Genomic DNA, 144,179 nt, shown 5'->3' with positions numbered 1-144,179 from the left:
CACTCACCTCCAACGATCCAGCGGCATCAGGTCAGTCCCTCGACGTCGCCGCCGCCGCCGCTGCTCCTGGGGCCCCGATCCCAACTTTAACGCCGGGGATCGGGGTCCCCAGCACCCGGGGTGCACGTTCCGCACCCGCTCACGTCCTCCGGAAGAGGGGCAGAGCGGGTTGCGGGAGTGACACCCGCAGCAGGCGCCCTGATTGGTCGGCTGGTAATCCGGCCAACGAATCAGGGCGATCGTGAGGTGGCACCAGTGGTGCCACCTCACCCCTGCTGGCTCTGGCTGTTCGGGGCCCCGATCAGCCAATAATTCCGGGTCACCGGGTCACTGGAGATCCGATTGACCCGGAATCTGCCGCAGATCGCTGGACTGAATTGTCCAGCTATCTGTGGCCATCGCCGACATGGGGGGTCATCATGACCCCCCTGGGCGATATGCCCCGATGCCTGTTGAACGATTTCAGCAGGCATCGGGCACCGGCTCCGCTCCAGATGGTTGCGGGGGGCCGGTAAAACACATGACGTTCTCATACATCATGTGTACTTAAGGACTCGGAAATGGAGACGTATGAGAACGTCATGTGTCCTTAAGGGGTTAAATCAGTGACCTGCAGCAGTGACAAGGGGGATCAATTTAAATGCATACGGAAGGGGATCAGGATGGGGGATCAATTAAAATGGCACAGGGATCAGGAGTGGGGGGGCAATTAAAATGGCATAGGGAGTGCAGGAGTGGGATAATCAATTTACATGGCACAGGTGGGATTGGAGGAAATTGAAATGGCACAGGGGGATTGGGGGGGATGAAATGGCATTTCCTATAATGTCACGCATATATAGATAATTATGCAAATTAGCATGCCCGGTATTTTTATTCAAGAAGGTGGCAACCCTACCTCCAACTGTTGCTAAACTACAACCCCCATCATTCCCAGACAGTCAAAGCAGTGAGAACACACTGCTTTATTGTCGCTCTCCCCGGCTGAGAGCGCCCTAAATATACTAACCCATTTTTTTAAGCTTCAGCCTTTTTGGATGCACACAATGGGGGAGATTTATCGTAACCTGTGCAAGGTAAAGTTGCCCAGTTGCCCATAGCAACCAATCAGATTGCTTCTTTCATTTTTGAAAAGGGCCTCTGAAAACTGAAAGAAGAAATCTGATTGGTTGCTATGAGCAACTGGTCAACTTTTCCTTTGCACAAGTTTAGATAAATCTCCTCCATGTACTTGAGTGCTTATGCTTGCATTCTGTCACGATGGGAGTTATAGTTTAGCAACAGATGGAGGCTCTCTGTTTGGGAACACACTGTCCTATAAGCGCACTCCCCAGCTGAGAGCACCCTAAATATACTAACCCATTTTTAGGTGCTTCCGCTTGCATCCTGGCACAGTCTACCTCAAATTCTGCTGAATTACATGATATCCAGCCAAGCAGCCATCTATATGCACATAAATACTCTATTTGCATGTAAAATCAGGTCACGGTGTACGAAGTGAAAAATGGAAATGCTAATGCCTAGATTAATATACATATGGCAAATTGCCAAACAGAATCAATGTGCACAGCTTTGTGTGTTAGCATCTACGGCAGAAAAAGGACATTATTCACATAGTGGATCCTAGAGAAAAATCACTAATTTAACCCCTTAACGACAATGGACGTATAGTTACGTCCATTGACGGCTCCCGTTATGTGAAGCGCGCTCAGAAGCTGAGCTATCAGCAACCGGGACCCATGGCTAATGCCAGACATCGGGCTGATTTCTGGTATTAACCCTTTAGATGCCACAATTAAAGTTGATTGCAGCATCTAAAACTTGAGAAAACACATGCCGTTAGCTCAGCACGCTGTTCGGGACCGCCACAGTGAAGTTTCTGCATCCCAAACAGCTATGAGGACAGCGGGAGGGTGCTTACCTGCCTCCTTACTGTCCGATCTGTCTCTCGATGCAATTGAGCACAGATAACACTGATCAATGCTATGCTATGGCACAGCATTGATCAGTGTATGCAACTTAAGGATTGCATGTAATAGTCCCCTATGGGGACAAAAAAAGTATGAAAAAAGTAAAAATAAAAGTTAATAAATGTGATTTAACCATAAGAAGAAAGAAAAAGCCGTCCACTCACCAAAGTCCATCTTTTTGCTTTTATTGCAGCATAAAATACTCACAAATGTATAAAGGAGAGAGAGGCACAAAAGCAACAAGCTCTGTTTCGCACTCAGCAAGTGCTTCCTCCGGCCATATAATATCTACTACTATACACTGTTGGTAGCCAGAGCACCACCACTATCTAACTGCAAGAACCACCTAAGCCCGTAGAACAGTTTTCCTGAATTACCATAGTGCCGTACGAGCCTCTCTGTTGTGTAAATGTGATTTAACCCCTTCAGTAATACAAGTTTTAATTAAAAAATTTCAGATCACGGTGCAAAAAAATTGCCATACATGTCTGTATATCGAAAAATAAAAAAAAGTTATAGGGGTCAGAAGATGACATTTTAAAGATAGAATATGCATAGAATTGGAAGCTATTAAAAGTTACAAAATGACATGTTTTAAAAAAAAAAAAATTGCCCCACAAATATTTTTTTTTGGTTTCGCCATAGATTTTGTGGTGAAATCACTGATGTTGTTTGATTGGTTGATTGAAGTTGTTACAAAGTAAAACTGGTGGCAAAAAATACAAGCCCTCATATGGGTTTGTAGGTGCAAAATTGAAAGCGTTCTGATTTTTAGAAGGTGAGGTGGAAAATCCGAAAGTGCAAAAATGAAAAAACCTGTGGTCCTTAAGGGGTTAAAGGGAGGACCAAATAGTATAGTGCAGTAAGTATATCTGCTTAAATTCACATGCACAATTGTAAATAACCACATATATATATATATATATATATATATATATATATATATATATATAGCGCATCCAGTCAGCATGAAGCACAATGCAAGGGGATGAGCAGTATATATATTTACTTTCAGTGTGGAAGCATTTCAGTCATGAGAACTCTTACTGAAGTGACCTTGTCATAACCTGGAACTAGTCAAGTCAATTGAAGCATATCATGAACACTAAACAAACATGACAGTCCTGAGGCACAATGGCCACTTACCCAACATTTTAGCTGCAAGTGAATTGAGTTACAACTGTGCCCTACAGAGAGGATACGTTCAGAGATGAATGGTATAGTGTGACCTCTGTTTTCCTGATACAGGTGTCTGACTATGTTATGAGCTATTGTATGATGCACCTGGTAGAAGAAATGAAAAGGGAACGTTATATATAATATATATATATATATATATATATATATATATATATATACATATATTCCTAGTTATTGGTCTCTTTCTCTAGAAAAATGTTATGGCTCCAAAGAGGAAAATTCTAAAGAGAATGTAACCTATTATTTAAAGGGAAGGGGTATTATTCTGGCTTTATACATCTTATCCAAAGGATAGGGAATAAGATGTATGATCACTGGGGATCCCTGCAATCTTGGTGCAGCCCCCGGCATTCTGTGCAAGGCTCTGCCTCCGAGACGGGGACGTGACTTCATGGCCATGCCCCCTAGTGACATTGTGCCACGCCCACTAGTGACATCATGTCATGCCCTCTCCAATTTCATCTATGGGGGGGCGTGACGGCCCTCACACCCCCTCCCATAGACATGAATGGAGGGGGCGTGGCATGACATCACTAGGGGGTGTGGCCGTGACGTCACATCCCCTGTCTCGGAGGCAGCGACTGGCACAGAATGCTGCACCGAGATCACAGGGGTCCCCAGAGGTGGGACCCCTTCCACCATACATCTTATCCCCCTATCCTTTGGAAAGGTGATAAGATGTATGAAGCCGGAATACCCCTTTAATTTACTTTTAGGGATTTTTATTTTTTGTATTATTTTTCTATATCACTATTTTACCATTGTTTAGGGTGCACATCCCTACATCACCATTGTGTAAAGGGAATATGTGTCAAAGATCCCAATGTAAATATTATGCATTTTGGACACACAGGATGCCGATTAGCCCTATGACAACAATCTAGGGTGCTGTCACATATGTCTGGTGTTCAGACTCAGTACTGAGCCGGATCACTGGCCACAACTAATGCCAAACGGGAGAACTCTGCAAGATGCATCCCGCCTTTCTAGGGATCAGGCATCCTAATTGAAATAGAAGACTAATCTGAACTGTCCCATTTAAATGATTGGGATCAGTTCAATAATGTGTTTCCCATCGGCACTTTTAAATATCCGGATCACAGGAGATATGTAATGAAAAATTCAGTCCAAAGTATCAAAACATCAACCCCGCGGAATTTCTTTTGTTTATTGCATGATGCAGTGTGAATGTATCTTAATGCTTAAAGGGGTACTCCAGAGGAAAACAATTTTTTACAAATCAACTGGTGCCGGAAAATTTAAGAGATTTGTAAATTACTTCTATTTAAAAATCTTCCAGTACTTATCCGCTGCTGTATGCTCCAGAAGAAGTTGAGTTGTTCTTTTCCATCTGACCACAGTGCTCTCTGCTGCCACCTCTGTCTGTATCAGGAACTGTCCAGAGTAGGAGCAAATCCCCATAGCAAACCTATCCTGCTCTGGACAGTTCCTGATATGGACAGAGGTGTCAGCAGAGAGCACTGTGGTCAGACTGAAAAGAACAACTCAACTTCTTCTGATAAGTACTGGATTAAGATTTTTAAAAGAAGTAATTTACAAATCTGTTTACCTTTCTGGCCCCAGTTAATAGTGCATATCATACTGGTGAGCAGAGCAGAGCACTGCAAACGTGAAGTTATTACATTTGATGCTGTGTGTGAGCATTGGGGCTCAGCACTGTCCAAAATTAAATGGCTGCAACTGTTTAGGTTTAGACAGGTGCTTCTTTTCGCCCATGTTTACACAGCAGAATTTAGGAGCAGAATTTTGCCCAGAAAATTCTGCTTCCTAATTCCACAAAAAATACTGTCAGTTGTGTTGAATGGGAATTCCACTGTACCACACACATGGCGGAATTTCTGCTTCTGGAAAATTTGGAATTCAACAGCAAAATCCCATCGAAGTCAAAAGGAAATCCGTCCAGAATCTGTTTGTTGAACGGACAGAAATTCTGCAAAAATTCCGCACATAATCCACATCAACTTTGCAGAACAGGATATGAGTGCAATCACAGAAATTCTGCCTTGTGAAATTGCTTAAGTCTATTCACAGAGTAGAATTCGCTGAATTTCCGCTTGTGGAATTCAATCTTAAATTAAAGCCCATAGACTTCTATGGTATTCCGCACTCCCATTCACACTTCTGAATTTCTGCTTGCGGAATTGCGCAAGCAGAAATTCAGAAGTGTGAATGGGAGTGCGGAATCGCATAGAAGTCTATGGGCTTTAATTTGTGGCGGAATTCCTCAAGCGGAATTCCACAAGCGGCATTTCTGCCATATGAATAGACCCTAAGTTCACATGAGTGGATCCCCAGCGCATATTATACTGCGGATCTGCCGCTGAAGGAGCGCTGTATGCTGCCTTTACAGGTGCCTGCTCGGAGAGGCAATATGCTGCTACAATGTGCGAGTCGCTGCGGTGCGCGGTTTACTCGCACACATCGTGGCCGCTCCCCCTGCTCTATGAGCTAGGCCGAGAGCTGCCGCGATGTGTGAGTATACTGCGCATGCGCATGGCAACATAACATAACAGTGTGTCTGCTTGAAGTGGCATATTGCTGCTCCGAGCAGGCACCTGTGGTCCTTCAGCAATGGATCCACAGCGTAACACGTGCTGTGGATCTGCTCGTGTGAATGTACCCTTAGGCTTAGAATAATTCTTGCACTGCCAAAGTAAACGCAGGGGCGGGGGTCACGTGTAGCATACATACCTCCATTTTATTCTTGCACAGAGCAATCTAGAAAATGCCTGCGATGTATTGATTTGGTGGGATACAGCTACATACAAGGAATATAAATCCCAATAAATAAAATATCTGACCTCCCATTCTTGACTGACAGAGTAGCTGAGTCTTGCTTCCTTGTAAAGAAAAAGGTCAGCAAAGAGTGATCAGGTCATTTTTGTGGTAAATCAACTCTCAGTGGACACTATAAAAATTAAGAAGACTTCTTTAAGAGACCCGCTTGACCCTTTTTCAACCAGAATAGGACTTCTGACCTTCTATAGAAATTTATCACAATGTTTCAATTAAAACCTGGCAGCCGCACAGGATTGTGCTTCAGCTGACCTCTCCGCAGGAAGCATCAGCCTGTTCTTCTCGAGCAGACCAATCTATACAAATACAATATAAATACAATTGGCTTGTTCTTTATCATTTTATTTGGGATGTACGACATAAAACAAGGACCAAACAACCTGTATTGTCTGTTTTTGGAACTTTGTAATATTATGATTTGATGTAGGTGCAACTAGGATGACTGTGAGTGTGGTTTTATGGTCCAGAATTACAAAAATATCAAAAACAGCTCCACACCTGTGGTAAATGGGTGGAAGGATCTAGATTTTGTAGAGCAATTCAGTTGGACTTATTCTTTTAAACCTTTGACAAACTCAAATAACAAATGGTCGCCTTCATGTCAGCTGGAATTTTGGTTAAAAAAAATGCATAAAAAATCATATTTGTGATACCCTAAATTAGTTTTGGTCTAGATTTGGCTTTTTTCCTACAATTTTTAAAATAGTCTTTCCACTAGGAAAATGACGGACCATATGCATTATCAAAATGTTACAAAATAAAAAGTACCCTCGAAACCACCTGTAGAAAATACTACTGTAGCACACACTACATTTTTATCTCTGTTTTTCAGCATTCTTAATAATGGTTTATGTGCACCCAGATGTTACTTTAACCCCTTAAGCAAACCACCCATTTTGGCCTTAACCCCTTAACAACCACGGATGTAAATGTACGCCCTGGTGCGGCGGCACTTCAAGCACCAGGACGTACATTTACATCCTGTATATGACCGCGAGCATCGGAGCAGTGCTCGCGTCATGCATTGCAGGTCCTGGCTACTATCAGCAGCCGGGAACCTGCCGATGATGGCGGACATTAACCCCTCAGATGCAACACCACAAAACTTCATCTTGGAAGTACAAGATAAGAGAGCAGATGTTTGTGAAATTATTTTTCGGCTAGAATTCCACTGAGGTTTTTGCTCTGCGATTTTTTTGGCTTAAAAACGTGTTTTTTCTTGCATTTTTACCTTTGTGTGGAATTTGCCTTTTTTGGCCCCTTTGGCGTTTTTTGTATAAAATTTGTTGGGTACCAAAAATAAATAAATAAAAAAAGGATGCAGTTGGGATGTATTTAACTTAATGATTTTTTTTATAACAAAATTTCAATAAATGTTTTTATAGTGTGTGTGTGTGTGTGTGTTTAACTTTTTTCTCTTTTTTTTTTTTTACATTTTTTAAGCAGTACTACTCCCAGCATGGAACACACTGTTCCATGATGGGAGTAGTAGTACCTGTACTAATAGACATATCGCCCCGGGTATCAGTCCGATACCAGATGTGATCGTCCATAATATAGCAGAGTTGCGGCTCTATACTGCACTCACATCTCTGCTCTGTACTCTAAGTGATGTTCTATTCACATCACTGGCCATTCATATTTTCCGCCCAGAGTGGTGATTGGCCGGATGGTTGCAGCCAATCACCGCTCTGAGGGAAATATGAATGAGTGAGTGGCTGGAGTATAGCACATAGAGATGCGAGCACAGGAGAAAGCCGCTCTGCATCTCTGCTATAGACAGGACGATCAAAGCGGGTGTCAGTAGTGACATCCGCTGTGATGTGTCCTTAACTGCAAGTACTACTACTCCCAACATGGAGCACACTCTGCTCCATGCTGGGAGCTGTAGTACCTGCATTAATAGACAGATCGCAGCAAGTATAAATTCTGACACCAGCTGTGATCTGTCTATTAATGCAGATACTACAGCTCCCAGCATGGAGCAGTATCACTACTGACACCCGCTGTGATCCTCCTGTACAACATATAGATCCGGCCGGCGCTCTTCTATGGTCCCCTGCACTGACGTATATATACACATATTCATATATCCCACCGAGAGTTGTGATTGACTGGAACCATCTGGCCAATCACAGCTCTCTGCGGGAAATATGAATAGGTGTACATATACGGCAGTGCAGGGGACCATAGAAGAGCGGCTGGCCACATCTCTAAATTATAAAGAAGGATCACAACAGGCGATCTGTCTATTAGTACAGGTACTACTACTTCCATAATGGAACAGTGTATCTAAATAATGTTGAAAAAATAAGTGAAAAACACGCACACACTACATTTTTAATATTGTCGGCTACATTTTTAGTGCTTTACCCGCCACATAAATTGATCCCTGTTTAAAAATGAATAAAAATTTTGTTATAAAAAAGATACATTTCGTTAACTACAATTATTTCCATCACTACTGTATCTTTTTTATTATTTTTTTTAATGCTACCCTACGAAATTTTTATAAAAAAAGGTATCTCCATCACTTTTTTGGATCGCTAAAGTCCAAAAAAGAATAAAAACTGCGTTTTGTCGGGCGTTTTGAAAAACCAGCCTCTGAGCCCAAAATTGCTGAAAAACTCCAAAAGGATAAAAAAAAAACGCCAAACTGAAAAACGGCAAGTGGATCTGGCATTTTACTATTGACTTGCAGCCAACATATGGACGCGGCGTTTTTTTGCTGAAATTGGCGTTTTTGACTGCGTTTGCAAAAAAACTCAGTGCAATTTCAGCCTTCAGGTCAGAAAGACACCTGAGGCTAGAAAAACACACAGTGTTTGTTGTTGTTTTTACAACAGCTTTTTATGCAGTTGTGTTAAAAACTGATGCATGTGTCCAGTCTAACAAATGGCTAAAACAGTTTGAATTTGATTTGTTGTGTAAAATATTTTCATTTTTTTCCTATTTTTATCATGTATTACAATATTGTTTTGCTTTTTTACATGGTATCAAATCCTTAGTGTTGGGACCCATATACTATGTTCACTCGGCAGAATTTCAGTTTGGAATTATGCGGAAGAATTCCACCAGAAATTCCACTGAAATTCACTGGCCATTGACTTCAATGGGATTCCACAGCCCTATTCAGACAGTGGAATTCCACAAAATATAAGACTGGAAAGCGGAAATTCCACTGCGGAATCCCACTGAAGTCAATGGGTCTTAAATTTCAACAGAATTCTGTGTACTGAGAACACAGAAATCCTGCCGCAATTCTTCCACAATTCCGCCAGAATTCTGGCGGAATTCTATTCAGCAAGCTTTGGTAAACAGAATTTGTGTTGAACTGCAGAAATTCCGCCATGTGAACATAGCCTTACAACATTTCTTTATTCTGAAGACATTTGGGGAGATTTCTCAAACCTGTGCTGGGGAAAAACTGACTAGGTGCCCATAGCAACCAATCAGATGTCTTTTTTCATTTTTGAAAAGGCTCTGAGAAGTAAAACAAGCACACTGATTGGTTGCTATGGGCAACTAGTCAGTTTTTTCTCTACACAGGTTTTGATAAATCTCCCCAAATTGTTTTGAAGAAGAAGGTCCATGTGTCTAAGCATTCATTCAAATCACTTGTATAGCTTTAGTTTTATATATAACCACAGACAAATTAGAAATGAGATTTGTACTATATTTTACGACATATGTGTAACTTGATTGTTTTCTTTTCTCATGTAGATATTTTGTACCGTTCACTGGGTCTTATTCCCTTTGATGATTTACAATTAGGTTGAAATTCAGTTGAACAAAACAATCAGATTTAAGTTGTACTTGACTTTCATTAGCATCTAAATACAGGTCAATGGGGAACAGAGACTACAATAAAAAAAATCTGGTGTCTCAGAGGTATCTAAATGAATTACCATCTGTAAGAGACATTCTGTGATTCTGTATTTCTTTCAGTTTTGCTTATTTAATTTCCTTTTTGATAGTAAAATGTCGGTAAAGTATTCACCATGAACTCTTCTGTTATTTTTACATGCATTTGAGCAGTGAAAGGAAGGACTTGTATATAGTAGAGCAAATAATAGCAGCAATTATTCCAAATATGAAGATCACAAATAAAAAGACTTTGAACGTCATTTATGTATGACATGTTTTGGTAGACCAAGACTGAATTATGGGGGAAATGTACTAAGACTGACATTTCATATGCTAATCTAAAAGCGTACCTGTAGTTTCAAAATGTTTGAAAAAAAAATACATTGTTTTGTTACATAAACCCTTCAGAGTGGTGACAATGTCATTTTAATGCTTTTAATGCTGTTAGCGAGCGCATGAGAGCCCCCATCATAGTGAACTGTTATTTCTCATTCTCTTGGGGTAGGACCAGAGCTGGACTGTTTGCCAGTAATACACATGCACAAAGTCCAGAGGCCTAGCTATAGAGCAGTGTTTCCCAACCAGGGTGCCTCCAGGTGTCGCAAAACTGCAACTCACAGAATGCCTGGCAAAAGGCTGTCCAGGCATGCTGGGAGTTGTAGTTTTACAACATCAGGAGGCACCATGGTTGGGAAACACTGCTATAGAGGGTGCAGAGGTAGCAGTCACACCGGGCCCCAAGTGCCTAAGGAGGCCCCAAAGCACATCTGCCCCATAAGAAACCAGTATTATAATTGGAACATCGGGCCCTGTAGATTTTGCATTGGGGTCCAGAAGCTACATGTTACCCCTCTAAAAAAGTCCCTCTCTTAGTTGTCTGGCCGATAAAAACAAAGCATTTACTCCTTCCTGCTATGCTATGACATTTGCTGGAAATGTGCACTAGACTGAATAGGCTGGGTGATGATGTACAGGACACTACTATAGGTGACATGTGGAAGCAAAAGTTACTGATGCACTGGCTTTGCAGGGTGCCATGTAAGCAGTTAAACCCTGCCTCAACTTCCTGTCTTATGTCTTGCTATCTCTGTTACTAAAGACTGATTTCCCCTAGCAACAGGCAGTGGACACAGATTGCAGGTGAGCGAGTTACCTAGTAGCCAAAAATGTAAAGCCATTTTCATTTAGTAAATAAAGTAATCTATAAATATGTTACAGATCCCATAGGCTATCACATGGAACAACAGTGACCATTTAAAACGGAAGTGCTGAAATAAAAGATACACATTTCTTAGAACAATTGGCTTATATTGGTGCATCTTCGTATGTCCTGCAAAGAGTATACAATCGAGAAATGGACTTAAGGTAGACTATATTCATCCATCTAAAATTAATGGACCTGCTGGGAACACTTAGGCATCCCTTTTGGATAGGTTGCTGGCATATACCTCAAAGTGGGGCCAAAGATATTGTGTGAATGCAGGGTAATTAAAAACAGATATATTTGAATATTCCAAAATAAATTTCCAGATCAAATGAAAGGCTCTAAACAGCAGGACCAGTCGTAGCCACAGCCATACAGTGTGTCTGAGTAAATTATGGGTTCCATATCCCTTATGGGTTCCATGCTAAACATTTACTGTGCCTAGAGACTCCATGATGTATAGTTCTGTCAAAAAGATAATTCCGTCAACAGGATGGCTATGATTGATAGCCACACTCCCTCTGTACTGAACAGGATCATAGAAGCCTCCAGTGAAACCATATTAAACTTACTATGCTATTCTGTAATTTCTTACCAATTGGCCTGGGCATTTCTCTGGTACAATGCTTGTAAATTAGTACAAGATCCAGCCAATCAGCGTGGGCATTTTTTGGGGGGCAAAATACCTGTAAATCAGTGGATCACACTGATGTAAGAGGCAGTAATGGGGCACTAATATTGTTTTGGGTTAGAAAAGGGGCGCTATTAGCTACAGTGTAAGGGCAATAAAAGTCACTAGTACTGTAAAGAGGTCACTAAAGGCGCACTGTTACTATGTGTGGACACAAAAGGTGGGTGCTGTTAGCCTATTTGCTTTGTTTCTGGGGATAATCTTAGTTAGGGGGACAGCAGCAGGCACTGCTACTCTCCTCGAGTTGTGTTTTGCCAAGATACTGTATGTTCTCTTTAAGATGTCTTTTTATTTGTAGGACTTTTGTGTTTTGGAAAGTCATGACGACCGATGACTATTGAATAAAAAATAAAAAAAACAACAACCAGGAATAGAATAGTTTCTGATACAGCAATCCATCTCACAAAAAAATTACCAGTTTTTTTTTTAATTAAACAGTTGTGTTATTTTTTATTTTATTTTTTTAGCAGATGCTTTTTTATATTACAAAGGGGGAATAGGTGGATAGGTTGATATCATCCTGTGTAATAGGTCCAGCAATCAGATATTTTAGGAATTTTTTTATTTGCCTGTGCTACAGGGTCTGTAAAGTTAGTTTAGTGCTGTATAATATAGAGTCTGTACCTGTGTGTTGATGGCTAGTCTCACAATTCTTATGTGATCTTTGCCCTGATGTTTATTTTTAGCAGCATACAAAATTAGTGTCCTCTCAAGTTTTCCCAGGTTTCAGTGTTGCTCGAGATATTACATCACTAGTCATTTGCTGAAAGCGAGCATGACAGTGCTTCAATGGATTTAGCGACCGTTGAGTGGGAAGAAGATCATTCTCCACAGGACTGCCGGGAATTGTATTTCATGAACAGCATGCATGGAAGGCAGCTCAGCTGTACTGCAATAAGTGGGATGGCTAATGTGTGGGAGGGAGAAAAGGGAACTCACACTTACATATAAGGGATCATGGGACTTGTAGATGGAAGGAGGGAACTCCAACAGGAAATAGCCATTTCACAAAAAGAAGGCAGCATGTTATGGTAGACTGACAACACAGCCATTTGGCACCAAGACAAGTGTTACGCCTAGCGCTCCGGGTCCCCGCTCCTCCCCGGAGCGCTCACGGCGTCTTTCTCCCTGCAGCGCCCCGGTCAGTCCCGCTGACCGGGAGCGCTGCACTGTTTTGGCCGTTGGGGATGCGATTCGCACAGCGGGACGCGCCCGCTCGCGAGTCGCATCCCAGGTCACTTACCCGTCCCGGTCCCCTGCTGTCATGTGCTGGCGCGCGCGGCTCCGCTCTCTAGGGCGCGCGCGCGCCAGCTCTCTGAGACTTAAAGGGCCAGTGCACCAATGATTGGTGCCTGGCCCAATTAGCTTAATTGGTAATCACCTGTGCACTTCCCTATATTACCTCACTTCCCTTGCACTCCCTTGCCGGATCTTGTTGCCTTGTGCCAGTGAAAGCGTTTAGTGTGTCCAAAGCCTGTGTACCTGAACTTCTGCTACCCATCCTGACTACGAACCTTGCCGCCTGCCCCCGACCTTCTGCTACGTCTGACCTTGCTTCTGCCTACTCCCTTGTACCGCGCCTATCTTCAGCAGCCAGAGAGGTGAGCCGTTGCTAGTGGATACGACCTGGTCACTACCGCCGCAGCAAGACCATCCCGCTTTGCGGCGGGCTCTGGTGAAAACCAGTAGTGGCTTAGAACCGGTCCACTAGCACGGTCCACGCCAATCCCTCTCTGGCACAGAGGATCCACTACCTGGAAGCCGAATCGTGACAGTAGATCCGGCCATGGATCCCGCTGAGGTGCCGCTGCCAAGTCTCGCTGATCTTCCCACGGTGGTCGCTCAGCAATCGCAGCAGATTGCCCAACAAGGACAGCAGCTGTCGCAGTTGACCGCCATGTTACAGCAAATTCTGCCTCTGCTACAGCAGCAACCATCTCCTCCGCCAGCTCCTGCACCTCCTCCGCAGCGAGTGGCCGCTCCTAACCTCCGCTTGTCCCTGCCGGACAAATTTGATGGGGACTCCAGACTCTGCCGTGGATTTTTGTCTCAGTGTTCCCTGCATATGGAGATGTTGTCAGACTTGTTTCCTACAGAACGGTCTAAGGTGGCGTTCGTAGTAAGTCTTCTTTCAGGAAAGGCCTTGTCTTGGGCCACACCGCTCTGGGACCGCAATGATCCTGCCACAGCCACAGTCCAGTCCTTCTTTGCTGAAGTCCGAAGTGTCTTTGAGGAACCTGCCCGAGCCTCTTCTGCTGAGACTGCCTTGCTGAACCTGGTCCAGGGTAATTCTTCCGTTGGCGAGTACGCCATACAATTCCGTACTTTTGCTTCTGAACTATCCTGGAATAATGAGGCTCTCTGCGCGACCTTTAAAAAAGGCCTATCCAGTCGCATCAAGGATGTGCTGGCCGCACGAGAGATTCCTGCCAACCTCCAAGAACTCATCCATTTGGCTACCCGCATTGACATGCGTTTTTCTGAGCGACACCAAGAGCTCCGCCAGGAAAAAGACTTAGATCTCTGGGCACCTCTCCCACAGCATCCTTTGCAGTCTTCGCCTGGGCCTCCCGCCGAGGAGGCCATGCAAGTGGATCGGTCTCGCCTGACCCAGGAAGAGAGGAATCGCCGTAGAGAAGAAAATCTCTGTCTGTACTGTGCCAGTACTGAGCATTTCTTTGTGGATTGCCCTATCCGTCCTCCACGCCTGGGAAACGCACGCACGCACCCAGCTCACGTGGGTGTGGCATCTTTTGCTTCTAAGTCTTCTTCTCCACGTCTCACGGTGCCCGTGCGGATTTCCCCTACAGCCAACTCCTCCATCTCAGCCGTGGCCTGCTTGGACTCTGGTGCCTCCGGGAATTTTATGTTGGAGTCCTTTGTTAATAGATTCAGCATCCCGGTGACCCGTCTCGTCAAACCGCTCTACATTTCCGCGGTCAACGGAGCCAGATTGGACTGCACCGTGCGTTACCGCACAGAACCCCTCCTGATGTCTATCGGACCCCACCACGAAAGGATTGAGTTCTTCATTCTCCCCAACTGTACCTCTGAGGTCCTCCTCGGTCTGCCTTGGCTCCGGCTTCATTCCCCCACCATTGATTGAACCTCCGGGGAGATCAGGAACTGGGACTCTGCCTGCCACAGGAAGTGCCTCTCCCCCCCTCCCAGTCCCATCAGGCAAGCCTCTGTGCCTCTCCATGGCCCCCGTCCTGGTGTCACACTGCCCCGTGCCAGGCCTCGCCCTCTGCCCTCCCTCCCCATTCCCACTCCTGCTGTACTGCCTGCCGTTGAGGAAACCCTCCATTCTTTCCCGGTGTCCTCATCCCAGGGGAGGCAGTTACCGGACAAAGAGAAGGGGAGACCTAAGGGGGGGGGTACTGTTACGCCTAGCGCTCCGGGTCCCCGCTCCTCCCCGGAGCGCTCACGGCGTCTTTCTCCCTGCAGCGCCCCGGTCAGTCCCGCTGACCGGGAGCGCTGCACTGTTTTGGCCGTTGGGGATGCGATTCGCACAGCGGGACGCGCCCGCTCGCGAGTCGCATCCCAGGTCACTTACCCGTCCCGGTCCCCTGCTGTCATGTGCTGGCGCGCGCGGCTCCGCTCTCTAGGGCGCGCGCGCGCCAGCTCTCTGAGACTTAAAGGGCCAGTGCACCAATGATTGGTGCCTGGCCCAATTAGCTTAATTGGTAATCACCTGTGCACTTCCCTATATTACCTCACTTCCCTTGCACTCCCTTGCCGGATCTTGTTGCCTTGTGCCAGTGAAAGCGTTTAGTGTGTCCAAAGCCTGTGTACCTGAACTTCTGCTACCCATCCTGACTACGAACCTTGCCGCCTGCCCCCGACCTTCTGCTACGTCTGACCTTGCTTCTGCCTACTCCCTTGTACCGCGCCTATCTTCAGCAGCCAGAGAGGTGAGCCGTTGCTAGTGGATACGACCTGGTCACTACCGCCGCAGCAAGACCATCCCGCTTTGCGGCGGGCTCTGGTGAAAACCAGTAGTGGCTTAGAACCGGTCCACTAGCACGGTCCACGCCAATCCCTCTCTGGCACAGAGGATCCACTACCTGGAAGCCGAATCGTGACAACAAGCACTGATCCTTCCTAAGCATGTCCATTAATGTCTGGCAGGTAAGTACTAAAGTCCCCTTATGGTGGATATGGCCTTCAAATGAGTAGAGTAAACCTTTGTTTATCAGCTGATCGCATAGTTTAGACGTGATATAAAAGAAAAAAAAAACATCCCTTCTTGGCCATGAATCTTCTCATGTAAAAGGGTTGCACACTCACGAATAAGGAAAGTAGAGGGCTATGCGAATACACTGTATTCAGCAATTGTTCAAGCAGCCAATTGTTTGGCCTCTTTACCCCTTTAGGTTATGTTCACACCTTGGAATTTCACTGCAGCAGAGTACTATTGAATTCAACGGGATTATGCTCCGCTGTGCACACAGCGTAATTTCCATGGCAGATGTTTCCAGCACGGAAATTCAGATTTCCGTGTCCGCAAAACCAATTCATCTGCTCATTCTTTCTGCACGGAATGCATAATCGTCAATGAGATGGCGCATTCCCGTGCAGTTCTAGTGCCGGCATTATATTATTATTATAATTAATATGCTGACGCCCGCAGTCTGCGTAATGTCGGCATGGAGATTTTCCGAGCAGACATTCTGTAGTGTAAACCTAGCCTTATAATATAGAGACATCAGGTCACAACATGTCCCCAGGTGTGGCATTCATATCTTTAACATTTGGTTACATAGTTACATAGTTAGTATGGTTGAAAAAAGACATATGTCCATCAAGTTCAACCAAGGAATAGAAGGGAAGGGGCATGGTGTGATGAATGGGAAGGGATGTGATTTTATATTTCTGCATAAGCATTAACCCCTTAAGGACGCAGGACGTAAATGTACGTCCTGGTGAGGTGGTACTTAACGTACCAGGACATACATTTACGTCCTGTGCATAACCGCGGGCATCGGAGCGATGCCCGTGTCATGCGCGGCTGATCCCGGCTGCTGATCGCAGCCAGGGACCCGCCGGCAATGGCCGACGCCCGCGATCTCGCGGGCGTCCGCCATTAACCCCTCAGGTGCCGGGATCAATACAGATCCCGGCATCTGCAGCAGTGCGCGATTTAAATGAACGATCGGATCGCCCGCAGCGCTGCTGCGGGGATCCGATCATTCATAACGCCGCACGGAGGTCCCCTCACCTCCCTCCGTCCGGCTCCCGGCGTCTCCTGCTCTGGTCTGTGATCGAGCAGACCAGAGCAGAAGATGACCGATAATACTGATCTGTTCTATGTCCTATACATAGAACAGATCAGTATTAGCAATCATTGTATTGCTATGAATAGTCCCCTATGGGGACTATTGAAGTGTAAAAAAAAAATTAAAAAAATGTAAAAGTAAAAGTAAAAAAAAAGTGAAAAATCCCCTCCCCCAATAAAAAAGTAAAACGTCCGTTTTTTCCTATTTTACCCCCAAAAAGCGTAAAAATTTTTTTTTATAGACATATTTGGTATCGCCGCGTGCGTAAATGTCCGAACTATTAAAATAAAATGTTAACGATCCCGTACGGTGAACGGCGTGAACGAAAAAAAAAAAAGTCCATAATTCCTACTTTTTTAATACATTTTATAAAAAAAAAAATTATAAAAAATGTATTAAAAGTTTTTTATATGCAAATGTGGTATCAAAAAAAAGTACAGATCATGGCGCAAAAAATGAGCTCCCATACCGCAGCTTATAAAAAAAAATAAAAAAGTTAGAGGTCATCAAAATAAAGGGATTATAAACGTACTAATTTGGTTAAAAAGTTTGTGATTTTTTTTAAGCGCAACAATAATATAAAAGTATATAATAATGGGTATCATTTTAATCGTATTGACCCTCAGAATAAAGAACACATGTCATTTTTACCATAAATTGTACGGGGTGAAAACAAAACCTTCCAAAATTAGCAAAATTGCGTTTTTCGTTTTAATTTCCCCACAAAAATAGTGTTTTTTGGTTGCGCCATACATTTTATGATATAATGAGTGATGTCATTACAAAGGACAACTGGTCGCGCAAAAAACAAGCCCTCATACTAGTCTGTGGATGAAAATATAAAAGAGTTATGATTTTTAGAAGGCGAGGAGGAAAAAATGAAAACGTAAAAATTTTATTGTCTGAGTCCTTAAGGCCAAAATGGGCTGAGTCCTTAAGGGGTTAAAGGGCTACTCTGGTGAAAAACTTTTTTTTTTTTTTAATCAACTGGTGCCAGAAAGTTAAACAGAGTTGTAAATTACTTCTATTAAAAAATCTTAATCCTTCCTGTACTTATTAGCTGCTGAATACTACAGCGGAAATTATTTTCTTTTTGAAACACAAAGCTGTCTGCTAACATCTCGAGCACAGTGCTCTCTGCTGACATCTCTGACCATTTTAGGAACTGTCCAGAACAGCATATGTTTGCTGTGGGGATTTCCTTTTACTCTGGACAGTTCCTAAAATGGACAGAGATGTCAGCAGAGAGCACTGTGCTCATGATGTCAGCAGTAAGTAAGTAATTTACAAATCTGTTTAACTTTCTGGCACCAGTTGATTTAAAAAAAGAAAAGGTTTTCACCGGAGTACCCCTTTAATGTTATTTTGTTCTATGAATCTAACCCTGTTTTGAAGGATTCAATTGTTCCTGCTGTGACCAGTTCCTGAAGGAGACTGTTCCATAAATTCACAGTTCTTATGGTGTGGAGTGTCACCCCTTGAGACTAAATATTTTCTTCTCCAGATGGAGGGAGCGCCCCCTTGTCCTTTGAGGGGTTTAACCCGGAACAGTTTTTTCCCCATATTTTTTGTATTGGTCATTTATATACTTTTATATACATTTATATACTTATGTATGTTGACCTCTTCTCAAGACTAATAAGTTTAATTATTTTAATCTTTCCTCATAGCTAAGATTTTCCATGCCCCTCATTAGTTTAGTCGCTTCTCTCTGCACCCTTTCCAGCTCCACAACATCCCTTTTATGAACTGGGATGTAGTAATGGAAAAATGTTTATTTCACAACATTTATATATTTAATAAAACATTTTTTAAATTAATTGTTAATAAAGTATGTGTGTTTCACTTTTTTTCTCTATTGTTTACATTTTTAAGGTAGTACTACTACTCCCAGCATGGGACCGACTGTTCCATGATGGGAGTAGTAGTACCTGTACTAATATACTGATCGCCCCGGGTGTCAGTCCTGACACCCGATGCAATCATCCATAATATAGCAGATATGCGGCTCTATACAGCACTCGCATCTCTGCACTAGTGTTGCTCGCGAATATTCGCAATTCGAATATTATTCGCGAATATAGCATATTCGCGAATTCGCGAATTTCGCGAATATAGCGCTATATATTCGTAATTACGAATATTCTTTTTTTTTTTTTTTTTCACAGTACACATCACAGTGATCACCCTCTCTGCTTCCAGCTTGTGTGGTGTAAAGAAGGCTCTAATACTACTGTGTGAGACTGGCGTGCAAATTTACGCATATGCGAACATTTGTATATGCTAATTTTCGCATATGCGAATTTACGCTTATGTTAATTTAAGTGTATGCTAATTTTCGTATATGTAAATTTTCGCATACGCGAATTATTCGCATTTGCGAAAATAAAACGAGAATATTACGAATATGCGAATATTCGCGAATATATGACGAATATTCGTCCATATATTCGCGAATATTCGCGAATTCGAATATGGGCTATGCCGCTCAACACTACTCTGCACTATACTACGGCTGGCCAGTGATGTGAATAGAACATCACTCATTCATATTTTCCGCCCAGAGTGGTGATTGGCCGGATGGTTGCATCCAATCACCGCTCTCTGAGGGAAATATGAATGAGTGAGTGGCCGGCCAGAGTACAGAGCAGAGATGCGAGCACTGTATACAGTCACTCTGCATCTCGGCTATAGACAGGATGATCACAGCGGATGTCAGGAGTGATACCCGCTATGATCTGTTCTTACCTGCAGGTACTACTACTCCCAACATGGAGCTGTAGTACCTGCATTAAGAGACAGATTGCAGCGAGTGTAACTTCTGACACCTGCTGTGGTCTGTCTATCAATGCAGGTACTACAGCTCCCAGCATGGAGCAGAGTGTGCTCCATGTTGGGAGTAGTAGTACCTGCAGTTAAGGAAAGATCACAGCGGATGTCACTACTAACACCCGCTGTGATCCTCCTGTATAATGTATAGATGCAGGTGGCCGCTCTTCCATGGTCCCCTGCACTGCCGTATATATATGCACATATTCCTATTTCCCACAGAGAGCTGTGATTGGCTGGAACCATCTGGCCAATTACAGCTCTCTACGGGAAATATGAATAGGTGTATATATACGGCAGTGCAGGGGACCATAGAAGAGCGGCTAGTCGCATCTATACATTATACAGGAGGATCACAATGGGCGATTTGTCAGTTAGTATAGGTACTACTTCTGCCATCATAGAACAGTGTGTTTCATGCTGGGAGTAGTAGTAATACCTAAAAAAAAATTTTAAAAATAAAGAAATAAGTGAAAAACAAACACATCCTACATTTTTATTATTGTCGACTACATTTTTAGTTCCCTATCCACCCACATAAATTGACCCTGTTTAAAAATTAATAAAAATTTTGTTATAAAAAAGATACATTTCGTTAGATAAAATTTTTACTTCATGACTGTATCTTTTTTATATTTTCATTTAATAAAATTTTTTTAAATGTTATTAAAAAAGATATCTCTATTACTTTTTTGGATCGCTATAGTCCAAAAAAGAATAAAAACCGCCGGCAAAAACACCAAAGTTAAAACCCACATATCGTTTTTCTTGGCGTTTTTTCACGCCCATAGACTCCTATGGGAGAAAAATGTCACGATTTTGACAAAAAAATCGCCAGTGGCTCAACTTGCTGAGATTTTGGAAAACCGCCAAGGAGCTGAAAAACCCACAAAAAGAGTGAAAAAATGCCAATAGTATAAAAAAAAGCCAAAGTGAAAAACGCCAAGTGGAATAATATTTTTGCGATTTTTCATTTATTTATAACTAACATCTGGCCGCAGCGTTTTTTGGCCGAAAAAACGTCATGCGGCACAATTGGCATTTTTCTTGGTGTTTTCCCAAAAAATAAACAAGTAGAAACTTAGCCTAATGCTGGACACTCCCCACTTAAAACAGTGGTGTAGGATATCCATTTCTTCACAATCAGTGAACCAGCCAAATTTATCAATAGTTTTGCAGTAACATGCCGAGAACTAACTGGATCTCACCTCTGACTTAGCTTTATTTTTATCTGGACGCCTGTTGTTTTTTAAAGTATTTATTAAAATGTTTGCAATGTTAAGTAAAATACAACATCAATACGGTAGAACAGAGATAAAACAACCTCCTTAGACCCTAAGGACCAATAACAAAACATATACAGGGGTACATGGTAGGATCAAATATTCCCCCACAATAGATAAAAGCCATATCTGAGACCCCGCTGGAGGTAAGCCCATCACAAACAAACAGAAACAAGCACACCACACATTCACATATCCTTGCAACCCCAACCCCCGCCCCCCCTAGAATACAGTGCCATATCATAGGAGACCTATTGAGACAATCAGGCCACAGGGTCAGCTGATACATCGGCCCTCATTTACTAATGTCAACCCGACTCTTTTTGTCGGGTTGTGCGACCAAATTTGTGTTGCATAGCCCATGCTACACAAATTTGGTCGCACAACCTGACAAAATATATCATCACTCCGAGTGTTTTTTAAACCCGTCAAAATGGTTGTGGTTATCACAAAAAGGGGCGTGTTCCCGACAAAAAAGAAAAAACACTCGGAGTATGATGAAAAACTGACAGGAAAACCTGTGAATTTTTCTTCTCCAAAACCCGACAGCTCTGAGCTGTCGGGAAATGACTCAAAACTGACTAAAACCTACCCCCATCATGGAACAGGGTCTGTTCCATGTTGGGGGTAGTAGTACAGGGGCAAAGGGGTTGATCGCATTGGGTCTCACTTCTGAGACCCGATACAATCAAAAGTTATTAAGCAGGGGAGCGGGCGGCATGCTCCCCTCCCCAGCGATGTACGATGTATTTTACTTTCATTTTCAAATTCCCCGCCGGGATCCCTGAATGGCCGGTACTGAAGAGCCATTCAGGGTTCCCTGCGGGGTTCTCAAGTAGAAGAGCTGCATTGGGGAGAGATATATAGAATCGCTGGGGGTTTTGTATTTGTCTGGCTCCCCACAGCTTCTATATATCTTGTCCCAATCATATACCCACCGCAGCGCATGTGTATATATATATATATATATATATATATATATATCTATATCCGTATGCCCCCCCACACCGCGCAATCATATGCCCCCAGCAGCGCATGTTATATATGCCCCCCACACAGTGTTATCATATGCCCCCAGCAGCGCATGTTATATATGCCCCACACACAGTGATATCATATGCCCCCAGCAGCGCATGTTATATATGCCCCCCACACAGTGTTATCATATGCCCCCAGCAGCGCATGTTATATATGCCCCACACACAGCGATATCATATGCCCCCAGCAGCGCATGTTATATATGTCCCCCGCACAGCGCTATTATATGCCCCTGCACCACAGTGCATGTTATATATGCCCCTGCACAGCGCAATCATATGCCCCCAGCAGCACATGTTATATATGTCCCCCGCATAGCGCTATCACATGCCCCCAGCAGCGCATGTTATATATGCCCCCCCGCACAGCGCAATCATAAGCTCCCGGTAGCGCTATCATTGACAAGAATTTTATTAGCAGAGAATCTCTCCAGGAAGCCGCTGCCCGATGCTCTGCTAATGCTCTGCTTGTCAGTGATAGCGCTTCAGAGGCATATGTGTATAGAAGCGAAGTGGGGACCAGATATATAGCTATATATCTGGTCCCCACTTCGCTTCTATATACAGACCTTCTCAGTCCAACCACTAGAGATGTTGCGAATTGTTTGCCGGTGAATTTAGCATGTTCGCGTTCGCATCGCCGGGCAAACATATGTGAAGTTCGATCCACCCCCTATACTTTAACATTGCAGTAAACTTTGACCCTGTGAGTCAGAGTCAGCAGACACATTACAGCCAATCAGCAGCAGTCCCTCCCTTCCAGACCCTCCCACCTCTTGCACGGACGCCATTTTAGCCTCATTCAGCATGCTGCAGGCTTAGGAAGTGGAGGGTCAGAGAAGCTGCTCCTGCTGTATAGGGAAAGTGATAGCTAGGTTGCTGCTAGGTGGTGCATTCAGGGTCCAGTTTACTTCTAAAGCACTAGTGTAACATCTGCTTTAAGGCCTTTTTAGGGCTGAAAGATATCAGTCTGGTTGGGAGGGAACCGCTGGTTAAAAGGGGTACTCCAGTATAAAACTTAAGTTCCTTCAAGCAACTAACTACTACAGTATTCAAAGGGCTGAAATATATCAGTCCGTGTGTTTTGCAACAGCTGGAGGCACCCTGGTTGGGGACCACTGCATAAATGGAGAACTCCGCTGGCAAGCTTTTTTTCTTTAAATCAACTAACTACTACAGTATTCAAAGAGCTGAAATATATCAGTCCGTGTGTTTTGCAACAGCTGGAGGCACCCTGGTTGGGGACCACTGCTTAAAAGGGGAACTCCGCTGGCAAGCTTTTTTTCTTTAAATCAACTAACTACTACAGTATTCAAAGGGCTGAAATATATCAGTCCGTGTGTTTTGCAACAGCTGGAGGCACCCTGGTTGGGGACCACTGCTTAAAAGGGGAACTCCGCTGGCAAGCTTTTTTGCTCATTGTCACACTAGCGCAAATCATATTAGGTGTGAAAGTTGTGCAAATTTAAAAAAAATACATTTTTTGGCTGTTAAATAAAATCAGTTGTCACTGTCAGTTCACGTCACAGTTGTCATTTTTTTTTGCCTGCAGGGCAAATTGTGTCACCCTAGTGCAAATCACATTAGGTGTGATAGTTGTGCAAATAAAAAAAAAATAAATAAACTTTTTTGGCTGTTAAATAAAATCAGTCGTCACTGTCAGTTTACGTCACAGTTGCCAGTTTTTTTGCCTGCAGGGCAAATTGTGTCACCCTAGTGCAAAGCACATTAGGTGTGACAGTTGTGCAAATTTAACCAAAAAAATGACAGACAGAGGAAGGCCACCCCGCAGGGGCCATCGTGGTGCTGGGATTCCCTTTGGCCCTAGAATGGCCAGTGTTCCGAGGTCACGTACCCTGAACCCCCAAAGTTCTGAGGACTTAGTTGACTGGCTATTACAAGTCACCCAATCTACTACAGCTTCCGCTCGGAACCTTGACACACCGTCCTTCTCCTCCTCTAGCTTAGCTTCGGGCACCTCTCATGCTACCACTTGCCCGCCTGCCGCCACCACCAACACTAGCACCGCAGCAGCTTTACTTGATCCGTCAGAGGAGTTATTTACACATCAGTTTGAAGACATGAGTGATGCGCAACCATTATTGCCAGAGGATGTAGTTAACAGGGATATGTCTCAGTCAGGCAGCATTACACACATGGACGTACGGTGTGATGATGATGTTGTACCCGCTGCTGCTTCTTTTCTTGAGGTGTCAGATAGCGGTGAAGGTGTTGATGATGACGATGTGTCCGTGGATGCCACGTGGGTGCCCGCTAGAAGAGAAGAAGAGGGGGAAAGTTCAGATGGGAGACAGAGAGGAGGAGGAGATGAGTTGGAAGCAGGGGGAGGTCGTAGCAAGGAGCTAGTGGCACCGTCAGACAGCATGCTTCGGCACCCGGGGTCAGCCAGACGGGACGCCAATCAACACATGCTGTTGCCACCACCAGAATGCCGTCATCGCAGAGCTCAGCAGTGTGGCATTTTTTTTGTGTGTCTGCCTCTGACAACAGCGAGGCCATTTGCAACATGTTCCAGAAGAAACTGAGTCGTGGGAAGTCCAACACCCACCTAGGCACAACTACTTTGCGAAGGCACATGATGTCACATCACAAACGCCTATGGGATCAACACATCAGTACAAGCAGCACACAAAGTGAAAGCCGCCATCCTCCTCCTGGTCCAGCATCTTCAGCCAGGTCAACCACTGCTGCCCTCCTTGCCCCCTCTCAACCATCCGCCTCTCCGTCTCTCACCTTGAGCAGTTCCTGTTCATCTGCCCACCGTCAGGTGTCTGTCAAGGAGATGTTTGAGCACAAGAAGCCAATGTCTCAAAGTCACCCCCTAGCCCGGCATCTGACAGCTGGCTTGTCGGAACTGCTAGCCCACTAGCTTTTACCATACAAGCTGGTGGAGTCTGAGGCCTTTAAAAAATTTGTAGCCATTGGGACACAACAGTGGAAGGTACCCGGCCAAAATTTTTTTGCACAAAAGGCAATCCCCAACCTTTACTCCATTGTGCAAAAGGAAATTATGGCATGTCTGGCACACAGTGTATGGGCAAGGGTCCATCTGAACACTGATACCTGGTCTGCAAAGCATGGTCAGGGCAGGTATATCACCTACACTGCGCATTGGGTAAACCTGGTGATGGCTGCCAAGCATGGAATGCGTGGCTCTGGAGAGGAGTTGGTGACACCGCCACGACTTGCAGGCAGGCCTGCTGCCACCTCCTCTACTCCTCCTACTCCATCCTCTTCCATAACATCCTCGGCCGAGTGCTCTTCCACTGCTGTGTCTTGCTCCACATCCCGGATACGGCAGTGTCACGCCATCTTGGGGTTGACTTTCCTCAAAGCAGAGAGTCACACCGCACCAGCGCTCCTGTCGGCCCTGAACGCACAGGTGGACCAGTGGCTGACTCTGCACCAACTGGAGATCGGCAAAGTGGTTTGTGACAACGGAACAAATTTGTTGGGGGCATTGAGGTTGGGCAAGTTGACACATGTGCCGTGCATGGCACATGTGTGTAATCTGATTGTACAACGCTTTGTGCTCAAGTACCCTTGTGCTGACGCCCGCTGTGATGTGAGAACACTTGTGTCTTCCATCTACCTGCCCTCCCGCTGATGTCCTGATGTGTCTTGTCATCTGTGAGTCTCAATTCAAGTTGCTTCTGTGTCTGCAAATTGGAGGTGAGTGCTCAGTTTCTTTGTAGAAGATGTGATTTGATTCTACCAACACGTGTAGCACCATCGTATCTGACACAGTTCACACACACCAGACACGTTTTCCCAGGACTATTAGACTGTGCCTTCCTACCGGTAAACAGCGCCGCAGTGTGCATGGGATGTTTGCACTGTTATCTATTCATTTGCTTTGGAATTGTTGTTGACGTTATTCCAAACCATTTAGGAATAATAGGTGATTTATGCCCTTTATGGATTAAAACCAGACTCTGCATCTGGGAGTTTTGCCATAGATCCAACTCCGGCACGCCACAGTCCAGGTGTTAGTCCCCTTGAAACAACTTTTAAATCGAGTTTGTGGCCAGAAAGAGTCCCTGTGGGTCTTATAATTTGCCTGCCCATTGAAGTCAATGGCGGTTCGCCCGGTTCACCGGTTTGCGCACTTTTGTGGAAGTTCGCGTTCGCAAACCGAAAATTTTATGTTCGCGACATCACTACCAACCACCACAGCTGCCCCATCGCCTCCCCCATCCCCAGTGTTATAATTACCTGTTCCCGAGGTCCGCGCTTCTTCTGGCTCCGGCGCTGTCACTGTGCGCACTGATGGTAACGTTGCGTTGGGAACATCACTCGTCATTTCGCATCGCAGCGCACAGCAACAGCGCCGGAGCCAGAAGAAGCTCTGACCTCGGGAACAGGTAATTATAACACCGGGGATGGGGGAGGCAATGGGGCAGCTGTGGTGGTTGGACTGAGGAGGACTGTGTATAGAAGCGAAGTGGGGACCAGATAACGCTATATATCTGGTCCCCACTTCGCTTCTATACACATATGCCTCTGAAGTGCTATCACTGACAAGCATTAGCAGAGCATCGGTCAGCGGCTTCCCGGAGAGATGCTCTGCTAATAGAATGCTTGTCAATGATAGCGCTACCGGGAGCTTATGATTGCACTGTGCGGGGGGCTTATATAACATGCACTGCTGGGGGCATATAATAGCGCTGTGCGGGGGACATATATAACATGTGCTGCTGGGGGCATATAATAGCGATGTGCGGGAGACATATATAACATGTGCTGCTGGGGGCATATAATAGCACTGTGCGGGGGACATATATAACATGCGCTGCTGGGGGCATATGATTGCGCTGTGCGGGGGACATATATAACATGCGCTGCTGGGGGCATATGATAGCGCTGTGCGGGGGGCATATATACAATTTACCGTGCGACACAATTTCCAACCCGTGGAATTTTTTTTCCTATGCGACACATTAGTAAATCAGGGAGAAAAATACACAGAGTAAATCAAGAAACACTCAGAGATAAACCCAACACTCTTATTAAATCAGGGCTATCAAGTAAAAGCCAGGGGGTCCACACCTTGTCAAATTTGTTAGGACACTTGCGACTCACATACAATGCCTGATATAACGGGACATATTTGTTAACTAAACTAATCCATCGGGACAGAGGAGGAGGGGAGGTATCCTTCCAGGCCATCACCACCACCTTTCGAGCAGAGAAAAGAAGGAAGCAGATCAGTAGACATCTATGCGAACCAGAAACAACCCCATTAATAACTCCCAACAGGCACACCACAGGTGTGAGTAGAAAAGAGAATTCCAAGTTGTCAGCTAAAAACCCCATCACTTCCCTCCAGAATGAGGCGATAACAGGACAGTCCCAAACAGCATGCAAAAAGGTACCTATATACGAAGAGCAACGAAAACAAAGATCAGACAGGGAAAGACCTATACACTTCAATTTGGCAGGAGTCCAATATAGCCTCAGTACATATCTAGATTGGATCAAGATATCTCTACTACTAACCACAGTAGAATAGTAAGTACCCTCGACCTCCTTCCACTGACACTCCGGGATATCAATCACCCACTTATGAAATGCTTCTGAGAAAGGACTAGGCGCCAACGACTGGAGAAGAGCAAAGGACTGAGAAAGAGGTTTAGAAAGATCTGTGGTGCCCAGAAGAAGCTCCACTTCAGAAAAAAACAGGAGTAAAAATCAAGGAGCCAAACTGCACCTGAACCGCATGCCTAAGCTGAAGATACCTATAAAAGGCATTTCCAGGGATGCCATAATGTTCCTTTATGTCCGGAGACAATAAGAAATGTGATCCTCCCCAAACAAGTGGATCACAAATTTGACTCTGTGAGTTCCCCAAAAGCGAGCCTCCTGTAACCCATGCAGGTGTGGAAAATGCCCATTCCCCCACAAGGGTGCCAAACCACGTACCAAACTTTAGCTATCATCTGAAGGGGAATAAGAATAGATGAGTGAGTATGGTACCTGTAGAGTGAGTTAGTAAGAGCTTCATAGGAACCCATAAGTTCACCAGCCAAGGCAGTAGCAGAATTTGAAAGATATAGGTCTATCCACCACGCTGCATAAACCAATTGGGAGGCAAGAAAACAGTTATAGACATCAGGGGTGGCCAAGCTGCCATGCCGTTTAGGGGCCTGAGAAGAGCCAGACCAAGTCTGGGAGGCTTGCCCTGCCAATAGAAGGATCCAAGAGCACCACACAGTGTACTAAAATATTTCCTAGGGGGAATAAGGGGAACTAAATGGAAGAGATAAAGAAACTTAGAAAGGTGAAACATTTTAAATATGTTAATCCTGCCATCTAGGAACAAAGAAAGCAAGGACCAGACGTTCAACCGTTCCACAGTGGAGAACAAAAGTGGTTCCAAATTCAGGGAAAGATAATCCGCCAGGGATGCAGTAGCCTCCACCCCCAGATATCTAAAATGCGCGACTACCTGCAGACACGCTGGAAGAGGGAAGAAGTACCCTGGGTGAGAGCGCCATCAGGGAGGACTTAGCACAGTTTACCCTGAGGCCCAAAATCGAACCAAACTGGTCAAGTAGGTCAATTACACTAATGTATCACCTGCATAAAGGGAAACCTTTTCTACGATAGAATCCCTGGGGATACCCCAGATAGTGGGATCCTTATGTATGGCCCCTGCTAAAGACTCCACCGCTAGTGCAAAAAGGAAAGGGGACAGCGGACACCCCTGCCTCGTCCAACGACCCAAGGGAAAGGGTGCAGAGACATCTAAATTAGTGCGAATGCGGGCCCTAGGGTTATCATATAACAGATGGACCCAAGCACAGAAATGAGGACCAAACCCAAATGCACATAGAACCTCCCAGAGATAGGGCCATACTACAGAATCAGGCCTTGTAAACATCCAGACTAATTACCACTCCGGAAGGAAAACCCTCCACCCACTGCCACAATATTGAGTTGCAGGCGCTTAACATTAACATCAATAGCTCTACCCGGCATAAACCCAGTTTGGTCAGGTTGAATGATAGAGGCAATGACACTGTTAATGCGAGTAGCTAATTCTCTAGCCAAAATCTTGATGTCCACATTTAGAAGGGAGATAGGTCTATAAGAATCAGGTAGAAACAGGTCCTTTCCAGGTTTGGGGAGCACAACAATCAATGCCTCCCTCATAGAGTCTGGTAGAGAGTCTGCAACAGCCACCGAGTGAAATAGTCTAAGGAGTATAGGGGCCAGCCTCTCCTCATTCATCCTGTACCAATCACCAATCATCCCATCTAGACCCGGGGTCTTCCCAGAGGGAAGAACATGAATAGCCTGTCCCACCTTCAACTGTAAAAGGAGCATCCAACGCCTCCGCCTGCACCTGACTAATCATAGGAAGGGATAGATTTTGCAAGAAAAAAAGAATCTCCCCCTGACAGGGCCTAACAGGAGCAGAATATAAAGAGAAATAGAAGTCTCTGAAGACTCTGAGTTAATTATCTGGAGGTCCAACACCACAGCACCATCACCACCCCTAATACAAGGTATAGAGGCAGCAGGGCGACTTGTTCTCGCCAAGTAAGCCAGCAACTTCCCATTCTTGTCCCCAAACTCAAAAAGAGCAGCCTCCCTGTCTGCCAACCGCAACTGAATCCTTTCCCTCTGAACAACCAAAAAAGACCATTGAGCCCTAGCCCACGCCCTCTCATTATCTGGTGAGGGATCTCTGACATATGCCGCCTCTAAAGCACTCACCTCCATCTGCAACCCAGTCTCCATAGCTGACCTAATTTTCCTCTGAGCCGCCACACCCGCTATAAATGCACCCCTTATCGTAGCCTTATACGCATCCCACTGAACTAAGGGGTCAGGATGAGAAGCATTGTGCTCCCAGTACTCAACATGGGCAACCCCCAAAGGTTCTGCAAATGCCTCGGCCCACAACCAGCCCGGGTGCATGCGCCAAATATGGGAATGGGGACTGGGACCTAAGTTGAGAACCAGAATTACAGCAGAGTGGTCTGAGATCCCCCAAGTTGTGTAGGAAACATCTCATACCGCTTGGAGGAGATCCTCAGAAACCAGGGCAAGATCGAATGTGAGAGAAGGACCTAAGGGCCGCAGAGTTGAAGGAAAAAGCAGTTGCAGTAGCGTACTTCCAACTCCAGAGGTCGGTAAGGCCCAGCGCCAGTTAGTAAAAGAGGAAGAGCAGTGGTGCAGTTGAGCAGGGGATCAGGAGCCACATTAAAATCCCCTATGAAAAAGACAGGGTCAGAGGGAAAAGACAACAGCTTATCAGTGATCAACTCCAACACAGAGACCTGAAAAGGAGGAGGCACATAGACAGAGACAAGAACAAAAGAAAAGGAACCAAGAGAACACTGCAATATAACAAATCTCCCAAAGTGGTCACAAGCTACCTGGGAAACAACCAAGGGTAAAGATTTAGTAACCAACACTGAGACACCTCTAGCATAGTTAGAGAAGGAGGCATGGTAGCCCCGCACTATTCATGCCCTTTTTAGGGCATGAACCTTCTAGCCCATTATATGAGTTTTTTGCAGACATAGGATATGAGGAGACTGACATTTCACAAAGTCTAAGCATAAGTCCGTCTTAAATTTGGAGTTAAGCCCCTGCACATTCCAGCTAACAACCTTAAGGTCCCCATCAGTATAACCAGGTACGGACAGAAACAGGAAGGACCAAGGGATGACCATGGCGAGGAAGGAGAGAGCACCAGGTCCACACATACCAACCCACATACACCATATACATACAGACAGAATGGGCATAAAGACTACAAACAAAACAAACACAAAAACAAATGCAAAAAACAAACAGAACATTCCCAACAAAGCCCTGTCTAACACTGGGAACATGTGCAGACCTAGACCCTAAACACTAACCAATGGGCAGTAGCAAAAACTCCAACCAGAACAGCCCACCCCACCCCCACCAACCCAACTACACTAACTCAGTGTCCAACTCACTAGAGAGCTGCCCTAAATAGGGAACCTTAACCAGGGGCAATAGTACACAATCTGGGTACTCTAAGGCGGCCCCTAACCAATGACCTTACTCCCTACTCTAACTAAAGCGTCTCGATCTCTGAAGTGAAGTAATTTTGCAAAAAACTGTCTAGGATGAGCTCCAGGAGAAGTGGGTCTGCCCGGCACCCTATGTGCCCTCTCCACAGTGAAGCAAGGTGAGAAGGTATCAGCCGGCAGGATTTCCTTCAACCACGACTCCAGAAATGCCACAGGGTCCGACTCCTTTGCTTTCTCCGGAAGGCCCACAAGGCAGATAATATTGCACCTGAGCCGGCTTTCCATGTCTTCGGCATGGTCCAGGACACTTCTCATCTGCTGCTGTAAAGAAGCCATCCGCTCCGGCAGGGGACGAAGAGTATCCTCAAGTGTAGAGACCTGGAGCTCCACCTCCCCTGTACGCTCACACAATTTTTGTGTCTCATGATGAAGGATCACAAACTCCTGCTGAAGCTCATCCACCTTAGAGATCATCAGAGTCTGGCAAGACGTATAAGCCGCAAGCAGCTCCGTAAACTTCTGATCCACCGATGCAGCAGGACAAGTAGCATGGTGCGGAGAACAGCGCCACTCGGGGCTAGGAGAGCCTACAAATAGCGAGGGAGTTGGGTCAGGGGACTCCTCCCCATCTCCTCTGGAGGCCTAGAGAATTGGCACAAGGGCTTTGGCTGCATGAGAAGAGACCTTGGAAACCGAAGGCGTGCTGAGACAGGAGTCCCTCCTGGAGTGCCCGCTAGCCTGGGAGTGTCCCTAATGAAGAGGTCCCATCCTCAAAGGACTGTCTGGCAGCCTCAGCAGCCGGTTTAGACTTTTTGTTTTTGCCCCGCAAGTCTCAGCAGTTTAATCATTCTGTAGAGGAGAAGCAGGGGGGCAGTACTCAGCAGGTACCAGGAACAGACGTAGGAAGCAGAGCGCCACAAGTCTCAGCAGCTCTCACAGTCCGTATATGGGATATAGAGGAGCAGCATTATATCAGGCCCCAGAAACAGATGTAGTAAGGAGAGCACTACAAGTTCCAGCAGCTCACACAGTCCAGAGATGAGATGTAGAGGATCAGCACCACAGCAGGCAACAGAGACAGACGGATGAAGGAGAGCCCCACAAGTCTCAGTAGATCCACCAGCCACAGACAACAGAGGGATATGTACAGCTGCACTCCACAGATTCAATGCCAGCAGTCGAAGCACCACAAGTCCCAGCAGTATTTAATGGCAGCTATCTGCAGGGATATACTCAACACACTACAGCAGTAGAGCAAGGTGCTCAGCACCACAGGTCCCAGCAGTACTCACAAATGGTGTAGAAGAGGAGGCCCGTAGGGCAAAGTACCACAAGTCCCAGCCCCTCCACTTGGTAGCCAGAGGATAGTAAGCCAAAGGACAGTTTCACACTTGTAGAGCTGGAGGAGCAGCAAGGTGCCAACAGGAGCCTGTATCCCCTGCGCTGAGGACAAATTCAGTCTGCCACTCAGTCAGTAGTGTTGAGCGGCATAGGCCATATTCAAATTCGCGAATATTCGCGAATATATGGCCGAACATTCGTAATATATTCGCGCATATTCGCATATTCGTAATATCCTCGCTTTATTTTCGCATATGCGAATATTCACGTATGCGAAAATTAATACATGCGGAAATTAACGTATACAAAATTAACATAAGGAAAATTCGCATATGCGAAAATGTGCATATGTAAATTTTCGCATATGCGAAAAGTCGCACACCAGTCTCACACAGTAGTATTAGAGCCTTCTTTACACCACACAAGCTGGAAGCAGAGAGGGATGATCACTGTGATGTGTACTGTGAAAAAAAAAAATTATAAAAAAAAAAAAAAAACGAATATTCGTAATTACGAATATATAGTGCTATATTCGCGAATATTCGCGAATTCGCGAATATGCGATATTCGCGAAAAAAATTTGCATTGCGAATAATCGCGAGCAACACTATCAGTCAGGTCCGTGGGAGTCTCTAAGGCAACTGTGAGGCCACATCCACAAAGCAGAAGCACTGTCCGCCCCCGTATAAGGACCTGAACCCGGACCTGGTCTCCTGGACCTCCTAGTGACACGCCGCCATGAACCTCTGCTACCTTCATGGACCTCCGCTACCAACAGCACCACAGCTCCACTGGGACCTGGGACCCAAATAGGTGAGTTGGGGGCCACAGAGAAAAAAGGTTTTTACAGGATAATAAGAGCTTGGCTAACAGGAGCACTGCAAAGTGCGACCGCTCAGCTCTCCATTCAGGCCATGCCCCCTTTACGCCTGTCGTATAGCAAATCTTGATAGCTGCCATTACAGAAGCTCACTTTAGTTAATGTTAAGAAAAGAAACTATACAATAATCTTAATAAAATCTGAAAGAAAAAGAAAGAAAATGCATTTTCAGTAAATATTTTTAATTAGGAAACAAAGAAAGGTGATACATTCCTTTCCATAGTATTTCTGTCAAGTTCACCTCGAGAACCCCCCTGCTCAGAATAGCTGATTGAGTATCTGATTTTCCCTGTGATCTATGTTAAAGCAATATATCAGCTGGGAGAAATACAGTATTTACTTGACAAAACATTATGGACACATTTAATTGGATCACAGCTTGAATTCCTAGAAAAGCCAGCATGCCCTTTGCCTTCGCATACTTAGGAAATTTCATCTACATTCCCGATTGCCATTGATCTCTCTGTATTTCATTTTCAAATCGATAACTATACCAACCTGTAAGCTGGATCCTTGCTCTGCAGCACGGTGCGGATTTAAGAGGAAGAAAAACCCCACATACTGAGCGCAGAATCGAGCCACCTGGCCAGACAATTAGACGGAAATATCTGCTCCATAAAAATAGGACATTTCTATTGATTTTTATTGATTCTTGGGGGTTCTGTGAAAAGGTAATCCATAGAATAAAGAAGTTTAATGTTACGGCTGAAATTTAATAAAGCACAAAGAAGGGGGGAGGAGCATTGATTTCTGACATGGAACGCTAAGGCCTACTGAAATACATTGAACCTCACCTGGTGTCTTGTCATGGACATGATACAACTTGTGATTTGGAAACTTAACTAAAAAAATAAAAGGGGACCACTTAAATGCAAATAGATCAAGATGTTTTTAATTAAGAAAAATACACAGTAAGGGTACGTTCACACGGGCAGATTTATCTGCGGGTTTCCCGCTTCATATTTGAAAGGGGGCGGGCTCTTCTCGGCTGTCCGCAGCAGATTTTCTGCGGCGGAATTCACACTGTGGAAAATCCGCCGCAAGTCCCATTGAAGTAGGTAGGGTCTGCGGCGGATTTTCCACAGCGGAAATTCCACCATGGAAAATCTATTGCGGACAGCCGAGAAGAGCCTGCCACCTTTCAAATACGCAGCAGGAGACCCGCAAATAAATCTGCCCATGTGAACATATCCTAAGGCTCGAATTCCACTTTTCACTGAAAAAAACGCCAGAAAAACCCCCAGAAAAAATGCCAGCGCAATTTCCTGTGTCTGATATTTTTTCTGCCATTTTTGCATTTGAGTTGAAATTATATTTTTGGCTCCTTTGGCGCTTTTTTCAAAATGTGTTGGGTACCAAAAAAGAAAGGATGCAGTAGGGATGGGAAAAAATTTATTTCAGGAACTTTTTTTTATAATGAACTTTTAATAAATTTTTAATAAAGTGTGTATGTGTGTTTCACATTTTTTTTCTCTATTTGTTTTACATTTTTTAGGTAGTACTACTACTCCCAGCATGGAACAGAATGTTCCATAATGGGAGTAGTAGTACCTGTACTAATAGCAGAGATGCAGAGCGGCTCTATACAGCGCTCGCATCTGTGCACTGTACTCCGATGTGAATAGAACATCACTCATTCATATTTTGTGGGGATTGGCCAGATGGTTGCAGCCAATCACCGCTCTCAGCGGGAAATATGAATGAGCAATGTTCTATTCACATCACTGGCCGGAGTACAGAGCAGAGATGCGAGCGCAGGAGAAAGCCTCTCCACATCTCTGCAATAGATAGGACTATCACAGAAGATGTCAGGAGTGACACCCACTGTGATCTGTCCTTAACTGTAGGTACTACAACTCCCATCATGGAGCATGCTCTGCTCCATGTTGGGAGCTGTAGTACCAATAGACAGATCACAGCGAGTGTAACTTCTGACACCTGTTGCGATCTGTCTATTAATGCAGGTACTACAGCTCCCAGCATTGAGCAGTGTGCGCTCCATGTTGGGAGTAGTAGTACCTGCTGTTAAGGAAAGATGGTCCCCTGCACTGACGTATATATATATACATATATATATATATATATATATATATATATATATATATATACACCTATTCATATTTCCCACAGAGAGTTGTGATTGGCTGAAACCATCCGGCCAATCACAGCACTCTGTGGGAAAATGAATAGGTGTATATATATGGCAGTGCAGGGGAACATAGAAGAGCAGCCATCCGCATCTATACATTATACAGAAGGATCGCAATGGAACCCGGGGCAATCTGTCAATTAGCACAGGAACTACTACTCCCATCATGTTCCATGCTGGGAGTAATAGTACCACCTATAAAAAAAAAAGGAAAAAAAGTGAAAAACACATTTTTAGTGCCCTGCCCGCCCACATAAATTGATCCCTGCTTAATCCCTTAAGGACTTATCCCTATTTCACCTTAAGGACTCGGCCGTTTTTTGCAATTCTGACCACTGTCACTTTAAACATTAATAACTCTGGGATGCTTTTAGTCATCATTCTGATTCCGAGATTGTTTTTTCATGACATATTCTACTTTAACATAGTGGTAAAATTTTGTGGTAACTTGCATCCTTTCTTGGTGATAAATCCCAAAATTTGATGAAAAATTTGAAAATTTTGCATTTTTCTAATTTTGAAGCGCTCTGCTTGTAAGGAAATTGGATATTCCAAATATTTTTTTTATTCACATATACAATATGTCCACTTTATGTTTGCATCATAAAATTGATGTGTTTTAACTTTTGGAAGACATCAGAGGGCTTCAAAGTTCAGCAGCAATTTTCCAATTTTTCACAAAATTTCCAAACTCACTATTTTTCAGGGACCAGTTCATGTTTGAAGTGGATTTGAAGGGTCTTCATCTTAGAAATACCCCATAAATGATACCATTATAAAAACTACACCCCCAAAAGTATTCAAAATGACATTCAGTCAGCGTTTTAACCCTTTAGGTGTTTTACAGGTATAGCAGCAAAGTGAAGGAGAAAATTCACAATCTTCATTTTTTACAATCGCATGTTCTTGTAGACCCAATTTTTGAATTTTTACAAGGGGTAAAAGGAGAAAATTTATACTTATATTTGTAGCCCAATTTCTCTCGAGTAAGCCTCATATGTCTATGTAAAGTGTTCGGCGGGCACAGTAGAGGGCTCAGAAGGGAAGGCGCGACAAGGGGATTTTGGAGAGTACGTTTTTCTGAAATGGTTTTTGGGGGGCATGTAGCATTTAGGAAGCCCCTATGGGTCCAGAACAGCAAAAAAAAAAAAAAAAAAAAAAAACACATGGCATTCCATTTTGGAAACTAGACCCCTTGAGGAACGTCACAAGGAATAAAGTGAGCCACAGGTGTTTCACGACTTTTGCATATGTAAAAAAAAAAATAAATAAATTTCTCAAAAATGTGTTTCCCCCCAAATTTCACATTTTTGCAAGGGTTAATAGCAGAAAATACCCCCAAAATTTGTAACCCCATCTCTTCTGAGTATGGAGGTACCCCATAAGTTGGCCTGAAGTGCACTACGGGCGAACTACAATGCTCAGAAGAGAAGGAGCAATATTTGGCTTTTTGAGACCAAATTTTGCTCGGGGGGCATGTCGCATTTAGGAAGCCCCTATGGTGCCAGGACAGCAAAAAAGACACATGGCATACTATTTTGGAAACTAGACCCCTCGGTGAATGTAACGGGAATGTAGGGGTTAAGTGAACCTTTATACCCCACAGGTGTTTCACGACTTTTGCATATGTAAAAAAAAATAATATTTTTTTACCTAAAATACTTGTTTTCCCAAAAATTTTACATTTTTAAAAAGGGTAAAAGCAGAAATTACCCCCCAAAATTTGTAACACAATTTCTCCCGAGTACGGCGATACCCCATATGTGACCCTAAACTGTTGCCTTGAAATACGACAGGGCTCCAAAGTGAGAGCGCCATGCGCATTTGAGGCCTAAATTAGGGATTGCATAGGGGTGGACATAGGGGTATTCTAACCCAGTGATTCCCAAACAGGGTGCCTCCAGCTGTTGTAAAACTCCCAGCATGCTTGGACAGTCAACGGCTGTCCGACAATACTGGGAGTTGTTGGTTTGCAACACCTGGAGGCTCCGTTTTGGAAACAGTGGCGTACCAGACGTTTTTCATTTTTATTGGGGAGGGGAGGTGGGCTGTGGGTACAGTCACATGGGCGGGGGTTCACAGTAGTTTCTCGCTGGCAGTTTGAGCTGCGGCTCAAACTTTCTGCCGGATACTTACTGTAAACCTCCGCCCATGTGAGTGTACCCTCTACATTCACATTGGGGGGGGGGGGGGGACATCCAACTGTTGCAAAACTACAACTCCCAGCATGCGCTGACAGACTGTACATGCTGAGAGTTTTAGTTTTGCAACAGCTGTAGGCACACTGGTTATGTATCACTGAGTTTGTGACCTAACTCAGTGTTTCACAACCAGTGTGCCTCCAGCTGTTTCAAAACTATAACTCCCAGCATATACGGTGCATGCTGGGAGTTGTAGTTTGCAACAGCTGGAGGCACACCGGTCGTGAAACACTGAGTTAGGTAAAAAAAACTCTTAAGTTTCACAACCAGTGTGCCTTCAGCTGTTGCAAAACTACAACTTTCAGCAGTCACCGACAGCCAACGGGCATGCTGGGAGTTGTAGTTATGCAACCAGCAGATGCACCACTACAACTCCCAGCATGCACTTTAGCTGGTTGTGCAAGCTGGGAGTTGTAGTTATACAACAGCTGAAGGTTCACTTTTCCATAGAAAAAATGTGCCTCCAGCTGTTGCAAAACTATAAGTTCCAGCATGCCCATAAGGGAATGCTGGGAGTTGTTGTGGTCTGTCTCCTGCTGTTGCATAACTACAGCTCCCAGCATGCCCTTTTTGCATGCTGGGAGCTGTTGCTAAGCAACAGCAGGAGGCTGTCAGTCACCACCAACGATCCACGCTGCAGGTCAGTCCCTCGCCACCGACGCCGCTCCTGGGGCCCCGATCCCAACAGGGACGCCGGGGATCGGGGTCCCCAGCTGCCGGGGTCCACGGCCCGCACCTGCTCATGTCCTCCGGAAGAGGGGCGGAGCGGGTTGCGGGAGTGACACCCGCAGCAGGTGCCCTGATTGGTCGGCCGGTAAACCGGCCGACGAATCAGGGCGATCGTGAGGTGGCACCAGTGCCACCTCACCCCTGCTGGCTATGGCTGTTCGGGGCCGTCTCTGACGGCCCCAATCAGCCAGTAATTCCGGGTCACCGGGTCACTGGAGACCCGAATGATCCGGAATCGCCACAGATTGCTGGACTGAATTGTCCAGCGATCTGCAGCCATCGCCGACATGGGGGGGCATAATGACCCCCCTGGGCGATATGCCGCGATGCCTGCTGAACAATTTCATACGCCCTGGATACGCCCTGGATACGCCCTGCATCCTTAAGGATTTGGAATGCAGGGCATATCCATACGCCCTGCGTCCTGAAGAGGTTAAAATTTAATAAAAATTTTGTTATAAAAAAATATAAATTTCATTAAACACAATTTTTTTCCATCACTACTGTTTTTTTTTTTTTTTTTTTTAACAGTACCCTATGCAATTTTATATATATATATAAAAAAAGGTATCTCCATCACTTTTCTGGGATCGCTAAAATCCAAAAGAGAATAAAAACTGCCTTAAAAAATGCCAAAGTTAAAACCCACATGGCGTTTTTCTTAGCGTTTTTTCATTCCCATAGACTTCTATGGGAGAAAAACGCCACAATTTCAGAGAAAAAAAAACGCCATAGGCTTAACATGCTGCGATTTTGCAAAACCACCAAGGAGCTGAAAAATGCCAAAAAAGAGTGAAAAAATTGCAAAAGGATAAAAATGAAAACCCCAAGCTGAAAAACGCAAAGTGGAAAAAGAATTTTGCGATTTCTCATTGATTTACAGCTAACATCTGGACACAGCGTTTTGTGGCCGAAAAAACGCCATGCGGCAGAATTGGCGTTTTTCTTGGCATTTCCCCCCCCCCAAAAAAAAACAAGTGGAATTCCAGCCTAATGGTTGAATTGAAAATCCTGGGTGCTGTTGGCAGAGATTGTCTTAGTGAAGGTTTGTCTTTTTCTTCCTATATAACACACCACTGCACCACCTGTCATTTGCAAAAGCAAAGTCAGTTTTGCCAACCAGCCGTGAATGACAAATAAAGCTTTATATGAAACACAAGGGCATATTATGCGGTATTGTAAGTTCCCCTAAGTGCTAATTTATCTGGCTTGTTCTCTTTAGCAAACACATGCACAGACACAAAATAATCCATCTAATTATGGAGCTTTTCAAGGGGGGAAAACAAAGCAAGGTGCTTTTTTTTCTGTCTCCCCCAAATCTTATAGATGATATATAGTTAATTTAATAAAAATAAATGGAAATCTAATTAATTAAAAAGTATATATATATATATATATATATATATATATATATATATATATATACATACACACACACACACTACCTTTGAATAGAATTTAGCTGGACATAGGGAGAACACATCAGTATATAAAGATATATATATATATATATATATATATATATATACATATACACATATATATATGTATATATATATATATATATATACATATGCACATATACATATATATATATATATTTTTTATAATAATATATAAAATAAAATAAAAATAAGAAAGTGTTATTATTACAATAAAAATGTAACTTCCTTATTCTATTAACTGTAATGAGTTATAAAAATAGTAGCTGTGTTTGTTTATTTATTTATTTCTTTAATCTTGGTAGCTGTTTTTGACAGTAAACTGTATGTAATGTCTCTTTCTGTTTGTATGTTGCTTTTTTGTACTAGCAGTCAGCTGCTATTCACAATAATTGCCAGGGAAGCCAATTATAGTTTAAATAGACCTACTTGAGCACAATTGAGCGTATGGTGGTCAAAATTGTCTGGCATACAAGCCATGCACAAAGCCAGTGTAATTTGTAGTATGTGAAACACTGGAAATATTAATAAAGAAGCAATGAAATGGCAGTGACCTAAAAAAGTACATCTTTTGTATTGCTTTGTTATGTTGTAAGAAGGGGAAGCACAATGGCAGTGGGGGAGATTTATCATTGAGTTTACCCCTTTTTCTTGTGTATTTTTTTGCACAAAAATTTTCATTGTGTTTTTTTTTGTGTGTCTTTTTTGAAGCAAGTACTCTATTTTTTTGTGTATTGTGGAATGCATTCTACAGTGGATACTAATTTATCATGTGCGTTTTTTGTTTAGACACATTTTTTTACGCAAATACGTTTTTTTTAACACAAAAATACACAATCAAAAAGGACACGTAGGAAAGTGTTCTACCGAGACAGCTGGGGGATGTAGGGGCACTGCTAAACTACAACTACTCCCATCATGGGACAGAGTTGGCACTTGCACATCCTCCCCGGCTGCGGGACTATTTTGGGACAGTTAGGACTACTAATCCCATCACGGATAGACTCTGCCCATGATGGGAGTTATAGTTCAGGGGCTGAGAGGCAGATATCACCGGGTCATTCTCCAGAGACCCGCTGCGATCCGCATTTATTAACTGTAAAAGCCGGTGGCACATGCAGTTACACTGCGCTCCCCTCCAGCTCCTGTATACAGAGGGTCTCTGGAGAATGACCTGCTGCGATCTGCCCCTCAGCCCCTGGACTATAACTCCCATCATGGACATAGTCTATCCCATGATGGGAGTAGTTGTTGTTTTGCAGAACTGAGGGATGGCACTTGCACATCCACTGGCTGCAGGACTTTTAGGACTATTACTCCCATCATGGACAGACTCCCATGCTGGGAGTTATAGTCCAGGGACTGAGGTGCAGATTGCACCGGGTCATTCTCCAGAGACCCTCTGCGATCCGCATTAATTAAGTTAACAAGCCTGCGGCACATGCGGCTACACTCCTACAATAATATTTGGTGTAATCTACAGACCCCCTAATATCACTGAAGAGATAGAAGGTTGGCTGTATAAACAAATAGAGAGGGCCGCCCGGGCAGGTACAGTGGTAATAATGGGAGATTTTAACTATCCAGATATAGATTGGGGCCGGGGGTTGGCTAAAACTACAAAGGGGAGAAAATTCCTAAATTTATTGCAGGATAATTTTATGGGCCAGTTTGTGGAGGACCCAACAAGAAGTGATGCCTTGTTGGATCTGATCATTTCCAACAACGCAGAGCTGGTTGGTAATGTAACTGTGAGGGAAAACCTTGGTAATAGCGACCACAATATAGTTACTTTTGACTTAAAATGTAGAAAACAAAGACAGACGGGGAAAGCAAAAACATATAACTTTAAAAAGGCAAACTTCCCTGGGCTGAGGGCTGCACTACAGGACATAGACTGGGGGGAGGTGTTCTCAAATACTGATACAGAAGGTAAATGGGACATCTTTAAATCAACTCTAAATAACTATACAGCTAAATATATACCAAAGGGGAACAAATATAAACGATTAAAACTAAATCCTACATGGCTGACAAATGAGGTTAAAAGAGCAATAAACAACAAAAAAATAGCCTTCAAAAAATACAAATCTGATGGGTCAGCTATAACATTTAAACAGTACAAGGAGCTTAATAAAATCTGTAAAAATGTAATATAAACAGCAAAAATTCAAAATGAGAGACAGGTGGCCAAAGAAAGCAAAACTAATCCTAAATATTTTTTTAGATATATAAATACAAAAAAACCACGGACAGAGCATGTAGGACCCCTTAATAATGATAATGGGGAGGTTGTCACGGGCAATCAAGAGAAGGCGGAGCTACTGAATGGGTTCTTTAGTTCTGTATATACTATGGAAGAAGGAGCTGACATTGGACAGGTCAGTGCTGGTAACACATCATATAATGTATTGAACTGGCTTAATGTAGAGATGGTACAAGGTAAGTTAAGTAAAGTAAATGTAAGCAAATCTCCAGGGCCGGATGGACTACACCCAAGAGTTCTTAGAGAGGTAAGTTCAGTAATATCTGTACCCTTGTTCATGATATTTAGAGATTCTCTGGTGTCTGGTATTGTGCCAAGGGACTGGCGCAAGGCTAATGTGGTACCAATCTTCAAGAAGGGCTCTAGGTCTTCGCCAGGCAATTATAGACTGGTAAGTCTAACGTGCATTGTGGGTAAATTGTTTGAAGGACTTATAAGGGATTACATACTGTTACGCCGAGCGCTCCGGGTCCCCGTTCCTCCCCGGAGCGCTCGCCTCATCCTCGTTGCTGCAGCGCCCCGGTCAGATCTCCTGACCGGGTGCGCTGCGGTACCGCCTCCAGCCGGGATGCGATTCGCGATGCGGGTGGCGCCCGCTCGCGATGCGCACCCCGGCTCCCGTACCTGACTCGCTCTCCGTCGGTCCTGTCCCGGCGGGCGCGGCCCCGCTCCCTAGGGCGCGCGCGCGCCGGGTCTCTGCGATTTAAAGGGCCAGTGCACCAATGATGGTGCCTGGTCCAATCTTCCAATTACCTTGATTAGTTTCCACCTGTGCACTCCCTTGCCGGATCTTGATGCCCTTGTGCCTAGTGAAAGCGTTCCCTTGTTTGTTCCTAGCCCGTGTTCCAGACCTCCTGCCGTTGCCCCTGACTACGATCCTTGCTGCCTGCCCCGACCTTCTGCTACGTCCGACCTTGCTTCTGTCTACTCCCTTGTACCGCGCCTATCTTCAGCAGTCAGAGAGGTTGAGCCGTTGCTAGTGGATACGACCTGGTCACTACCGCCGCAGCAAGACCATCCCGCTTTGCGGCGGGCTCTGGTGAAAACCAGTAGTGACTTAGAACCGGTCCACTAGCACGGTCCTCGCCAATCCCTCTCTGGCACAGAGAATCCACCTCCTACCAGCCGGGATCGTGACAGTAGATCCGGCCATGGATTCCGCTGAAGTTCCTCTGCCAGTTGTCGCCGACCTCCCCACACTGGTCGCCCAGCAAGCCCGACTGGTCGCCCAGCAAGCCCGACAGATTGCCCAACGAAATCACCAGCTGGCATACTTGACCACCGTGACACTGCAACTTCAGTCACAGATACAGCAGCTGCTGCCGCAGATACAGCAACTTCAGTCACAGACACAGCAGCTGCAACAACCATCTCCTCCGCCGGCTCCTGCAACTCCTCCGCAGCAACCGGCCGCTCCTAACCCCTGCTTGTCCCTGCCGGACAAATTTGATGAGGACTCTAGACTCTGCCGTGGTCTCCTTTCTGGAAAGGCCTTGTCTGGGGCCACACCACTCTGGGACCGCAATGATCCTGCCACAGCCACAGTCCAGTCCTTCTTCGCTGAGGTCCGTGGTGTCTTCGAGGAGCCTGCCCGAGCTTCTTCTGCCGAGACTGCCCTGCTGAACCTGGCCCAGGGTGTTTCTTCCGTTGGCGAGTACGCCATTCAGTTCCGTGCTCTTGCTTCCGAATTGTCCTGGAATAGTGAGGCTCTCTGCGCGACCTTTAAAAAAGGCCTATCCAGCAACATTAAAGATGTTCTGGCCGCACGAGAAACTCCTGCTAACCTACATGAACTCATTCATCTTGCCACTCGCATTGACATGCGTTTTTCCGGATGGCGTCTGGAGCTCCGCCTGGATATGGACTTTGTTCGCACGAGGCGTTTTTTCTCCCCGGCTCCTCTCTCCTCTGGTCCTCTGCAAACCGTTCCTGTGCCTCCCGCCGTGGAGGCTATGCAAGTTGACCGGTCTCGCTTGACACCTCAAGAGAGGACACGACGCCGCATGGAGAATCTTTGCCTGTACTATGCCGGTACCGAACACTTCCTGAAGGATTGTCCTATCCGTCCTCCCCGCCTGGAAAGACGTACGCTGACTCCGCACAAAGGTGACACAGTTCTTGATGTCAACTCTGCTTCTCCACGCCTTACTGTGCCTGTGCGGATATCTGCCTCTACCTTCTCCTTCTCTACTATGGCCTTCTTGGATTCCGGATCTGCAGGAAAATTTTTTTTGGCCTCTCTTATCAACAGGTTCAACATCCCTGTGACCAGTCTCGCCAGACCCCTCTACATCAATTGTGTTAACAATGAAAGTTTGGACTGTGCCGTGCGTTACCGCACGGAACCCCTCCTAATGTGCATCGGACCTCATCACGAAAGAATTGAGTTTTTGTTCCTCAGGTTCTTTGGACCCAAGAAGAGGGGGAGACCCAAGGGGGGGGGGTACTGTTACGCCGAGCGCTCCGGGTCCCCGTTCCTCCCCGGAGCGCTCGCCTCATCCTCGTTGCTGCAGCGCCCCGGTCAGATCTCCTGACCGGGTGCGCTGCGGTACCGCCTCCAGCCGGGATGCGATTCGCGATGCGGGTGGCGCCCGCTCGCGATGCGCACCCCGGCTCCCGTACCTGACTCGCTCTCCGTCGGTCCTGTCCCGGCGGGCGCGGCCCCGCTCCCTAGGGCGCGCGCGCGCCGGGTCTCTGCGATTTAAAGGGCCAGTGCACCAATGATGGTGCCTGGTCCAATCTTCCAATTACCTTGATTAGTTTCCACCTGTGCACTCCCTTGCCGGATCTTGATGCCCTTGTGCCTAGTGAAAGCGTTCCCTTGTTTGTTCCTAGCCCGTGTTCCAGACCTCCTGCCGTTGCCCCTGACTACGATCCTTGCTGCCTGCCCCGACCTTCTGCTACGTCCGACCTTGCTTCTGTCTACTCCCTTGTACCGCGCCTATCTTCAGCAGTCAGAGAGGTTGAGCCGTTGCTAGTGGATACGACCTGGTCACTACCGCCGCAGCAAGACCATCCCGCTTTGCGGCGGGCTCTGGTGAAAACCAGTAGTGACTTAGAACCGGTCCACTAGCACGGTCCTCGCCAATCCCTCTCTGGCACAGAGAATCCACCTCCTACCAGCCGGGATCGTGACACATACAGGAATACATAGGGGATAATAGTATTATAAGTGATAGCCAGCATGGGTTTACTAAGGATAGAAGTTGTCAAACCAATCTAATTTGCTTTTATGAAGAGGTGAGTAGAAGCCTTGACAGAGGAATGGCTGTGGATATAGTGTTTCTGGATTTTGCCAAAGCGTTTGATACTGTCCCTCACAGACATCTGACAGGTAAGTTAAGGTCCTTGGGCTTGGAAACTTTAGTTTGTAACTGGATTGAACACTGGCTCATGGATCGTACCCAGAGAGTGGTGGTCAATGATTCGTACTCTGATTGGTCCCCGGTTATTAGTGGTGTACCCCAAGGTTCAGTACTGGGCCCGCTGCTGTTTAATTTATTTATCAATGATATAGAGGATGGTATTAACAGCTCTGTTTCTATCTTTGCAGATGACACCAAGCTTTGTAGCACGGTACAGTCTATAGAGGATGTGCATAAGTTACAAGATGACTTGGATAGACTAAGTGTCTGGGCATCCACTTGGCAAATGAGGTTCAATGTGGATAAATGTAAAGTTATGCATCTGGGTACTAATAACCTGCATGCGTCGTATGTCTTAGGGGGGATTAAACTGGCAGAGTCACTGGTAGAGAAGGATCTGGGTGTACTTGTAGATCACAGACTACAAAATAGCATGCAATGTCAGGCTGCTGCTTCCAAAGCCGGCAGGATATTGTCATGTATAAAAAGAGGCATGGACTCGAGGGGCAGGGACATAATACTCCCCCTTTATAAAGCATTGGTACGGCCTCACCTGGAATATGCTGTTCAGTTTTGGTCGCCTGTTCATAAAAGGGACACTGCGGAGTTGGAAAGGGTGCAGAGACGCACGACTAAACTAATATGGGGCATGGAACATCTTAGCTATGAGGAGCGATTAAAGGAGTTACAATTGTTTAGTCTTGAGAAGAGACGTTTAAGGGAGGATATGATAAACGTATATAAGTATATAAATGGCCCATACAAAAAATATGGAGAAAAACTGTTCCAGGTTAAACCCCCCCCAAAGGACGAGGGGGCACTCCCTCCGTCTGGAGAAGAAAAGGTTTAGTCTAAAGGGGCGGCACGCCTTCTTTACCGTGAGGACTGTGAATTTATGGAACGGTCTACCTCAGGAACTGGTCACAGCAGGAACAATTAACAGCTTTAAAACAGGGTTAGATACATTCCTGGAACAAAATAACATTAATGCTTATGCAGAATTATAAAACTACATCCCTTTCCCTTATCCCCTTACATCCTTCCCTTCAATCCCCTGGTTGGACTTGATGGACGTATGTCTTTTTTCAACCATACTAACTATGTAACTAAGTAACTATGTAACTCCGCTCCCCGCTGGCTCCAGGCGGGGAATACTTTATACACTGTCATAATTCATAATCACCGCTGCCGGGAGATGTGAGCTCTGATTGGTGAATAGCTATTCCCCAATCAGAGCTCCAGTCTCCCGGCGGTGGTGATTATGAATTGTGAGAGATGTATTCAGGAGCCTGGAGCCGGCGGGGAGCGCAGTGTAGCCGCATGTGCCACCCGCTTGTTAACTTAATAAATGCAGATCGCAGCAGGTCATTCTGCACCTCAGCCCCTGGACTATAACTCACATCATGGACGGAGTCTGTCCATGATGGGAGTAGTAGTCCTAAAAGTCCTGCAGCCGGGGGATGTGCAAGTGCCATTCCTCAGCGCTGCGTCACTACAACTACTCCCATCATAGGATAGACTCTGTCCCATGATGGGAGTAGTAGTCCAAGGGCAGAGAGCCAGCTCGAGCTACACAGTGCAGGCCTGATTCTATTCTCATTATGTGTTTTGCATAATGGGAACAGAGCCTTTCTGGCAGCTTATTCCCAAACAGGGAGACTCCAGCTGTTGCTTAACTACAGCCCCCCATGATGGAGTTGTAGTTTAGCAACAATTGGAGGCTACTTGTTTATGAACACGCTGCATAATGTGCGCTCTCCCCAGGGGAGAGCACAAAAAATGTACTAACCTGTATTTATTGTTTTCTTTTCTTCTCATTTCAGATACCTGAATGCAGATGACTATGTCAGATTCGGTGGACTGCGCCAATGACCAGTGTTTTTTTAATTTAATAAAATGGTTAATGAGGGCTGTGGGGGAGTGTTTTTTAAATGAAAAATTTTTTCAATGTGTTGTGTTTTTTTTATAATTTAATTATCAGGCTTAGTAGTGGAAGCCGTCTTATAGATGGAATCCATTACTAAGCTGGGGTTTAGTGTTAGCCCGAAAATCAGCTAATGCTAACCTCCAATTATTATCCCGGTACCCACCACCACAGGGGTGCCGGGAAGAGCCGGTAACAACAGGCACAGAGCGTCAAAAAGGTGCTCCTGGGCCTAGTTGGTAACAGGCTGGTATTGTTTAGGCTGGAGAGGGCGAGTAACAATGGTCCTCGCCCACCCTTGTAACTAGTGTTGAGCACGAATATTCGTAATGAGGATTTTTATTGCATGTTTATCGAATTTATATTACAAATATCGGAACTGAAAATAGGGGGAACCCTATGCATTTTTTTTTTATAAATAAATAAAAAACATGTGTGTGGTTCCCCCATGTTTTCATTATCAGCCAGATACCAACCAAGCAGCAACAGCCTGGCATTACCAGGGTGGGCGAGGACCATTGTTACTGGCCCTCCCCAGCCTAAATAATGCCAGCCTGTTACCGCCTTGGCCCAGGAGCGCCTTTTTTGATGCTCCGGGCCTGTTGGTACCCCTGTGGTGGTGAGTACGGGGAGCAATAATTGGGGGTTAGCGCTAACTGATTTGGGGCTAACACTAAGCCCCGACTTAGCAATGGATTCTGTCTGCAAGACGGCTTCCACTACTAAGTCTGAAAATTAATTTATAAAAAAACACAGCATTGAAAAAAATGTTTTATTAAAAAAAACACTCCCCCACAGCCCTCGTTAACCCTTTTATTGACTTTTAAAAAACGCTGTTCATCATCGCAATCCACCAAATCTGACGGAGTCCTCCGCATTCACGTATCTAAAATGAGAAGAAAACAAAAACAATAAAACTACAACCATTTCTGTGATTTCTGTGATCAAAAAGCTGGTGTGAAATTTTTGATGTAAACTGGACTCTCACCCCCTTGAAAAAATCATGTAAAGCAGAAAGTATATGTGAACACACCCACTTTTACAAAACTGACGTGAACAGTGTAAACCGCGGCACAAAGCTCTTTGAAAATGTTGTCGATACTTTTTTTTTGTTGTATGGGCGCAAAATTCTTTGAGAATCTCCCCCTCTGTGTACTTTATAAAGATTTATGATTTTGCTATTGTGCATAGTTTTGTTCGGCACACACTGCTGCTCTGGCACTTCTAGCTATGTGAGCAGTGTACCGTGGGAAAATGCCACAGCTCTGTGAAGTGCAGCTCTGTGAAGTGTGAGGTAGAGAAGGAGTGCACAGTAGAGCGAGGGGGGGGGTTCTATATTTGCAAAAAATTTATCAAAGGAGTGCACAACTTTTGTAAATCTAGAATTAGAGTCTAAATTAGACAAGTAGTGTTAGGCTAGGATTCCACTGAGGTTTTTGCACAGCTTTTTTTTTAGGCTTAAAAACGCCAGAAAAAACACCAGAATAACTGTCACTGTTTTTCCCTGTTTTGGCATTTTTTTTCTGGTGTTTTTACCTTTGTGTGGAATTTGGCTTTTTTTTTCCCTTGGCAGTTTTTCTTTTCTTTCCAAGTCTGATTTTCCAACCAGCTAAAATGGATTAGGATTAATGATAAGTATCTGCCCCCTCCTGATGTCATTTCTTCAGGAGAGTTCTACTTAAACCAGCCCATGCGGACACATTTTTCTCTTTTCTGTGGTTTGTGACACATCCTTTATTCAGAATGTCTGCTCCACTTGGAAGATGATCCCCAAATTATGTCAAAACTTGTCTGTTGTTGCTTTTGGCATGCAGGGCCCAGGTGATGCTTGGAATATGATTTTTTTATTATTATTATTATGTTAGCAAATGTATCCTAATCTTTGTTTCCAGCCTATTTCTTGTAGGAGGCACAGATACTGGGCCCATCCTCTGCATGAATCAGCAGGGCACTTTTTCCAGGTTATATCACACCTTGCAAAGGTATATATATATATATATATATATATATATATATATATATATATTATTTTTTTACATATTCTCCTCCTTTTTTTTTCTTTTTTTTTTGCCCCCGCTGTGTATTATGTGTGAATGTGTTTTTTTCTCTTGTTTCTGTTGTTATTTTTGATCTGATGTTTTCATAAGTTTTTTTTTGTTAAATTTTTTAGGTACCCCGAGCAATTTTTGCCTTCACACATATGTCCATTTCTTCCTTTGATAATTTGCTGAACATGTTAAGGCCCTTCTTGACTCTTCAGGAGACCCCCATGCTGAAGCCTATTTCACCTGTGGTTCGTCTTTTAATTACATTAAGGTATGTATATATATTTTTTTGCTTTTGTTTTGTTTTTGTATTGTGATGTGATAGTATTTTTTTTTCTCTTTCAGATTCCTGGCTACTGGAGAATTGTTTACTTCTCTGCAATTCCAGTTTTTTTGTGGGTAAAAGTACAATAGGCAATATAGTGAAGGAGACATGTACTCTGATTTGGGAGCAATTGGGCCCATCTGTGATGCCTGCACCTACTGTTGATACATGGCTCCAAGTAGCTGCTGGTTTTGAACAGGTGGCGAATTCCGCCAACTGTCTAGGTGCAGTTGATGGTAAACATATCCGCATACAGAAGCCGCCACATTCTGGTTCTTTATATTTTAATTACAAAATATATTTTTCAATTCTTCTTCTGGCTGTTGCCGATACTGATTTTAAATTTGTGTCAGTGGATGTAGGTGCATGTGGGGGTTCATCAAACTCCAGAGTGCTGCAGGCCTCAAAGATTGGGCATCAACTTCTCCTGACCCAGATTTCTTTGCCCCCTCCCTCCTGAAACCTCTGAACCAGCTCCTTTCGTAATCGTGTCAGATGAGGCTTTTCCACTCTCCACAAACCTCTTGAGACATTTCCAAAGCGAAGCTGAGATTCCAGGAAGAGGATATTTAATTACTGTCTGAGTTGAGCCCGAAAGGTTGTAGGATGTGCTTTTGGCATAATGGCAAACAAGTGGAGAGTTCTTCCCACTGTAATCCAGTTAAAAGTGAAGACCGTTGATCAAGTTGTGAAAGCATGCTGTGTTCTTCATAATTATGTCCGAGATTGTGATGGCTTAGACGTTGATTTTGAGGAACACCTTGCATCCTTTCCTACTTCCATTAGCTGGAATACATCTAGGCCCTATTTAAGTGGACTACGTGTGCGAGATTTGCTAATTATTTTATGTCTCCTGAAGGTTTGGTGCCCTGGCAAATCGCGTATATTTCTAGGAGTTCGACTTTTTAATTTTATTTTTACCTTCTCTATGAAAAAGGGCCCCTCATTTTAGGTTAGGGACCCCCTACAGCTAGGTATCTGTGACATGGCTAGCAGGCTTGCACTAAGGTACATTAACAACCTGGAATTCTGTGTGTAAATGTATTATTTGGATATGGCTGCATGATCTTGTTTTAGAAATCATTAAACATCAGATGTCAAATCTTTGCTGTACCACTGCCACAACACATTCTTTGGAATAAGCAGTATAGAGTCAGCAAGTAACACTATCCTGCCCATCCTAAGAAATGTTTTGAAGCACAGGACTTGTGGGGATGCAGAAGTGGCCACTTTGCACATTTTTTATCCGGATCCCACTACCATATCCCCAAAACATTATGTGAATGAGAAATTAATTTTTTATCTCTATGCTGATACTTTAATGATGTTATCCAGAGGCTATACAGACGTACAGTATCGTGTGCAAATTTTTTGTTTATTATTTTATGGTCCTGATTTTAGGATGCTGATTTTCAGATAAACTATTTGACTAAACCCAGCTTAAAATTGTTTGTATGTAATATGCGCAAAATACTGTATGTGTGAATGTACCCTTAATATGTAGATGTGAAAACATGTATTTGTTATGTATACCTTTCATATGTTTCTATAAAGACTTGACAAGTGTTTTTTGCTGAGGGGACATGTAAGGAGTAGGGTTAGGAGGGACATGGTAAGGGCCACCAAAGGAATATGTTCCTTCTGGAACATTAGCTTGTTATTGTTCCTGAGTTAAATAAGTGGACGATTACCATAGAGTGCTTGAATCAATTTGTGAGCGTTCTGCAATTCTGGTTGTGGGGGGGCTGCAGTGCTCCATCATATAGGACAACAGTGTGGGAAGTGGAGGAGCTACATAAGGCTCATCAAAATAATCAACGCAGCCCAATATGAACGACATGCATCTCGTTCGTTGTTGAACTGGCATGTACACAGCCTCTCAGCAATAGACCGTCCAAAGGTGTCACTGCTGTCTTCCGATTTTTGCTGGTGGATTATAGCAATTATTTCTTCATTGAGGTCATGTTCTGGCCTCAGCCTCCTCCGCAGTGATGCCTTTGCTGTTGCCCTCCTGGTCGTAAGGGTGATTCTTCTAGGGTCAGGGGGTGTCAACCTTGATGGCTGTACCCCACTTGTCCCAGGAAATTACTATCTTCAACAATTTCTTGAGACTGTGACGTTTCAATTGGCTGTTCAGAGGCTGGCTGGCTTATGGGAACCTCCACCTCCTCTTCATCACCACTGGCTTGTGGATCATCTGTGGTGGTGATGTTCTGTTCCTCGGGGGTTGTATTGGCTCCTTCCACAACCTCCTCCTCAGACTTAAAGTCTATATTACTTAAAGTCTTAAAATGGGTGATAAAACCGTAAAATGAGGATTGGGATGTAAATTTAAGTAAAATTTCAAAGGGGTGGGGGGAGATGGTGTGGCACAATTACATACCACAGTAGGTGACAACAACCTTATTGATGTCACTGCCCAGGGCTGTGACAGCAGTTGGTCACCATGCTATCACACAATTATCTGCTAGCCTGCATATTAGGGGATACTGGCTAATGCTGCATTCCTACTTTGAACAGACTAATAACGTACAAATCTTTAAAAAACTTACCTTCTCAATTCTTGATTAGGCAGCAGAAACAGTAGTTGATTGTAATATTTGTATGTTGAGCCAGTATCTCCCCCACTGCCACTTCTGGCCTTTTTTTTATTGTGTTTGTGAAAACTGTCATGCATAGAACGCCATCTTTTCATGACTTGCATTTCTATAAATAAAAAATAGTACAATAACACATTATAATTTATTTTTTTTAGATAGGTCATGCATTTGGAAGTTAAAATGACCACTTTAAAAATTAGAATGTGTCACTGAACAATTGCCCCCTGCTCCCGGGCAGTCTTACTATCCCAATCCTGAAAAGGATTTCGGAATATTTCTGTCCAGGCCTCCTCCTTTTCAATGCGATCTTTAACAAAGTCATTTGACATTAATTTTCACTTTCAAAAATAAGGATACTTACAAATTGGAGGACATTTATCCAAACCTATCCAAAGGAAAATTTACAAAGATGACCATAGCAACAAATCAGATTGCTTAAAGGGATATTCCGGGCAAAAACATTTTATCCCCTATCCAAAGGATAAGGGATAAGCTGTCTTATCGTGGGGGGGGGGCCCACCACTGGGACCCCCCACGATCTCCCTGCAGCACCTGTGTCTCCAGTTTCGGAAACCTCCGAGTTTCCGGGACTGGGGACGTGATGTCACACCACGCCCCCTCCATTCATATCCATGGGAGGGGGTGTGATGGCCTGGAGATGCAGCTCCCGCATAGAATGGAAGTGTTGCAGGGAGATCGTGAGGGGTCCCAGCTGCGGGCCCCCCACGATCAGACATCTTATACCCTATCTTTTGGATAGGGGATAAAATGTTTTTGCCCGGAATACCCCTTTAATTCATTTTGCAGAGACCTTGTTAAAAAAAAAAAAAAAAAAAAAAGATTGGTTGCTAGGGGCAACTGGGCAACTTTTCATATGTACATATTTTGAGGATTAATTCTCTGTGCAATCCACATGGTGGGGTACTTAAAATTTGAAATTCTATATAAATGATACCACATGTATCCTTAGTGGTGCTGTGCGTGACTCATGTGAACCCATGCGGAAACATTGCAGGCCTCGGATCACTAAAGACGTGCACTGGAGGTACACTCCCATGCCTACCAGGGGATATAGCAGTCTACTGCTCAAGTTTATGTTATAGCAGACAAGAGGAACATATTAATTAGGTGAATGATGTGTGCTGCGCCTAGGTGGAGCACTGAAACATCCAATAAAAATAAAAATATTCTTCATTACAGTACCCTATGTAAGGGCCTAAACTATTAAATATTATAGAATTGAACATAACTGCACAACAGCAAACAGAGGCACACATTGTAGATTCTGGGCCCCCAGCCTAAATCTGCAACAGGGCCACATGTTACTAATAGAATACTGGTCTGTTAGGGGCCACATCTGCTTTGGGGCCCCCTAAGGCACCAGGGCCATGGTGCAACTGCTTTCTCTGCTGCTGCTATAGTTACACTCCTTTATATCCACTTTGTGAGACAATTAATTCCAGAAAATAAAAATATGCATACTTTTTTTCTCATAAAAAAAAAAAATAAATAATAATAATAATATATATATATATATATTTTTTTCAAAGTAAGATTTATTGAAAGTTTTTGAAAACATAATCTGACATAACGTCAAAAAGTGAGATGATATACAGTCGTGATATGAACGATCATCAAATAAAACATGAACAGGTAGAAGACAGTTATTATAGAACAATGCTACATCCAGGTCGAGAAACAGCTAGCTAACACCCTTACAGGAATCATTGGTGCCAACGTACATCGAATAATCAAAGAATGTAATTAAATTGGTAAGGTGAGTATGAAAAAATGAAGTGTGTTAGTCAGCACGGGGTGGTGCTAAGAACGGTACTGGATGAGCTCTGTAGGTGGATATATGGTTTGAGTCGACTGTAGGATGGCAACTCAATAATATATATATATATATATATATATATATATATATATATGTATATATATATATATATATATATATACACACACACACTTTAGTTTTCTACTCACAAACTAAACATAATATGTGTACTTGTAAACTGAATGAGCTTGGACATTCATGCAGCATGAAAAAACATTACTATTCTGCACTGAAAATTTAAAATGGCAGCTCTTCCTCTTCCTGGGACATGCCCTTTTTTTCACTCAGAAAAAAACTCCAATGCAAAACTGACATGGCATTTTTTTTCGGTGTTTATGCTCTCCAATAGACTTCTATGGAGGGAAAACGCCATGATTTCTGTGCAAAAAACGCCAACTTTTTAATTTTATTTTTACCTTCTGTATGAAAAAGGGCCCCTCATTTTAGGTTAGGGACCCCCTACAGCTAGGTATCTGTGACGTGGCTAGCAGGCTTGCACTAAGGTACATTAACAACCTGGGATTCTGTGTGTAACTGTATTATTTGGATATGGCTGCATGATCTTGTTTTAGAAATCATTAAACATCAGATGTCAAATCTTTGCTGTACCACTGCCACAACACATTCTTTGGAATAAGCAGTATAGAGTCAGCAAGTAACACTATCCTGCCCATCCTAAGAAATGTTTTGAGGCACAGGTCTTGTGGGGATGCAGAAGTGGCCACATTTTTTATCCTGATCCCACTACCATATCCCCAAAACATTATGTGAATGAGAAATTAATTTTTTATCTCTATGCTGATACTTTAATGAGGTTATCCAGAGGCTATACAGACGTACATTATCGTGTGCAAATTTTTTGTTTATTATTTTATGGTCCTGATTTTAGGATGCTGATTTTCAGATAAACTATTTGACTAAACCCAGCTTAAAATTGTGTGTATGTAATCTGCGCAAAATACTGTATGTGTGAATGTACCCTTAATATGTAGATGTGAAAACATGTATTTGTTATGTATACCTTTCATATGTTTCAATAAAGACTTGACAAGTGTTTTTTGCTGAGGGGACATGTAAGGAGTAGGGTTAGGAGGGACATGGTAAGGGCCACCAAAGGAATATGTTCCTTCTGGAACATTAGCTTGTTATTGTTCCTGAGTTAAATAAGTGGACGATTACCATAGAGTGCTTGAATCAATTTGTGAGCGTTCTGCAATTCTGGTTGTGGGGGGGGCTGCAGTGCTCCATCATATAGGACAACAGTGTGGGAAGTGGAGGAGCTACATAAGGCTCATCAAAATAATCAACGCAGCCCAATATGAACGACATGCATCTCGTTAGTTGTTGAACTGGCATGTACACAGCCTCTCAGCAATAGACCGTCCAAAGGTGTCACTGCCGTCTTCCGATTTTTGCCGGTGGATTATAGCAATTATTTCTTCATTGAGGTCATGTTCTGGCCTCAGCCTCCTCCGCAGTGCTGCCCTTGCTGTTGCCCTCCTGGTCGTAAGGGTGATTCTTCTAGGGTCAGGGGGTGTCAACCTTGATGGCTGAACCCCACTTGGCCCAGGAAATTACTATCTTCAACAATTTCTTGAGACTGTGACGTTTCAATTGGCTGTTCAGAGGCTGGCTGGCTTATGGGAACCTCCACCTCCTCTTCATCACCACTGGCTTGTGGATCATCTGTGGTGGTGATGTTCTGTTCCTCGGGGGTTGTATTGGCTCCTTCCACAACCTCCTCCTCAGACTTAAAGTCTATATTACTTAAAGTCTTAAAATGGGTGATAAAACCGTAAAATGAGGATTGGGATGTAAATTTAAGTAAAATTTCAAAGGGGTGGGGGGAGATGGCGTGACACAATTACATACCACAGTAGGTGACAACAACCTTATTGATGTCACTGCCCAGGGCTGTGACAGCAGTTGGTCACCATGCTATCACACAATTATCTGCTAGCCTGCATATTAGGGGATACTGGCTAATGCTGCATTCCTACTTTGAACAGACTAATAACGTACAAATCTTTAAAAAACTTACCTTCTCAATTCTTGATTAGGCAGCAGAAACAGTAGTTGATTGTAATATTTGTATGTTGAGCCAGTATCTCCCCCACTGCCACTTCTGGCCTTTTTTTTATTGTGTTTGTGAAAACTGTCATGCATAGAACGCCATCTTTTCATGACTTGCATTTCTATAAATAAAAAATAGTACAATAACACATTATAATAATTTTTTTTAGATAGGTCATGCATTTGGAAGTTAAAATGACCACTTTAAAAATTAGAATGTGTCACTGAACAATTGCCCCCTGCTCCCGGGCAGTCTTACTATCCCAATCCTGAAAAGGATTTCGGAATATTTCTGTCCAGGCCTCCTCCTTTTCAATGCGATCTTTAACAAAGTCATTTGACATTAATTTTCACTTTCAAAAATAAGGATACTTACAAATTGGAGGACATTTATCCAAACCTATCCAAAGGAAAATTTACAAAGATGACCATAGCAACAAATTAGATTGCTTAAAGGGATATTCCGGGCAAAAACATTTTATCCCCTATCCAAAGGATAAGGGATAAGCTGTCTTATCGTGGGGGGGGGGGGGGCCCACCACTGGGACCCCCCACGATCTCCCTGCAGCACCTGTGTCTCCAGTTTCGGAAACCTCCGAGTTTCCGGGACTGGGGACGTGATGTTACACCACGCCCCCTCCATTCATATCCATGGGAGGGGGTGTGATGGCCTGGAGATGCAGCTCCCGCATAGAATGGAAGTGTTGCAGGGAGATCGTGAGGGGTCCCAGCTGCGGGCCCCCCACGATCAGACATCTTATACCCTATCTTTTGGATAGGGGATAAAATGTTTTTGCCCGGAATACCCCTTTCATTCATTTTGCAGAGACCTTGTTAAAAAAAAAAAAAAAAAAAAAAAAGATTGGTTGCTAGGGGCAACTGGGCAACTTTTCATATGTACATATTTTGAGGATTAATTCTCTGTGCAATCCACATGGTGGGGTACTTAAAATTTGAAATTCTATATAAATGATACCACATGTGTCCTTAGTGGTGCTGTGCGTGACTCATGTGAACCCATGCGGAAACATTGCAGGCCTCGGATCACTAAAGACGTGCACTGGAGGTACACTCCCATGCCTACCAGGGGATATAGCAGTCTACTGCTCAAGTTTATGTTATAGCAGACAAGAGGAACATATTAATTAGGTGAATGATGTGTGCTGCGCCTAGGTGGAGCACTGAAACATCCAATAAAAATAAAAATATTCTTCATTACAGTACCCTATGTAAGGGCCTAAACTATTAAATATTATAGAATTGAACATAACTGCACAACAGCAAACAGAGGCACACATTGTAGATTCTGGGCCCCCAGCCTAAATCTGCAACAGGGCCACATGTTATTAATAGAATACTGGTCTGTTAGGGGCCACATCTGCTTTGGGGCCCCCTAAGGCACCAGGGCCATGGTGCAACTGCTTTCTCTGCTGCTGCTATAGTTACACTCCTTTATATCCACTTTGTGAGACAATTAATTCCAGAAAATAAAAATATGCATACTTTTTTTCTCATAAAAAAAAAAAAAATAATAATAATAATAATAATAATAATAATATATATACTTTTTTTTTTTCAAAGTAAGATTTATTGAAAGTTTTTGAAAACATAATCTGACATAACGTCAAAAAGTGAGATGATATACAGTCGTGATATGAACGATCATCAAATAAAACATGAACAGGTAGAAGACAGTTATTATAGAACAATGCTACATCCAGGTCGAGAAACAGTTAGCTAACACCCTTACAGGAATCATTGGTGCCAACGTACATCGAATAATCAAAGAATGTAATTAAATTGGTAAGGTGAGTATGAAAAAATGAAGTGTGTTAGTCAGCACGGGGTGGTGCTAAGAACGGTACTGGATGAGCTCTGTAGGTGGATATATGGTTTGAGTCGACTGTAGGATGGCAACTCAATAATATATATATATATATATATATATATATGTATATATATATATATATATATATATATACACACACACACTTTAGTTTTCTACTCACAAACTAAACATAATATGTGTACTTGTAAACTGAATGAGCTTGGACATTCATGCAGCATGAAAAAACATTACTATTCTGCACTGAAAATTTAAAATGGCAGCTCTTCCTCTTCCTGGGACATGCCCTTTTTTTCACTCAGAAAAAAACTCCAATGCAAAACTGACATGGCATTTTTTTTCGGTGTTTATGCTCTCCAATAGACTTCTATGGAGGGAAAACGCCATGATTTCTGTGCAATAAACGCCAACTTTTTAATTTTATTTTTACCTTCTGTATGAAAAAGGGCCCCTCATTTTAGGTTAGGGACCCCCTACAGCTAGGTATCTGTGACGTGGCTAGCAGGCTTGCACTAAGGTACATTAACAACCTGGGATTCTGTGTGTAACTGTATTATTTGGATATGGCTGCATGATCTTGTTTTAGAAATCATTAAACATCAGATGTCAAATCTTTGCTGTACCACTGCCACAACACATTCTTTGGAATAAGCAGTATAGAGTCAGCAAGTAACACTATCCTGCCCATCCTAAGAAATGTTTTGAGGCACAGGTCTTGTGGGGATGCAGAAGTGGCCACATTTTTTATCCTGATCCCACTACCATATCCCCAAAACATTATGTGAATGAGAAATTAATTTTTTATCTCTATGCTGATACTTTAATGAGGTTATCCAGAGGCTATACAGACGTACATTATCGTGTGCAAATTTTTTGTTTATTATTTTATGGTCCTGATTTTAGGATGCTGATTTTCAGATAAACTATTTGACTAAACCCAGCTTAAAATTGTGTGTATGTAATCTGCGCAAAATACTGTATGTGTGAATGTACCCTTAATATGTAGATGTGAAAACATGTATTTGTTATGTATACCTTTCATATGTTTCAATAAAGACTTGACAAGTGTTTTTTGCTGAGGGGACATGTAAGGAGTAGGGTTAGGAGGGACATGGTAAGGGCCACCAAAGGAATATGTTCCTTCTGGAACATTAGCTTGTTATTGTTCCTGAGTTAAATAAGTGGACGATTACCATAGAGTGCTTGAATCAATTTGTGAGCGTTCTGCAATTCTGGTTGTGGGGGGGGCTGCAGTGCTCCATCATATAGGACAACAGTGTGGGAAGTGGAGGAGCTACATAAGGCTCATCAAAATAATCAACGCAGCCCAATATGAACGACATGCATCTCGTTAGTTGTTGAACTGGCATGTACACAGCCTCTCAGCAATAGACCGTCCAAAGGTGTAACTGCCGTCTTCCGATTTTTGCCGGTGGATTATAGCAATTATTTCTTCATTGAGGTCATGTTCTGGCCTCAGCCTCCTCCGCAGTGCTGCCCTTGCTGTTGCCCTCCTGGTCGTAAGGGTGATTCTTCTAGGGTCAGGGGGTGTCAACCTTGATGGCTGAACCCCACTTGGCCCAGGAAATTACTATCTTCAACAATTTCTTGAGACTGTGACGTTTCAATTGGCTGTTCAGAGGCTGGCTGGCTTATGGGAACCTCCACCTCCTCTTCATCACCACTGGCTTGTGGATCATCTGTGGTGGTGATGTTCTGTTCCTCGGGGGTTGTATTGGCTCCTTCCACAACCTCCTCAGACTTAAAGTCTATATTACTTAAAGTCTTAAAATGGGTGATAAAACCGTAAAATGAGGATTGGGATGTAAATTTAAGTAAAATTTCAAAGGGGTGGGGGGAGATGGTGTGGCACAATTACATACCACAGTAGGTGACAACAACCTTATTGATGTCACTGCCCAGGGCTGTGACAGCAGTTGGTCACCATGCTATCACACAATTATCTGCTAGCCTGCATATTAGGGGATACTGGCTAATGCTGCATTCCTACTTTGAACAGACTAATAACTTACAAATCTTTAAAAAACTTACCCTCTCAATTCTTGATTAGGCAGCAGAAACAGTAGTTGATTGTAATATTTGTATGTTGAGCCAGTATCTCCCCCACTGCCACTTCTGGCCTTTTTTTTATTGTGTTTGTGAAAACTGTCATGCATAGAACGCCATCTTTTCATGACTTGCATTTCTATAAATAAAAAATAGTACAATAACACATTTTAATTTTTTTTTTTAGATAGGTCATGCATTAGGAAGTTAAAATGACCACTTTAAAAATTAGAATGTGTCACTGAACAATTGCCCCCTGCTCCCGGGCAGTGTTACTATCCCAATCCTGAAAAGGATTTCAGAATATTTCTGTCCAGGCCTCCTCCTTTTCAACGCGATCTTTAACAAAGTCATTTGACATTAATTTTCACTTTCAAAAATAAGGATACTTACAAATTGGGGGACATTTATCCAAACCTAACCAAAGGAAAATTTACAAAGATGACCATAGCAACAAATCAGATTGCTTAAAGGGATATTCCGGGCAAAAACATTTTATCCCCTATCCAAAGGATAAGGGATAAGCTGTCTTATCGTGGGGGGGCCCACCACTGGGACCCCCCACGATCTCCCTGCAGCACCTGTGTCTCCAGTTTCGGAAACCTCCGAGTTTCCGGGACTGGGGACGTGATGTCACACCACGCCCCCTCCATTCGCATCCATGGGAGGGGGTGTGATGGCCTGGAGATGCAGCTCCCGCATAGAATGGAAGTGTTGCAGGGAGATCGTGAGGGGTCCCAGCTGCGGGCCCCCCACGATCAGACATCTTATACCCTATCTTTTGGATAGGGGATAAAATGTTTTTGCCCGGAATACCCCTATAATTCATTTTGCAGAGACCTTGTTAAAAAAAAAAAAAAAAAAAAAGATTGGTTGCTAGGGGCAACTGGGCAAATGTTCATATGTACATATTTTGAGGATTAATTCTCTGTGCAACCCACATGGTGGGGGACTTAAAATTTGAAATTCTATATAAATGATATCATATGTGTCCTTAGTGGTGCTGTGCGTGACTCATGTGAACCCATGCGGAAACATTGCAGGCCTCGGATCACTAAAGACGTGCACTGGAGGTACACTCCCATGCCTACCAGGGGATATAGCAATATACTGCTCAAGTTTGTGTTATAGCAGACAAGAGGAACATATTAATTAGGTGAATGATGTGTGCTGCGCCGAGGTGGAGCACTGAAACATCCAATAAAAATAAAAATATTCTTCATTACAGTACCCTATGTGGGGCCTAAACTATTAAACATTATAGAATTGAACATAACTGCACAACAGCAAACAGAGGCACACATTGTAGATTCTGGGCCCCCAGCCTAAATCTGCAACAGGGCCACATGTTACTAATAGAATACTGGTCTGTTAGGGGCCACATCTGCTTTGGGGCCCCCTAAGGCACCAGGGCCATGGTGCAACTGCTTTCTCTGCTGCTGCTATAGTTACACTCCTTTATATCCACTTTGTGAGACAATTAAATCCAGAAAATAAAAATATGCATACTTTTTTTCTCATAAAAATAATAATAATAATATATATATATATATATATACACACACTTTAGTTTTCTACTCACAAACTAAACATAATATGTGTACTTGCAAACTGAATGAGCTTGAACATTCATGCAGCATGAAAAAAAATTACTATTCTGCACTGAAAATTTAAAATGGCAGCTCTTCCTCTTCCTGGGATATGCCCTTTTTTTCACTCAGAAAAAAACTCCAATGCAAAACTGACATGGCATTTTTTTTCGGTGTTTATGCTCTCCAATAGACTTCTATGGAGGGAAAACGCCATGATTTCTGTGCAAAAAACGCCAAACTAGGTTTTGTAGGGCGTTTTGGAAAACCAGCCTCTGAGCCCAAAATAGCTGAAAAAATTTAAAAAACGCCAAACTGAAAAACGCCAAGTGGATATGGCATTGTGCAGTTTACTATTGACTTGCAGCTAACATCTCGACACAGCGTTTTTTCACCAAAAAAAAGCATGTGGCAAAATGGGCGCTTTTTATGTCGTTTTTGCTTGAAAATCCTCAGCGAAATTCTGTGTGTGTGAGTGTATATATATATATATATATATATATATATATATATATATATATATATATATACAGTGGGGCAATAAAGTATTTAGTCACCAATTGTGCAAGTTCTCCTATATAAAACGATGAGAGAGGCCTGTAATTTTCATCATAGTATACCTCAACAATAAAAAAAATCATAATGAGAAAAAAAAAATCCACAAAATCACATTGTCTGATTTTTAAAGAATGTATTTGCAAATTATGGAGGAAAATAAGTATTTGGTCAATAACAAATGTTCATCTCAATACTTAGTTATATACCCTTTGTTGGCAATGACAGAGGTCAAACGTTTTGTGTAAGATTTCACAAGGTTTTCACACACTGCTGATGATATTTTGGCCCATTCCTCCATGCAGATCTCCTCTAGAGCAGTGATGTTTGGGGCTGTCACTAGGCAACACAGACTTTCAACTCCCTCCAAAGGTTTTCCTTGAGGTTGAGATCTGGAGACTGGCTATGCCACTCCAGGATCTTGAAATGCTTCTTACAAAGCGACTCCTTTGTTGCCTGGACACTGTGTTTGGATCATTGCCATGATGAAAGACACAGCCACGTTTCATCTTCAATGCCCTTTCTGATGGAAGGAGGTTTTCACTCAAAATCTCACGATACATGGACACATTTCTTTACACTGATCAGTCGTTATGGTCCCTTAGCAGACAAACTGTCCCAAAGCATGATGTTTCCACCCCCATGCTTCAAAGTAGGTATGGTGTTCTTTGGATGCAACTCAGCATTCTTTCTCCTCCAAACTTGACGCGCTGAGTTTTTACCAAAAAGTACTACTTTGGTTTAATCTGAACATATGACATTCTCCCAATACTCTTCTGGATCATATAATTGCTCTCTAGAAAACTTAAGTTGGGCCCGGACATATACTGGCTTAAGCAGGGGGACACTTCTGGCACTGCACGATTTGAGTCCCTGGCGGCGTAGTTTGTTACTGATGGTAGCCTTTGTTACTTTGGTCCCAGCCCTCTGCAGGTCATTCACTTGGATCTTTGCTCACCGTTCTCACCGTGTGATAATTTTGACACCCGGGGGGGGGGGGTTGGGGCTGATCTTGCGTGGAGCCCCAGATTGAGGGAGATTATCTGTGGTCTTGTATGCCTTCCATTTTCTAATAATTTCTCCCACTGTTGATATCTTCACACCAAGTTGCTTGCCTATTGCAGTTTCAGTCTTCCCAGCCTGGTGCAGATCTACAATTTTGTTTCTGGTGTTCTTTGACAGCTCTTTGGTCTTGGCCAGAGTGGAGTTTGGAGTGTGACTGTTTGAGGTTGTGGACAGGTGTCTTTTATACTGATAACAAGTTCAAACAAGTGCCATCAATATAGGTAATGAGTGGAGAACAGAGGAGACTCTTAAAGAAGAAGTTACAGGTCTGTGAGAGCCAGAAATCTTGCTTGTTTGTAGGTGACCAAATACTTATTTATGTCTCTCATAGTTGAGCTATACCTATGAAAATTAGAGGCCTCTCTCATCTTTCTAAGTGGGAGAACTTGCACAATTGGTGGCTGACTAAATACTTTTATGCCTGACTATAACAATCATGCCGTTTTCCTTTCCAAAAACACAGTAATTTTTTTGTCCACTATTCTTGCAACCATATATAAGTGTGGAATCCATAGAATAAAGATGTTTATTGTTATACTTAAAATTTAAAACAGCACGAAGAAGGGAGGAGGAGCATTTATTTCTGACATGGAATCCTAAGGTCTATGGTTGTGGAGTTACATCACGTCTCCAGTCCTGAAAACTTCCAGTTTCCGAGCCTGGCGATGCAGCTCCGCACATAATGCAGGGGCTGCAGGGAGATCGGGGATAAAATGTGTAAAACTGGAATACCCCTTTAAGAATTAAGTGTTATTATGGTAGAATTTTTGATATGTGTTGATTTAATGGAGATTACATTAATATTGGTAAAACCACAAAGGCAGCAGGCAAAGCAGATACTATGGAATCATCAGTTAAAGGGGTACTCTGGTGGAAAACTTTATTTTATTTTATTTATTTTTTTGTTAAATCAACTGGTGCCAGAAAGTTAAACAGATTTGTAAATTACTTCTATTAAAAAATCTTAATTCTTCCAGTACTTATTAGCTGCTGAATACTACAGAGGAAATTATTTTCTTTTTGGAACACAGAGCTCTCTGCTGACGTCACGAGCACAGTGCTCTCTGCTGACATCTCTGTCCATTTTGGGAAATGTCCAGAGCAGCATATGTTTGCTATGGGGATTTTTTCCTACTCTGGACAGTTCTCAAAATGGACAGAGATGTCAGCAGAGAGCACTGCTTGTGATGTCAGCAGAGAGCTCTGTGTTCCAAAAAGATTATAATTTCCTCTGTAGTATTCAGCAGCTAATAAGTACTGGAAGGATTAAGATTTTTTAATAGAAGTCATTTACCCCTTTAAGGGTGTTCTCACCAATGAGTTAGTGATTATCATGCATAATGAAAGGGAGAAATGTTAGGGGCATTGGAAAATTGGATGCAGGTCACTGATAAAGAACCTGAGAGATAGGAACAGTGGAAAGATTGGAAACACCTTATGAAGGTTGACATGTTCAGACCTAACCTAACTTTGATCATGATTGTGGATGAATGGGAAATGGTTCCAAGACTTATTACGGGACGAAACGGCTTGTTATTACCTCCATGAGCATTAAAGTGTTAAGCTACAAGTAGATTTTAAATAAAATATTCATGGACACAACAGAACTGACATAATTATTCAGATTATTAAACAGATAATATTTACATTATTATTTGCTTATTATAGAAGCATCTCTAAAAAAGTCTCAATAAAACAGGAAAAAATTATTGTTTTTTGCATTAGTGTACTTGTGCACTTGAATAAGTATAAATGTAATACTTGTTGAAGAGAAACACACACACACCTCTGGTTTTCTCTGACAATAACAACTGATCAAAAGTGTTTTCATATTCCCAATTATTAAAAGGAGTTCACCTACTGTAGCTGGATAACTGTATTAACTATTAGAGAAGATTAATGCTTACTAAACTGTGTGCACAATTATTTGGCATGTTGTATTTTTGAGGATAAAAGGTAGAGAATAGAGAACTTTTGAAAAATTTGATTCGGCCAATTGGCAGAATTTTCTGAAAAAATTTGTTTCGGACTGAATTTATTTGAGACAAATCGCTATTAAAAATGGCTATTTCTGGCCTACAGAGAGCCTCAATAATGTAGAGCACAGCCTGGAGTTTGTGGCAGCATGAGGAGACCATATAGTGTCTGAATGGCACAGCCTAGAGTTGGCTGAAGCATGAGGAGACCATATATTGGCTAAATTGCAAAGCCTGGAGGTGGTGAAGCAGTGGGAGACAATATAGTGTCTGAATGGCACAGCCTGGAGTTGGCTTAAGCATGAGGAGACCATATAGTGGATGAATGGCACAGCCTGGAGATGGCTGAAGCATGAGGAGACCATATAGGGGCTGAATGACACAGCCTGGAGGTGGTGAAGAATGAAGAGACCATATAGTGGATGAATGAGACTGCCTGGAGGTGGCAGCCGCAGCATCAGGAGTTCTGAAAGTGACCCGGTGATAGAGTGGTGCGGTGGGTGGCAATACCAGTACCCAGTGACGAAGGTGGGTGAATAAAGGTCTGATGCGGAGGAATGTTTGTAACTGGGGAGCAGCGCCTCAAATCTGTTTGGCACTATGCATATTTGTGAAGTGTTGATGTGGCACCATGATCAATCTATTCTGATGCATCAGGCATTGGTGGGTGGAAGTCCTGACTGATCCATGCCTGATTCATTTTAACAAAGGTCAGTCTCTCCACATTTTTTGTGGACATTTTTTCTCCTTGGGGTGACTATGGCCCCCGCCGCACTATAAACCCGCTCTGATGGCACACTACTGGCCGGGATGGACAGCTTTTCCAGGGCAAACTGCTAGTTGCGGCCTCAAATCAAGTTTGGCTGCCCAGAAGTCCAGCAGATCTTCAAGTTGTGTTGGCATGGGCATGTCAAGGTATGCCACCACCTGCTGGTTCAGGTTCTGCTCCAGGTCCACTTGCTGCTGATGAGTTGCTTCACTATGTGGGTGAAGAAAAGTTCTCATCAGCGACTGTAGGCGCCACGTTTCCAGTGCCCTGACCAGCCATTGTTTTCAACACATGTTGTAAGAAATGAAGCAGTGAAATTAAGTTGTTCATCCCATAATCCTGGCAACTTACTAATAATGTGGCTTCCTCAAAGGGCCTGAGCAAATGGCAGGTGTCACGTATGAGCTGCTACTGGCACACATTGAAGTTACACAGGGGAGTACCCCTATCCGCTTCGATCATCAAGAAATCAGTGATGGCTTTTCTCTGTTCGTACAGTCAGTCCAACATATGGAGGGCTGAATTCCAACATGTGGCAACATCACAAATCAGATTATGTTGTGGGATATCGTTCTGAAGCTGCAGCTCAACCAGATTGAACACATGTGCAATGCAGGGCATATGTCTCAGCATTACCAGTCACAACGCAGACAAGATGTTCTTCCCATTGTCAGTCACCATGGTTCCCATTTCCAGTTTTCGTGGAGTAAGCCATGCTCTGATTTCTTTACGAATGACTTTCAGCAGTTCCTCCCTTGTGTGACTCTGTTCGCCAAGGCAAACCATGTGAAGAACAACGTTACCCCGCCGTGCCTTGCACACATGGTATGTTGAAGGGGCACTGAGACTTGTCTGGGCAGTGGAGGCTGAGGACATGGTGGAGGATGAGGAGGCAGTGTCACACACTGTCACAGGACCAACGGCCTGAGAGTGAGAGCGTGGAGGAGGAAGCGGCGTTACCTGTCCAAGTTGGCGTTGTGGCTGTGCAGGAACCACATTCACCCAGTGAGCCATAAAGGACATGTATTGTCCCTGACCATAGTTAAAGCTCCAGACGTTGGCACTGCCATGCACTTTAGTACACACCGACAGGCTCAAGGACTGGCCCACCTTCTCTTCCACAAAATTGTGCAGGGCTGGTACTGCCTTCTTCGCAAAGAAATGACGGCTTGGCACTCTCCACCCCGGCTCGGCACAAGCCATCGGTTCTCTGAAAGGTGCAGAGTCCACCACTTGAAAAGGGAGGGACTGCAGCACCAGCAACTTGGACAGGAGCACATTCAGCTTCTGCGCCATTGGATGAGTGGGCGCATACTGTTGTCTCTTGGACATGGCTTCGCCGATGAATTGTTGGCAGAATGGCTGACTAAAAGTAGGAGCAGGAGCATCTGGAGCGACAGAAGATGGGTATGATACACAGCTCCCTTCGCTGAGGTGGTGGAGCCTTGGCTGGCTGAAAGAGGGAGCGGCATACCACTGGGTGATGCAGCAGGCTGGACCACTAAATCGGAGCCATGGTTCTCTCAGGCCACTTTATGGTGGCGAAGCATATGTTGATGCAGGGCTGTGGTGCCAACATTGGGACCCTGGCCACGCTTCACCTTCTACCAACATATCTTGAATGTTGCTATGTTAACCTCCACCGGATACTTTTATTTTTTATTTTTATTTTTTTAAATATTTTTATTTTAATAATTACAAAAATACATTGTACAAATCTGATAAAACAACATCACCATTGTACAAATCCGATAAAACAACATCACCAATCGGAAGAAAAGCAGAAGCCATAGAAGCCAAATTAATACTTGTTTACATAGTATGTCTAATCTGCACCTCCTCCGCAGAGAGTGGCCGCTCCTAACCTCCGCTTGTCCCTGCCGGACAAATTTGATGGGGACTCTAGACTCTGCTGTGGTTTTCTGTCACAATCTTCCCTTCATTTGGAGATGTTATCGGACCAATTTCCTACAGAACGGTCGAAGGTGGCTTTCGTGGTCAGTCTCCTGTCTGGGAAGGCTTTGTCTTGGGCCACACCGCTCTGGGACTGCGATGACCCTGTCACCGCCTCTGTACACTCCTTCTTCTCTGAGGTTCGCAGTGTCTTCGAGGAACCAGCCCGAGCTTCTTCTGCCGAGACTGCCCTGCTGAACCTGGTCCAGGGTAATTCTTCAGTAGGCGAGTACGCCATCCGATTTCGTACTCTCGCTTCCGAATTATCTTGGAACAACGAGGCTCTCTGCGCGACCTTTAAAAAAGGCCTATCCAGTAACATCAAAGATGTGCTGGCCGCACGAGAGATTCCTGCCAACCTGCATGAACTTATCCATTTGGCCACCCGCATTGACATGCGTTTTTCGGAAAGACACCAGGAACTCCGCCAGGAAAAAGACCTTAATCCCTGGGCACCTCTCTCTCGGTATCCCTTGCAATCTACCCCTGTGCCTCCCGCCGAGGAGCCTATGCAAGTAGATCGGTCTCGCCTGACTATTGAAGAGAGGTCTCGCCGTAGGGATAAAAATCTATGTCTGTACTGCGCTAGTACCGAACATTTCTTGGTGAATTGCCCTATTCGTCCTCCACGTCTGGAAAATGCACGCACGCAACCTGCTCATGTGGGCCTGGCGTCTCTGGGTACGGAGTCTGCTTCTCCATCTCTCTCTGTGCCCGTACGGATTTCTCCTTCTGCCAACTCCTCCTTCTCTGCTGTGGCCGTCTTGGACTCTGGTTCTTCTGGAAATTTTATTCTGGCCTCTTTGCTTGATATGTACTGCATGCCGGTGACCCGTCTCATCAAGCCGCTCTATATTTCTTCGGTCAACGGGGTCAAGCTGCACTGCACTGTGCGTTATCGCACAGTGCCCCTGCTTATGAACATTGGACCGCATCTCGAGGAAATTGAATTTTTGGTTTTGCCCGGCTGTACCTCTGAAATCCTCCTCGGTCTGCCATGGCTCCAGCACCATTCTCCCACCCTTGACTGGACCACAGGGGAGATCAAGAATTGGGGTCCTGCTTGCCGCAAGGAGTGCCTCACGTCTGCTCCCAGCCCCGTCTGTCGGTCCTCAGTGTCTCCTCCTGTGCCTGGTCTCCCCAAGGCCTGTCAGGACTGTGCCGTGCCCCCTCATAGTCCCCGTCCTGGTGACACTCTGCCCCGTGCCAAGCCTCACCCTCTGCCCCCCCTCCCCATTCCCACGCCTTCTGACCGGTCTGCCATTCATGTTTATACCCAGGACTTCACTGTCCCCCAGAAGGAGACTCTACAATCGCTCCCGATGTCCTCGTCCTCTGTGGAGCGACATCCCGACAAAAAGAGGGGGAGACCTAAGGGGGGGGGTACTGTTACGCCGAGCGCTCCGGGTCCCTGCTCCTCCCCGAAGCGCTCGCGGCGTGTCTCTCCCTGCAGTGCCCCGGTCAGACCCGCTGACCGGGAGCGCTGCACTGACATGGCCGGCAGGGATGCGCTTTTGCGTAGCGGGACGCGCCCGCCCGCAAATCGCATCCCAAGTCTCTTACCTGTCCCGGTCCCCGGCTGTCATGCTCTGGCGCGCGCGGCTCCGCTCACTAGGGCGCGCGCGCGCCAGCGCTCTGAGATTTAAAGGGCCAGTGCACCAATGATGGTGCCTGGCCCAATCACCCTGATTAGCTTGCACCTGTTCCTTGCCCTACTTATACCTCACTTCCCCTGCACTCCCTTGCCGGATCTTGTTGCCTTGTGCCTTGAGAAAGCTTTACTGTGTTACCCATACTGTGTTCCAGACCTCCTGCTATTCCACCATTGACTACGAACCTTGCCGCCTGTCCCGACCTTCTGCTACGTCTGACCTTGCTCTTGTCTACTCCCTTGTACCACGCTTATCTCAGCAGTCAGAGAGGTTGAGCCGTTGCCAGTGGATACGACCTGGTTGCTACCGCCGCTGCAAGACCATCCCGCTTTGCGGCGGGCTCTGGTGAATACCAGTAGCAACTTAGAACCGGTCCACTGACACGGTCCACGCCAATCCCTCTCTGGCACAGAGGATCCACCTCCAGCCTGCCGAATCGTGACACCCTTGACAGATTAACAGGTACAAAATTGTACACTACTTAGATGTATATATGTGGTATGCACTTATGAGGGCTTAACCTGTTAAGGACCCAGGGCGTACCTGTACGTCCTGAGTCCCCTCCCGATCTTTAACGCGTGGCCACGGCATAGCGGGTCGGGCCCGGCCGTTATTAGACCCGTGGCTAATAGCGCGCGGCATTGATCGCGGTGCCGCACGCTATTAACTATTAACTTTGAATGCTGCATCTAAAATGAAAGTGAAATCATGTTGGTTAGCTCAGGGAGCTGTTCGGGATAGCCGCGGCGAAATTGCGGCATCCCGAACAGAACAGCCCACATGACAGCTGGAGGATCCCTACCTGCCTCCTCGCTGTCCAGAATCATCGATCACTGTTTTTTTTATGAGAAACCAGTGATTAATGTAAAAGGTCAGTGTGTGCAGTGTTATAGGTCCCTATGGGAGCTATAACACTGCAAAAAAAAAGTGAAAAAAAAGTGAATAAAGATCATTTAACCCCTCCCCTAATAAAAGTTTGAATCACCCCCCTTTTCCCATAAAAAAAAAAACAGTGTTAATAAAAATAAACATATGTGGTATTACCGTGTGCGGAAATGTCCGAATTATAAAAATATATACTTAATTTAACCGCACGGTCAATGGCGTATGCGCAAAAAAATTCCAATGTCCAAAATAGTGCATTTTTGGTCACTTTTTATATCATGAAAAAATGAATAAAAAATCAATAAGTCCTATCAATACAAAAATGGTACTGCTAAAAACTTCAGATCACGGCGCAAAAAATTAGCCATCATACTGGCCCATATGCAGAAAAATAAAAAAGTTATAGGGGTCAGAAGATGACAATTTTAACGTATACAATTTCCTGCATGTAGTTTTGATTTTTTCCAGAAGTAAGACAAAATCATACCTACATAAGTAGGGTATCATTTTAACCATATGGACCTACAGAATGAAGAGAAGGTGTCATTTTTACTGAAAAATTAACTGTGTAGAAACGGAAGCCCCCAAAAGTTATAAAATGGTGTTTTTTTTCTCAATTTTGTCTCACAATGATTTTTTTTCCGTTTCATCATAGATTTTTGGGTAAAATCACTGATTTACACATTACAAAGTAGAAATAAGCCATCATATGGATTTTTAAGTGAAAAATTGAAAGAGTTATGATTTTTTAAAGGTAAGAAGGAAAGAACGAAAATGCAAAAACGGAAAAACCCAGGGTCCTTAAGGGGTTAAAAATGCGCTACTGGACAATAAAAAAGTATTTAAATACAACACCAGCCAGTGATTATTTTTGCCTGGCCATTCACAGTATGTAGGCCCATGCCAAATTAACAGGTACACAATTGTACACTGCTTAGATGTAGGTATGTGGTATGCACTTATGAGGCCAGAAAAATTTGCTACAATACGCTTAAAAAAATAACGTATTGGACTAAAACACCAGCGGGTGATTACTTTTGCTTGGAATTTCACAGTATGTAGGCCCTTGACAGATTAATAGGTACAAAATTGTGGACTACTTAAATGTAGGTATGTGGTATGCACTTATGAGGGCAGAAAAATGGGCTACAGTTCACATAAAAAAAAACTTTTCGGAGTAAAACACCAACCGGTGATTACTTTTGCCTTAACTTTCACAGTATGTAGGCCCTTGACAGATTAACAGGTACAAAATTGTACTCTACTTAGATGTACGTACATGGTATGCACATATGAGGACAGAAAAATGTGCTACAGTATGCTAAAAAAAAAAAACTATTTGAGTAAAACACCAGCCGGGTATTACTTTTGCCTGGATTTTCACAGTATGTAGGCCTTTGACAGATTAACAGGTACAAAATTGTACACTACTTAGATGTAGGTATGTGGTATGCACTTATGAGGGCTTAAAGATGCGCTACAGGACACTTAAAAAATAATTTTAGTACAACACCAGCCGGTGAATACTTTTGCCTGGACTTTCACAGTATGTAGGCCCTTGACAGATTAACAGGTACAAAATTGTACACGACTTAGATGTAGGTATGTGGTATGCACTTATGAGAGCAGAAAAATGTGCTACAGTACGCTTAAAAAAACGGATTGGAGTAAAACACCAGCCGGTGATTACTTTTGCCTGGATTTTCACAGTATGTATGCCCTTGAAAGATTAACAGGTACAAAATTGTACACTACTTAGATGTAGGCATGTCATATGCACTTATGAGGGCAGAAAAATGTGCTACAGTACGCTTAAAAAAACGTATTGGAGTAAAACACCAGCCGGTGATCACTTTTGCCTGGATTTTCACAGTATGTATGCCCTTGAAAGATTAACAGGTACAAAATTGTACAATACTTAGATGTACGTATGTGGTATGCACTTATGAGGGCTTAAAAATGCGCTACAGGAAACTTAAAAATAATTTTAGTACAACACCAGCCGGTGATTACTTTTGCCTGGACTTTCACAGTATGTAGGCCCTTGACAGATTAACAGGTACAAAATTGTACAATACTTAGATGTACGTATGTGGTATGCACTTATGAGGGCTTAAAAATGCGCTACAGGAAACTTAAAAATAATTTTAGTACAACACCAGCCGGTGATTACTTTTGCCTGGACTTTCACAGTATGTAGGCCCTTGACAGATTAACAGGTACAAAATTGTACATGACTTAGATGTAGGTATGTGGTATGCACTTATGAGGGCAGAAGAATGTGCTACAGTACACTTAAAAAAACGTATTGGAGTAAAACACCATCTGGTGATTACTTTTGCCTGGACTTTCACAGTATGTAGTCCCTTGACAGATTAACAGGTACAAAATTGTACACCACTTAGATGTAGGTATATCGTATGCACTTATGAGGGCAGAAAAATGCGGTACAGTACACTTGAAAAAATAACGTATTGGAGTAAAACACCCGCCTGTGATTATTTTTGCCTGGACTTTCACAGTATGTAGGCCCTTGACAGATTAACAGGTAAAAAATAGTGCACTACTTACATGTACGTATGTGGTATGCACTTATGAGAGCATAAACGTGCTAAAGTGAGCTTAAAAAAAACAAAACATATTTTTGCACAACACCAGCAGTACATAGTCGCTGTGTACTAAACCTAAAATTGCACTCTAAATACTATTAGGAAAGGACTGCTGGGTATTATACAGTCAACAGACAAGTATAACTAGCAGACCATTTGTTATGAAAAAAAAAGGCACAGAATTGCGCTGAAAAATTATTCCTCCATCCTCTTAAGGTTCATCAAGATGAGCCAGCTTGTTGAAATGTATGAGGCAACACACAACTCTCTCCCCCCTCTCTGTAATACAATGCTGTAGAAAGTGACTGGGAGGTTAATGACTGCAGTAAAAAATATTTTATGTGCAAAAACACATTTCTCTCTGTCCACCACTGATGTGACTAGGAGATGAAACGCTGTTGGAAAAAGCGACACACACACAGGACGTCTGTCCGTCTTATGTCTCTGCAGTGAAAGGATGAAGTGATGATCCGGAATATGGCTGCCGATGATCTAGGGCTGTAACATCACAGGGGTGACTGGCTGCTGTTAGGCTGCATCCTGCATGTGATTCGGGTTATCACGCCTACCCACCTTGCCTTCCCAGAGTTCCTTGCCCCATGTAGTCAGATGTGGATCTGCTATTTTAGATGCCCTGGAGCCTGGACCGCACTAAGATGCCCTGGAGCCTGGACCGCACTGGAGTTTAATAAATCGATTTGCGCTATAGAATCATGGCAATATTCACATTCGTTGCAAATCAAATTTTTCATGAAATTCGTATTGAATTCGGATATGTCAGCTTCAGTTCACTCATCTCTAATAAAAGTGTTTATCTACCATAAGGTGAATTTAGTATTCATTCCTGGACGAAGCGGGGCGAAACGCGTTGGAGTGAGAGGTGGGGGAACACTGTGACAAGCTTTCATTCACTATTGAGTCAGTATTATGCTGCATTATAGTGCTGCAGCATTTAACCTATAGCACCTATGGACCATTGGGGCAAGGTGCAATTGTTATGGTATATCCACTCTGTCATTGGTTATTAGTACTTCTCATACATTGGAGGTATGATATTGAACTATGGATATAGCTTGGTGCAACTTATAACTGTACACTTGGTACCTTTTACTTACCTTACACCCATTTTGTATTGCTCTATATAGCTATGTGCACCTTTTGATCTATTTGCACCTTTATATATGTAAATTGCCCTTGGTGCTTCATATTGTATTAAGACATATTCATATCTAGATATTATATATATTTACCCATGTCAGTGTTCCCCCACCGCTGTGATTTTAATTATGTCCTAGTGTCATGTGTTTTTATTGGGGGCGTTGTTGTTCGTATGTAATTCTTTTGTATCAATAAAGCATATTTAATTTTGGCACACATGTGTACATTATTTTGTATCTTACATCATTGTATTAAGGGGTCATCTTTGTAGGTTGTGCTTATTGGGTACTGGACCCTTTGTTTTTCTTTCGTTTATTTTTTCTGTGTATTAGTATTTATTGGGTGGTCTTACTTATGTACTTTTTTGAGTTTAGTATTTACCTGCCAGGCAGTAATGGACACGCTTAGGAAGGAGCCGTGCTTGTCTTGGGGTTAAATGGCTGTGTTGTGAGTCCACCATAATGTTGCTTTTTTCTTTTTGTGAAATGGCTATTTCCTGTTGGAGTTCCTTTCCTCCAACTACAAGACCCAGGATGTGAGGTCACTTTTCTCCCTCCCACACATGAGTCCTGTGAAGTATAGTGCAGTATAGTTCATGAAACTACAATTCCCTGCAGCCCTGTGAAAAATGACCTCCCCCCCACCCAGCACACCCATTGATACAGATGGGCTCCCTTTCGACACCTGACTAGTGATGTAATGTTTCGTGCCACACTGAAATCTGGAAAAGCCTTAGACAACCTTAATTTTGTATGCTGCTAAAAATTATCATCAGGGTAAAGATCACATAAGACCAACTATCACACACAGGTACAGTCACTATATTTTGAACTATACTAACTTTAAAGCCCCTGAAGCACAGTCAAATAAAAAAAATCCCAGAATAACCCTTTAATTTTATTATTGCACAGTTACAGTGCTTTATGTCAATCTGAAATGGTAAAACCTTTAAAAATCTGTCTCCAGATATTTCTTGGCCCTGTCTTTACGTTTTAGAGCAGGGGTCCTCAAACTACGGCCCGCGGGCCACATGCGGCCCGTGGAACGCATTTACCCGGCCCGCCGGGTGTTTTTGCCTTAGGACATCCCTGTGTTCCGAAAGATGCTTTTGGAACACAAGGATTCCTCTGTGAAGTCCCTGCGGCCCGCGTTTACTTTAAAAACGCGGGGACCGCCGGGAGCAGGCGCAAGCAGCGACGTCACTGACGTCCCATGCGTGCGCCCATGGCAACCGAGCGCGGAGCAGCGGAGAAGAAGAGAAGAAGCAAGGATGCGCGCGCTGGTAGTAGGTAAGTGTTTACCAGCGGCACGTCCCTTCGGTGTTCTGACCACCGATCCTCCAGTCCTGCTATGGCCAGAGCGGTGGTTGGAACACTGAAATGGGGCAGTACACAGGCATACAGCCTCCAGCCATACTTTATGGCTGGAGGCTGTATGCCTGTGTGGGAACATACTGCCAACATAATTTGGGGGACTATACTGCCAGCCTAATGTGGGGGAACATACTGCACCTAATGTGGGGGAACTATACTGCCAACGTAATTTGGGGGACTATACTGCCAGCCTAATGTGGGGGACTATATTGAGCCTAATGTGGGGGAACATACTGCCAATGTAATATGGGGGAACTATACTGCCAGCCTAATGTGGGGGAACATACTGCACCTAATGTGGGGGAACTATACTGCCAATATAATTTGGGGGACTATACTGCCAGCCTTATGTGGGGGAACATACTGCCAGCCTAATGTGGGGGACTATATTGCACCTAATGTGGGGGAACTATACTGCCAGCCTAATGTGGGGGACTATATTGCACCTAATGTGGGGGAACATACTGCCAACTTAATCTGGGGGACTATATTGCACCTAATGTGGGGGAACTATACTGCCAGCCTAATGTGGGGGGACTATATTGCACCTAATGTGGGGGAACTACACTGCCAGCCTAATGTGGGGGACTATATTGCACCTAATGTGGGGGGACTATACTGCCAGCCTAATGTGGAGGACTATATTGCACCTAATGTGGGGGAACTATACTGCCAGCCTAATGTGGGGGACTATATTGCACCTAATGTGGGGGAACATACTGCCAACGTAATGTGGGGGACTATATTGCACCTAATGTGGGAGACTATATTGCACCTTATGTGGGGGAACATACTGCAAGCCTAATGTGGGGGACTATATTGCACCTTTTAATCACCCCCTTTTCCCAATTCAATATGTAACCATAATAAAAATAAACATATGTGGTTACGCCGTGTGCGTAAATGGCTGAACTATAAAAATATATAACTAATTAAACTGCACAGTCAATGGCTTACACACAAAAAAATTCCAAAGTCCAAAATAGCATATTTTTGGTAACTTTTTGTGTCATGAAAAAATTTATGAAAAGCAATCAAACAGTCAAATCAATACAAAAAGAGCATTGCTGAAAATTTCAGATTACGGTGCAAAAAATGAGCCGGCAAAAATTAAAAAATAAACGTATTAATTTTCGTGTATGTAGCTATGATTTTTTTTTCCAGAAGTAAGACAAAATCAAACCTTTATAAGTAGGATATCACTTTAATCATATGGACCTACAGAATAAAGAAAAGTTGTCCTTAAGGGGTTAAACATTAAAATAAAGCTATATAATGTATCACTTTCTGTTGACAGATGCCTGACAGTGTTAAAATGCCCAGATGTATCAGAAGGCACAATGGTTTTTCCCAAGCGTTCCAAAAATTCTCCATTTGGGGAGTTACAACAAGACTCAAGACTGGTGTTCCAAAATAGTGAAGAATAAATAGCTTTTGCATGAAAAGCTGAAAAATTATCGTTTTTTTTTTTTTGGGATTATGGGTTGTGTACGTGTAGGCCTGGCTGGTAGTATCATCAGTAAACATAGGCGTGCACAGCCTATTGCATTAGGGTGTGCACCTTAAAGCACAAACTCACGCAGCGCGCGTGTGTTTATATATATATATATATATATATATATATATATATATATATATATATATATATATATATATACACACACACACGCACACATTTACATACACACACAAATACACTCTTGCTTGCATGCACACATCCATAAACAGACCTGCATTCATATAGGTGCAGTATAAGTCCCCGCACATTAAGTTGGCAGTATCTTCTCCCACATTAGGTTGGCAGTATTGTTTACCCACATTAGGTTGGCAGTATAGTTCGCCCACATTAAGTGCAGTACAGTTCCCCCACATTAGGTTGGCAGTACAGTTCCCCCACGTTAAGTGCAGTACAGTTCCCCCACATTAGGTGCAGTACAGTTCCCCCACATTAGGTGCAGTACAGTTCCCCCACAATAGGTGCAGTATAGTTCTCCCACATTAGGTGCATTATAGTTCTCCACATCAGGTGCAGTATGGTTCCCCCACAGACATACAGCCACATATACAGTGTATGGCTGGAGGCTGTATGCCTGTGTACTGCCCCACTTCAGTGTTCCGACCACCGCTCCTCCGGTCCAGGGTCACAATCTACTGCTATGGCCTATAGGCCATAGCAGTAGGTCCCGGGACTGGAGGAGCGGTGGTCAGAGTACCGAAGATGATGTGCTGGTGACTTACCATGCACGCATTCTCCTCGATGCTCCGCTCTGCTCCTATGGGCGCACGCACGGGAAGTCAGTGACGTGCCTGTGTGTGCTACCTCCCGGCGACCCCAGCATTTTTAAAGTTATTGCAGGGATCCCCCCCCCCTGAGCTTGATTAGGGTGTGCCCAGGCACATCCGGCACATCCCGTGCGCATGCCTATGTCAGTAAAGGTAATGAACTGGTGGTAGTTGTAGCCAGTGGACAGCAAGCAATGGTGGACTAGTGATAATTCTAACCAGGCCTTGTGATGCTGCTCCATGTACTTACATAGACCCATAATTCCTAAACTCTGACCCTGCCTATGCCTTTCTTTTTCTTTTCCACTCTCCATCGCTGACATCATATCATCAAACTTCTTTTCATCGTCCCCACCACTCGTCTTAGCATAAACTTCTGATGTCTGATTATAGGCTCCTTGCTCCCTTTCAGAATATCTACCATGATGTCTTATAGTATTACCATCTCCAATCCCACTGGTGCTCAATGCCATATCATCAGGATCTTCCTCTTTCTGTGATGACCGAACAGTCTACAATAGTCCAATTATCCCGTGAAAAACTCTACTCCAAAACAGGGGTGTCAAACTCAAATTCATCGGGGGCCGCATCAGCAGTTTGGTCAACCTCAAAGGGCGGGTTGTATCTGTAGGACCCCTCCCCCCCACATACCGTATATGCCGGCGTATAAGACGACTGGGTGTATAAGACGATCCCCAACTTTTACAGTTAAAATGTAGAGTTTGAGATATACTCGCCATATAAGACTACCCCTCCTACCGCAATGTACAGTACCTTGTAGTTCCCCCCATATTAGGTAGGCAACATGTTCCCCCACATTAGTAGGCAGCATGTTCCCCCACATTAGGTTGGCAGTATAGTTCCCCCCACATTAGGTAGGCAGTATAGTTCCCCCCACATTAGGTAGGCAGCATGTTCCCCCACATTAGTTGGCAGCATGTTCCCCCACATTAGGTTGGCAGTAGAGTTCCCCCCACATTAGAAGAACCATTTGGCCATCTAGTCTGCCCAATAATCTGAATACTATGAATAGTCCCTCGGCCTATCTTATATGAAGGATAGCCTTATGCTTATACCATGCATGTTTAAACTCCTTACCTGTATTTGCAGCGACCACTTTTGCAGGAAGGCTATTCCATGCATCCACTACTCTCTCAGTAAAGTAATACTTCCTGATATTACTTTTAAACCTTTGCCCCTCTAATATAAAACTGTGTCCTCTTGTGGTAGTTTTTCTTCTTTTAAATATGCTCTCCTCCTTTACCGTGTTGATTCCCTTTATGTATTTAAAAGTCTCTATCATATCCCCTCTGTCTCTTCTTTCTTCCAAGCTATACATGTTAAGGTCCTTTAACTTTTCCTGGTAAGTTTTATCCTGCAGTCCATGTACTAGTTTAGTAGCTCTTCTTTGAACTCTCTCTAGAGTATCTATATCCTTCTGGAGATACGGCCTCCAGTACTGCGCTCAATACTCCAATTGAGGTTTCACCAGTGTTCTGTACAGCGGCATGAGCACTTCTCTCTTTCTACTGCTTATACCTCTCCCTATAGATCCAAGCATTCTGCTAGTGTTTCCTGCTGCTCTATTACATTGTCTTCCTACCTTTAAGTATTTTGAAATAATTACTCCTAAATCCCTCTCCTCAGATACTGAGGTCAAGGCTGTGTCAAATCTATATATATATATATATATATATATATATATATATATATATATATATATAAAACTCAATGTGTGTGTGTGTGTGTATGTATGTATGTATGTTCCAGCATCACGTCCAAACGGCTAAAGATATTAACATGAAACTTGCCACACATGTTACTTATATGTCAACAACAAACATAGGATAGGTGATTTAACCCTTACTCCCCCGCATTTTCCAGGGGCGGGGTTTATGTTTAAAGCCTAAATCCTTTTCCATTTGGCGGATCCCTCCAGGAACATCAACCCTGTTACATATCTTTGTGTCATCAGCAAAAAGACATACCTTACCATCGTGACTGTTACGCCGAGCGCTCCGGGTCCCCGCTCCTCCCCGGAGCGCTCGCAACATCCTCGCAATCGCAGCGCCCCGGTCAGACCTGCTGACCGGGTGCGCTGCGATACCTCTCCCAGCCGGGATGCGATTCGCGATGCGGGTGGCGCCTGACTCGCTCCCCGTCGGTCCTGTCCCGGCGCGCGCGGCCCCGCTCCTTAGGGCGCGCGCGCGCCGGGTCTCTACGATTTAAAGGGCCACTGCGCCGCTGATTGGCGCAGTTGGCTTAATCAGTTCATTCACCTGTGCACTTCCCTATTTAACCTCACTTCCCCTTCCCTTCCTTGCCGGATCTTGTTGCCATCGTGCCAGTGAAAGCGTTTCCCAGTGTGTTCCTAGCCTGTGTTCCAGACCTCCTGCCGTTGCCCCTGACTACGATCCTTGCTGCCTGCCCCGACCTTCTGCTACGTCCGACCTTGCTCTTGTCTTCTCCCTTGTACCGCGCCTATCTTCAGCAGTCAGAGAGGTTGAGCCGTTGCTAGTGGATACGACCTGGTTGCTACCGCCGCTGCAAGACCATCCCGCTTTGCGGCGGGCTCTGGTGAAAACCAGTAGCAGCTTAGAACCGGTCCACTAGCACGGTCCACGCCAATCCCTCTCTGGCACAGAGGATCCACCTCCTGCCAGCCGAATTGTGACAGTAGATCCGGCCATGGATCCCGCTGAAGTTCCACTGCCAGTTGTCGCCGACCTCACCACGGTGGTCGCCCAGCAGTCGCAACAGATAGCGCAACAAGGCCACCAGCTGTCTCAACTGACCGTGATGCTACAGCAGCTACTACCACAGCTTCAGCAATCATCTCCTCCGCCAGCTCCTGCACCTCCTCCGCAGCGAGTGGCCGCTTCCGGCCTACGACTTTCCTTGCCGGATAAATTTGATGGGGACTCCAAGTTTTGCCGTGGCTTTCTTTCACAATGTTCCCTGCACTTGGAGATGATGTCGGACCAGTTTCCTACTGAAAGGTCTAAGGTGGCTTTCGTAGTCAGCCTTCTGTCTGGGAAAGCTCTGTCATGGGCCACACCGCTCTGGGACCGCAATGACCCCGTCACTGCCTCTGTACACTCCTTCTTCTCGGAAATTCAAAGTGTCTTTGAGGAACCTGCCCGAGCCTCTTCTGCTGAGACTGCCCTGCTGAACCTGGTCCAGGGTAATTCTTCCGTTGGCGAGTACGCCATCCAATTCCGTACTCTTGCTTCCGAACTATCCTGGAATAATGATGCCCTCTGCGCGACCTTTAAAAAAGGCCTATCCAGCAACATTAAAGATGTTCTGGCCGCACGAGAAATTCCTGCTAACCTGCATGAACTCATTCATCTTGCCACTCGCATTGACATGCGTTTTTCCGAAAGGCGTCAGGAGCTCCGCCAGGATATGGACTTTGTTCGCACGAGGCGTTTTTTCTCCCCGGCTCCTCTCTCCTCTGGTCCTCTGCAATCCGTTCCTGTGCCTCCCGCCGTGGAGGCTATGCAAGTTGACCGGTCTCGCTTGACACCTCAAGAGAGGACACGACGCCGCATTGAGAATCTTTGCCTGTACTGTGCCGGTACCGAACACTTCCTGAAGGATTGTCCTATCCGTCCTCCCCGCCTGGAAAGACGTACGCTGACTCCGCACAAAGGTGAGACAGTTCTTGATGTCAACTCTGCTTCTCCACGCCTTACTGTGCCTGTGCGGATATCTGCCTCTACCTTCTCCTTCTCTACTAAGGCCTTCTTGGATTCCGGATCTGCAGGAAATTTTATTTTGGCCTCCCTCATCAACAGGTTCAACATCCCAGTGACCAGTCTCGCCAGACCCCTCTACATCAATTGTGTTAACAATGAAAGATTGGACTGTGCCGTGCGTTACCGCACGGAACCCCTCCTAATGTGCATCGGACCTCATCACGAAAAAATTGAGTTTTTGGTCCTCTCCAATTGCTCTTCCGAAATTCTCCTTGGACTACCGTGGCTTCAACGCCATTCCCCAACCCTTGATTGGTCCACAGGAGAGATCAAGAGCTGGGGTACTTCTTGTTTCAAGGACTGTCTTAAACCGGTTCCCAGTACTCCCTGCCGTGACCCTGTGGTTCCCCCTGTAACCGGTCTCCCTAAGGCTTATATGGACTATGCTGACGTATTTTGCAAAAAGCAAGCTGAGACTTTACCCCCTCACAGGCCTTTTGACTGTCCTATTGACCTCCTCCCGGGCACTACTCCAACCCGGGGCAGAATTTATCCTCTGTCCGCCCCAGAGACTCTTGCTATGTCTGAATACATCCAGGAAAATTTAAAAAAGGGGTTTATCCGCAAATCCTCCTCTCCTGCCGGAGCTGGATTTTTCTTTGTGTCCAAAAAAGATGGCTCCCTACGTCCTTGCATTGATTACCGCGGACTTAATAAAATCACGGTAAAGAACCGCTACCCCCTACCTCTTATCTCTGAACTCTTTGATCGCCTTCAAGGTGCCCACATCTTTACCAAACTGGACTTAAGAGGTGCATATAATCTCATCCGCATCAGGGAGGGGGACGAATGGAAAACTGCATTAACACCAGAGACGGACACTTTGAGTATCTGGTCATGCCCTTTGGCCTGTGCAACGCCCCTGCCGTCTTCCAAGACTTTGTTAATGAAATTTTTCGTGATCTCTTATATTTCTGTGTTGTTGTGTATCTGGACGATATTCTGATTTTTTCTGCCAACTTAGAAGAACATCGCCAGCATGTCCGCATGGTTCTTCAGAGACTTCGAGACAATCAACTTTATGCCAAAATGGAGAAATGTCTGTTTGAATGTCAATCTCTTCCTTTCCTAGGATACTTGGTCTCTGGCCAGGGACTACAAATGGACCCAGATAAACTCTCTGCCGTCTTAGATTGGCCACGCCCCTCCGGACTCCGTGCTATCCAACGTTTTTTGGGGTTCGCCAATTATTACAGACAATTCATTCCACATTTTTCCACTATTGTGGCTCCTATCGTGGCTTTAACCAAGAAGAATGCCAATCCTAAGTCCTGGTCTCCCCAAGCGGAAGACGCATTTAAACGGCTCAAGTCTGCCTTTTCTTCTGCTCCCGTGCTCTCCAGACCTGACCCATCTAAACCCTTCCTATTGGAGGTTGATGCCTCCTCAGTGGGAGCTGGAGCGGTCCTTCTACAAAAAAATTCCTCCGGGCATGCTGTTACTTGTGGTTTTTTTTCTAGGACCTTCTCTCCGGCGGAGAGGAACTACTCCATCGGGGATCGAGAACTACTGGCCATTAAATTGGCACTTGAGGAATGGAGGCATCTGCTGGAGGGATCAAAATTTCCAGTTATCATTTTCACCGATCACAAGAATCTCTCCTATCTCCAGTCTGCCCAACGGCTGAATCCTCGCCAGGCCAGGTGGTCGTTGTTCTTTGCCCGTTTTAACTTTGAAATTCATTTTCGCCCTGCCGACAAGAACATTAGGGCCGATGCTCTCTCTCGTTCCTCGGATGCCTCGGAAGTAGAGGTCTCTCTGCAACACATCATTCCTCCTGACTGTTTGATCTCCTCTTCTCCAGCCTCCATCAGACAAACTCCTCCAGGGAAGACCTTCGTTTCTCCACGCCAGCGTCTCGGGATTTTCAAATGGGGTCACTCCTCCCACCTCGCAGGCCATGTGGGCATCAAAAAGTCCTTGCAATCTCTCGTTTCTATTGGTGGCCGACTCTGGAAACAGATGTTATTGATTTTGTGCGGGCCTGTACTGTCTGTGCCCGGGATAAGACTCCTCGCCAGAAGCCTGCTGGTCTCCTTCACCCTCTGCCTGTCCCCGAACAGCCTTGGTCTCTGATTGGTATGGACTTTATTACAGACTTACCCCCATCCCGTGGCAACACTGTTGTTTGGGTGGTCGTTGATCGATTTTCCAAGATGGCACATTTTATTCCTCTTCCTGGTCTTCCTTCAGCGCCTCAGTTGGCAAAACAATTTTTTGTACACATTTTTCGTCTTCACGGTTTGCCCACGCAGATTGTCTCAGATAGAGGTGTCCAATTCGTGTCAAAATTCTGGAGGGCTCTCTGTAAACAACTCAAGATTAAATTAAACTTCTCTTCTGCTTATTATCCTCAATCCAATGGGCAAGTAGAAAGAATTAACCAGGTCCTGGGTGATTATTTACGGCATTTTGTTTCCTCCCGCCAGGATGACTGGGCAGATCTTCTACCTTGGGTCGAATTCTCGTACAACTTTAGAGTCTCTGAATCTTCTGCTAAATCCCCATTTTTCGTGGTGTACGGCCGTCACCCTCTTCCCCCCCTCCCTATTCCCTTGTCCTCTGGTTTGCCCGCTGTAGATGAAGTGACTCGTGATCTTTCCACCATATGGAAAGAGACCCAAAATTCTCTTTTACAGGCTTCATCTCGCATGAAAAAGTTTGCCGATAAGAAAAGAAGAGCTCCCCCCATCTTTGCTCCCGGAGACAAGGTATGGCTCTCCGCTAAATATGTGCGCTTTCGTGTCCCCAGTTACAAACTGGGACCACGCTATCTTGGTCCTTTCAAAGTCTTGTGCCAGATTAATCCTGTCTCTTACAAACTCCTTCTTTCTCCTTCTCTTCGTATTCCCAATGCCTTCCATATCTCTCTCCTTAAACCACTCATCATCAACCGTTTCTCTCCCAAACTTGTTCCTCCCACTCCTGTTTCCGGTTCTTCTGACATCTTCTCTGTAAAGGAGATACTGGCCTCCAAGACGGTCAGAGGAAAAAGATTTTTTTTGATAGATTGGGAGGGCTGTGGTCCTGAATAGAGATCCTGGGAACCTGAGGACAACATCCTAGACAAAAGTCTGGTCCTCAGGTTCTCAGGCTCCAAGAGGAGGGGGAGACCCAAGGGGGGGGGGTACTGTTACGCCGAGCGCTCCGGGTCCCCGCTCCTCCCCGGAGCGCTCGCAACATCCTCGCAATCGCAGCGCCCCGGTCAGACCTGCTGACCGGGTGCGCTGCGATACCTCTCCCAGCCGGGATGCGATTCGCGATGCGGGTGGCGCCCGCTCGCGATGCGCACCCCGGCTCCCGTACCTGACTCGCTCCCCGTCGGTCCTGTCCCGGCGCGCGCGGCCCCGCTCCTTAGGGCGCGCGCGCGCCGGGTCTTTACGATTTAAAGGGCCACTGCGCCGCTGATTGGCGCAGTTGGCTTAATCAGTTCATTCACCTGTGCACTTCCCTATTTAACCTCACTTCCCCTTCCCTTCCTTGCCGGATCTTGTTGCCATCGTGCCAGTGAAAGCGTTTCCCAGTGTGTTCCTAGCCTGTGTTCCAGACCTCCTGCCGTTGCCCCTGACTACGATCCTTGCTGCCTGCCCCGACCTTCTGCTACGTCCGACCTTGCTCTTGTCTTCTCCCTTGTACCGCGCCTATCTTCAGCAGTCAGAGAGGTTGAGCCGTTGCTAGTGGATACGACCTGGTTGCTACCGCCGCTGCAAGACCATCCCGCTTTGCGGCGGGCTCTGGTGAAAACCAGTAGCAGCTTAGAACCGGTCCACTAGCACGGTCCACGCCAATCCCTCTCTGGCACAGAGGATCCACCTCCTGCCAGCCGAATCGTGACAGTGACCTTCTGTAATATTGCTAATGAATATATTAAACAATATTGGTCCCAGTACAGATCCCTGAGGTATCCCACTGGTGACAAGACCTTGCTCTGAATATTCTCCATTGACTACAACCCTCTGTTGTCTGTTACTCAGCCACTGCCTAATCCACTCAACAATATTGGAGTCCAAGCTCAATGACTGTAGTTTATTGATAAGTCTTCTATGTGGGACAGTGTCAAAAGCCTTACTAAAATCTAGATATGCGATGTCTACTGCCCCTCCGCCATCTATTATTTTAGTCACCCAGTCAAAAAAATCAATAAGATTTGTTTGACACGATCTCCCTGAAGTAAACCCATGTTGTTTTTCATCTTGTAAACCATGGGATTTTAGATGTTCCACAATCCTATACTTTAGTAGGGTTTCCATTAATTTCCCCACTACTGATGTCAGACTTACTGGCCTATAGTTGCTTGATTCCTCCTTACTACCTTTCTTGTGAATGGGCACAACATTTGCTAATTTCCAATCTTCTGGGACGGCTCCTGTTACCATTGATTGGTTAAATAAATCTGTCAACGGTTTTGCTAGCTCACCACTAAACTCTTTTAATAATTTTAGGTGTATCCCATCAGGCCCCTGTGATTTATTTGTCTTCACTTTAGAAAGCAAACGTAGAACCTCTTCCTCTGTAAAGACACATGCATCAAATGATTCTTTTGTTTTCCTCTCTAATGGAGGTCCTTTTCCTTCTTTTTCTTCTGTAAAAACTGAACAGAAGTATTCATTAAGGCAGTCGGCTAGCCCCTTATTCTCTTCTACATACCTTCCTTCCTTTGTTTTTAATTTAGTTATTTCTTGTTTTGATTTCCTTTTTTTCATTTATATATCTGAAGAAGGTCTTATCCCCTTTTTTCACAGTCTGAGCTAGTTTTTCTTCTGCCTGTGCTTTAGAAGTTCTTATAACTTGCTTGGCCTCTTTCTGCCAAGTCTTGTAGATTTCCCTATCTTCATTGCTCTGGGTTGTTTTATAATTACTAAATGCTTTTTACTAAATTGTTTTTAATGATTTTGGCCACTTCTGCTGAGTAACACAGTGGTCTCTTCCTTTTTCTGCTTTTACTGACAAGTCTAGTGCAATTTTCTGTTGCCTTCAATAAAGCGTCTTTTAAGTAGTCCCATTTCTCCTGAACTCCATGTAATTTGTTCCAGTCTGATAGGGACTCATTTATGACTAATCTCATTTTTGAAAAGTATTTTTTTCTAAAATCTAAAACTTTTGTTTTTATGTGGTGTGACTCCTTCACTGTTCTTATATTAAACCACACTGATTGGTGATCACTAGATCCCAAGCTTTCGCCAACAATAACATCATGTACCAAATCCCCATTTGTGAATACCAAATCCAAAATGGCCTCCTTCCGCGTTGGCTCCTCAACCACTTGTTGTAGAGATAATCCCAGTAGGGAATTTAGAATATCTGTAAACTTGCTATTTTGGTTTTCCAGTTTATATCCGGAAGATTGAAGTCTCCCATAATGATAACTTCTCCTTTCATTGTCATTTTAGCTATTTCTTCAACTAGTAGATCATCTACTTCTTTAACTTGGCCAGGTGGTCTGTATATCACACCTACACGAGTTACTGCATGATTACCAAACTGCAACGTAACCCAAATCCAAATTAGTTGGCAGCATGTTCCCCCACATTAGGTTGGTAGTATAGTTCCCCCCACATTAGGTTGGCAGTATAGTTCCCCACACATTAGGTTGGCAGTATAGTTCCCCCCACATTAGGTTGGCAGTATAGTTCCCCCCACATTAGGTTGGCAGCATCCCCCCTCCAGCATCCCCGCTCCACCGGCCTATGGACCATAGCAGTAGGTGTCAGGACTGGTCGAGCGGTGACCGGAACGCTGAAGAAGATAACGCGCCGCCGGTCACATACCAGGCCCTGGCCGCCGCGCGTCCTGCGATGATCCTGCCATCCACTTGGTCCTCCCGCATCTCTATGGTTGTACGCACGGGACGTCACTGACGTCCCGTGTGTACAACCATAAAGGCGGAGGACCAGGAGAACCGAAGGAGGATCGCTAGAGGGCAGACGTTTTCTGGCTTGTAGGCTGCCGTGCATGCGCTGAAGAGGTGGCTTTCTTGTGTCAAAAAAAAAAAAAAACGTCAAAAAAAAAGAAAAAGCGAGAATAAAAGGTGAAGGCTGGCGGCCGGCGGCGGTTACGCGGGCCACATGACGAGGTCTGGCGGGCCGGATTCGGCCCGCGGGCCTTGTGTTTGATACCCGTGTCCTAGAAGAAATTGACAACTTTTGCTTGCTGATGCTGCGCTGCTATTACTACCACTAGGCACCTGACTACTGCTGTAGCTACTTGACCTCTTTATTTTAAGGCTAAATAAACATAATGTGTTGTGCATCTTGGTAAAACACTAACCGTTCTAATATACTTCATAAGAAGCAACTAGGCACCACAATGTAGGTCACTGAGGTCAGCCCACTGCACAATCATTTACTTAGATTTGTATTGTTCCTTCAGTGCACTGCTTCGATTTCAGCTTTTTAGTCAAGATAGCGGCCACAATGCAATGCATTAGGTAGTTATCAGTCTCCTAAATCCACCCTTATGTTGCCTCCTGATTGGCTTGGGAGCTGTATGCAAGCAATCATTGGTTAACCTGCTGTCATGTGCTCTTGCTATTAGCTGCTGGGCTGCCATGACATCTCCTCAATGTTCCTACTTCCTCATCCTAAGATGACATGGTGCCAAAATGCCATGTGTTACTCATCCCTTCTCCTATATCAGGGCCATTGCCAGGCTAGCTTGGCAGATCTAAAATTCAGCAAGCTGCTTTAACCAAAAAGTTCTGTGCGAGACCGGGTTAGTCAGGTTCAGCTCGCTCATCTCTACTCATGATGCAAGTGTGCAGCACAAAATCTAGTGAATAAGTTTTGTGTGAATCTTTTTCAGTGTGAACCCACATTATAGTGATTTAAATGACTTTGAACGAGGCCTGGTCATCAGTGCTAGACTAGAATTACAAAACCTGTCAATCTTGTGGGGTTTTCTTGTGCTACGGTGTCAAGAGTATACAGTGGTCCCTCAACATACGATGGTAATCCATTCCAAATGAACCATCGTTTATGGAAACCATCGTATGTTGAGGGATCCGTGCAATGTAAAGAATAAGAAGTGGTACTCACCTGTCCCCGCCGCATCGGACCGTCACTGCTGCCCTGGATGTTGCGCTCCATCGCTGTCACCGCGTCCCCGTGGTGTGCCCGCCGCTCCAGAACGTCTCTGCTGCCCAGGTACGTCGCTCTCGCGTCGCCATCATGTCACTATGCACGCCGCTCCTATTGGATGATGGAACGGCGTGCGCGGCGACGTGATGACGACGATGGACAGCGCCGGCGATGGAGGGAATCCCGAAGAGGACACTCCAGAGATCCGAGGACAGGTAGGAGACCATCACCGGAGCACAAGGGGCACCGTAAACGGCTATCCGGCGGCAGCTGAATCAGTCAGCGCTGCCGGATAGCCGTTTATGCAATGGCCCCAACAACATGCCTTCAACATCGCATATTGAAATTATCGTATGTCGGAGCCATCGTAGGTCGGGGGGTCACTGTACCAAGAATAGAGGTATGAAGGAAAAGCATCAAAGAAATGGGGATTCTGTGGACATAAACAACTTGTTGACTAAAGAAGTCAGAGAAGGATGTAAAGATGATGTACAGTAAAGCAAATTTCAGCCAAATACAACTCTGGGGTTCAAACTAATATGTCAAAACTCAAAACTTCATGTAAACTCCTCCAACTCTGATCATGGGAATAACAAGTGCCGCCAGGATGTGATGGATCATAAAGTAATGAATTTAATTAAATAAAAAATAATGAAAACATACAATGCATTTCCGAAATGCACTGACTCCTTCCTCAGGTTCCTGAGGAAGGAGCCAGTGTGGCTTAAAAAAAGGCATTGAAAGTTTTTTACAGGTGAAAATAACACCCAAATCTGTGTGTGAACATTGTCTAAGGCCATGGTGTTTAGGTTTTAATTGCAATTCTTGATTTTAAAGACATGAATGGATTTGAAAACAGGAGAAGCCTCAGTTTTCCATTTACACGTGTCCCACATTTATGATTTGTTCCTGATTTTGTATCCAATACAAAATGTAATGCCTATTGATTTCAGTGGGATTCCACAGTTCCATTTAGACAGAGGAATTTGCGTGGCAGGCACTCCGCCATGGAAATTCCTCAGCAAAATCCCATTGAAGGAAATGGGGCTGGAATTTTAACAAAATTCTGTGTTCTGAGAACACAGAAATTCTGCCTGAAATTGTGACAGAATTTCTATGGAATTCTGCAATTTCGTTTAGCAAGCTTTAGCAATTCTGCCATGTGAACACACCTTAACTTGTTGAGGACCAAGGGCGTACAGATACGCCCTTGAGTCCTGGTACTTAAGAATCAAGGGCATACCTGTACTCCCTAAGCGTTTCCGGTCACACACGGTTTCCAGGACATCACCTAGATGAGTTCGCCCCCCCCTCCCCTGTCGACGATCGCTGTGATTTGCGGGTCAATTCTGACCAGCGAATCACAGCTTTTCTGGGCCAATCGGGTAAGAGTGATCGGAGCTGTCAGAGACGGCGTCAATTACCCTGAAGTGTAGGAGTGAGGTGGCAGGAGTGCCACCTCCTCCTATCCCCTGCGATTGGCTGGTCAGGACTGACCGGCCAGTTGCAGGGCAGGAGCGGGGGGGTTAAAGTTGAGATCTCTCGGGCAGAGTGGGTGAGAAAATAACGGGGGGCAGCGCAGAGCTGCGGGGGGGGACAGGGACAGTGAAGGACTGCACAATTACGACTCTGCAATCTCTGACTTGCTGACAAGTTGGTGATTGAGGAGTCGGCGATCGTGTGGCCAGCTGTTGCGGAGTTGGCGATCATGTGGGCGGCAGTTGGTGAATTACCATCTGTGACATGCTGGAAGTTGCAAAACTACAACACACCTTTGGCTGTCTGTAGCGTGTGTCTATAAGTGTATGTCTGTAGTGTGTGTCTATAAGTGTATGTCTGTAGTGTGTGTCTATAAGTGTATGTCTGTAGTGTGTGTAAGTGTTTCTGTCTGTAGTGTGTCTGTAGGTGTATGTCTTTAGTGTGTGTCTGTAAGTGTATCTGTCTGTAGTGTGTCTGTAGGTGTATGTCTGTAGTGTGTGTCTGTAAGTGTAAGTCTGTAGTGTGTGTCTGTAGGTGTATGTCTGTAGGTGTATGTCTGTAGTGTGTGTCTGTAAGTGTATCTGTCTGTAGTGTGTGTCGGTAGTGTGTGTCTGTAGTGTGTGTCGGTAGTGTGTGTCTGTAGTGTGTGTCGGTAGTGTGTGTCTGTAGGTGTATGCCTGTAGTGTGTGTCTGTAGGTGTATGTCTAGTGTGTGTCTGTAAGTGTATCTGTCTGTAGTGTGTGTCTGTAAGTGTATGTCTGTAGTGTGTGTCTGTAGGTGTATGTCTTTAGTGTGTGTCTGTAGTGTGTGTCTGTAAGTGTATGTCTGTAGTGTGTGTCTGTAGGTGTATGTCTTTAGTGTGTGTCTGTAGTGTGTGTCTGTAAGTCTATCTGTCTTTAGTGTGTGTCTGTAAGTGTATCTGTCTGTAGTGTGTGTCTGTAAGTGTATGTCTGTAGTGTGTGTCTGTAGGTGTATGTCTTTAGTGTGTGTCTGTAGTGTGTGTCTGTAAGTCTATCTGTCTTTAGTGTGTGTCTGTAAGTGTATGTCTGTAAGTGTATGTCTGTAGTGTGTATCTGTAGGTGTATGTCTGTTAGTGTGTGTTGGTCGGTCAGGCTGGGGCAGGGGGGGGGGGGGCGCTAGTGTGCTGTTTAACCTTATGTGGGGAAACTATGCAAAAAAATTGCTTGCCCAGGGTCATATCAAAATTAAAGATGGCCCTGACTCTTGTGGCGCTGCTCTCCTCTATCTGTCTAGAGCGCAGCACTGTCACATTACCCCTCCTTCTCCCCAGCTGGCTTTCTAAATGCTGGTGGTATAGAGCCTGTGATGATGTCAACATCATGTGACCTGTCAGGTTGAGGTCGCATGTCACCGCAGTAGGAACAAGATTACATGAGGAGGTTTTTTACAGTGTTTCACCCCAGTAGTAAGGAGATTACATGAGGAGGAGCTTTGTTACAGTGTGTCACCCCAGTAGTAAGGTGATTACATGAGGAGGAGGTTTGTTACAGTGTGTCACCCCTGTATTAAGGAGATTACATGAGGAGGAGGTTTGCTACAGTGTGTCACCCCAGTAGTAGTGAGATTACATGAGAAGGAGGTTTGTTACAGTGTGTCACCACAGTAAAAAAAAAAAAAAATCGCCCTCTAAAATCCCAATGGTGCTCCTTCCCTTCTGAGCCCTCTAGTGAACCCACAGAGCACTTAACATGCACATATGAGGTATTTCCCTACTGGAGAGAAATGGGGTTACATATATGGGGGGCATTTTCTTCTATTTTACCTTGTTAAAATGAAAACTGTGGGGTAACATTTTAGTTAAAATTTTAATTTTTTTATTTTTACGTCCCACTTTAACAAAATTTTGCCAATCACCTGTGAGGTGTTACGGCTCACTTTACCCCTTGTTATGTTCCTTGAGGGGTGTAGTTTCCCAAATAGTATGCCATGTGGGGTGTTTTTTGCTGTTCTGGCTCCATGTGGGCTTCCTAAATGTGACATGCCCCCGCAAAAAAACAATTCAGCAACAGTCGCTCTCCAAAAGCTAATTGAGGGACATTTATCAAGGGATTTAAGCTGGGTTTTTTTTGCTTACAGAAGTCGCACAAAAATTTGCATGTGCGCCTAAGCAATCTTTTGTGTGACTTTTGTGGGTAAGCAAAAAATAACAGTCAGCCCTACCTAAGCAATTTTAATTTTTCACTTTGCAGTGGTCGGAAATTTATCAAGTGTGAAAGTCGCATGTAAGCAAAAAAAAAAAGTTGCAAACCCCCTTCAAAGTGCACAGGTGACTTTTTTGTGTGACTTTTTGCACAGCTCCGCTCCCTGGCACCCACTCACAGCTATCACCCGCCCACAAGCTGTTGGAACTACAACTCCCAGCATGTCCTCACTGCGGTTTTTTGGGGGCATGTCACATTTAAGAAGCCCCCATGGTGCCAGAACAGCAAAAAACACCCCATATGGCACATGCTTGGAGTTGTAGTCCTGCAATAGCTAGCGGGTGGGTGGTAAATGCGGGTGAGTGGCCAGGGAATGGAGCATGTGCAACTTTTTGTGCAACTTTTTGTAAAGCTCCACTCCTCGGCCACCCGCCCGCATCTATCACCCGTTCACTAGGCATTGCAGGACTACAACTCTTAGCATGCCCTTACAGTGAGGACATGCTGGGAGTTGTAGTTCTGCAATACCTAGCGGGCAGATGATAGATACGGCGGGTGTCCGAAGAGTGGAGACAGCTGACGGGAATATGAAATTACAGCACTGTTATTTCATATTTCCCGGGCAGACCTGTGATTGGTCCAGACCTCCTGGCCAATCACAGCTGCCAGGAGGAAATATGAAGTTACAGTGCCGTAACTTCATTTTCTCCCCTGGGAAGCCAGGAAGTGGAGCACAAGCCGCCCGCTTCCCTGGCTTCCTTTTCGCCCGTCCATGCCAAACCACTACAACTCCCAGCATGCTTGTCACCCGCCTGCGCTTGTCACCCGCCTGCGCCACATGGCTACAACTCCAACTATGTCCTTACTGTAAGGGCATGCTGGGAGTTGTAGTGGTGCAGCGCGGGCGGGTGGAAGATGTGCGTGCAGGTGACAAGCTTGTCACCCGCCCATGCATCACAACTACAACTCCCAGCATGTCCTTACTGCAAGAGCATGCTGGGTGTTGTAATCATGCAGCAGAGGAAGGTGACAAGCTTGTCACTCACCACCATCGCATGACAACAACTCCAAACATTCTCCTGCAGTAAGGACATGCTGGGAGGTGTAGTCCTGCAGTGGGAGCGGTTCATCTCCTGTCCGTGCAGCATGACTCCAACTCCCAGCATGTCCTTACTACAAGGGCATTCTGGGAGTTGTAGTCATCCGGCGCGGGTGGCAGCAGATATGTGAGCAGGTGACAAGCTTCTCTGGTTTGCTTATCACCCACCTGCACATCTCCCACCAGCTCGCTGTTGCATGACTACAACTCCCAGCATGCCCTTACAGGGTGGGAGATGTGCAAGCTGGTGACTATAAATGTATTAACCTATTTTCCGTGTTTTTTTCCTTCTCATTTCAGATCTGTATATTCTGTTGTCTACTTTGGATTCGATGAACTACATCGAAGACCACCGTTTTTTTTTGTTTAATGTTAATAAAATGGTTAATGAGAGCTTATGGGGCAGTGTTTTTTTGGAATAAAAGTTTTATTATACATTTTGTGCTTTTACATTTTTATTATTACTTTACAGGCTTAGTAGTGGAAACCATCTTATAGACAAAATCCATTACTAAGCTTGGGCTTAGCGTTATCCACAAAAACAGCTTGTGCTAACCCCCAATTATTACCCCTAGGATCTTCCCAGCACTCCTGTGGCAGTAGGTACTGGGGTAATAATTGGGGGTTAGCGCTAGCTGTTTTTGGGACTAACACTATGCCCCAGCTTAGTAATGGACTCTGTCTACAAGATGGCTTCCACTTCTAAGCCTTCAAAGTAAATTTTTTTTAAATACAACACATTTAATAAACTGTTATTTAAAAAAAAACATTCCCCCACAAGCCCTTGTTTTTTTTATACAACTGTTTATTTATGGATTTTTTTTCCAAAATACAAAAAAAGGTCTCACTTAAAGAAGATGACAAAAGTCATAAACATCACATCCAATATATGTTGTTACATCGGTGAGGTGCTATCACAGTAAAATTTAGATGCTACAATGATGTAAAAGACTGTACAGTACATTCAGAAACATCAATAATTGTCAAGAGCATGAACTTTGAATCCATGGAGGATGGGCCCAGTCCCACACGAAGTAGAATATAAGCATAAACGTATATAATGTGAATGTTGCATACACGTCGTATTAATGTTCACTTCTTATGGAGCATCAAGAAATAAAGGAGAAGTAAGAAAAGTGTAGAAATAAAAAGGTTTTGTTTTTTTAAAGATAAATAAAAAGAGAACAAAAAGAGAAAAAGGAAGAAACTACATGGTCCTCTCTCTGCATTCTCAAATGCCTATTACATGTCGGTCTCCCAGTCCAGCCATATTTTATAATATTTGGGGAGTGTATTCTCAAACGTTGCTGAAAAGTACTCCATTCTTTTTATCTCTAAAATTCTTTCCAATAACATGCTAATTGTTGGAGGGGTGGTTTCTCTCCACCAAATTGCTATCATACATTTTGCTGCCGTTAAAATATGCAATAGAAGTCTCAATTGTGTTTTAGTTAAATCACTGGCAAACATATTAAGTAAAATTATGGTAGGGTCCGAGGTAATATCAGTCCCATGATCTGTCTTATGAGCTCATGGACTGTATTCCAATATTCCAAGATATCAGGACAGTTCCAGAATATATGAGGGAGTGAGCCCACTGATGTCTGACATCTCCAACATATCGGAGGTACCTGAGGGAATAAGCGGTGGAGTAAATCAGGAGTGTGATACCAAAAAGTAAGAATTTTGTATTGGTTTTCCTGATTCCTGGTTGTTAATGTAGATGATTTAACTGCATTCGACCAGATAGTTTGCCAATGATTGATAGAAAATCTCCACCCCAGATATGATTTCCATTTATCCATATATGTATAGTGTATCTCGGAAATATCTTTGGGTAGGATCAATAATGTATATATGTTCAAAATAAGCCCTCCAGTTGAAATTGAGTTTTTACATATGGCCTCGAAGGGTGTTAAGGGAGGGAGGGTCGTATCTAGGGAGGTCGAAAAACAGCCATGAGTGTATGACTTGATATAAGGGAAATGATGAATCAGAGAGATTGTAAGTTGACTGTAGGGCGGTAAAAGGTATCAGCTTTCTTCTTAAAGGGTCAACTATATCTATCCAACGGAGTAGATTAGCTCCTATCCACAAGTTGATCACCTCTCCTCTGTAACTTGATGGGAAAGAAGGATTTGAGGCTAATGGTGTCAAGAGTGATTTATGTGATGTGAAACCATGAGTTGATTTAGCAGTTTCCCAGATTTTAAGTGTCAATAATGTGGTTCTCAATAGTTTCCTAGGATGTCTGTATTCTTGCCAGGACCAGATAAAGGAGTCAAGGTGAGTAGATGAAATCCACCCCATCTCGATCTCCGACCATCTGTGGTTCGGCTGAACTGCAGACAATGATGGAATTCTTCTCAGGTGTGTCGTTACATAATATTTATATAAATCTGGGAAGGATAATCCTCCAAGTTTTTTGGGCATATTCAATACTGCAAAGGGAATTCTATGTCTACCTTCTTTCCAAATGAATTTAAGCAATATTGACTCAAGGTTAAGAAGAGCCCCATTGGGAATTAGGATAGAAAGTGTTTCTAGTAGGTACAATATTTTGGGTAAAACCGTCATCTTCACAGCCGCAATTCTACCTAGGAGAGATAGGGGGAGTGGTTTCCACTTAGACAGTAAAGTTTAAATTTCGCAAACTAGAGGGGGAAAATTTAGCTTAAAGAGAGAAGTGGCGTTAGAGGTAAGTTTAATACCCACATATTTAAGAGCCATATCTTGCCATCAGTATTTAAAGTTTGATTTAAGGGTATTGAGGTCTTTAGGTGGAATGCTTATCGGCAATATTTCTGTTTTATCAGAATACATTTTGTATCCAGATGAGGAGGAGCTTTGTTACAGTGTGTCACCCCAGTAGTAAGGTGATTACATGAGGAGGAGGTTTGTTACAGTGTGTCACCCCTGTATTAAGGAGATTACATGAGGAGGAGGTTTGCTACAGTGTGTCACCCCAGTAGTAGTGAGATTACATGAGAAGGAGGTTTGTTACAGTGTGTCACCACAGTAAAAAAAAAAAAAAATCGCCCTCTAAAATCCCAATGGTGCTCCTTCCCTTCTGAGCCCTCTAGTGAACCCACAGAGCACTTAACATGCACATATGAGGTATTTCCCTACTGGAGAGAAATGGGGTTACATATATGGGGGGCATTTTCTTCTATTTTACCTTGTTAAAATGAAAACTGTGGGGTAACATTTTAGTTAAAATTTTAATTTTTTTATTTTTACGTCCCACTTTAACAAAATTTTGCCAATCACCTGTGAGGTGTTACGGCTCACTTTACCCCTTGTTATGTTCCTTGAGGGGTGTAGTTTCCCAAATAGTATGCCATGTGGGGTGTTTTTTGCTGTTCTGGCTCCATGTGGGCTTCCTAAATGTGACATGCCCCCGCAAAAAAACAATTCAGCAACAGTCGCTCTCCAAAAGCTAATTGAGGGACATTTATCAAGGGATTTAAGCTGGGTTTTTTTTGCTTACAGAAGTCGCACAAAAATTTGCATGTGCGCCTAAGCAATCTTTTGTGTGACTTTTGTGGGTAAGCAAAAAATAACAGTCAGCCCTACCTAAGCAATTTTAATTTTTCACTTTGCAGTGGTCGGAAATTTATCAAGTGTGAAAGTCGCATGTAAGCAAAAAAAAAAAGTTGCAAACCCCCTTCAAAGTGCACAGGTGACTTTTTTGTGTGACTTTTTGCACAGCTCCGCTCCCTGGCACCCACTCACAGCTATCACCCGCCCACAAGCTGTTGGAACTACAACTCCCAGCATGTCCTCACTGCGGTTTTTTGGGGGCATGTCACATTTAAGAAGCCCCCATGGTGCCAGAACAGCAAAAAACACCCCATATGGCACATGCTTGGAGTTGTAGTCCTGCAATAGCTAGCGGGTGGGTGGTAAATGCGGGTGAGTGGCCAGGGAATGGAGCATGTGCAACTTTTTGTGCAACTTTTTGTAAAGCTCCACTCCTCGGCCACCCGCCCGCATCTATCACCCGTTCACTAGGCATTGCAGGACTACAACTCTTAGCATGCCCTTACAGTGAGGACATGCTGGGAGTTGTAGTTCTGCAATACCTAGCGGGCAGATGATAGATACGGCGGGTGTCCGAAGAGTGGAGACAGCTGACGGGAATATGAAATTACAGCACTGTTATTTCATATTTCCCGGGCAGACCTGTGATTGGTCCAGACCTCCTGGCCAATCACAGCTGCCAGGAGGAAATATGAAGTTACAGTGCCGTAACTTCATTTTCTCCCCTGGGAAGCCAGGAAGTGGAGCACAAGCCGCCCGCTTCCCTGGCTTCCTTTTCGCCCGTCCATGCCAAACCACTACAACTCCCAGCATGCTTGTCACCCGCCTGCGCTTGTCACCCGCCTGCGCCACATGGCTACAACTCCAACTATGTCCTTACTGTAAGGGCATGCTGGGAGTTGTAGTGGTGCAGCGCGGGCGGGTGGAAGATGTGCGTGCAGGTGACAAGCTTGTCACCCGCCCATGCATCACAACTACAACTCCCAGCATGTCCTTACTGCAAGAGCATGCTGGGTGTTGTAATCATGCAGCAGAGGAAGGTGACAAGCTTGTCACTCACCACCATCGCATGACAACAACTCCAAACATTCTCCTGCAGTAAGGACATGCTGGGAGGTGTAGTCCTGCAGTGGGAGCGGTTCATCTCCTGTCCGTGCAGCATGACTCCAACTCCCAGCATGTCCTTACTACAAGGGCATTCTGGGAGTTGTAGTCATCCGGCGCGGGTGGCAGCAGATATGTGAGCAGGTGACAAGCTTCTCTGGTTTGCTTATCACCCACCTGCACATCTCCCACCAGCTCGCTGTTGCATGACTACAACTCCCAGCATGCCCTTACAGGGTGGGAGATGTGCAAGCTGGTGACTATAAATGTATTAACCTATTTTCCGTGTTTTTTTCCTTCTCATTTCAGATCTGTATATTCTGTTGTCTACTTTGGATTCGATGAACTACATCGAAGACCACCGTTTTTTTTTGTTTAATGTTAATAAAATGGTTAATGAGAGCTTATGGGGCAGTGTTTTTTTGGAATAAAAGTTTTATTATACATTTTGTGCTTTTACATTTTTATTATTACTTTACAGGCTTAGTAGTGGAAACCATCTTATAGACAAAATCCATTACTAAGCTTGGGCTTAGCGTTATCCACAAAAACAGCTTGTGCTAACCCCCAATTATTACCCCTAGGATCTTCCCAGCACTCCTGTGGCAGTAGGTACTGGGGTAATAATTGGGGGTTAGCGCTAGCTGTTTTTGGGACTAACACTATGCCCCAGCTTAGTAATGGACTCTGTCTACAAGATGGCTTCCACTTCTAAGCCTTCAAAGTAAATTTTTTTTAAATACAACACATTTAATAAACTGTTATTTAAAAAAAAACATTCCCCCACAAGCCCTTGTTTTTTTTATACAACTGTTTATTTATGGATTTTTTTTCCAAAATACAAAAAAAGGTCTCACTTAAAGAAGATGACAAAAGTCATAAACATCACATCCAATATATGTTGTTACATCGGTGAGGTGCTATCACAGTAAAATTTAGATGCTACAATGATGTAAAAGACTGTACAGTACATTCAGAAACATCAATAATTGTCAAGAGCATGAACTTTGAATCCATGGAGGATGGGCCCAGTCCCACACGAAGTAGAATATAAGCATAAACGTATATAATGTGAATGTTGCATACACGTCGTATTAATGTTCACTTCTTATGGAGCATCAAGAAATAAAGGAGAAGTAAGAAAAGTGTAGAAATAAAAAGGTTTTGTTTTTTTAAAGATAAATAAAAAGAGAACAAAAAGAGAAAAAGGAAGAAACTACATGGTCCTCTCTCTGCATTCTCAAATGCCTATTACATGTCGGTCTCCCAGTCCAGCCATATTTTATAATATTTGGGGAGTGTATTCTCAAACGTTGCTGAAAAGTACTCCATTCTTTTTATCTCTAAAATTCTTTCCAATAACATGCTAATTGTTGGAGGGGTGGTTTCTCTCCACCAAATTGCTATCATACATTTTGCTGCCGTTAAAATATGCAATAGAAGTCTCAATTGTGTTTTAGTTAAATCACTGGCAAACATATTAAGTAAAATTATGGTAGGGTCCGAGGTAATATCAGTCCCATGATCTGTCTTATGAGCTCATGGACTGTATTCCAATATTCCAAGATATCAGGACAGTTCCAGAATATATGAGGGAGTGAGCCCACTGATGTCTGACATCTCCAACATATCGGAGGTACCTGAGGGAATAAGCGGTGGAGTAAATCAGGAGTGTGATACCAAAAAGTAAGAATTTTGTATTGGTTTTCCTGATTCCTGGTTGTTAATGTAGATGATTTAACTGCATTCGACCAGATAGTTTGCCAATGATTGATAGAAAATCTCCACCCCAGATATGATTTCCATTTATCCATATATGTATAGTGTATCTCGGAAATATCTTTGGGTAGGATCAATAATGTATATATGTTCAAAATAAGCCCTCCAGTTGAAATTGAGTTTTTACATATGGCCTCGAAGGGTGTTAAGGGAGGGAGGGTCGTATCTAGGGAGGTCGAAAAACAGCCATGAGTGTATGACTTGATATAAGGGAAATGATGAATCAGAGAGATTGTAAGTTGACTGTAGGGCGGTAAAAGGTATCAGCTTTCTTCTTAAAGGGTCAACTATATCTATCCAACGGAGTAGATTAGCTCCTATCCACAAGTTGATCACCTCTCCTCTGTAACTTGATGGGAAAGAAGGATTTGAGGCTAATGGTGTCAAGAGTGATTTATGTGATGTGAAACCATGAGTTGATTTAGCAGTTTCCCAGATTTTAAGTGTCAATAATGTGGTTCTCAATAGTTTCCTAGGATGTCTGTATTCTTGCCAGGACCAGATAAAGGAGTCAAGGTGAGTAGATGAAATCCACCCCATCTCGATCTCCGACCATCTGTGGTTCGGCTGAACTGCAGACAATGATGGAATTCTTCTCAGGTGTGTCGTTACATAATATTTATATAAATCTGGGAAGGATAATCCTCCAAGTTTTTTGGGCATATTCAATACTGCAAAGGGAATTCTATGTCTACCTTCTTTCCAAATGAATTTAAGCAATATTGACTCAAGGTTAAGAAGAGCCCCATTGGGAATTAGGATAGAAAGTGTTTCTAGTAGGTACAATATTTTGGGTAAAACCGTCATCTTCACAGCCGCAATTCTACCTAGGAGAGATAGGGGGAGTGGTTTCCACTTAGACAGTAAAGTTTAAATTTCGCAAACTAGAGGGGGAAAATTTAGCTTAAAGAGAGAAGTGGCGTTAGAGGTAAGTTTAATACCCACATATTTAAGAGCCATATCTTGCCATCAGTATTTAAAGTTTGATTTAAGGGTATTGAGGTCTTTAGGTGGAATGCTTATCGGCAATATTTCTGTTTTATCAGAATACATTTTGTATCCAGATGAGGAGGAGCTTTGTTACAGTGTGTCACCCCAGTAGTAAGGTGATTACATGAGGAGGAGGTTTGTTACAGTGTGTCACCCCTGTATTAAGGAGATTACATGAGGAGGAGGTTTGCTACAGTGTGTCACCCCAGTAGTAGTGAGATTACATGAGAAGGAGGTTTGTTACAGTGTGTCACCACAGTAAAAAAAAAAAAAAATCGCCCTCTAAAATCCCAATGGTGCTCCTTCCCTTCTGAGCCCTCTAGTGAACCCACAGAGCACTTAACATGCACATATGAGGTATTTCCCTACTGGAGAGAAATGGGGTTACATATATGGGGGGCATTTTCTTCTATTTTACCTTGTTAAAATGAAAACTGTGGGGTAACATTTTAGTTAAAATTTTAATTTTTTTATTTTTACGTCCCACTTTAACAAAATTTTGCCAATCACCTGTGAGGTGTTACGGCTCACTTTACCCCTTGTTATGTTCCTTGAGGGGTGTAGTTTCCCAAATAGTATGCCATGTGGGGTGTTTTTTGCTGTTCTGGCTCCATGTGGGCTTCCTAAATGTGACATGCCCCCGCAAAAAAACAATTCAGCAACAGTCGCTCTCCAAAAGCTAATTGAGGGACATTTATCAAGGGATTTAAGCTGGGTTTTTTTTGCTTACAGAAGTCGCACAAAAATTTGCATGTGCGCCTAAGCAATCTTTTGTGTGACTTTTGTGGGTAAGCAAAAAATAACAGTCAGCCCTACCTAAGCAATTTTAATTTTTCACTTTGCAGTGGTCGGAAATTTATCAAGTGTGAAAGTCGCATGTAAGCAAAAAAAAAAAGTTGCAAACCCCCTTCAAAGTGCACAGGTGACTTTTTTGTGTGACTTTTTGCACAGCTCCGCTCCCTGGCACCCACTCACAGCTATCACCCGCCCACAAGCTGTTGGAACTACAACTCCCAGCATGTCCTCACTGCGGTTTTTTGGGGGCATGTCACATTTAAGAAGCCCCCATGGTGCCAGAACAGCAAAAAACACCCCATATGGCACATGCTTGGAGTTGTAGTCCTGCAATAGCTAGCGGGTGGGTGGTAAATGCGGGTGAGTGGCCAGGGAATGGAGCATGTGCAACTTTTTGTGCAACTTTTTGTAAAGCTCCACTCCTCGGCCACCCGCCCGCATCTATCACCCGTTCACTAGGCATTGCAGGACTACAACTCTTAGCATGCCCTTACAGTGAGGACATGCTGGGAGTTGTAGTTCTGCAATACCTAGCGGGCAGATGATAGATACGGCGGGTGTCCGAAGAGTGGAGACAGCTGACGGGAATATGAAATTACAGCACTGTTATTTCATATTTCCCGGGCAGACCTGTGATTGGTCCAGACCTCCTGGCCAATCACAGCTGCCAGGAGGAAATATGAAGTTACAGTGCCGTAACTTCATTTTCTCCCCTGGGAAGCCAGGAAGTGGAGCACAAGCCGCCCGCTTCCCTGGCTTCCTTTTCGCCCGTCCATGCCAAACCACTACAACTCCCAGCATGCTTGTCACCCGCCTGCGCTTGTCACCCGCCTGCGCCACATGGCTACAACTCCAACTATGTCCTTACTGTAAGGGCATGCTGGGAGTTGTAGTGGTGCAGCGCGGGCGGGTGGAAGATGTGCGTGCAGGTGACAAGCTTGTCACCCGCCCATGCATCACAACTACAACTCCCAGCATGTCCTTACTGCAAGAGCATGCTGGGTGTTGTAATCATGCAGCAGAGGAAGGTGACAAGCTTGTCACTCACCACCATCGCATGACAACAACTCCAAACATTCTCCTGCAGTAAGGACATGCTGGGAGGTGTAGTCCTGCAGTGGGAGCGGTTCATCTCCTGTCCGTGCAGCATGACTCCAACTCCCAGCATGTCCTTACTACAAGGGCATTCTGGGAGTTGTAGTCATCCGGCGCGGGTGGCAGCAGATATGTGAGCAGGTGACAAGCTTCTCTGGTTTGCTTATCACCCACCTGCACATCTCCCACCAGCTCGCTGTTGCATGACTACAACTCCCAGCATGCCCTTACAGGGTGGGAGATGTGCAAGCTGGTGACTATAAATGTATTAACCTATTTTCCGTGTTTTTTTCCTTCTCATTTCAGATCTGTATATTCTGTTGTCTACTTTGGATTCGATGAACTACATCGAAGACCACCGTTTTTTTTTGTTTAATGTTAATAAAATGGTTAATGAGAGCTTATGGGGCAGTGTTTTTTTGGAATAAAAGTTTTATTATACATTTTGTGCTTTTACATTTTTATTATTACTTTACAGGCTTAGTAGTGGAAACCATCTTATAGACAAAATCCATTACTAAGCTTGGGCTTAGCGTTATCCACAAAAACAGCTTGTGCTAACCCCCAATTATTACCCCTAGGATCTTCCCAGCACTCCTGTGGCAGTAGGTACTGGGGTAATAATTGGGGGTTAGCGCTAGCTGTTTTTGGGACTAACACTATGCCCCAGCTTAGTAATGGACTCTGTCTACAAGATGGCTTCCACTTCTAAGCCTTCAAAGTAAATTTTTTTTAAATACAACACATTTAATAAACTGTTATTTAAAAAAAAACATTCCCCCACAAGCCCTTGTTTTTTTTATACAACTGTTTATTTATGGATTTTTTTTCCAAAATACAAAAAAAGGTCTCACTTAAAGAAGATGACAAAAGTCATAAACATCACATCCAATATATGTTGTTACATCGGTGAGGTGCTATCACAGTAAAATTTAGATGCTACAATGATGTAAAAGACTGTACAGTACATTCAGAAACATCAATAATTGTCAAGAGCATGAACTTTGAATCCATGGAGGATGGGCCCAGTCCCACACGAAGTAGAATATAAGCATAAACGTATATAATGTGAATGTTGCATACACGTCGTATTAATGTTCACTTCTTATGGAGCATCAAGAAATAAAGGAGAAGTAAGAAAAGTGTAGAAATAAAAAGGTTTTGTTTTTTTAAAGATAAATAAAAAGAGAACAAAAAGAGAAAAAGGAAGAAACTACATGGTCCTCTCTCTGCATTCTCAAATGCCTATTACATGTCGGTCTCCCAGTCCAGCCATATTTTATAATATTTGGGGAGTGTATTCTCAAACGTTGCTGAAAAGTACTCCATTCTTTTTATCTCTAAAATTCTTTCCAATAACATGCTAATTGTTGGAGGGGTGGTTTCTCTCCACCAAATTGCTATCATACATTTTGCTGCCGTTAAAATATGCAATAGAAGTCTCAATTGTGTTTTAGTTAAATCACTGGCAAACATATTAAGTAAAATTATGGTAGGGTCCGAGGTAATATCAGTCCCATGATCTGTCTTATGAGCTCATGGACTGTATTCCAATATTCCAAGATATCAGGACAGTTCCAGAATATATGAGGGAGTGAGCCCACTGATGTCTGACATCTCCAACATATCGGAGGTACCTGAGGGAATAAGCGGTGGAGTAAATCAGGAGTGTGATACCAAAAAGTGAGAATTTTGTATTGGTTTTCCTGATTCCTGGTTGTTAATGTAGATGATTTAACTGCATTCGACCAGATAGTTTGCCAATGATTGATAGAAAATCTCCACCCCAGATATGATTTCCATTTATCCATATATGTATAGTGTATCTCGGAAATATCTTTGGGTAGGATCAATAATGTATATATGTTCAAAATAAGCCCTCCAGTTGAAATTGAGTTTTTACATATGGCCTCGAAGGGTGTTAAGGGAGGGAGGGTCGTATCTAGGGAGGTCGAAAAACAGCCATGAGTGTATGACTTGATATAAGGGAAATGATGAATCAGAGAGATTGTAAGTTGACTGTAGGGCGGTAAAAGGTATCAGCTTTCTTCTTAAAGGGTCAACTATATCTATCCAACGGAGTAGATTAGCTCCTATCCACAAGTTGATCACCTCTCCTCTGTAACTTGATGGGAAAGAAGGATTTGAGGCTAATGGTGTCAAGAGTGATTTATGTGATGTGAAACCATGAGTTGATTTAGCAGTTTCCCAGATTTTAAGTGTCAATAATGTGGTTCTCAATAGTTTCCTAGGATGTCTGTATTCTTGCCAGGACCAGATAAAGGAGTCAAGGTGAGTAGATGAAATCCACCCCATCTCGATCTCCGACCATCTGTGGTTCGGCTGAACTGCAGACAATGATGGAATTCTTCTCAGGTGTGTCGTTACATAATATTTATATAAATCTGGGAAGGATAATCCTCCAAGTTTTTTGGGCATATTCAATACTGCAAAGGGAATTCTATGTCTACCTTCTTTCCAAATGAATTTAAGCAATATTGACTCAAGGTTAAGAAGAGCCCCATTGGGAATTAGGATAGAAAGTGTTTCTAGTAGGTACAATATTTTGGGTAAAACCGTCATCTTCACAGCCGCAATTCTACCTAGGAGAGATAGGGGGAGTGGTTTCCACTTAGACAGTAAAGTTTAAATTTCGCAAACTAGAGGGGGAAAATTTAGCTTAAAGAGAGAAGTGGCGTTAGAGGTAAGTTTAATACCCACATATTTAAGAGCCATATCTTGCCATCAGTATTTAAAGTTTGATTTAAGGGTATTGAGGTCTTTAGGTGGAATGCTTATCGGCAATATTTCTGTTTTATCAGAATACATTTTGTATCCAGATACTTTAGAATAAGACTTGAGGACTGTGGGGAGGTTGGGTATGGATAGGTGGGGATTTGTTAGTGTTAAAAGAACGTCATCTGCCCACAAGCCCTTGTCAACCATATCATTAATATTAAACCATAAAACACTGGTCATCCTACTTTACCAAATCCAAAGTAGTCCACAGGATACATGGATCTGAAATGAGAAAAAAAAAAAAAAGGGTTAGTACATTTAGGGGGAAAAAAGTGGTAAGAAAAATGTAATAAACACACACACACACACACACATATATATCTATAAATATATATATATATATATATATATATATATATATATATATGTTTGTGTGTGTGTGTGTTGCACTTCTTTCACAGCTGCGACTTGAGGTGGCATTACAAATTGGTGTTCTGAAGTCATTTATTGGTTTTTGCTTATGTGTGCTAAAAAATGGTATTCAAAAGTAATTAATTGTTTTATGTTTCTGTGAGCCAAACTTATCAACCCCCTGTGATAGTATGATAAATATGTCACACATGAGCAAAACCAAGGCAAGAAAAAAATGCCTACAGAACTCCCTTACCAAAGCAACAATAATAAATGTCCCCCATTGTCCCTTCTAAGCTCTGTAGTGTTACCACAGAACACTTCACATCCACATATGAGTTATTTCCTTACTTGGGAGAAATTGGGTGGACTTTTTCTCATTTTACCCCTTGTAAAAAAAAAAAAAATGGTGCTACAAGAAAATGTTAGTGTAAAAATGTAGATTTGAATTTTCTTCTCCACTTAGCTGCTACTCCTGTGAAACACCTAAAGGGTTAACAAACTTTCTGAATGTCATGTTGAAAACTTTGAGGGGTGCAGTTTCTATAATGGGGTCCATAATGGGGAATTTCTAATATAAAGACCCTCAAATTCACTTCAAAACTGAACTGGTCCCTAAAAAATGTAGATTTTGAAATTTCCGTGAAAAATTTAAAAATTGCTCCAGAACTTTGAAGCCCTCTCATGTATTCAGAAAGTAAAAACATGTGAACTTTATGATGTAAACATAAGATAGACATATTGTATATGTGAATCAATATGTAATTTATTTGTCATGTCTATTATCCTTACAGACAGAGAGTATAAAAGTTAGAAAAATTCAAAATTTTCAAATTTTTCCCAAAATTTTCGCATTTTTCACCAAGAAATGATGCAAGTATCAACGAAAATTTACCACTAACATAAAGTAGAATATGTCACGAAAAAACAATCTCGGAATCAAAATGATAAGTAAAAGCAACTCAGAGTTATTAATGCTTAGTGACAGTGGTCAGATTTGCAAACAATGGTGTGGTCCTTAATGGGGTACTTTGCTTGTTCCAAATGCTGAGCAGCGGAGTACCCCTTTAAGGTCAAAATGGTCTGGGTCCCCAAGGGGTTAAGAGAGATGCTATTATTTATGGTAAAAACTGTATTAGAAGAGAGACAATTAACTTTTGGAATTCCTGAAAAATTATATACAGAACAAAATGAATTTTGTTGTTTACAAGGACAAAACAAGCTGGAACTCTCTAGTCATATATTCAATATACAATTTTCACATCATACTTTTTTCTATTTTCTCCTTGTTTTATATTTTTTTACATAATGTCACTTATTTAAGAATGACAGCTGAACGCCTACCGAGCTGCTGTTACATTTTCTGCAAATGGCTTTACCTAAAACTTACGGACATTCCATAAGCTGTTGGCATAGCAACTACAAGAAGCTACCAACAAGTATAGTAAATGATATACAAAGCATTCTGAAAGTTTTCAGGCCCATTCACATTTTGTTATATTGAGGCCTTGTGGAAAAATATACAGATAATATTAAAAATAATAATCCCCCTCCCCCCCCATCATCCTACACTTACCACAAAACTTATAATAGACAAAACAACAGGTATAAATCACATTCACTCCATTGTTCTTAGGGAGTTAATGGGCATTATCATTTGCAAAAACTTGTATATAATGTAGAGAATAACAATATATGTATATTTGTAATATACACTGGTTTAAAAAAGTGTATATCTTTGTCCCTGCAGCAATTGCCTGTGGGTATCTGTGCGGAGACCAAAAGCAGGAAATGTGGGTGGGACGAGCAGGCCTCTGTACACTTAGGACAAGCAGGACTCTGTACACTGAGGACAAGCAGGGCTCTGTGCACTGAGGACAAGCAGGGTTCTGTACACTGAGGACAAGCAGGGCTCTGTACACTGAGGACAAGCAGGGCTCAGTACACTGAGGACAAGCAGGGCTCTGTACACTTAGGACACGCAGGACTCTGTACTTTGAGGACAAGCAGGGCTCTGTGCACTGAGGACAAGCAGGGCTCTGTACAATGAGGACAAGCAGGGCTCTGTACACTGAGGACAAGCAGGGCTCTGTACACTGAGGACAAGCAGGGCTCTGTACACTGAGGACAAGCAGGGCTCTGTACACTGAGGACAAGCAGGGCTCTGTGCTAGGTACTTAGGGTCTTTGACACATCCCTGGGTTACACAGCAGGATGATTGACAACCCAGCAGCCTGCACAGAGACAGTATTTTGTGTCAGCCAAGACACACTGGCAATAGCTGCAAGGACAAGACAAAATTTTTTCACTCAAAAATATACACATTTTTTAACCAATGTATTTTACTCAATTCTATGTTATTACACCAAATCAGGAGAGATGAAACGGGAGGCATGGCCGAGGCAAACCAAAATTAAGGACACATATTGGGTGCTCAATCCTCTAGATGCAAGTCATAAGTACATAACATAATAAAAAGATAGTAAGAGGAGAGCACTTGCGGCAACAATGACTTCTTTTAATTACATTCCTATATCCAGAACAGCGAGATAGCGTGCATGTACACCAGAGAGACGGCATCAGGAAACAGGCAATTGTCTCGAATATGGGAATACAGTAGATACGAACAGCAGCAGAACCTTCGCTTATGGTGACCCACAATGTTGCTCAGGCAAGGAAAGGAGGGTGGAACGCCCTTAAAGGGGTACTCCACAGAAAAACATCTTATCCCCTATCCAAAGCACAGGAATAAGATGTCCGACCGTGGGGGTCCCGCCGCTGTGGACCTCCGCTATCTCCAGCGCGGCACCCTAGTCATTTATTCACAGAGCGAACTCCTCTCCATAATGGATGACTGGCTGGGGAATAGGGGATAAGATGTTTTTTGGCAAAGTACCCCTATAAATAGGTGCCAGTCAGAGATTGGTGTTACGCCGAGCGCTCCGGGTCCCCGCTCCTCCCCGGAGCGCTCGCTACACTCTCGCTACTGCAGCGCTCCGGTCAGATCCACTGACCCGGTGCGCTGCGATACCGCCTCCAGACGGGATGCGATTCGCGATGCGGGTGGCGCCCGCTCGCGAGGCGCACCCCGGCTCCCGTACCTGACTCGCTCTCCGTCGGTCCTGTCCCGGCGCGCGCGGCCCCGCTCCCTAGGGCGCGCGCGCGCCGGGTCTCTGCGATTTAAAGGGCCACTGCGCCGCTGATTGGCGCAAGTGGTTCTAATTAGTGTGTTCACCTGTGCACTCCCTATGTATACCTCACTTCCCCTGCACTCCCTCGCCGGATCTTGTTGCCATTGTGCCAGTGAAAGCGTTTCCTTGTGTGTTCCTAGCCTGTGTTCCAGACCTCCTGCCGTTGCCCCTGACTACGATCCTTGCTGCCTGCCCCGACCTTCTGCTACGTCCGACCTTGCTTCTGTCTACTCCCTTGTACCGCGCCTATCTTCAGCAGTCAGAGAGGTTGAGCCGTTGCTAGTGGATACGACCTGGTCACTACCGCCGCAGCAAGACCATCCCGCTTTGCGGCGGGCTCTGGTGAAAACCAGTAGTGACTTAGAACCGGTCCACTAGCACGGTCCACGCCAATCCCTCTCTGGCACAGAGGATCCACCTCCTGCCAGCCGGCATCGTGACAATTGGAAGGGGAGCAAAATCATGCAAACGAATTGACCCTTAAAGTGACAGACAGACCGTGTGAGACACCTACTGGATGCACCAGACACTGTCGCTGCCTGAGACAGTCCGAAGGGAACTATCCGGAGCCTGCAGTCAGGAGGAGGAAACTTATATGACATTCATACTGTAGCAATGTATGATGTTTTACTGTATTCTATATATGGCTGCAATTTCATACAGAGGCATATGAAAGTTTTTCAAAATTTAAAGAGGTTATCCATGGTGTAGCTGTTTTTAAAAAAAAAAAAAATTGGTGCCAGACAAGGGTGAAAACCCTCCAATACTTATACTTAACTTTCTCACTCCCCCTCCGCTGAAAAAAAGCTCTTGGAGCTCTTTCATGTTCAAGGATGACACAATGTATTTGCAACTGAGCCAACCAGCAACTGCAGCCATTTCCTACCTTCACCCCAACCACTGACTGCCTGAGCAATTGGACCAAAGCTCTATGATACAAGTAGCAGCAGGAAAGTGGGATAGGTGAGTATAAGTTATTTTGTTTTTGTTTTTACAACCTACCTAAGCACCATTTTAAAGAAGTTACTCCTTGGATAATCTCTTTTTATTGATATAATCCTAATAGAACAAAGATGGTGACATATTCCACCAGTTACCATATTATGCAAATGTTCTCCATTGGAAGAACTGCTTGTGGGGGAGAATACATAAATAAAACAATACTGTAGGTATAGATATAGTTAGTGGGAACTAAATATAATATAACGTAGCCAACTAAGACAGCAGAAACAAGCACAGTAACATAGTTTATTTACAATAAGAATACTAGCAGAAAAATGATATATATATATTATATATAGTGCCATTGTGCTTTCCCGTCATACAACATAACAAACTATAATAATCATAAACATAGACGAGAAGTATATATTCATCCTGTATGTATAATTTTTCGCCCAGGCAGATGTTATTGATCCATCCAGTATTTATCCAGAAGGGGACAACATGACAGTTTTATGTAACAAAAGGCACAGTGTCATGTCAGCTGAGTTAAATCTTGTACAAAGTGACAGCGTTACAAAAAACCCTTTCAGGCTTAATTTTCTGCTTCATATTTTTTGCCATCAATACATAAGTCAGTGCAATAGGTGACACAAATTAGCTGGATGGAGCAAGTCCCTGGCTGGCCTGCAAAACCCCAGACAGCCCCCCCAACTCTTTTCCTGCACTTGACTTCTTTCAGCTAATGTACTGAAGAATGAAAGAAACGAGTAGCTTATAGCAATTGTCCTTCTCTATAGGAAAAAAATACATCCTTTATTGCCATTCTTTATGTGTTTTTTTTAGGTTGTTTTTTTTGGTTGGGGGAGGATGAAACAAAAAAAATAAAAAAGAAAGTCCCCCATCTGCTAGGTCATGCCTACAAGACACATTCTGTCTGGTCTTAAAAGCCGAAACAGCCTTGCCTGTGGGATACCCATAATTATTATGTGAAACAGCCTTGTGCCCGTTGTAGCTTATTGTTCTCCTAACACAAGCCTGAATGAGAACAGTGGCTCCAGGCTGTGAGTTGATAAAGTGCAACTTTTCGATTTTGCTCCAGTATTATGCGGGATCTGTGAGTGACATCTTTGGCCTTCCTTTGGGCTCAGCAGATTGAATCTGTCAAGCTGAGTTAAACAATGAATAAAGGACATAACCTTAGCAAAGCCTGTCATTTTTCCTTACTAATTCAAGCTACATTTAATCAATGAGAAGTCATTTCTTGTTTGTTTAAGTCTTATATATAATAGATATCAAGAATCCTCCTGAAATGTGTCTCGGCTGTGACCCTTTAGCCTTTCTTGGCCTTTGGAACAATGAGTAATTCTAAAAGGTTCACAATGAAATTGCAAGGTGACAAACCTTCTGTGAGGTCTATGATATTTCTGCTGTCACAAGTTCGACTCTAATAATCTGAAATGTAGTTTATTTGTGAAGACATAAGCATAGGCATAAAATACAACATACTGGGCTGTACAGCGTGGATGCGAAATGCTCTATCACATCTAGAAAGGAATGCTATGTAAAGTTAAAATGTACCCCCGTTTTACACCTAAAATTATTCTCCAATAAGGAATCATGTCTGTAAATTCCTGTCTGTGAAACCTATATGTTATACGGAGGAAACTTTATATAGATTTTAGAGCAGTAGTTCTTAACCTGGGTTCGATCGAACCCCAGGGGTTCGGTGAGTCAGTCCCGGGGGTTCGGCGGGGAAGGTCACAACAGGACAGGCAAACCAAGCAATTGCTTGGGGCCCCGAGCTGGCCCGGGGCCCTCAGCAGAGCCGATGTTTGCCCGTACTGTAGCGATGGGGAAATTCCCCCCAAGTTTAAAAACGCAGGGATGCCGGGACATAGCACACGGTGGGACGTTACTGACGTCCCGTGCGTGCACCCATGGAAACAAAGGCGCCGAGGACCGGAGGATAGAGAAGGAGGAAGACGCGCGCTGGCCAGCTTGGTAAGTGACCAGCAGCAGGTCATCTTCGGTGCTCCGACCACCGATCCCGAGACCTACTGCTATAGCCGGAGCGGTGGTCAGAGCACTGAAGTGGGCATTACTCAGGTATACAGCCTCCAGCCATACACTGTATATGGCTGGAGGCTGTATGTCTGTGGGGGAACACTGCCTACATCAGTGGTCTTCAACCTGTGGACCTCCAGATGTTGCAAAACTACAACTCCCAGCATGCTGGGAGTTGCAGTTTTGCAACATCTGGAGTTCCACAGGTTGAAGACCATTGGCCTGCCTAATGTTGGGGTACACTGCCTGCCTAATGTGGGGAACACTGCCTGCCTAATGTGGGGAACACTGCCTGACTAATGTTGGGAACACTGCCTGCCTAATGTGGGGAACACTGCCTGACTAATGTGGGGAACACTGTCTGCCTAATGTGGGGAACTCTGTCTGCCTAATGTGGGGGAACACTGCCTGCCTAATGTGGGGGAACACTGTCTGACTAATGTTGGGAACACTGCCTGCCTAATGTGGGGAACACTGCCTGACTAATGTGGGGAACTCTGTCTGCCTAATGTGGGGAACTCTGCCTGCCTAATGTGGGGGAACTCTGTCTGCCTAATGTGGGGGAACACTGCTTGCCTAATGTGGGGGAACACTGCTTGCCTAATGTGGGGGAACACTGCCTTCCGAATGTGGGGGAACTGTCTGCCTAATGTGGGGGAACACTGCCTGCCTAATGTGGGGGAACACAGCCTGCCTAATGTGGGGGAACACTGCCTGCCTAATGTGGGGGAACACTGCCTGCCTAATGTGGGGGAACTGTCTGCCAAATGTGGGGGAACACTGCCTGCCTAATGTGGGGAAACTGTCTGCCTAATGTGGGGGAACACTGCCTGCCTAATGTGGGGGAACACTGCCTGCCTAATGTGGGGGAACACTGCCACCCTATTGTGGGGGAACACTGCCTGCCTAATGTGGGGGAACACTGCCTGCCTAATGTAGGGGAACACTGCCTGCCTAATGTGGGGGAACATTGCCTGACTAATGTGGGGGAATTCTGTCTGCCTAATGTGGGGGAACACTGCCTGCCTAATGTGGGGGAACACTGCCTGCCTAATGTGGGGGAACTCTGTCTGCCTAATGTGGGGGAACTCTGTCTGCCTAATGTGGGGGGGAACACTGCCTGCCTAATGTGGGTGCAAGATAGAAGGCATGTTGGAAAACATGGTGGGTGAGGAAGGATTAAAGCGCTGTCCTGGATCCAAGGTAAGAGAGAGACTTTTTATTTCTTTTAAAGTTAAACATGTAACACATTTCAAGGGCGAGCTGCCCTCTTCATCAGACATGCTTTCTATCTTGCAACTACATGCTCATTGATGTGAGCAGAGGAAGCCAGCAGCAGCCCAAGAAGGAACCATCCTCTACTGCACACCCAGCCAGGATCTGCAGTCACAAAGCTATTCGAGTGTTGTGCCTCTAGCTTGCACAACATGATCTTGTGAGTAGGCATTTTTCTGATTACCTTTATCAAGTGCCTGTATATACGGCTGTACTTCAAATGCATACCTGTGGCCATAATATACCTATAAAGTCCCTCCCATCCCGCACTGGTATCCAATCGCCTGCACGATAGTCAGCAACATGACTTATGTTCCGTGCGCGCGATCAGGTAGAGATCCCAGAGCGAGGCTGAACAGGTGTAAGGTAATGAATCAGGAGGTACCGTTCCAAGCCTCGTTCTGATTAATATGGCAAAGCAGGGTAAATTACGTGAATTTGCGTTCCACAACTTGCAGTCATTACCTGACTGCAGAGCGGAACTACCCAAGAGACATACAATGTCAGGGTGCAGCGCGATCCACGTAGAGGTACTCATTTTATTCTAACTCTAATATCCTGTGCAGCACCTTAGTTGCTTTCCTTTTCTTTCCAATTAGATATCATTCTATATTATAATATTGCTTAGATATAAATGTAAGGAACTTTAAATATAACCAGTATTATTCTAATACAGTGTCTCTTAACCTTGTTGGAGGTACTGAACCCCACCAGTTTCATATGCGAATTCACCGAACCCTTCTTAATTGGAAAAATAAAATGTGATTTTTTCAAATTCAAAACATAGGAGGTATATATTTAAGTATATATTTATACATAGGTGCACAAAATGAAGAAAAAAAAACATTAAGAACAAAGAACAAAACCATGAAAACATGATTTTCACACAAAAACATAATGAATATTTACTGCAAATCAGTGTGACTTCTGCGGTTGTCTTTCAGAGATCAGTTCAGAAATGCGCTGCTTTACCTTGGCAAGTGCCACTCTCATGTCATTTTCGCAACAATGGCAGTGTTCCCCCACATTAGGCAGGCAGTGTTCCCCCACATTAGGCAGACAGAGTTCCCCCACATTAGGCAGACAGAGTTCCCCCACATTAGGCAGACAGAGTTCCCCCACATTAGGCAGACAGAGTTCCCCCACATTAGTCAGGCAGTGTTCCCCCACATTAGGCAGGCAGTGTTCCCCCACATTAGGCAGACAGAGTTCCCCCACATTAGTCAGGCAGTGTTCCCCCACATTAGGCAGGCAGTGTTCCCCCACATTAGGCAGACAGAGTTACCCCACATTAGGCAGACATAGTTCCCCCACATTAGGCAGGCAGTGTTCCCCCACATTAGGCAGACAGTTCCCCCACATTAGGCAGGCAGTGTTCCCCCACATTAGGCAGACAGTTCACCCACATTAGGCAGACAGTGTTCCCCCACATTAGGCAGACAAAGTTCCCCCACATTAGGCAGGCAGTGTTCCCCCACATTAGGCAGACAGTTCCCCCACATTAGGCAGGAAGTGTTCCCCCACATTAGGCAGACAGTTCACCCACGTTAGGCAGACAGTGTTCCCCCACATTAGGCAGACAGAGTTCCCCCACATTAGGCAGACACAGTTCCCCCCACATTAGGCAGGCAGTGTTCCCCAAATTAGGGAGGCAGTGTTCCCTCACATTAGTCAGGCAGTGTTCCCCCACATTAGACAGGCAGTGTTCCCCCACATTATGTAGACCAGTGGTCTTCAACCAGATGTTGCAAAACAGTTTTGCAACATCTGGAGGTCCACAGGTTGAAGACCACTGATGTAGGCAGTGTTCCCCTACAGACATACAGCCTCCAGCCGTATACAGTGTATGGCTGGAGGCTGTATGCCTGTGTACTGCCCATTTCAGTGCTCCCACCACCGCTCCGGCTATAGCAGTAGGTCTCGGGACCGGTGGTCGGAGCACTGAAGATGACGTGCTGCTGGTCACTTACCAAGCTGGCCAGCGTGCGTCTTCCTCCTTCTCTATCCTCCGGTCCTCAGCGCCTTCGTTTCCATTGGCGCACGCACAGGACGTCAGTGACATCCCAGCGTGTGCTATGTCCCGGCGGCCCTGCGTTTTTAAACTTAACGCGGGGCTGCAGGGAGTTAATAGTGATGGGGGGAATTTCCCTGTCGCTACAGGACAGGCAAACACCGGCTCCGCTGAGGGCCCCGGGCCAGCTCGGGGCCCCAAGCAATTGCTTGGTTTGCCTGTCCTGTTGCGACCTCCCCCGCCGAACCCCCAGGACTGACTCACCAAACCCCTGGGGTTCGATCAAACCCAGGTTAAGAACCACTGATATAGAGTAATGAACACTATGGAAATGTGAGGATCTGATGCATGCAATGATAATCACACTATGAAAATATCTAATCCATGAGTGATACTTTTCAATACACATGAGTAATATGTCTGCAATATATACATCAACTGTGTTTGAAAATAATGTGGTTGATACAAATGTAATGAGTTTAAATATCCTGGGCAGGATTAACGTGAATGGAAGTCTATCAGAACTTCAAAAAATGCACGAATAACGGTACAAATGAATGTGTGATACGAACTGTGTCTTTATCTACAGGTAAAAGTTACAAGTATTGAATAACGCACCGATGATGGTATACATGAATGTGCGGTATGAACTGTCTTTAAAAATAGATACCGACTATAGTGCAGCAAACGTATTGCAGCAGACAAGTTGTTTTGGAGTGGTGTGAATAAACACATTGGGGGAAATTTATCAAAACCTGTGCAGAGGAAAAGTTGCCCAGTTGCCCATAGCAACCAATCAGATTGCTTCTTTCATTTTGCTGAGGCCTTGTTAAAAATGAAAGAAGTGAGCTGATTGGTTGCTATGGGCAACTGGCCAACTTTTCCTCTGCACAGGTTTTGATAAATCTCCCCCATTGTGACTGTTAAAGGGGTATTCCGCCCCTAGACATCTTATCCCCTATCCAAAGGATAGCGGATAAGATGTCAGATCGTCGGGGTCCGGCTGCTGGGGACCCCGGGGTTCGCTGCTGCAGCACCCCGCTATCATTACTGCACAGAGCGAGATCGCTCTGCACGTAATGACGGGCAATACAGGGGCTGGAGCATCGTTACGTCACGGCTCCGCCCCTCGTGCCGTCACGGCCTGTCCCCGTCAATACAAGTCTATGGGAGGGGGCGTGGCGGTCGTCACGCCCCCTGCCATAGACTTGGATTAAGGGGACGGGCTGTGATGTCATGAGGGGCGGAGCCATGACGTCACGCTGCTCCGGCCCCTGTATCGCCCGTCATTACGCACAGAGCGAACTCACTCTGTGCAGTAATGATGGCGGGGTACCGCAGCGGCGATCCCCGGGGTCCCCAACAGCAGGACCACGGCGATCTAACATCTTATCTCCTATCCTTTGGATAAGGGATAAGATGCCAGGGGCGGAGTACCCCTTTAAACACAAAAAAGTGAAGTGTGTACATAAATGCATATCTATATGAACACCAGTACTGTTAATTTGAACATAGAAAAATAAAATACACACTATACAGTGCATACTGGAGACTGTGAATGTGTTGGACTGATACTGGGTGTCGCTGACCACCGATTATATAATAAATAGCAGAACTCTGCAGTGATGTGGATATGTGATTGTCTCAAATTCACTGCATCTATACCTATATTGCTGTGGTCACCGAAGATCCATAAATCAATTATAACACAACTATACGGATTACACTGCCCAGGATGGAAACTAAGTTCCTTCCTCTTCAATTCATGTACAGTGATCCCTCAACCTACAATGGCCTCAACATACAATAGTTTCAACATACAATGGTCTTTTCTGGACCATTGTAACTTGAAACCAGACTCAACATACAATGCTATGGAATCTGCGAAACATGTCAATGGCTGGAAGAACAGACCAATCAGAATGGATATTTCACTGGTAAAACCTGTGTATTCCTAAAGTGTATGCACTGACTGGTGTCTGGTAGCGCCCCCTACAGTACAGGGAGGTATTACATGTTCTGTACTCTTTACTTCTGCCAGGATTAGCTGCTCCTTTGGACATCAGGTGAGGGCGGCTCCATTTTATTTTTTTTAGGACATTGCGCGTTCTGTACAGGACCCTGAAGAAGCTTCTGTCCTAAAAAAAGGAAAATGGAGCCGCCCTCACCTGATGTCCATAGGAGCAGCTAACCCTGGCAGAGGTAAAGAGTACAGAACATGTAATACCTCCCTGTACTGTAGGGGGCGCTACCAGACACCAGTCAGTGCGACAGGACATTGCGTGTTCTGTACAGGACCCTGAAGAAGCTTCTGTCCTCTACATAGACCAGTGTTTCCCAACCAGGGCGCCTCCAGGTTTGCAACACCTGGAGGCGCCCTGGTTGGGAAACACTGAAATAGAGAGTGATTTACAGCTCCCAGCAGATCTTTCTTACTTTTATATGTAAGGATTTGCTTTATCTGCATTAGTTATCTACTTATTATTCTTTAATTCTCACTTTTTCCTATTTTTAGATGACATTTTGGTGGTTTCAGAACCAATTACCAGGTTTCCATAGAGTTCTGGTCTCAACATACAATGGTTTCAACATACAATGGTTGTCCTGGAACCAATTAATATTGTAACTTGAGGGACTACTGTATATTCTATACTATGTGGAATAGGAGTCTATCCAGTCTTCATCCACTAACGCAGTTAGTAGTATAGGGATCGATACAACTACATCTATTACCCTACACATGATTACAACAAATAGGAAGAGGACTGTGATATTTCTATTGGAATAACTAGAAGAGGACTCTGTGGTCCAATGAAGGACATTTGATGATGGCCCTATTCTTGTGACCTATTGGCTAATATTTGAATTTTTGATAATTTTTCACCTACCGTATTTGAATTCTGGTTATTTTAAAAAGCGGAATAAAAGTTATATTTTAGAGGTTCCCTATTGGTCAATATTTTCTGTAACATTTGTATTCCATTTACTATTAATAAACTCACTTGGTAAATAATATAAATAGTGCTGATTAATATAATTTTTGGCAGCTAGAATATTATTATTAGCCAAACCCCCCATCCCCACACATCCCCCCCACCCCAATCTTCCAGTAACCACCCCCCTCCACATATTTAGGCAGACTTTGCTGTTTCGAAGTCTAGGAAAGCTGAGTGATGATTCCTGTGAGAAGTATAATTGCAGCCCTATTTTTTTCACCCAGCTTTCCTAGACTTCGGAACAGCAAAGTTTGCCTAAATATGTGGTAACACATCCAACACTTCATACAGGGGGAGTGTATGTTGTTACCACATATTTAGGCAAACTTTGCTGTTCCAAAGTCTAGGAAAGCTGGGTGAAAAAAATATGGCTGCAATTATATTTCTCACAAGAATCATCACTCAGCTTTCCTAGTAGGAAAGCCGAATGACGATTCCTGTGAGAAATACAATTGCAGCCATATTTCTAAAATGTATCCATTACTGGAGCTTGCCTTTTCCAAGACTGTCTCTGCACCGTGGCACGGTAGCACAGATTTCCAACTGCGTCACATCTCCTCCAGGCGGGCAAGTAGAGCTATGCAGTAACATAGCTGCGCACAGACATGCAATGGCTGCAATTATACTCATCCTCCAGAATGCTTCACTCTCTTAAAGTGGCAGCACGCAAATTAATTCCTACGGGCAAGCTGCAGGCATTGGTGGGGCCTGCCGAAGAAGGAGGTATTTCTTCTATACCTAACTGCTGTTATTGAAAGTCGTGGCGGCGGCCTGCGCGGGTGGGGGGGATTAAACCATTACCGATCCCTGGCTGGGGGAGGATCAAACTATTATCGGTCCCCCACCCTGAATTCCTGGGGATCCATCCCCCCGTTCTCCTCCCCCCCGTTCCTACGCCCCTGCATACTTTCCAAAGGCAGTATTGTAAGCCAAGTCTGGGCTGGTGTAGATCTGCAGTGTTTTGAAGGCATTTGTGAATTTTTCGCGACATTTGCACTTGATACATTTCTGAAACTGACTTTTGGCAAGATCATTTGCAGTTTTTTTTTTGCTTACATTTGCAAAAAAGTGTTTAGGCACATGTGCAACATTTCATGGTCCAATGATAAATGTCCCCCTGTGTTTATTTTTACCTTATGCCATATTTGTCTGCCAAAACTATGTTGCATTTTTGGAGCATTTTGTTGCATTTAGGCAATGCCCTTTTAAGATAGAAATGCCCATTTCCTTATTAGCCATGCCCCTTTGTCGGACAAGGCTCAAAAGCATCTTATAGTGTCTAAAACACATAATAGATGTGGTACAAGTCATGTAAGCCATTTTCTGGCACAAATTAACCCTATAGTTTCAGAGCAATAGTAAAGTCTGCCTTAACAGGAGAAAATGTATCATTTTGTCTGCATCAAAAATCTGCAGAGTTTGCTGCCTTATATTTGTGTAGTTATTTTCAGTGCTCTCTGCTGACACCTCTGTCCATGTCAGGAACTGTCCAGAGCAAGAGAGATTTTCTATGGGGATTTTCTAATTCTCTGGACAATTCCAGAATAGCAATAGAGATGTTGGCGCTCAAAGTCAAAAATATCTGGATTGTTACTTATAATATATAATATTTATTTGTAAAATATTGTTTTACAAATAAATATTTTATATAGGTGACAATCCAGATTTTTGTGACTTTGAGCGCCAACACCTCTACTGCTATTTTATTTTGTTAATTTCTGTCATCTAGGGTATAGACAAGTTAACTAGCCAAGTCTTAGTGGTCAATAGCAGAGAAAGAGCCTCCCAGAATCATCTTCACTTCCTGAAATGGACAGTGGTGTCAGCAGAGAGCACTGTGTTCAGACTGGAAAGAACTACACAACTTCCTCTGGAGCGTACAGCAGCTGATAAATACTGTAAGGGTTAAGATTTTTAAATAGAAGTACTTTACAGATCTTTTAAACAGAAGTAATTTGCTATACCTAAGGTCTGTTGACCTGAAACACATCAGTTGTTGGACCATGAGGGCTTCTCCTGTGCCTTGTATTATTTTACATCCATTTGCTATGTCTGCTATCCGTGATTTAGATTTTTAAAAAGGACTTTCAACAAACTTTTTTTTCAGTTTTCATACGTGCTGGCGTCCATATAAGTTTTTGTTCTAATTCACAGATCTGTATAATTTTCTGGCACGGTTCATTTGAAAACATATGTTTTTTTTTTTTTTGCTGGGGTACCCCTTTAAATCAACTGGTGCCAAAAAGTTAATGGACAGAGATGTCAGCTGAGAGCACTGTGGTCATGATGTCAGCAGAGAGCTCTGTGTTCCAAAAAGAAAATAATTTCCTATGTAGCAGCTAATAAGTACTGGAAGGATAAAGATTTTGTAATAGAAGTAATTTACAAATCTGTTTAACTTTCTGGCACCAGTTGATTAAAAAAAAAGTTTTCCACCGGAGTACCCCTTTAAGTTTCATTTGAATCTCTGAGTCTATGTTTTTTTTTTGTAAGGCTGGGCCCTGTTCAGTTGGTGTTTTTAGGCACAAAGCCCTGGTGCGTTTAGACTATGTGAGTTCAGGGCTCACTAGTCCCCCTGACATAACAAGAGAAATGTGTTTGTATTTATTTCTAGAGTTTCTTTTCATCCCTTTTCCCAGCGGTAGACAAGCCTCATTACCAGCAATAATGGGGCTTTTCTTAAGCATTGATATTAATCTCTGGAAGCTTGATCAATGACTAAACTAGTGTCTGATACAACATATGGGGGGAGATTTAACAAAACCTGTGTAGAGGAAAAGTTGCCCAGTTGTACATAGCAACCAATCAGATCGCTTTTCTAATTTTTTTAGAGGCCTTTTTAAAATCTAAATAAGCAATCTGATTGGTTGCTATGGACACCTGGGCAACTTTTCCTCTACACAGGTTTTGAAAAATCTTCCTCATGGTGTGTTTTTTTTTCTGTTTTTGCTTCAATTCCATAAAATATTGATGTTTAAATAACATTACTACATCTCATTACAAGGGAGATTATAGTGCTGTCATAACATTTTTTGTGTGGCATATAGGTATTTTTTTTTTTTTAATGGTTGGACTCGTTACCACCAACTGTATATACCTTGTTCACTGCTCAAAAAAATCAAGGGAACACTTAAACGACACAATGTAACGCCAAGTCAATCACACATCTGTAAAATCACACTGTCCACTCAGGAAACAATACTGATTTACAATCAATTTCACATGCTGTTGTGCAAATGGAACAGACAACAGGTGGAAATTATAGGCAATTAGCAAGACACTCCCAATAAAGGAGTGGTTCTGCAGGTGGTGACCACAGACCACTTCTCAGTTCCGATGCTTCCTGGCTAATGTTTTGGTTACTTTGAATGCTGGCAGTGATTTCACTCTAGTGGTAGCATGAGACGGAGTCTACAACTCACACAAGAGGCACAGGTAGTGCAGCTCATCCAGGATGGCACATCAATGCGAGCTGTGGCAAGAAGGTTTGCTGTGTCTGTCAGCGTAGTGTCCAGAGCATGGAGGCGCTACTAGGAGAAAGGTCTGTACATCAGGAGACATGGAAGAGGCCATAGGAGGGCAACAACCCAGCAGCAGGACCGCTACCTCCGCCTTTGTTCAAGGAGGAGCAGGAGGAGCAGGAGGAGAACTGCCAGAGCCCTGCAAAATGACCTCCAGCAGGCCACAAATGTGCATGTGTCCAATCACATGGTCAGAAACAGACCTCCATGAGGGTGGTATGAGGGCTTGACATCCACAGGTAGGGGTTGTGCTTACAGCCCAACACCATGCAGGACGTTTGGCATTTGCCAGAGAACACCAAGATTGTCAAATTTGCCACTGCTGCCCTGTGCTCTTTACAGATGATAGCAGGTTTACACTGAGCACATGTGACAGACGTGACAGAGTCTGGAGACGCCGTGGAGAATGTTCTGCTGCCTGCAACATCCTCCAGCATGAACGGTTTGGTGGTGGGTCAGTAATACTGTGGGGTGGCATTTCTTTGGGGGCCGCACAGCCCTCCATGTGCTTGCCAGAGGTAGCCTGACTGCCATTAGGTACTGAGATGAGATCATCAGACCCCTTGTGAGACCATATGCTGGTGCGGTTGGCCCTGGGTTCCTCCTAATGCAAGACAATGCTAGACCTCATGTTGGTGGAGTGTGTCAGCAGTCCCTGCAAGAGGGAGGCATTGATGCTATGGACTGGCCCGCCCATTCCCCAGACCTGAATCCAATTGAGCACATCTGGAACATCATGTCTTGCTCCATCCACCAACATGTCTTGCTTCATCCACCACAGACTGTCCAGGATTTGGCGGATGCTTTAGTCCAGGTCTGGAAGGACATCCCCCAGGAGAACATCCGCCACCTCATCAGGAGCATGCCCAGGCATTGTAGGGAGGTCACACGAGCACTTGGAGGCCACACACATTACTGAGCCTCATCTTGACTTGTTTTAAGGACATTACTTCAAAGTTGGATCAGCCTGTAGTGTGGTTTTCCAATTTGATTTTGAGTGTGACTCAGTATCCAGACATCCACGGGTTGATAAACTTGATTTCCACTGATAATTTTTGTGTGATTTTGTTGTCAGCCCATTCAACTATGTAAAGACAAAAGTATTTCATACGATTAGTTCATTAATTCAGATCTAGGATGTGTTATCTTAGTGTTCCCTTTATTTTTTTGAGCAGTGTATATACCTAGTAAACAAACAAACAACTGTTGCCATATTTCCCTGTTTTAAAGCTGACACCATGCAAGCTGATATTTTTTTTTATAATGTAGGAATCATAGCTGCTGCCAGTATATTTCCCAACAATGTCCATTATTTCAAAATTTGGACTTATTGGGGGAGATTCATCAAAACTTGTGAAGAGGAGAAGTCGACCAGTTGCCCATCGCAACCAATCAGATTGCTTCTTTCATTTTGGAAAAGGCCTCTGAAAAACTAAAGAAGCAATCTGATTGGTTGCTATGGGCAACTGGTCTGCTTTTCCTCAGCACAGTTCTTAATGAATCTCCCCAATTGTTATCTGGACATATTTTGATGTAACTAATAAAAAGGTTATGAAGCCAAAAAATATATATATATCCGTTATCCACAGGGGACAGCACTTGGGTATTGCCAGCACTCAAGTACACTATACAAAGCATTTAGCCAAATTCTGAAGATTCGGGGAGTCCCACCAGTTGATTCCCCCACCATCAGATTTATCTCACCAGGACGTACATTTACGTCCTGTACATGACCACGAGCACCGGAGTGGTGCTCGTGTCATGCATGGCAGGTCCCAGCTGCTATCAGTAGCCAGGGACCCACCGGTAATGGCGGACATCACCAATCATGCTGATGTGTGCCATTAACTCCTCAGATGCCGGGATCAATACAGATCACGGCATCTGTGGCAGTGCGGTCGGTAAAATGAATGATCGGATCGTCCGCGGCACTGCTGCGGGGATCCAGTAATCCATAATGGCAGACAGAGGTCCCCTCACCTGCCTCCATCCGTCTCCCAGGGTCTTCTGCTCTGGTCTGATATTGAGCAGACCAGAGCAGAAGATCGCTGATAATACTGATCAGTGCTATGCCCTATGCATAGCACTGAACAGTATTAGCAATCAAATCATTGCTATACACCCTGTTCCAAATTATAATGCAAATTATATTTTTCTCATTTACCTAAATAATTGATGTAAATAACAATTAGCATAATTCTCATGTTATCAACTATTAAGAGTACAATTCAAATTTTATTTATCAAACCTCCTAATAATAACAATATTATTTTTAAACATGAAAAACTTACAGTGCACTGTTCCAAATTATTACACACAATGGGGTTTATTTACTAACATGATCCAGACTCTTTTTTGTTGGGTTTTATGCCCAAATTGTGTCGCACGTCCTTTGCGACACAATTTGCGACCAAAAAACACCAAACCCTCCATTTTACAAGAAAAATTTGAAAAGTGGGCGTGGTCCCAACAAAACGGGCGTGTCCCCAATGGTTTTGAAAAATCCTAACATATTTATTAAGGTTTCCACAGAAAATGTGGTGGATTTGGGCTGAGGAAAACCCGCAGATCAGAACAGTTGTAAAAAAAGCAAAATGTAGGGAAAAGTGCAAAATGTAGGGAAACCTTAGTAAATACCTTAAAAAATACTTGTCGGAAATTAAAACCCAGAAAGAAACCTACACCCCACTTTTAGTAAATAAACCCCAGTAAGTTTCAAAACACTTTATAGGTTGTAAAGAAGTGAAAATTGTCATTTGTTGTGTTTGCAGCATATTTACTAAAATCAAAAGCTATTTCAATGAAACTTTTAACAACATTTTAACTTTTCAAACATTTTAACAGGTCCCGTTACATTTTCACAAGTCTTGCATCCATTGAACTTGTGAGTTTTTGGACAGTTTCTGCCTGAATTTGTTTGCAAGATATCCTCCCAGATGTAAACTGCCTCCTACTCTCATAGATCTTTTGCTTGAGGATGCTCCAAAGGTTCTCAATAGGATTGAGATCAGGGGAGGATGGAGGCCACTCCATGACTTTCTCTCCTTTTAACCCCATAGCAGCCATTGATTCAGAGGTATTCTTTGCAGCATGAGATGGTGCATTGTCATGCATGAAGATGAAAGCATAGTTCTTCCTTCTGTATCAGGGAAGAAAGTGATCAGTCAGAAACTCCATATACTTTGCAGAGGTCATCTTTACACATTCGGGGACCCTAAAGGATTCAACTAACTTTCTTCCCATGATTCTGGTCCAAGACATGATTCCACCACGCCTTGCTGATGTAGCAGCCTTGTTGGAACAGGGTGGCCATCCACCAACTATCCCCTACTCCATCCATGTTGACCATCCAGGGCTGCAAAGCACTCATCAGTGAATAGAACTGTTTAAAAATTAGTCTTCATGTATTTTTCTGCCCAATGCAGCCATTTCTGCTTATTACCATTGGTTAGTGGTGGCCGAATGGAAGGTTTACGCATAGTTGCAAGACTCTGGAGGACTCTACACCTTGATGTATGTGGGACTTCAGAGGCACCCGCAGCTTCAAATATCTGTTTGCTGCTATGTAATGGTATATTAGCAGCTGCTAATGTATCAAAATATAATGTTAATGGTCCCATATGGTGAATGGTGTAAACGTAAAAAGAAAAACAGTTCAAAATTGCTGCTTTTCTGTCACATGATATTATAAAAAAAATGTAATTAAAAAAATTAAACAGTACCTGTCATTAAAAAAGTTTTTAAATATTGCTAAGCAAGCAATTTCTAATTAGTTTATAAATACATGTTATTCAAAATAAATGTTTTCCATGTTTATTTTAACCCCTTAAGGACCGAGCATTTTTTAGTTTTTGCACTTTAGTTTTTTCCTCCTTACATTTAAAAATCATAACCTTTTCAATATTGCACCTAAAAATCCATATTATGTCTTATTTTTTGCACCACCAATCAGTCATTATACCCAAAAATCTATGGCGAAACCAAATAAATTTAAATTCATTGTGCGACAAAATTGAAGAAAATACACAATTTTGTACATTTAAAGGTGTACTCCGCCCCTAGACATCTTATCCCTTATCCAAGTATAGGGGAAAAGATGCCTGATCGCAGGGGTCCCGCTACTGGGGACCCCCGCGATCTCTCCTGCAGCACCCCGAGTCATCAGCTCTCTGGAGCTAAGTTTGCTCCGTGGCTGACGACAGGGGCCGGCGGTTCATGACATGATGGCTCTGCCCCTCACAATGTCACGCGCCGCCCCCTTAATGCAAGTCTATGGGGGGGCACGTTAACAGGCACGCCCCCTCCTATAGACTTGCATTAAAGGGGTGGGGCGTAACATCATGAGGGGGTGGAGCCATGACATCACAAACCGCTGGTTCCTGTATTATGAGTCATCAGCCACAGAGCAAACTTAGCTCCGGAGAGCTGATGACTCAGGGTGCTGAAAGAGAGATTGTGGGGGTCTCCAGCAGAAGGACCCCTGTGATCTGATATCTCATCCCCTATCCTTGGATAGGGAATAAGATGTCTAGGGGCAGAGTACCCCTTTAAGGGGTTTCCGTTTCTACGCAGTACATTTTTCGGTAAAATGACACCTCTTTATTCTGTAGGTTCATACGATTAAAATGATACCCTACTTATATAGGGTTGATTTTGTCTTACTTGTGGAAAAGATCATAACTACATGCACGAAAATGAATATTTTTAAAATTGTCATCTTCTGACTCTATAACTTTTTAATTTTTACGTGTACAGGGTATGAGGGCTAATTGTTTGCACTGTGATCTGAAGTTTTTAGCAGTACCATTTTTGTATTGATCAGACTTTTTGATCGCTTTTTATAAATGTTTTAATGATATAAAATGTGACCAAGAATATGCTATTTTGGACTTTGGAATTTTTTTGCGCATATGCCATTGACCGTGCGGTTTAATTAACAATATATTTTTATTATTTGGACATTTACACATGCAGTGATACCACATATATTTATTTTTATTATGGTTACATATTTTTTACGTGGAATTTGGGAAAAGGGGGGTCATTTAAACTTTTAATAAGGAAGGGTTTAATGGGTGTTTTTTTTTACTTTTTATTAAACTTTTTTTTTTTTTTTACACTTTTAGTCCCCTTAGGGGACTTTTAGGAGGAATCATTAGATTCCTCATACAGATCAATGTGGTTTCATAGAACCACATTGATCTGTGTGCTCTTCACTCGATTGATAAAGCCTGGCCCTGCTTTATCATTCACAGTGCAGCAGCCAGCATAGGATGAGAGGTAAGCCCTCCGGCTACCTCAGAAGTGGATCCCCCCCCCCCCCCGGCGATCACGCCGCCGGGGGCCGTCCACCCCACTGGACCACCAGGGATGGTGACAGCGGTGATCTAAAGGGTTAATAGCCAGCTGCAGCAATCACCACATGTCTGCTATTAACGTTGGCCACCAGCTACAGGAATTAGCCTGAGTTACTTTAGGAAAGTTTATTTTGTAAGAGGTACTATTTAATTCAAAGTTTTATATATGCAGATGTTGTATCAATTAAAAGTGCAGATCACGATGCAAAAAAAAAAATAGCCCTCATACTGCTGCTTGTACGGAAAAATAAAGTTATAGGTCATAAAATAGAGGGATTTTAAACGCACAAATTTGGTTAAAAAGTTAGAGATTTTTTTAAAGCGGTACAATAAAAGAAAAATATGTAATCATGGGTATCATTTTAGTCGCATTGAACCACAGAATAAAGAAATCATGTTTATTATTTATCTTTTTTTTAACACTTTTGTGTATTAATATTGAGAAAAGGGGTGATATAAAACTTTATTGGGGGAGGGGCTTTTTCAAATTTTTTCCCACTTTGTTTTACATTTATTTTTCTCTTTTATAGTCCCCATAGGGGACTATTTATAGCAATCATCCGATTGCTAATTCTGTTCAGCGCTATGCATAGGACATAGCACTGATCAGTATTATCGGCTATCTTCTGCTCTCGTCTGTTGGAAGGCAGATCAGTGCAGAAGACCCTGGGAGATGGACGGAGGCAGGTGAGGGGACCTCCGTCCACCATCTTGGCTGATCTGTTCCCCGCGGCAGTGCCGTGGGCGATCAGATCAGCCATTTTAAGTGCCGCACTGCCGCAGATGCCGTGATCTGTTTTGATGACGGCATCTGAGGGGTTAATGGCAGACATCAGTGCAATTGCTGATGTCTGCCATTACCGGCGGGTCCGCGGCTGTTGACAGCTGCTGGGACCCACCGGGAATTAAGCAAGTACAGCTCCTGTGCTCGCATCACAGCCAAGCCGTAAATGTACGGTACTGTGCGCGAAGTGACGCTATGCAGTGCCATACATTTACGACGTATATCCTTAAGAGGTTAAAATGGTTATCTGACTGGAGTTTTTTTTTTTTTTTCATCTATTTTATAATGCCCATTCTGTAAGATATAAGAAAATAAACCTTCGCTTGCCTCCTGCTCTCCCCCTGTTCCTCGTTTATCACTGGTCTGCTCCCTGGGTGCAATCTTTTTCCTGCTTCCTGGGCCCAATATGTCACAGAACTGCTCAGGCGATAGCTGACCACACCTTTGTCTCGATTTGGCTAGTGTTTGGCTGAGCCCCAATGTGACATATTGAGCACAGGCCCTAGTCTTCTTCCTGGTGCCAGGGCTTCATATATCACATTGCCGCTCCTGTTGGATAACCCCTTTAGGCTAAGAACAGGTTACATTCTCTTCCTCTCGCTGACTTTCAGGTACATTTGCTTGATTTGCAACCTGTGGAGTCTCACAATGTACGTCTCCGATTTCAGTTGAAACCCCATCTCCATCTTCTGTTTCAGGTTGTGGCCTACTTGTTTGATCTAAAACTGTTCTAATAATTGAAAAATTATCAAAGCATTAAAAGTCCACTCTGGTTTGGCGTTTATTTATGCGAATATCGGCTCTTCCAGACAGGGTCGCTGATCCCTCCCTTCTTTTAGGTGAAAGATATAATTGCGCATGCACACTATGCAAGTTTCATTACGAATTTTCGCATGAAAAAAAGAAAGAATGAACATAGTGAACATGCGAATTTCACAAACATAGGATGAATATTCATCAGTATATTCCCGAAATTTCGCAAATTTGAATATGGCCCCTGCTGCTCATCACTAATCTCTATAGTGAGCAGAAATACTATGTATTACCACTTAGCTTAGACTGGTGGGCAAATTTTGCACCTGTCATTCGAATCTGAAATCAACTCAATGGCACAATTTAAGTGAAACCTACCAAAATGAAACACAAAAGGTTCGCTCATCTTTAAGTTTACAGGGGCCTTTGACTTGTATATTGACACGTGATGTGATGGATAAGAAGGTTGTTGAATTTCAATTCTGAATCCAGTTGTTCTCCCTGGAGTTGTGCCATCACCATAATTGCGTAGCAGTGGCTTATATATCTCTTCACTCAAAACACATGTAAACTCAGTGAAGCTTAGTGCACATGAGGTAAAGCTTTTGGCCAAACAAGCAGTTACTAAAGGTGTATGGGCACCTTTAGCAAGAAGAGTGTAAATAACAAAGGGTATTCAGTCTAGGTTGGCCATACTACTTGAGTATTGGGTACTATTTTAATGGGTGGTAAGACCATGAGCAGATATCTGCTCTCATTGGTGCAAACATTAAAAGGAAAATGGAGCAAACAATTACCAGTTCATTCTGTCCAATGTGGCTCTATGTGTGGTGGAATAAACCAGGATAATTTGAATCTATGTTATGGGGCCCCTTTTTTTCACACTATGTAGCCCTAGGGATTACCTTTTACACTATATGCCTTTATCGGCAAATGACTGGTTTGGAAAAAATCCACTAAAGTAAGAAAGGTTAGACTTGTATTAAATATTGCCACAATGGCTAAATAAACATTATTATTACAATATTACAGCGTAAGAATCTCCAGTTCATTAAGAAGCATTTGTTTCTTTGCAGAAGTAGGTTGAACAGGTGATCCGCCGCTGAGAATGCCGCAGGAGAAATGTACGTTTATTAAAACATAACAAATCCAACACTGGATTAATTTGTGATCTTAAATGGAAACTTAAGCATCAATGCATAAAATAACATTTGAAATAATTACCCATTGAGCCAAAGTAAATCCTTTTAAATTCTCAGCATGAGAAATTAATTATTTTGTTTCATTCCTGGTTTTATTCAGAAAGTCGTATTTTTCACAGTTTAACATAATGAGATAACCTTACTATGTCAATTATACCTCCTACTTGTAACACTTTTTTAATGAAATGACAACTTTAACCTGCTAATGAGTCCCATTAAGTGCAAATCCGACCTAACATACAAGTACCTAAGGCGCAGCTGGGATAAAACTGATATGAGGTGTAAATGAGGAGATTCAATTAACAATCGGCATTTACTACCTAAAACTACAGCTAAAGGGGACTCTGGGGAAATTAATATATTTCTTGATATTAAAATTTCTATCAAGTCATTTTTAAAACATATCACTCAAGTGTTTTACAAGTTTGAGAGAGAATGGGTTTTGACACAGTTCAGAATGGTAGGTGTTTCGTAGACTGAATTTAATGGAGAACTCCAGTGAAACTAAACTTATCCCCTTTCCACAGGATAGGGGATAAGTGGCTGATTGTGGGTGGTCCAAGTGGTGAGACCCCCGCTCTCGCAGAAAGGAGAGTGTATCATCTACTGGTAGACTGCATGTCCTCCATTCATCTATAAGAGTTCTGATGATTCCTGAGTGCTGTACTCAGGACTTTTCGGCGCTCCCATATAAATATATGTATCGCGTGTCGCCAGTAGCATGCACGCTTCACTTGGCGTTCGGTCCCGTCCTGCTGATCATGGGGGCCCCAGAGCTCGGACCTCCTGTGATCAGCTACGTATCCCCTATCCTGTGGATATTTATTATTTTTGATTGATATTTCCTTTAAGGAGATATGTTGGGATAGCTTCAAAAAGGTATTGAGAGATACTGTTGCATACAAATGTCACAGACAGATTCTAATAGACCAAATGTATTTCACATAGGTCTGGGCCATGACCATTTATGTTTAATTTGAGAATACTGCAGTTGGTTCTCCAACAAAATAAATGTATATGTTGGTGAAACACACCAAACTTAGTTGCTAGAGGACTACATTTAGTCTATTAAAGTGTGCTTAAACGTCTGATGTGTAATAGAGACATGTCATAATTTTATATATCGATTGGGCCCCGTGCTGAGACTCCAACTGATTGTTAGAATGAAGGGACAGAGGCACTCGGTTGAGTTCTGTTTCCCTTTGTTTTTGCTTCTTTCTCTTCAAAAAGCAGCAGGTGTAGCATTTGAAATAAATAAAAGTCTATAAGGCTTCATTGTAGCAATTGGTGGGGGCCTCAGTACCAGAACCCCACTGGTTCAAACTTCTGACATCTCTATGACATATCAAAAGTTTTTTTTTAAGTTTAGGAACACTTTAAAGTCTATAGCCATGCTCTTGGCATACTGTAAATAATGATCACCTCATCTCTCCTGTAGTGTGTATGCACAAAAGAAAATATAGGTTAAAATAGCTATGTATAAATATATCAGGGGGCAGTACAGAGATCTCTCTCCTGATCAATTTATACCCAGGACTGTATCTATAACAAGAGGGCATACTATACCTCTGGAGGAAAGAAGGATTCTACACCAGCACAGACAGGGTTCTTCACTGTAAGAGCAGTGAGACTACGGAACTCTCTCCCAGAGGAAGTGGTCATGGTGAACACATTATAACATTACAGGTTATGAAGACTAGATTTATAGGGACAGAACATTGACCCAGGGATTTATTCTGATTCCATATATGGAACTGGAAAGGACTTTCTGTATTCATTTACCTCTTACTGAAAAAGGATAAAACATTTTTTCCGTTTTACAAATAGAGCCCCAAATGGGGAAAAAAAAAAAACACAATTCCGATCTGAACTGCTAAATAGTGTGTCAAGTCATAGTTGCCATCTAGTATATATTATACTCTGTATGCACCTGCAGTATGCATGGATCAATTTGGCAGTAACAGCGCTGCTTTAAAAGTTGTTATAAAGATCCCCATCACATGTTTTGTCACAAGCTTCTGAACACATCACTTTATGTGACGAAACATGTAAGTAGGGATTTCTAGCAACTTTTAAAGCAGCATTTTTCCTGGAAAATGTCTCCATGCATTCTGCAGGTGCATACTAAGTATGACTCCTATATCACTTATTTCCCCAAATTCCCACATTTCAAGAAGCTTATATCTCATTGATTGAAAGCTGCATGAGACATGGGAAATCCAGAGGTTGTTAAAATTATTTACAATCTCTGTGGTGAAAGAAAGGCAGGTTGGTAGAGGGAACTTTAATCCCCTTCCTGGTCCAGTCCATGTTTTCAGTATTCCTCCTCAGCACAGGTGCTGAAGACAGCTAGCTACAGAGCTTCAAAACTAAGGCTGTGAGAAACCTGAGCCTTTAAAGGGAGTTTAAATGCTGAATGCTGCAGCCTGAAAAAGAGGAAATTGTGACTTGTGTGAGTAATACATTTCTTATATGCTTTGTTGGGTGGTTTTTGTTTGCTAAAAAATAAAGGAGTTCTCAGTTGCAGAACATCTTATCTTCTATCCACAGGATCACGGTGGGTCCGACCGCTGAAATCCCCTGTGATCAACTTCCCAGAACCCTGTCTATCTCCTTGATCACCACTCCATGCACAGATTACTGTCAACTGTTGCACGAAGTGGGGGCCGATATGCCCCTTCATCTTGCTCCATAGGAGAGACTGAGATGAGGAATAATGTATCTCCAGTTATCCTAAAGAGCTACATGGAGGGTTGTGTCGGCCACCACTTTGTGGACTGGTTGACAGTAATCTGTGTGTGTGGAGCGGTGTTTGCTCAATGTACGGAGAAAGACGGGGTGCTGGGCAGGTGATCGCAGGGAATCCCAATGGTAGGGTCCCCCGCGATCAGACTCTTATTCCCTATCCTGCTGATAGGGGATCAAATTTTCTGCAATTAAGTACTCCTTTGAACCTTACTTCTGTGTTCCTGTCTCGGACTGCTATTTACCTGGCTCTACAGAGCTAATCTCCTACACAAGTCACACAAAAAAAGTGTTTAATATAAGCCTTGGGTAGTACAACTAATACAATCACACAAATATTTAAGGGAATATGCCTATTTGGCTCCACTTTGTAGAGGGAAAGCCAGTAGGATATACTTACTCAGTTGCTTTAATAGAGCACATAGATATTAGTTATCCTGGAGGGACAATGCTCTAAAACCTAATAGAGGTTAAATAATAGAGAATTAATTGACAAATACATTGGTTGATATATTTTGCTCATCTGTAATGTAATCTGTTCATATATGGAAATATGTGAAAATGTACTGTTACATAGTTGTTTTTTTCCATTTTTAAAGAGAGTTTTATGTATATTTTCTTAGAAAACATCTAACTAGCGTAATTTCTAACTCTATTTTTAGTTCTACAGAACTTAGGAAAGAACTGGAAAATAGAAAGGGACAGATGGGAACAATAGTGTCATCTGTTCATTCAGAGGTAATATGTGGATGACATGGTGTCAAAAATCCATACACATGACCTCAAGCACTGGACATACTGTAGGATAGAGCGGAACAGAATATTCAATGCAAACCTCTTACATCTGTGACATTCGTCCTCTATTTTCCTACAAACGCCTGTGTGAGTGGGCGTAGAATGATTTCATGAAAAATACAACTAAAGAATTTCTGCCCCTTCAGTCAGAGGTTCCTGTCTTTGGAATAATACAGGTATTAGGTTACAATAGGAGAAGAATGCTTCATTAGGTAAGCTATAATTATCAGGTAAATCAAGGAAAACTTGACAGCGGTAATTGGAATTAATTATAACATGTTTAACAAGGACAATGTGGACAGACAATGTTTTATGAGCAGCTTCACTACATTACGTGTAATTACATAACTTTACTCAAATACATTGATTCTCTAAATTCATTACTGTGCAAGTATATTAAATCAATGATCGCCCCCGCACTCACAGGAGAGGATAAACAGGAGAAACATTAATTTTTTATTTTGTTAATTGAAACCAAATAACAGTCATTAGAAGGTCGGGCTCACAAAATCCAGCTGCAACTTATTTTATGCTGTTTGTTATTTTAGAAATTAATTTTTATATTTTACTTACATTTTAAGGCATGTTTGCCTTGCAGCACTGGGGTCCTTGGTTCAAATTCGACAAAGAGTAAAAGGTTTGCAAGTTCTTCCATGTTTGAATGGGTTTCCTCCTAGACTCCAAAAATTGTCCCAACTGGGAGAATGACTACTGTAAGTGATCAAAGACATAGACAATGTCCCAGATTGAACAATCTGTCTGAGACAAAACTGGAGTGATTTTCCCAAACAACCAATCACAGCTCATGTTTGCTATCCTAATGACCTGCAAAATCAAGGTGCTTGAGCCCAGCTCTATATTTTTTTTTGTAACTTTCAACTTTCCAATGCAAATCAGTTTAGCTTAGGTTTCAAGGTAACATATGGTCCATCACTTTAAAATTGTAGGATTATGACATCCATGCATCCTATATGAGAGGATGGTTTGAAAAGTCCTTGCGACCTCTGGAAGAGTTCTAACCATATTGGGTTAAATCCATGATTTTACCTTGATTTTTGCACCTTTGGACTTCTATGGTGCTATAGCTAAGTCCTCATTTGTGGCCCAAGGAGGAAATGTATTTTTTGTAGATGAGCACTTTCATTCACTTACTATAGATTCCTTTAGATGGGTACTCCAGTGGAAAACAATTTATTTTAAATAAAACTGGTGCCAGAAAGTTATACAGATTTGTAAATTACTTCTATTAAAAAATCTTAATCCTTTTAATACTTATCAGCTGCTGTATACCACAGAGAAAGTTCTTTTCTTTTTTAATTTATTTTCTGTCTCTCCGCAGTGCTCTCTGCTGACACCTCTCTTCATGTCAGGAACTGTCCAGAGCAGGAGCATATCCCCATATCAAACCTCTCCTTCTCTGGACAGTTCCTGACATGGACAGAGGTGACAGCAGAGAGCACCGTGGACAGACAGAAAATAAATTTAAAAAAAGAAAAGAGATTTCTCTGCAGCATACAGTGGCTGATAAATACTGGAAGGATTAAGATTTTTTAATAAAAGTAATTCATGAAACTGTTTAACTTTCTGGCACCAGTTGATTTAAAATAAATTGTTTTCCACCGGAGTACCCCTTTAATCTATTCAGTAGTGTTGTAATTTTAAAAAGATTATCTAAAAGGCAGGATCAGAAGTCTAAGGCTAGCTTCACATCATTATTTTTGCCTCCGAGGCATTAATACCTTGGGAAACTGTCAAAATGACAAGCCCCATTCAATTCAATGTGCCGAGTCTAGTCAGCTAGTGACTATGTTTGAATCATTTCACGAACATATTGGCCCTGATTTACTATCGGATACTCAACCTGTTTTGTCGGGAAGTGAGGCAAAATTGGGTGCATAGTGCCACAAATTGTGTCTGTGCCAGAATTTGCAACAAACAATAAAAAAAAAAAAACTTGACCTACTCTCCATTTTACGCACAAAATCCCAAAGGAAGTGTGGCCATCGAGAAAGAGGGCATGGCCGCTGAAAAGGGGAATTTCCCCCAAATTTTTGAAAAATCACGACATATTTTCTGATGTTTCCATAGAAAATCTGGTGGATTTGAGTTCTGGAAAACCCACAGCTCTGAGCAGTTATTTAAAAAAAAAGGAAAAGGTAGGGATAAAAGCAAAAAGGAGGGAAACATTAGAAAATACCTTGGAAAAATACCTGTTGGGAATCAAAACCCTACACTCCACTTTTAGTAAATCAGGGCCAATTATTTTTCTCTGGACTGATTTTGGATTGAAAAGTGCAGTTAAATAAGCTTCTCATTCCAAAACTTGTATATTCTCAGAAAATGACCTGAAGATAGCCACTAGCTGACTATGCTTGGCCCATTGAAATAAATGTGGCTGAGCCCGAATAACTACTGTAAAGTGAAAGAAAATGGTGAAATTGTCATAATGCACCCAGGTCCATGTCTCTGCCCTCGTGTATGGCAGGGATGATTCAATTTTCTTACTTTAGTAATTTTATTACAATTTTTTAGTGCCCATTAGGTAAGCCTGCATATTCAGAGCGCTAATCTGATGCCAAAAAGAAGGGTAAATGACCTTGATCTGTCATCATAACTACTTGGGAGCCTGCAAGGACACTACGGAGATCTAGAACAGTCCCACTATCTAACCAGCAACATTATTGTAACAGTTTTAGATACCGCAATTGACTTTTATTGTGGCAGATGAAGGGTTCATATATGTTATTGCCTATCATTCTAAGTAGAGATGAGCAAACTTTAGAAAAATTCAATTTGGCCGCTTCGCCGAATTTTTAGAAAAAATTTGTTTCGGTCCGAATCTGTATTAAAAACAGCTATTTCTGGTCTACAGAGAGCCTCAGTAGGGGTGCAGAACAGTTTACTTTGTTCTAACACGCATAGGGAGTGTGCTGTGTTAGTGAAATAATACTGATATTCAGTATAACATGCAGACCACAGGCATCTTTATTAGAATCACTGCGGCAGAGAGTCTGAATGTGGCAGCAGGGAGACCATATGGGGTCAAAATTGAAGAGTAAATAGATTTTTTACTGTGATTTTTATTTAATTTAATTTGAATTTATTTACATTTTTGAGTACCCATTCTGGTTAGCATCGAGCTGGCAGTTCGCCGAGAGGCGAGCTACCACCTGTTCCAGCCCGTGCCTCTCACCACCCCAGGCCCCCCTCCCATTGTCTTACTCTATTGGGGAACTGCAAATGTTTCATTTAATCAGTAATGGTGATTGCTCCAACCTGTTTCATTGGAGTCTTGTGGTAATTCCACAGCAACTATATGACGTTGACGACCATTGGGTCTCAGTCTTGAAAACATTACATTGATTTTTTTAAAATAGAAATGTAAGATTTTGAAATTGAAATTTAAGATTTCACTCCCAAGTTTTAATGTCAGGGGCCCCGGCGTGTGGTTACAAAGGACCAAATTTAACAAGGAGTCACATGTTACATGCGGCACAATGGCGGCCTGGAGGTGGCAACAGTATGAGGAGACCATATAGTGATTCAATGACAGCTTGGAGTTTGTAGCAGCATGAGGAGACCATATGGTGGCTGAATGACACAGCCTGGAGTTGGCTGAAGCATGAGGAGACCATATAGTGGCTGAATGGCACAGCCTGGATGTGGCTGAAGCATAAAGAGACCATATAGTGGCTGAATGGCACAGCCTGGAGTTAGCTGAAGCATGAGGAGGCCATACAGTGGCTGAATGGCACAGCCTGGAGGTGGCTGAAGCATGGAGACCATATAGTGGATGAATGGCACAGCCTGGAGGTGGTGAAGCATGAGGAGACCATACAGTTTCTGAATGGCACAGCCCGGAGGTGGTGAAGCATGAGGAGACCATATAGTGGCTGCATGGCACAGCCTGGAGGTGGCTGAAGCATGAGGAGACCATATAGTGGCTGAATGGCACAGCCTGGAGTTAGCTGAAGCATGGAGACCATATAGTGGTTGAATGAGACAGTGTGGCGGTGGCAGCATCAGGAGTTCTGAAAGTGACCCGGTGATAGAGTGGTGTGGTGGGTGGCAATACCAGTACCTGGTGACAAAGGTGTGGGAAAAAAGGAGAACTTGGCATCAGATGTGTGGCATCAGGCGGGTGGAAGGATCAGAATAGTAGCTGAGGAAGGTAGGCAGAAGAAAACGGTCCTTTCTGTCAAAGTACTGGTGTGCACAAGTAAGTATTGAGGAAATGCATTATGTAAAACGTAACTTTTCTTAGGATAAAATATATGGACCCAAAATGTTTTTTTTTTTAAATCTAACAAAAGGAAAGGTGTGCAAAAAACACCATGTGCCACCAATACCACCAAGTATTTATGCGATGCAAAGACCTCTAAAAGGTGGAAGGGAACAACTTATGGTCCATTGTAACAGGTGTGGGTAAAAACTTCCCCTGTAAGGCCCTACTCTCGCACTATTAATTCCCTTATTGGCAAGTGTTACTCTTCTAAATAGGGCGGCCCCACACAGGAACCTTTCCCTATTTCCACCTAAAAACAATGCCATTTTCCATGGTTTTAAATTGGAAATAGGGAGAGGTTCCGGTGTGGGACCACCTTTTTAGGACAAGTAACACTTACCAAGAAGGGAGAGTAGGGCTTTACAGGGGAAGTTTTTATCCCCACCGATTACAATGGACCATACGTTGTTCCCTTCCGCCTTTTAGAGGTCTTTGCATCGCATAAATACTTAGTGGTATTGGTGGCACTTGGTGTTTTTGCACACCTTTCCTTTTGTTAAATGTAAAAAAATATTTTGGTCCATATATTTTATCCTAAGAAAAGTTAAGTTTTACGTAATGCATTTCCTCAGTACTTACTTGGGGTCTAATGCATAGGAATTTCTGAAACTGGGGACCAGCACCTTAATTATGTTTTGTAGTATCCATGGCAGCACAATGAGAGAGCCTGGAGGTGGTAGCATCAGCATGAGGAGACCATAGAGTAGAACAATTAGAGACCCTGAAGGTGGCAGCATCTGCATGAGGAGACCATAAAGCAGCACAATAAGAGAGCCTGGAGGTGGCAGCTTCATCATGATGAGCCCATATGGTGTCACAAAGACAGAGCGTCAAGGCGGTAGCATCAGCATGAGGAGACCATAGAGCAGCACAATAAGAGAGCTTGGAGGTGGCAACCTCACCATGAGGAGACCTTAGAGCAGCCCTATTAGAGAGCCTGGAGGTGGTAGCATCAGCATGAGGAGACCTTATGGTGGCACAATGACAGTGCCTGGAGGTGGTTGCATCAGCATGAGGAGACCATATGGTTTCACAATGACAGAGCGTAGAGGTGGTAGCATTAGCATGAGGAGACCATAGAGCAGAATGAGAGAGCCTGGAGGTGGCAGCATCAGCATGAGGAGACCATATGGCGGCACAGTGAGAGAGCCCTGAGGTGGCAGCAGCCGCATGAGGGCCATGACAACTGTGGGTTGAGTCTGAGGAACCCACCGACTGTTGACTGGGGGTATTGGATGTCACTTGGGATAAAGTGGATGACCCAGTGAACCAATCAATCACGGCTGCTGGGTTGCTGGTGGAGACACGACTGCTAGCTGACACCGGGAGCTTAGACCTCTCGTTGCGACTCCAGCTGCCACACGCCCCTACTCTGTTGCAACCTCTGCCTGCGCCTGATGAATTTAGGCCTCTGCCACTCCTCTGTGCAAATCCTGGCACTACTCTGCTTGACATACTTATTGCATATATGAGGGGAGTACAATAAGCCTCACTACGCTTAAAACAGTATTTGTCTAGAAAAGCAGCAGGTATGTACTATTGGCTGTCCTTTCACAGTATCTAGGCCCAACATAGTACACTACTTAGATGTAGGTATGTGGTATGCACTTATGAGGGCAGAAAATGCACTACAGTACATTTTAAAAAGGTATCTGAGTGTAAAGTAAATTGCAGTAAAACACCAGCTGGTGAGTACTTTTGCCTGGACTTTCACAGTATCTAGGCCCTTGACAGATTAACAGGTACAAAATAGTACACTACTTAGATGTACGTATGTGGTATGCACTTATGAGGGAAGAAAAATGCGCTACAGTACAATTAAAAAACGTATTGGAGTAAAACACCAGCCAGTGATTACTTGTGCCTGGACTTTCACAGTATCTAGGCCCTTGACAGATTAACGGGTACAAAATTGTACACTGCTGAGATGTAGGTATGTGGTATGCACTTATGAGGGTAGAAAAATGCGCTACAGTATGCTTAAAAAAAAGGATTTTTGCACTACACCAGCAGTACACAACAGTGCTGCAGCACACAAAAGCTGTGTACTAAACCAAAAATTGGACCCTTTCAAAGACTATTAGGAATGGATTGCTGGGTATTAGACCGTCTACAGACTAGTATAACCAGCAGATGATTTGTTGTGAAACAAAGACACAGAATTGCACTGAAAAATTATTCCTGCCTCCTCTGCTAAGGTTTATGAAGTTGAGGCAGCTTGTTGAAATGTATGAGGAAACACTCAGCTCCCTGCCCCTCTCTGTAGTACAATGCTGTAGAAAGTGATTGGGAGGTTAATGGCGGCAGTAAAAATCCTTTTCAGTGAAAAAAACACTGCTCTCTGTCCACCAGAATGCTGATGTGATTAAGAGGTGAAACACTGCTGGAAAAAGCTTTTCTGTGTAACACACACAGGCTGTCCGTCTTATGTCTCTGCAGTGCAATGAATGAAGTGACTACTCGGAATATAGGGCTGTGACATCACAGGGGTGACTGGCTGCTGATAGGTTGTATCCTTGCCCCATGTCCTCACATGTGGATCCACCATTTGAAATGCCCTGGATCCTGGACTGCACTAAATAAAGTATAATGAAGTGAATTCACGCAATAGAATCACTGCGATATTCACAATCGTTGCGAATTGATATTTTTCAAGAAATTCATAACAAATTAACATTAGTCAGCTTAGATTCGCTTATCTCTAATTCTAATGTCCAGCATTAGCGGTGAGTCCTGGCTGCTGATGGCAGCTGGAACTCAGAGGGTATGAAGTACGCTCAACTTGTAAACGCACTTTAAACTCTTGGTGCTCAACTAGGGCGTACATGTATGTTTCGTTTTGAGATTAAATTGTGGAAAAACCTTTCAAGAAACATCAGCTGACATTTTATCCCCCCCCCCCCTCAAAAAAAAATTGTTTTTTGTTTGTTTGTAAATTAGTGTGAAAAATAGAGAATGTACAAGCTCTTTGAATAAAAAAAAAAAAAAATATATATATATATATATATATATATTATTAATCACATTATTATTAATGCCCAAAACACATTTATTTAATTTAAAAAAAATTGTATATATATATATATATATATATATATATATATATATATATATATAATCTATATAACACAACAAGGGACTTAAAATGACCAAAATCTCTTTATCGGGAGAACAATCAGAGTCTATTAGGATTTTGACCACTATGAAATATTTATGACTGAATTACGGAACAGATTGCTTCATGTCTCTTCCATGGGTAGATGTCAATTTCTTGTTTCCTTGCTTTGCTGGTTTGTGAGGCAGATGGGCAGATGGAATCCAACCTACTGGCAACAGTTACATTTGTCTCAGGAAGTCGAGCAGTCTTTTTACCCCAGGCTGTTTATGGGATAACATGCAGTACTATCACTTACACTCCAAATAGTGGAACAGATGTTCATTCATCTGCGTCATGTAATCTCCACCTGGCACTTTTTAGATGGACCAAATGTTAAAATCAACTTGTACATTGCACGAACTATAAAATAAATGATAAGGCATAAGGGACATCGTATGAGTGCCAACATATTCTTCAATGCATTGAACTTCTATAAAGGTTTAGACAGAAAACTGCAGGTAGTCAAACAGTAGAGCATCAAAGTATTGGGGACTTACAGATTTTTCTGTATCTTAACCAGTTTCCCAAGCAGTGTGCCTCCAGCTGTTGCAAAACTACAACTCCTAGCATGCCAGGAGTTGTAGTTTTGCAACAGCTGGAGGCACACTGCTAGGGAAACACTGATCTAAGTCAAGACTTACCTATTTGCAGATGATACTAAGCTTTGTCAGGAGGACATTCTATAGTTTTATATTATAAAGGTAAATATGTAATGTTTATGGCAGAAAAACTATAAATAAAGTTTACTATGGATAAAAACTATGTAAAACTATTCAGGATAAGGAAAAAAACAAAACAAAAAACACCCTGCTGCAAGTTAAAACACCGAAAAGATAGCTATCAGTAAATGGCAAAATGAACTTTAACAATCAATGCCAGGAAGCTGCTGCAAGAGGCAAATGAAATAATATATTAGATCAAAGCGAGATTAAAGGGGTACTCTGGGTGAATAAAATGTATCCCCTATCCTGTTGATAGGGGATAGGTTTGTGACTGTGTGGAGTCTGACCACTGGGGCCCCCAGCAATCTTCAGAACGGGGACTATTTACCCAGCCATCCTCCGAGCAGAGTGGCCTCCTCCAGGGGTCAAGTCCTGGGGAAAAAAAGTGAGGGAACTCACCTAAGATTTCCACTCAAGGGCTGGTCCTGTAGGACTCCGGTTAATGGGAACAATGTTTCTGCTGAGGAAAGAGTGCAGGAACTCAGTCCCCACATGTTCCTTGCAGGACTTGAGCCCTGGCCTCCTCCCTTGGAGACATGATGAAGTGACGGCCTGCTCAGCCGACAGGACCCCTATCGTAGGTTGCCACTCCCTTATGTCCCTGAAGATGGAGGCCGCTCTTCACCATGGACAGGTGAGTAGCTTAGCCCCATTTTACAGATTGCCAGGGGACCCAAGGGGTTAAATCAGACACTTCTCTTTTTTCCTGTGGATAGGGGATAAGAGGATAGGTTTTATTTACCTGGAATGCCAATTTTAATGACCATGATGAGGAGGACATGGTTTTTTTCCTATAAAAATTCTAGTTATACCTCACAAGAAGTACCATGTGAAAGTTGAAGTGTCAGGTTTAGAAGAGGGTGACAAAAGTAAATAAGTTAATGGTTAGCTTAGTGTGTCTAAAAAGATTAGGACAATTAGTTTGGAGAAAAGACAGTTTGGAGGTTACTTAATTACTATGTACTAGTACAGAGATCTCATGATCCTATACTTAGGCCTGTAACCGAGACAATGGGAAGTCTACAATGTCCAGGCCTTGGTCACACCAACAAAGAAAGGTTAACTGTTTGCTACAGAAGGCTATTGTCATTGATTTACAAAAATGTTATTTAAAATGCAGCCTGGCAGCTGAAGGTATAGATGTTGTGGCCACAAACATTATTGCCAGCACGGTACTCTGTTCCTTTGGCACACTACACTATTGCCATGACAGTTTAACGTATTCAGCCCATCCTCGGTCTCAGCCACGTTCCTCTTCCTGGTTCGGTGGCCTAATACGTCAGAGTGCCCCTCAGCCAATCATTTGCTGAGCCGGGACATTGCTGTGGCCAGTGATTGGCTGTACAGCAGTTTTTGTATTTACCCTAGCATCAGGAAAAGAAGAGCACTGGACACTCGGTGTAGCGTTACCGGAGGAAGCGGAGAGAGCATGAAAGGTATGTACTGATTTTTTTTTTTTTTTTTGTTATAACAGACAGCCTGGGCTTCTTTGTGAAAAAAACTAAAAGAAACCAAAAATATTTAGTTTGAATTCCCCTTTAAGACTTTATAGATTAGTGTATTTTACATTAAAAAAAACTTTTAAGGATCTTCATATTTTCAAATATTTTTAACATCTAAGATTTTAATATCTATTAATATCTTAAGGAACTGATTCTATTTATTATAACTTTCTGAGTTAAGCACTGCACACAACAATCCTAGGGTATGTTCACACTGAGGAATTCCAGAGGAATTCACGAGAATTAATTTCGGGCAGGAATTTTATCCATTTTATCCATCATGCTAAATTTGCTCAGATTTCATGCGGAATTAGTGTTGAATTCACACAGAATTTCCACACTAAAATGGAGAGGATTGAAGGAGGATGCTATTTAATTCTACTTTTCTGGATTCTGCATGAATTTCACATGAAACATATTTTGTCAGGAAAAAAAAATCCCATTGACTTCAATTGGCTTCCACCTGAAAAATAAACATGTCTTTAGGCGGAACAGAATTCAGTGTTGGAATTCTGCTAGCCGCTTCATGACTTTATGAATAATTCGGAGCAGAAAATGCAAGCAGAATTACTCAAGTAAATTCCTCTTGAATTCCTCGGAGTGAACACATCCTTGCGAAGATAACTATCATATTAACAATAATTGTGATACCTGAAACATTTATATATG

The sequence above is a fragment of the Hyla sarda genome, chromosome 1 (genome assembly GCF_029499605.1).
Source record: "Hyla sarda isolate aHylSar1 chromosome 1, aHylSar1.hap1, whole genome shotgun sequence".
In the NCBI taxonomy this organism is placed as follows: Eukaryota; Metazoa; Chordata; class Amphibia; order Anura; family Hylidae; genus Hyla; species Hyla sarda.
This window is presented reverse-complemented; position numbering follows the sequence as displayed.